The sequence below is a fragment of the Apodemus sylvaticus genome, chromosome 10, assembly GCF_947179515.1.
Source record: "Apodemus sylvaticus chromosome 10, mApoSyl1.1, whole genome shotgun sequence".
Classification (NCBI taxonomy): Eukaryota; Metazoa; Chordata; class Mammalia; order Rodentia; family Muridae; genus Apodemus; species Apodemus sylvaticus.
The window spans coordinates 80,953,358-81,097,536 of record NC_067481.1 but is presented as its reverse complement, the minus strand read 5'-3'; positions in this window follow the sequence as shown (position 1 = coordinate 81,097,536).

Here is a 144,179-nt window from a genome sequence, read left to right as displayed (position 1 = left end):
TAAAAATGTGACAGTGATGGGCTTTCCAGCTCTTCTTTTGCTATGTTACCACATACCACATGTATATAGAAACACACACACACACATTACTTGCAAGAATTTCATGAATTAAGCAGCTTGTTTTTTCCAAATATTCTGGATATCTGTCAATTGCTCAGCTCCAGGCTAGTCTAACATCATTTTCCCAGAGTTGTTCTTGTTTCCACTGACATCCCAGAATTCTACCAACAGTGCCATCCTTAGTCTCATAAAGGCTCTAGTACACATAAGAGTCTAGAAAACATTAAGAAAACGGTTTTTAGGGTTGAGTATGGGTAGTCAACGATGCAGAAAAGGCTAGAATGACTGTAAAACGTTGGACTTAGGGAATTGGTTAGTGCCAGCCATCAAAACAGGGATTCAATGGTCAGAAATAATTTTGGGAAAGATGCTAAATGAGTAAACTCTGAACTCAAATTTGCTAGACACAGATGACTAGTTAAAGGTGAACTATGTAGACTCAGAATTTAGAAAACTCTTTACTTGATTGGAGGAAATCTGTGAGATAGATCAATAGAAATGTAGAACTAGAGTATTCCTATGGTGAGGACACTGGGACAGCCAATATATAGGAGATGGGCAGTAGTAGATACAGACAGAGATGCAGACAGATGATGAGATAGAGAAGTAGAGGATTAGGAGAGTTATGGCTACCAAGGAAGATGAGAGTTTGAGAGAAAAGTAGTGATTAATGGAGCCCACTAAAGACAAGGACCCAAATAAGGTAAAAATTAAAGAGAAGCTACTGACATAAGGAGTATAGTGAACATTTTTCTGAACCATTCAAAGGAGAACTCAGAATAATAGAAAGTTAGAATGAAAGGGGACACAATAGGGGAGCTGAGTTTTTGTAATATATGTGTGATGCTGAGGATCAAACCCAGGACCTTTCAACTCCTTGGCCTGTGCGGACGGGTAGCTCACCACTAAGTTATAACTCCAGCCTTTGATCTAATTTTTCATGATACAATGAAGTTTTCATAAGCACGTTTAAAATGTAGTAACAAAGTCTAAACTAAAGCCCACATGCTTGAGTCATCCTTCTGAATCCTGGAAACATCCGCCATCATTTTCTGTCCTCATCTGTGTGCATGAGATGGATTAATGTGTGAAAGCCACAGGAGCCATCAAAACCAGGCCCCACCCAGAAAAGCACTGCTACTTCCTCTTCTCCCTCCTCCATCTCTGTGGCCATTGTTGGATCTGGAGAACTGCAACCACTTCCCATATGACCTCCCTCCCACCTCCTGTCCTTGTCAGCAAACACACCCTCACACTTCTCTGCCTATGGCACTTCAAAGGTTCACCAAGAATGTTCAAAGAAGGAAAGGAACTAAATCTGGACAACACAACAATCAGCTGAAGAAAACATGAAATGAACCTCTGCATAGTCAAAAATATAGTTCAAGGTGACTCATCCACCTAAACATAAAAATGAAACTGTAATGCCAGAGGAAAACAGAAGAAAAATCATTCAAAAGCTAGGCAAGGCAATGCTATTTATATCCAATCAAAAGGACCAAACAAAACTCAAAGATCAAATGGATATCATGAAATTAAAAACTTAAGTCTTATTAAAAGACATAACTAAGAAATAAAAACCCCTACTGCCCTACTGTTAGGTTGGAAGGTAATATTATATATATTAAGTGTATGTGCACATGAAGTAGCAATACATATACCTGTATCTAGACTATGTTTAAAAACTTGTAAAAATCAATAATTAAAAGACAAAGGGCAATATTTTAAAAGCTTTAATAAATACTCCATAGAAGTTAAAAGAAGGAACCAAAAAGCAAGTGGAAAGACCTTGGAATAATCCTTTATCAAGAAGAAACAAGCTAACATTTGACTGACATGTATTTCCTGTCTATCAGAAGGTAAGATTAGAAAGGGAAAAATTAAGCAAGGTGGTGCACACCTTTAATCTCAGCATTCCAGAGGCAGAAGCAGGTAGATCTCTGAATTTGAAGGCAGATCAGTCTACAGAGAGAGTTACAGGATAGCCAGGACTAAACAGAGAAACTCTGAAACAAAACCAATCCACCATAAAGAAATTAGTTAATTAAAATGAAAAGAGCAGACAGTATAAACATAGAACATATTTAGAAGCTACCAGAACTCTAGTGGATTGCTATTCAGAGTGCAAAGTGATACAACTAACTCGGAATACTGCAGATAGTTGCTCATGAAGTTAAATAGATCCATATTCAAAAAACCAAAGTGGGGGATTTACACTGTACAACTTCAAGACTTTCTATAACATCCCTTTAATGTATTTGGTATTTAAGTATTTAACACATAGTCTCACTAGGTACCCCAAGCTGTCCTTGAGCTCCTCCTACAACTACTACCCCAGCTTTCTAAGTGCTGGGATTGTAGGTCTGCGTGACCATGTTTTCCTTAAGTTTATTTGACAACAGGGACTGGAGAGAGATGGCTCCATGCTTAAGAATACATGCTGCTCTTGTGGGTAACTAGTTTGACTCCCTGCACCCTCAGCATTCAACTCCCCATCACCTGTAACTCCAGCCCAGGGGATGCAATGCCACCTTCTGGTCTTCTTAGACACTACACTCATGTGCACATACCCAGACGCAGATGCACAGAGACAGTTTTGTAAAAGTTACTATAATGCTATAGTAATCAAATAGTGTGATAATTGCATTAATTGCATAAGGTGGATATGTACAGCAATGGAACAGAATATAGACTTCAGAAACAGTGTCATAGTCAGTCAGCTGTTTACAAAGGTCTGAAGGTAATTCCATGAAAGATAAGAAAGTCTTTTTAATAAGTAATGCAAGAATAAATGGGTTTATATGAATATGAATATATAATATAATATAATATAATATAATATAATATAATTTGATATAGGGCCAAGCTTCATCTTAGGTACTGGGGACCCTGTGGTGAGCTTAAGATTGAATACAGATAAAAGATTCTGGGTAAATATGCACACAGATAAAAGCAAAATGTCCACAAGAATGGCAAGATGAGGATTTGCTTGACAAGGTGTAGATCATACCTTTACTGGTAGTTAGAACAGAGGTGGAGGAAATATATATGTATATAAATATGTAAAGGTATATACTATATTCATATATATACTATATATACTTTATTTATACATAGTCCATATTGTCTATACACACACACACACACACACACACACACATATATATATATATATATATATATATATATATATATATATATATATATATATATATATGGACCTCAACTCCCATCTCAAATCACATATAAAAATTAAATCAAACGAACAAGAGAAGACCCTCTATCATTGGAATATGACAACTTTTTAGAAAGAGTATAAAGTGAATTTAAGTGAAAAGAAATGATAAGTTGGAATCCACAAAACAGCTTCATAATTTAAAACTCAAAGTACATGCTGCATACTGAGAGAAAATATTAGCCAAACATACCTCAGAGAATATTTGCATATAAAATATATAAAGAATTTTTATAACTCACAAAAGCAAAAATTTTTTATAAAATGAAGGGAAATTAGAACAGACATTTCTTCAGTTGGCAAAATAACACATGAATACTATTATTAATCTAGGAAATGCAAACCAAAATGAAAGAAATGGTCAAATAAGTTGAATTGCTCTTGTTTATGCAAAAGATCAGAAAACTCACACACACAGACACACACACACATACACACACACACTCACCAATCAGAAGCAACTTTTTCAGAATTCTTGGAGCTCACCAGGCACCTGGGGAGCCAGTCTCCAAGAGGACAACAGAACCTCACTGAGACAAGGAGCTTTGTGATATTTTCTTTCACTGGATTCCCATCTACCCTCCACATCCTCATATACAGTAGCCTTGAAAACTAGGAGCACCAAACCAGAGCCCAAGCCAACACCCTGGCATCCATCAAAACGAGGAAGAATGGACTTGCGACTGTGTGACCTGTTTAGTGACTTCAAAAGAACACCACTTCATCGTGCATTTATTTGACTTGAAGGTTCATACACTGCTTCCTGGCGAGCATTTTTCTAAAGTTGGTCCAGGCACCTGCTTACTTAGTGTTACAGCCGGGTGTGGGAGTCGATTACAGTTAGAAAACCCAATAGATGACCCAGGAGAGTTAACAGGAAAACCAAGGGGGATGAAATAGCCATCATGAACCTGAAATCCTCTGCTTCACCCTGGGTATGTAAATGGCTACAAGCACGCACCAGGCTGAGTGAAAACATAGAGAAGACCAGAGAAGCGCTAAAGCCAGCACTTCCAGCTGACTACGAAGCTCTGTGCAGGCAGGAATTGAGGGCAGAGGTAGAGGGGCTGAGTATTCAAGGCATATTTAGGCATTCACAGAGGGACTGCGTTAGATTTCTCCAGAAAGACAGAAGTAATCAATTGAGTGTGTATAATTTATAGGAGCAGATTGCATAAATCACTTCACACAATCACAGGCCTGCTGAATGGTCTCTCAATAATATCCGCAGGTTGGAGGGGAGAAGGGAATGCCGTAGCTTTTTAGCACAGTAAGCTGGGAGCCTCAAATCAAGACAAACCAATAATGGAATACCAGCCTGGGACTGAAAGCTTAGAAGGCCCTTAAGAGCTCCTTGTATGAACCCATGTTCAAAGCTGATGGATCTGAGCTCTGACATATAAGAGCAACCGTGCCCACCCTTGCAGAAAATGTACCCTTGCTCAAAAAAGGGTGAGACTCTGTGCACACGTGAGATGAAAGTTTATCTCCCCCAAATTCATACTTGAAATCCCAGCTCTGAAAATGACGGTGCAAGGACCCAGGATCTCTAGGTGGTCCATACGGAACATTCATGGGTGGAGTTGATGTCTTTGTGAAAGAGTCCCAGAGGAAATGGACCCCCTTGTGTGAATCAGACATAGCAAGAAGACAGTCATGCATCAAAACTATCCCCAGGCCAGGAAACACCCAATCTAGCAGTGTCTTGATCTCAGGATTCAGTCTTCCAAAACTCTGAGTGATAAGAGTTCTGGGTGGTTTAAAGCCACCCAGCCTATGGTAATTGTTATAGTAGCCCAAACAGCAGCAGTTCTCAAAAGTACTCCAGTTTATACACTCATTTATACAGTCACTGTCCGTCTCAGGAACCCATGGGGACAGAATGGCACCCAGGAGAAGTAAGCTCTGATGGAGCTGAGGACAGGGCTTAGAGGTGATGCACCTTCATAAAAGCCAATAGAGAAGCGGTAGACCACGTAAATGCTGAATGGTGAGCAACTCAAGACGCTTCCCAAAAGGGAACAGGAAGTGTCCTGAGGGAGGAATCATCCAGAAACGGAAGCTACAGCACTCACAACACAGTTCTCTCTCCTGGAGGCACCCAGCCTTGCCCAGCAGAAAATTAACATACAGTAGCAATTTACACTAAATTGCTCCATCCCTCTTTATTTTCGAACAAAGAGGACAGAGTTCACATTCAGGGCTTCAGTCATAGTGGAAGCCTTCTCTAACAGGAACTGCAAAAGTACAAGCGAACCTCCAGGGATTGGGAAAACCTAGGGCCCATCACTTGGTAACCTGTCAAGGTCCCCGCCCCCTAGGGAAGCTGAAGTCTCCTTTATGCCACTTCCTAGCCACGCCCACACCCACAACAGCAAAAGCAGCCCCACCCAGGAGTCGATTCCTATCTGCTGTGGTTTGAGTGCGACTTGTAGGCTCGTGCAGTTGAACGCTTGGTCCCCGGATAATGGCACCGTTTAAGAAACTGTGGAACCTTTAGGAGGTGGGGTCTCCTTGGAGGTGGGTTGCTGAGGGCCAGGTCCTATGAGTTCGAGCTCTCCGCTTCCCAACCACGCGAGCAGCAAAGCAGGTCTCCTCCTCCTCCCGCTGCTAACCTACCACCATTATGATGAACTTTGTTATCTGTTTCATGGCTGCAAACAAAATACCAGACGAAAGAATTTCCAGGTAGAGGGAGTCTATTTTCCCCCTCAGTTCGAGAATACAAGTCTATTACAGTGGGGATGTCAAGACACAGAAGTGTGAGGTAGCTGGTCGCATTGCTTCAGCAGTAAGGAAGCAGAACCATATATGCTTGTGCTGGCTGCGTCCTACTTTTTATTCAGTCTTGGACTCTACTCCATAGAGTGCTATCACATTCCCTGTGGGTCTTCCCATAGAGTGAACACAGTCGAGGAATTTCCTACAGGCATGCCCAGAGGTTTGTATCCATGGTGATTCTAAGCCCCATCAAATTGTCGATCAAAATCAGCCATCACATCTAGTATCTCCTGAACTGTGGACCAAAATAAATCCTTCCTCCCTCGAGTTATTTCTGTTAGGCATTCTGTCACCGCAACGAGAAACACAAGGAATGCGGGGACTTGGGCACCACGCTTAGGGGAACAGAGCCATGGTCCTTAGGAACTCCGGAGACCTGTTCTCACAGGACAGCCACTTAGCTGCTTTTTGAAGACCCTCACTTTCTTTTTCTCCCCAGATGGGTTTTTCCTTAAAAACATTTCTCAAAAGACAGCTTGTGTTTATTCTAAGGGGTTCTTGGGGGGGGAACTTAGGAAAAGGGAAAAAAATCAACATAGCAGCAATGCACATGGAAGCCATATGCTTCACAATACCGCATGTGTGCCGTGTTAGAGATAGGGAGAAAGCTATACTAAAATAACCACCTGACAGCTCCATCATCCACATGCATTAGAAAATTCAAACAGTCTATGCTCATATGCAAAAACATATGCAGACAGTAAGGTGGTTGCACAAGTTAAATTTCACAGGTTGATAAAGCTGAGAGAGTTCCTTCAGGGGCTGCAAATTCTAGCTCCCCCAGAAAGCATGCAGGCGATATCAGCGAGGGAACGGGCCAGATGAGACCCTACACAGCCTGGAGTGAGGCTGCGAAGAACACAGGCTCCTATAGGCAATTATTGCCACATGAAGAAACAGAAATCCAACCCTTTTTAACGTGAACTCACTTGACTTTTCTGACGTTGCGCAGTGATTCAGGTTTAAGAGACTGTTTCAGCCAAACAATACACACATTTCCAAGATCCAACTCATGGGCCTGGAATGGGGGAGTTTATTTTATTTTATCCATCATAATTCTGTTATCAGCTAACAGAGGTGTCCCAGGGACTCAGTCCTCCTAACCCTCACCCTCATATTTTCTTTGCCAGCCTTATAGGTTCCTCAACAGCCTGGTTTGCCTTCTAAGGTTTCATCTATGGCTACTCAGATGATTAACTTCAGCTGGTTTGAACCGTGTTATTTTCCATTTGTTCCTCAAGGTTCCAGCCTGCCCCCTTCCTCATCTGTGTCTCAGGAGAATGGACTGGACAGATCTGGCTGGCGGCCTCTCTTAACCCCTGGCATTTAGCTGAATGTGGCCAACAGGGGCTCACAGGAAAGGTGGAAAGAAAATGAAGTTAGTATGCTTCCTCCAATTTCTGTCAACTAAAGGCCGCTGTTAAGTGGTGTATTCTAGTGGAGCCCATTTCTCTGGGTTCCATACCACGCCCTCTCCTTGTCGCTTCAGGCGCAGGAGTGGTAATGCTCTCTAGAGATAACTTCACAATGCTGCACTGTTTCTAGCTAGTCACCTCAAAGACTGATAAATATTTCCTTTAATAAAATCTCTTGCCTTTCTCAGCTGAAGTTAAGTGATCAGCCATTTTGGTTTTCCCGAGACTCACACTCCTCTGGTAATGAAAGTCTGAAAATTTTCTTAGCTGTGGGGAATGTGGGATTTTTGGCACATTTAAACTTGCTTGTCAACTTGATGGGGCTTAGTACAGTCTGGACATGTCTCTGATTTGCTTTCTAGATTTCATTAACTGATAGGGTAAAACTGAGAGGGACATCACCCTGTGAGATGGGGTCCTAGACTGACTAAGAGAAAGCCACCGCACGAGCACACATCTCTCTGCTTCCTGACTTTGGATGTAAACGTGGACAGAAGCTTTCCATTCCTGTCTGCGACTTCCCTGCCACGAGGGACTGGATGCACTCAAACTGTGAGCTAAAGAAACTCTTCCTTAACTTAGTTCGGTTGAGAACCTTGCTACAGCAATTTAAAAAAAGTAGCTAAGAGAGTTGAGTGATTTTCCCCCTCAGTTCAAGAATACAGTCTATCACAGCGGGGACGTCAAGACACAGAAGTGTGAGGTAGCTGGTCGCATTGCTTCAGCAGTAAGGAAGCAGAACTATATATGCTTGTGCTGGCTACATCCTTCTTTTTATTCAGTCTTGGACTCTACTCCATAGAGTGCTATCACATTCCCTGTGGGTCTTCCCATAGAGTGAACACAGTCGAGGAACTTCCTACAGGCATGCCCAGAGGTTTGTATCCATGGTGATTCTAAGCCCCATCAAGTTGTCGATCAAAATCAGCCATCACATCTAGTATCTCCTGAACTGTGGACCAAAATAAATCCTTCCTCCCTCGAGTTATTTCTGCTAGTCATTCTGTCACCTCAAGGAGAAACACAAGGAATGTGCCATGCATAGGGGAAGAGAGCCATGGTCCTTAGGAACTCCGGAGACCTGATAAAATGGCTACTCAGATGATTAACTTCAGCTGGTTTGAACCGCGTGAACTTGTTCCATGGTGAACTTGTTCTGGCCGTTTCCCTCAAGTCGGTGTTTCTCTCATGGCACTACTCCTTTGGAGCTCTCGGGCGGTCACAGAGTCTCCTTTTATCATCTTAGGGGTGATGAGTATCTTTAATGTATTAAAAGTATTTCTCTTGTTCATATTCGCCACCACTAACTATTCTCTCACTGCGCCTCACTTGCCCTCCCCGTTGCTGCTGAGTTTCCCATGGCGAGTCTAGTGTACCATGCAATTTGTCCTCATGACTATTTTATAGCTGATTCTATCACACTGAAAGCCTTGTAGAGTCTGAGTAGCTGTTGTTTGCTCCATGGTAGTGAGCATTTATAGACTATACACAAACTTGTATATCAAAGATGCAGCACAAACTTGGGATATCTTAAATACAAATCTTTCTTCTCTCTCCCTCCCTCCCTCCCTCTCTCTCTCTCTCTCTCTCTCTCTCTCTCTCTCTCTCTCTCTCTCTCTCTCTCTCTCTCTCTCTTCCTTCTGAGCCAGGCTTCTAGACAGTGGCAAGCTTATCTGATTACCACACCTGCCCCTCCCCAAATTCAAATATAGAACTTTTGTAACTATGATTCCATCAAAGAGTCAAATCTCAAGGTTTCATACCTAAGCAATTATAGTTTCTCCCTCAAGACAAAACTTGAGGCTGCATTTCTTTTCTTTCTTTTTTTCTTTTTTCTTTTTGATTGGATATTTTCTTTATTTGCAGTTCAAATGTTTTCCCCTTTCCAGGTCTCCCCTTCAGAAACCCCCTATTACATTTCCCCTCCCCCTTCCTCTAAGAGGATGCTCCCCCACCCACTGCCATCCTCCCCCTCTGGCATTCCTCTACACTGGGGCATCGAACACCCTCAGGCCCACAGGCCTCTCCTCCCACTGGTGTCCAACAAGGTCATTCTCCACCACATATGTGGCCAGCACCATGGGTTCCTCCAGGTGTATTCTTTGGTTGGTGGTCCAGTCCCCGGGAGCTCTGAGGGGTCTGGCCTGTTGACACTGTTGCTCCTTCCATGGGGCCTCAAACTCCCTCAGCTCCTTCAGTCCCTTCTCCAGCTCCTCCTTTGGGGACTCCTGAGCTTAGTCCAATGGTTGGCTGTAAGCATCCGCCGCTGTCTTTGTCAGGCTCTGGCAGAGCCTCTCAGGAGACAGCCCTATCAGGCTTCCATCAGCAAGCACTTCCCGGCATCCACAATAGTGTCTGAGTTTGGTGGCTGTGCATGGGATGGATCCCCAGGTGGGGCAGTCTCTGTGTGGCCTTTCCTTCTGTCTCTGCTCCACACTTTGTCTCCATATTTTCTCCTGTGAGTATTTTGCTTACCCTTCTAAAAAGCACTGAAGCATCCACATTTTGGTCTTCCTTCTTAGGCTTCATATGTTCTGTGAATTGAATCTTAGGTATTCCGAACTTTTGGGCTAATAACCAATTTCCGTGAGTACAAACCATGTTTGCTCTTTTGTGACTGAGTTACCTCACTCAGGATGATATTTTCTAGTTCCATCCATTTGCCTGCGAATTTTATGAAGTCGTTGTTTTAAAGAGCTGAGTAGTACTCCATTGTGTAAATGTACCACATTTTCTGCATCCATTCCTCTGTTGAGGGACATCTAGGTTGTCCGCAGCTTCTGGCTGTTATAAATAAATAAGGCTGCTATGAACATAGTGGAGCATGTGTTCTTATTACTTGTTGGACCATCTTCTGGATATATGCCCAGGAGTATAGCTGTGTCCTCAGGTAGCACTATGTCCAGTGTTCTGAAGAACTTCTAGCCTGATTTCCAGAGTAGCTGTACAAGCTTGCAGTCCCACATGCATTGAAGGAGCATTCCTCTTTCTCCACATCCTCAAGAGTGAATATAACGTAAGAGAAAGAGGGAGAAAGTCTTAAACACATGGGCACAGGGGGAAAGTTCCTGAACAGTACACCAATGGCTTATGCTCTAAGATCAAGAATCAACAAATGGGACCTCATAAAATTGCAAAGCTTCTGTAAGGCAAAGGACACTGTCAATAGGACAAAACAGCAACCAACATGCTGGGAAAAGATCTCTATGAATCCTACATCCGATAGAGGGATAAGATCCAATATAAACAAAGAACTCAAGAAGTTTGAATCCAGAGAATCAAATAACCCTATTAAAAATGGGGGCTGCATTTCTTATCTTCCACTGAATGTTAAACCCCTCGCCTGTCACATGTAGGATTTATGTCTGGGTCAGAGATTGCTATGATCCCAGATCTCCATTACTCCTTGCTTTAATTTTGCTCATCCTTTCTTATACCTGGAATTTTTTCATTCTCTCAGGGTATTTAAAATTTGGATTTCTAGCCTTTAAATGTGTCCTCTCTACAGTAAGCTTGCTCTAGCATGTTTTCAGAACCAAAGATCAGTTTGAAACAACATACTAGAGAGAGGCTTCGTGGTTCTTCCCTGCTTACATAGCAACTTATAGCCAAGAAAGAGCAAAGCTGAGCGGCCCAGACTCAGACACCCCACCATGCGTGAATCACTTCAGATATTAATCTATCCTCATTTATAATGATTGGCACCATGATTCGAGGTGGAAATGAAATATTCATCTCCCATTCAGTATCACCTCATTTGTATGTCCAAGTGTTGACAAAAGAGAAGCCTTTGCCGTCTACATTATGAATAATTGCGAATTAATATGCAAACCTACACCCATCCCAGGGAGAAGAAAATCAGTTGGATTTGCCAACTGCTCAACAGCATGGCCTGGATTCAACTGCAGATGTCACCCACGCTGCTCCCACTCTTAGAAATGCAGAAGGGACCTCAAGTTCCTAAGAGAAACAGCTTTGGAGAATATTATAGGAGCTGGAACTCACGAACCTTAGAACATAAAGGTTAAAAACAACATGAAAGATCTGCTCCTAATTTAGTAGGTGAGGAAGGTGAGGCTGAGTATTTATGCTAGGTCTAGACGATTCCTCCCCTGCTTCCAACCTCGTCTGCCGAACGGCCACGTGGCAGCTTGCTTTTGTAGTTATTTTCTCATTGAGTGACCTGCTTGATGTTTTTTGATATTTTTTTTTCACCTAAGAATCTGCGTGAAGAGGTCTTTCGATTTTGAGTACCTGGGCAGTTGTATCAGACAAAGCAAGAGGGCTCCATCCACAGTGTAACTTATAGCCCTCAAATGTCAGCTTTTTCTCTGCTTAATTTACAGGACCATGAGGCTGCCTGGTGCTCCACAAGGAAGGATATACTGCAGCCCTGGCACTATGCAAATGTCACCTTAAGGTTTCAGACATTTCTGCAAATGTACATGTGGTTAGCACCAAGCCAAGTTCCTCTCCACCATCCCACCTTCCAGGAGGCCTTCTCAAGCTGGAAGCCAGGAGCAGGAGGCCTTCTGTCTGAATTTCATCTATCTACTTAATAACAAAGGCAGGGGGACTCAGAAGATGACAGCCCAGTTTGTAAACTGTTTACCCTTCTGAACATGAGGACCTCAGTTTGGTTGCCCTAGAGAGCAGTTGTTTGTTTTGTTTTGTTTTGCTTTGTTTTGTTTTTTCAAAAAAGCCAAGTATGGTGATACACAGTTATAATTCTAGCGTGAAGAGAGCAGAGACAAGAGACTTACTGCCAGCCAGCTTAACCTACTTGGTGAATTCCAATCCAGTGAAAGATCCTGTCTCAAAACACAATGTGTGGATCACACCTGAGGAATAATAGGATTGTCCTCTGGTCCTCATATACACTTTATAATACACTTTATACATATGGCCAACACACACATTTGTCCTTAGAGTCACATGAAAACACACACACACACACACACACACACACACTAGAGTTGGGTGGTCATGGGAGAGCATCTCAGGAGTGAGGCTATGCAGAAGTAAAGTCCAAGGGAAAACCACTAGCATAATTAGAAAATAGGGCAGTGGGTATATGGAACTGGTAAGTATTGTTTATTTCCTTTGTACTCATTATCATATTCATTAAAAAACAAATAGAAAGCTAAGCATACAGTATCAATATGAATCCTATTTTACAGCTGAGAAAACTAATGCACGAAGCAGGAGGGTGTAAGCTAGTCAATAACACAGGTAGAACTTGATTCAGGAAGTGTGGCTCAAACAATTATTTTGTTGACTTGTTGGTAGGTTGGTTGATTGATTAACTGATTGGCTCCCAGTGCTGGAGAATAAACCTAGAACATTATTCATGCTAGGCCATACTACTACTGAGTTATATCCCTAGCTCTTAGAGCCTCCAACCTTGACCACCGGGTATATTCACACTCTGTCATCTATCGGAAGAAACTCATGATCTCAGTGCTGTGTTTGTTCCTTTGAGGTTTGTAAGGTCCCCTCCATTCATTGTTTTATAGTTGTAGGTTTTAATGATAATAAAAGCTGCTTAATCGTTGTACAAAAATTAGGTCAGATACTTTATATCTAGATTTACCTCATTTATTCTCCTGAGCCTATGAGGCATTTTTAACCCCGCATACGACTAATTAGAAATCTGAAACTGAAAGAGATTAAGTCACTAGCCCAAGGTTATGAAAGCAACAATTGACAGAGACTAGATTCAGTTTCTAATTTCAAAGTTAGAGCTCTTGTTACCACCACAATAGGTCTTTTTTTTTTTTACATTTTTTTTATTTCATTCGATATATGTTTTATTTACAATTCAAATGATTTCCCCTTTTCTGGTCCCCCACTCCCCGAAAGTCACATATTCTCCCACCCACCCCTTCCCACTTCCCTGTTCTGGTTTTGCCTTATACTGCTACACTGAGTCTTTCCAGAACCAGGGGCCACTCCTCCATTCTTCTTGTAACTCATTTGATGTGTAGATTATGTTTTGGGTATTCCAGTTTTCCAGGCTAATATCCACTTATTAGTGAGTGCATACCATGATTGATCTTTTGAGACTTGGGTTACCTCACTTAGTATGATGTTCTCCAGCTCCATCCATTTGCCTAAGAATTTCATGAATTCATTGTTTCTAATGGCTGTATAGTATCCATTGTGTATATATACCACATTTTTTGCATCCATTCTTCTGTTGAGGGATACCTGGGTTCTTTCTAGTTTCTGGCTATTATAACTAGGGCTGCTATGAACATAGTGGAGCATATATCCTTATAACCTGCTGGGAATCCTCTGGGTATATGCCCAGGAGTGGTATAGCAGGATCTTTCGGAAGTGATATGCCCAGTTTTTTGAGGAACTGCCAGACTGATTTCCAGAGTGGTTGTACCAATTTGCAACCCCACCAGCAGTGGAGGAGTGTTCCTCTTTCTCCCCATCCTTGCCAACACCTGCTGTCTCCTGAGTTTTTAATCTTAGCCATTCTGACTGGTGTAAGGTGAAATCTCAGGGTTGTTTTGATTTGCATTTTCCTGATGACTAATGAAGTTGCGCATTTTTTAAGATGTTTCTCCGCCATCCGAAGTTCTTCAGGTGAGAATTCTTTGTTTAACTGTGCACCCCATTTTTAATAGGGTTATTTGGTTTTCTGGGGTCTAACTTCTTGAGTTCTTTGTATATATTGAATATTAGCCCTCTATCTAATGTAGGGTTGGTGAAGATCTTTTCCCAATTGTTGGTTGCTGATTTGTCCTTTTGATGGTGTCCTTTGCTTTACAGAAACTTTGTAATTTTATGAGGTCCCATTTGTCAATTCTTGATCTTAGAGCATATGCTATTGGTGTTCTGTTCAGGAACTTTCCCCCTGTACCAATGTCCTCAAGGGTCTTCCCCAGTTTCTTTTCTATTAGCTTCAGAGTGCCTGGCTTTATGTGTAGGTCCTTGATCCATTTGGAGTTGAGCTTAGTACAAGGAGACAAGGATGGATCAACTCGAATTCTCCTGCATGCTGACCTCCAGTTGAACCAGCACCATTTGTTGAAAAGGCTATCTTTTCCCCCATTGGATATTTTCAGCCCCTTTGTCAAGGATCAAGTGGCCATAGGTGTGTGGGTTCATTTCTGGATCTTCAATCCTGTTCCATTGATCTGCCTGCCTGTCACTGTACCAACACCATGCAGTTTTTACCACTATTGCTCTGTAGTATTGATTGAGGTCAGGGATACTGATTCCCCCAGAATTTCTTTTGTTGTTGAGAATAGTTTTAGCTATCCTGGGTTTTTTGTTATTCCAGATGAATTTGATAATTGCTCTTTCTAACTCTATGAAGAACTGAGTTGGGATTTTGATGGGTATTGCATTGAATTTGTATATTGCTTTTGGCAAAATGGCCATTTTAACTATATTAATCCTGCCAATCCATGAGCATGGGAGGTTTTTCCATTTTTTGAGGTCTTCTTCCATTTCCGTCTTCAGAGTCTTGAAGTTCTTGTCATACAGATCTTTCAGCACAGGACCAGATGGCTTCAGTGCAGAATTCTATCAGACCTTCAAAGAAGACCTAACACCAATACTCTTCAAACTATTCCACAAAATAAAAACAGAAGGAACACTACCCAATTCCTTCTATGAAGCCACAATTACGCTGATACCAAAACCACACAAAGATCCAACAAAGAAAGAAAACTTCAGACCAATTTCCCTTATGAACATCGATGCAAAAATACTCAATAAAATTCTTGCCAACCGAATCCAAGAACACATAAAAATGATCATCCACCATGATCAAGTAGGCTTTATTCCAGGGATGCAGGCTTGGTTCAATATATGGAAATCCATCAATGCAATCTACTACATAAACAAACTCAAAGAAAAAAACCACATGGTCATTTCATTGGATGCTAAAAAAGCATTTGACAAAATTCAGCATCCTTTCATGCTTAAAGTCTTGGAAAGAACAGGAATTCAAGGCCCATACCTAAATATAGTAAAAGCAATATACAGCAAACCAGTAGACAGCATCAAACTAAATGGAGAGAAACTTGAAGCAATCCCACTAAAATCAGGGACTAGACAGGGCTGCCCCTTTTCTCCTTATCTTTTCAATATTGTACTTGAGGTACTAGCTCGGGCAATTAGACAACATAAGGAGGTCAAAGGGATACAAATTGGAAAGGAAGAAGTCAAACTATCATTATTTGCAGATGATATGATAGTCTACCTAAGTGACCCAAAAAAACTCCACTAGAGAACTCCTACAGCTGATAAACAACTTCAGCAAAGTGGCTAGTTATAAAATCAACTCAAGGAAATCAGGAGCCTTTCTATACTCAAAGGATAAGCAGGCTGAGAAATAGCCATATACAGTATAAAGTACCTTGGGGTGACTCTCACAATAGGTCTTAATATAGCTTTAATATATACCTTGGTGTGATGCTTTGAGTATGAAGTGTCCCCTATAGGCTCATTGTGTTGGATGCTTGGTCTGCAGCTAGTGATGTGATCTTGGAACTTCTGGAAACTTTAGGAGGTCAGACCTAGTTAGAGGAAGTAAGACACTAGGGACAAGTCTTTGGAGGTCAGATCTGGTCTAAGTTGCCTTCATTTCTCTCCTCCACATCTACTCTGAGGTAAAGAGCCTTCTCTTTGACAGGCTGCTCTTACTGGCCTACTCAACAAGTGACCCTGAACTGAACCCTCAGAAACCACAATGCAAAATAAACATTTCTCCTTTCACGTTGGTTTCTCAGTTATTTTGATCACAGTTACGAAAAGTAACTAAAATACCTGGTACTTTTTTTGAGAGATAAAATTCCAGGCCCCTTTACCAGACCCATAATAGTAGATCTGGGCCAACTCTAGAGTCTGAGTTGTTAGTGACTCTGATGCCAAGCCCCTACTCTTCAATACAGCCACCACAACCAGGCATATGTTGATAGCCGTACTGTCACTATAACAAAGCATGTTGCTGAAACCTTCTCTTGTTAGCCGTTGGGCATATCCAAACCCAGTTGACTACATACTGTCTTTCACTATGCCAGCTCAGCTGACTAGATTCTGTCATCCATTGTGCCTGTTCATTATAAGGGTCACTTCCTCTCCCGGGGCAATACCAGAATACCATGGAGGTTGTCAGTAAGATCATCTCTCATGGAAGTGAAAAATTTAACAACATAATCAAAGAACAAATGCATTGCCTCACTGGACAGAAAAGTCCATGGGTAAATCTAAATATACCTTTGGGCAAGATTCACCAAGAATTCATCTCTTCATTTTTTTTCATTTTGTTTCTTCTATGTTGGCTTAATCCTCTGCCAGAGAAACCCATCAGGGACCACATCCACATCCACAGCTTGAAGTTCATACCTGTGTTTTAGTGGCTCCAAATTTTCATTCTTAATTGTTTCTACAAGAGTGGTTTTCCTTAGGCTGCCCTGCAGTGGGGTCTATCCTTGACACGGTCTAAAATGTATAATACTCTGATTTACTAGACATCATGAGGGCTCTACATTTGAGAAACAATGCCAAGTGTTCATCTCTGTTCTTGGAATCAGAAAGAGATGAAAAGATTTGGGGATGGGTATGAGGAGATAGAATGTTCCACAATGGTTGCTAATTACTGGAGCAAAAGTGACTGGGTACAGTGAGTTCTTCTCCAGGACTGATCACCCTCCAGATAACCCCATTCCCATCACTGAGAGGCGGACTTGGGGATCCTGATGTTCTGTACCAACAAAACAATACCTGTCCCTACTCACCATTGTAGAATATATCATAGAATTTTAGGACTGAAAGAACCTTATCGATCTTCCAGTTCAGCCACTTAATTTTGACATTTTAAAAAAATCAACAGAATTAGAAAAATCAATAAGCCATTCATGAAGCACACAAGCAAGGAACAAGTTTGTTGACATTTGTGGAAATAGCAAGAGAATGCCTGGAGCCTTGGATTCTGGTTCCTAGTGAAGGAGCTAAGTCTTTAGAGCAGTGTGGTACCATAGTTCATTTGTAAACTTACAGGATTTTCCTCAGTGATGTAGTATCAAAATCAGGACAAAATTCACTTTTCTCTTCACTGTGGTTGTCCTTTCCACCCAAAACAGGTTGTCATCACTGACATCCAGCATCTACTAACACTCTCCCAAGCACTCAAAAGTGATGGACAGGTAGCAGTAAGTGAGACATAGTTACTCCTCAACATTCCTCAAATGAACAACTTCCTAGAGCTCCTTGGAAAATGTCTCTTCCCTGTCAATGCATCCCTTTCTGCTACATTTTTGCTCTTCGGGCTCAACAGATCAAAGCCAGCCTATCCCATCCCTTGAGATTCCCTTTCTCAAGGGGTATGTGGTGACAAATTGAGCACCTCCTTTCCACAATATCCAAGAGTTCAGTCTATACTAACCGACACGGCATCAGTTAAGATTTCATGGCGAGTGCTTAGCAGAAAGAGAAGGCGCTATATTGATAATTCAAATCAGGTTATTGGACACCATCTGCCTTCCTTCAAATTAATGGCAAGAAAGAATGGGTCCTCTGGCTTTTACTTATTTTTAAATTATCCAAAGAAAATCAGCAGACTGCTTACAGTGCATGCTAATTTCTACCATAGATGATATCACATTGGATAATAAGTGACCACAGTCAGACCTCCATTCATACTTGGTAGTTTTTTGGGGGGCGGGGGGGGGGGGAAACAATTAGTCTTCTTGTCATTCTGTCATCTGTCTTCCTCTTCTTTTTACCTACAATTGGAAATCTAATGGGATCATTAGATTTCCCGTGCCAAAGATGATGCTGGATGAAATATAGTGGAGCAATGGGAGTCCAGTGAGAACATCCTCTATCATCCCCAAACCATATAACTTATGCCAGTCTGCTTGCATTTCTTTTTCAAGGTTAGTTCCAGAGGCACATGGGACTGTAGATTAAGCACTCTGGGTAATAATATATTATGAAAAATATTGGATTTGACTAAGGAAGTTTCTTCAGGGCTGACTTCTAAACACACACACACACACACACAGAGAGAGAGAGAGAGAGAGAGAGAGAGAGAGAGAGAGAGAGAGAGAGAGAGAGAGAGAGACTTTAGAAGGTTCCTGAGAAAAAAGCAAATGGGTACCTAAGAAGCAAGCCAGTAACTCATTAGCAGCTGCTATTCCATCTGGATAGGCACATGAGGTGAATTTTTCTCTTGGGGATGAGACCACTAATGAGGGGTGAGAGATCAGGAAAACCTCTTGGGAGAGCAATATAGGAAAAGAATGAACAACATAGGGACACATAATATGCAGACCCTAGAGGGTCTGGGGGCAAGGCTGGAACATTACACAAAACCAGGAGAATGGTGAGGAAGAGGAAGAGGGGGAAGGATGGGGAGACTTAAATGTTTTAGCTGTTCCCCATTTCCCCTCCATTGTTATTTTTCCACATCACACCAGCCAGGACCAGCAGGAAAACTACAGCAATTGGTTTTTCTCATCCTTGATATGTTACCATGTTTGGGGAGGGGAGGATATTTATGTCCCTAATATTCACATTAGTTCATTAATAAATTAAAATGCTCTTATTACTCTAATTTGTTTCATCTGAATATTATAAAATATGGAAGCCATTCTTCAGAACCTCCGGCAGGAATCATTTCATTTGGAAGTGTCTCTTGCAATCTATTTAATACAATCGTGTGCTGTTTTACAGATTCCCATTGGCGTCCTATCGGTGGCTCACAATTATAAAAGTATTTCATGGTTAAATAAGCTTAGTGCTAAAGTTTACATCCCTAAAGACCTGTGCATTAAAGGCTTGGTCCTCAGGGATCACTTGCTACTGAGGAGGTGCTGAAAGTTCTAGAAGGGACTTTTGGGAGACTCTAAGTAATCAAAGTGTATGCTGTTAAATGGCATGGAAGCATCTACGCCTCTCTTTCCTTTTCTGTCCTTTACACTGTGGCTTGCTTGCTGCCTGCATGGTGATTATGCCATTTTGTGTGTCTGTGCAGTCCCTTCATGCCATACTGTACTTCCCTCCTAAGAGAACTAAATGTAATGACCCATCTGGTCCTGGACTAGAACTTGTCAAGCTATCGTGTACTCTTTATAAGTTAACCTCTGGAATTTTGTCATAGTGACTGAGCTAGGCAGCAAAGGCAATGCTGATGTTCAGTCCCATTGTTTCCTCTTCGAGCAGTCTTATAATATATGCTTGAAAGGGCAGCTCATTTTGCTATCAGGAAGTTTTCTCTGCCCTAAGATTAAGTTCTCTAACTTTAGCCCAGATCAAAATCAATGGTGGATTTGTTAACTCGACCTCACTGGGCCATAGTCTCAGAGTTTCAGCTCAGCAATCATAGAGGATCCCTCTATTACTGATCTACTGGCCTAGACCACACTGGAGAACCCTAGGTCTGATATATCTCCCTTCTCAAGCTTCCATTTCTCCTCTCTAATTCCTAGAATGCCCAAGTAAGTCTAGTTCCTTTACCAGCCCACACAGCATCCAACACTCAAGCTTCCCGTGTCAAGAGAAGTATCACAGGAGAAGGCTGTGGTCAGTCACAATTTCTGTGTCCTTTTCCCACTAGTTTAAATTGTCTAGCAACTCAATTTGCATGCAATAGAGGCTTGAGGGTTGATCGACTGGAGTGATGAGATTGCTATGTAATTGTTACAGACCATTCCTAGTAACATTTCTACAGAGTAAAAGTCTCAAGAGATCGCCTTGCGTTTGGGTGGGGAGGCCCTCCAAGGTAAGCTGTAAATATGCTGGAGCCATATTGTCTGTGTTACCAGACCTCCATAGAAACCAGAACCAGGAAAAGAACATTAGTTTGCCTAGAGCAAAGTGTTTCTAGAATTTTCCACATGCAGGTCTGATGACACTTATAGTTTTCTACATCCCTCTGGGGGGGGGGGGGAAACGCATTTACCAAATGCAGTGGTGGGTATTTTCAAATTCAATAATGGAATGAAACAATTGGACAAGAAATATAAGATTAAAGCCAGTGTGCTGCAGTATATATCTTTAGATATACTGGCAATGTTGAATAGCCCTGGTCTAAAATACTGGGCATGACCCAGGATTTGGATGATGGAAATTCTTCAAAGTTTGAGAACTTAGTGATGGGACCTATGATGGTTAATGTTAATTGTCAATATGACAAAACCCCAAATGATCAATGTTCAGGCATGCTAGTTGAGGGATTGGCTTGATTTTGATGTTGAAGGTGGGAAGACCCAACCACTGTGTAGATAGCACCTTTCCCTAGATGGAATCCTGGATTATCTAAGAGTTGGGAAACTGATACAAATTCCCACATGCATGCTTCATAGTTGTTCTCTTCTATATACTGTGATAAGTGGCTTCAAGTCCTGGAGTCTTGACTTCTGTTCTATGATGGGCTATACCCTGGTAAACCAAACAAACTCTTTCTTCTTCAGGTTGTTTTTTCTGTGTATTTTATCACAGTAGCAGAAAATAAGGTAAGGCAAGTCTAAATAAAAACATGTATTGATGTGCACAATTATATAGCTTGAAAGTGATTTTAAACTGTATATACTTTGACACAGAGTCTCACACAGCCAAGAATGACCTCAAACTATGTTGCCATGAAATCCTGCACCTCCTGTCTCCATTCCTTCACACAATATTTTTTCCCAATAATTTCTTTGCACATGCAACAAACTGTGGACACACTAAACTTTAATACATCTACTGTGGATATTTTTCTCTTTTTTAATTTACTAGGTTAGCATGCAAAGTATTGGGTTTCATTAGGTACCTACATACTTACATGTTATTGAACTCAGCTCTAATTTATCCCCTACCCTGAATGTGTGCAAGCCTTTATTTGTAGCATCATGTCAGTACTCAAAAAGTCTCATATTTTCGAAGCTACAATTTTGGAGTAGTTTGTATTTGTGGTTTCCAAAGAAGGAATGCCCAACCAGCAGAAATTTGTCTCATGCTAAAGCATCATAGCTAGAAAAGGGTAAAAAGATGGCCATAAGAGAAGTCCACAGCATGAAAAGTAGATTTATATTTACCATCATCCCAAAAGAATGTACAGTTACTGGGTCTTGCTGGCTACTGCCTGAGGTATTACTTACTTAGAGGAATGGTAATCCTTTCTTCAACAATGACATTAGAATGCACCTGTAACCCACAACTCATTTCCTCTGCAGCCCCCAGAAAAGAATGGTTTGAGGTAAAAGGGGGTAGTTGGGATGAATAATCCCACAAGGAATTCATCTTTTGTCTAAAAGACATAAGCAGGTCTTGAGTTAGCTCAGGTAAACCTTCCAGAGTACTTCCCAACCTAAGGAACAAGATATACCAGCAGCAGCCCAGGGAACAGCCTCAGCAGAGAGAGACAGACACAAAGAAATCATTTCTATAATTACAACTAATGACAATCTCATGATTCCACTTAATCTCCAGAGAAGAAGCTCACCAATTGGAAAGCGCTGGCCCTCTGTCCTTCAGCCAATTAGATATTTTTGTCCAATCCAGAATGGTTTTCCAGCCCCTGCCAGGCTGAAATTGTGTTTAGGATTTTATTTTTACAGCTTCTGAGGCATCCCAGCTTTTAACAGGACACTGGAAACTGTCCATAGTTTTGGCACATCTGTTCCAGCAAGATCTGTAAGTTCCAAAAGAGACATCATTAAAAAATTAATATAGAAACTTGTTTTAACTTTCTCCTCAACAATAAGGTGTGCTTTAAAACATCTGAGTATTTCAGTTTCCTTGACCATAAAAGGGAAAATAAAATAAAATAAAGATTCCTTAATGCGTTGGAATTTAGATCCCAGTTGGCTGGGAGGGAAGTGATTATAAATGACATCTCAATTTCAGGCACCTCATTAGTCAGGGAGACTTGATTTCTGATGATTGCTCCTCTAATTGCTAGCCAGCTAGTCACAGCTGTCTGGTGAGAGTCCCAGGTCCTAGTCTCTGGCTCTCTGGGGGTTTGCAGAGCCTCTGCCTGTCACCGGGGCCTAAGGAAATTCTGACAGAGGTTATCAGTCCTCTGTGTCAATTGCCTGCTCTGTAATCTGAAGCAAGATCTCCATCTGTTCTGACCCTCCTTGTTCCTTAAGTTTTAAGTGGATAAAATATTACCTGCCTGAAAATGTGGTGTGGGGACTCAGCAGGGGCTGCTTTTCGGTGGGCCCAGCAGGGTCAGTGCCTAAACTAAACTATTTGTTCTTTTCAGCCAGAAAGGGGAGTGTGTGTGTGTGTGTGTGTGTGTGTGTGTGTGTGTGAGAGAGAGAGAGAGAGAGAGAGAGAGAGAGAGAGAGAGAGAGAGGCAGGGAACATATGCCAGGAGGGTGCTACATTCCTATCAATCACAGTCTGATGAGGAAAATAGATATGAGACAAATGATGACACACACACCCATTCACCTAAAAAACAAATACAGTAAGTTGAGTACTTGGGGATAGGAAGGAGAATGACTGAAGTCAGCAAGGGACTGAGGAAAAGACAAAGTAACATCTCGGTGGAGATCTGAGAGGTGACAAGGGATGAGGACAGTTACCTGGAGGGGTGGAGACAGGAAATGACCCCCGGAGGAATCAGGGGATACTGTGACAGCGATGTGAGGGTCTTAATCATTCATAATTTACCGTAAATTATTAGGAAGTTTTATCTTTAACAGAAATAGTGATACCTGTGGCTCAAAGGATAAAGATTTTATGAGTATGTCTTCCGAAAACCTCGTAGGGCTAGAGACATTGCTCAATCGGTACAGTGCTTGTCACAAAAGCTTAACAGAATGAAAGGTCAGGTGTGGTGTGTGGGGAAGACTGAGACCGGATGATCCCTGAGGCTCACAGACCAACCAGCCAAACTAGCTAGCGCTTGGTTCAGTGAGTGACCTTGTCTCTTAAAAATAAGAAATATTGGGCTGGAGAGATGGCTCAGTAGTTAAGGGCACTGATCTGCTCTTCCAAAGGTCCTGAGTTCAATTCCCAGAAACCACATGGTGGCTCACAACCATCCCTAATAAGATCTGATGCCTTCTTCTGGGGTGTCTGAAGACAGCTACAGTGTACTTACATATAATAAAAAATAAATCTTTAAAAAAAAAGAAATATGGCAATTTGTCGAGTAAAATTCCTGATCATTTCACTAGTTTCTCTGAAAAGATACTAATTTATTTGAAAGATAAAGCAAAAAAAAAAAAGGTTATGCGCGCTTACAGAGAGTAGATAAGCAATAGAAAATGAAATAAAACAGATGCATTGCACTTTATCATAAACTATAAAACAAGAGAGACCTGGAGTTGAGGGACTATCTGAGGTAGAGCCCCAACTCTGCTAATTCCTGGTCATTCAAGGCTGTCTCTATGGCAGGCACAGTGCTGATTGCTTACACTGCCCAATTCACTGTATTTCCATGGTTATCAGTGGGTACTCAGGTCTTTTCATCATCGTGGTCACATGATTATCTCCACATTACAAAAGAAGAGACTTGGTCCTAAAAGGATTCAGTGACATGCTCAAATTCTCATTGTAAATAACAAGACTGGCACCTGAATTCCCCCAAATCTGCTTGTTAAGATCAATGCTATTTGCTCTGTCTAGCCTACAAGATGGCTATGACGTCTGAACAGCTGTGAAAGCTGTTGTTGTGTCTCAACATTGCACATTCACTGTAGATGGATACCTACCAGGAAAACGTGTTCAGTGTTCCAGCCCTGAGATGCAGACCTCTTAGAATCCCCTAGAACATATTCCAACCAGTCAATCAGCCAAGACATTGGAAGGCTTTTCTTAGCAGCAGGGTACTTCACCTGAGAGTGGCCTGTGGGTCACTGCAATCATATGCCAAGTCCCATACACATGTGCCTATTCACACTTCTTGCAGGCTGCTTACTAGAAACCCTTGGGAACTTTGAAGATGGGAAATCTCTCCGCACCCTGATTCAATGAAATTGACTTGGGATGAATTATGACTAGGAGCTGGGCAGATTGTTTTGTTTTGTTTTTGAGACTGGATCTTGCTACATAGGCCATGCTGATCTTGAACTCAGCACCATCCTCCTGTTTCAACTCCCCAGCTGCTGGAATTACTGGCATGAGCCACCACACCTAAATGGAAAAGACTTATGTTTGTGTGGAAATGTGTATGCATGTGTGTGTGTGTGTGTGTGTGTGTGTGTGTGTGTGTGCATGTGCCTATGCACATGTATGCACGTTAAAGGCCAATGTTGCGTATCTTCTTCAGTCATTTTTCACCTTATACTTTGAGACCCATAGTACACTAATTCATCTCTGCCTAGCAAGTAGCAGGGTTTCACCTGTCTCTGCCCTGTACCACCACCAATAGCAACAGAGATTATAATCATATGGTGATTTGACTAGGAGTGGCTCCCATAGAGTCATGTGTTTGAACGCTTGGCTCATAGAGAATGACACTATTAGGAAGTGTGACCTTGGTGGAGGAAGAGTGGAGGCAGGCATTGAGGTCTCATATATGCTCAAATCTGGCCAGTATGACACAGTCTCCTTCTGCTGCCTCTGGGTCATGATGTAGAACTCTGGGCTCCTTCTTTAGCACCATATCTGCCTGGATGCTGCCATTCCTCTCACCATGATGATAATGAACTAATCCTCTGAATCTGTAAGTCATCCGCAATTAAATGTCTTCCTTTGTAAAAGTTGCCTTGGTCATGGTGTCTCTGCACAGCAATACAACCCCAAACTAAGACAAGACATATGCCATCCCAGTGAGCTTGAGTTTTCTGGTGATCTGAATCCAGGTCCTCAGGTTTGTGCAAGTATTTTATGCACTGATCTGTAATCCTAGTCTCAAGGTTTTTGATTCGACCTGATTAACCAGGAATCTTTTGATTATAGCCTGCTCCACACATCTAGCCACAGCTAGACTCCCTGAGAATTAATGCAAGCTAACATTCCCCAAGACTTCCTGATTTCTCTGTAGAAACCCATATATCAAGGAGGTGATTTGCAAAAAAAAAAAAAAAAAAAAAAAAAAAAAAGTCTTAAACAGTATTAAGAATGTTTTGGCAGAGTTTGATGGCTCAGGCTCAAGTCCACATAAGCATCCCTTTCTGTGAACATTTTCATGCATTAGTGTGACCAATGTAGTTACCATCTTCATAGTCTAATTGTACCCTATCCTGTCAAAGTATCTGGAATATATTCAACTTTTTAAGAGAAATTCATAGTTTTTGTCCCTTGTACCCTTCATTTTTGCTGTATTATTTTTAGAAAGACATGAAAAGTGCTAATCATATAAACTAAATACTTTTTATTGCAAACTTTGGAATCTAAGAGATCTGTGTTTGAATTTCATTTCCACCCCTCACAGGCTACGTGACCTTGCAGAAGTCACCCCATCCACTGGACTTCACTTGTCTCATTGTGAAGCAAGGTTATAACAGTAATATCTCCCTCTTCCAGTGGTTGCCAGATTAAACAATGCAATATGCTTAAAGGGCTCTGCAGAGTCCTTGGTGCATGCTAAGAGCTTAGTAAGTGATAGCTATTGGCAGAAGAGACATAGAATAGAGAACAGGCTTACTGAAAGCATTTCTTTAAGAGGGGTGGAACATTTATTTTTCCAAGGTCATAACAAAAGGAAATGGGGAGAAAGAAAGAAGTCTGCAGTGACCACATGTCTGTGGCATTCACTAGCCAAATCCAAATCCGCGCGTCTTAAATGGACATTTTCAGTGTTAAAGGAAGGCAGCTTGGGCCTGAGATTTAAATAGTAATAGCCAGAGAATGATTACATTCTGTGGCATGTCCCTGGCACTACACATGAATTCACCCTCAACATTGCCCACCTCTCTATGAAGCAGGTCATGAAGAGCTAAATCAAATCCCCAACACCACCGTCAAAGGTAACACTTTGCCTAACCAAATATCAGAACATCCCCAATAGACTCATTCAGTTCACAGGCAAACCAGTGAATCTCTAGGCTTGCATGGCTACTTATGGGTTATGCAATGTGTGCAGAACCTGGTCACTCCTAACCATCGGCTCACAGATTCTAACTAGCCTTGTGTAGTCCATGACAATTTTCTTAACGCTGATGGTGTGGACATTAAATGTCCTTAAGAGCTTGTTTGTTAAAGGTTTGTTCCCAGCTGCTGACATGGTGCAGCAGGGATCAAAACCTTAGGAGGTGGAGCCTATTGGAGGAAGTATGGTATCAAGGGCATGCTCTCTAAGTGATGATGGGGACTCCCCCCCCCCCCTTACTTTGGTCATTTACTGGCAACAACAATGTCTCCCATCACATTCTTCTGACATTATGTGCTACCTTACCACAGACCCATAGGCATCAGAAACAAATGACCATGAATGCATATCCCTGAGACATGATCAAAAATGACTCTTTCCTCCCCTGTAAGGTGATTATTCTCGGATGATTTTTTCATAGCAACAGAAAGCTGACTAATACAACCTTATTTCTTATTATTTGCCTCATTTTTAATTAAGCTCTTTCTGATTTTACTAAACCAAATTTACAAAGGGAACTTTACAGGATTAGACATTAACCTGAATGAAAGATCATCGTAGAAATAAGTAGCAGGGGTAGGGACATGGATCAGTGGGAAAAGCAGTTTCTGTGCAAGCATGAGATCTGAGTTTGAATTCTTAACACTCACATAAAAGGCTAACCATAGTTACAGGTGCCTGTAACCACAGCACTGGGGAGCAGAGAGGCAGATCATGGGATCTCTGGCTGTCCTATCAAAATGATAACCTTCAGGTTCATGGAAGACCCTTCCTGGGGGGGGGGCGGGGAATAATAGAGTGGTACATGAGATTAACTGACATCCTCCTCTGACTTTTGCACATGTCTACAGGGATACATATATTTGCATTCATAGGCATATACGCACATGCATTGCATATAAACGAAACTAAAAAAAATACAATGATAACCAAATAGCAAACAATCACGTTAAACTCCAGCTGAAAGATACAGTGGTCTGTCAGATGAAGTCTCACATCCACACAAGAGAAGCTCAAGGGTTCGATGGGCAATACTGAAGACAGACAGCTACCCATCTAAGATCTCATCATACGAAAAGTCTACAAAACTTTTCCCTATGAATATGGGGGGAAGACAGGTGGGGGAGAAGCAGCTGCATTGGATCAATATGCAGTGTGACTTTGTGAGTGTCCATTGTTCCTTTATTTAATAGTCTTCACGGCCTGAGTCTCTGTCTATGCTCACCTTGCATCCTGAAAGGTCTTGCATTTGGAAGCTGAGTTTAAGTGGTAATAAAGCAATCTACTTCTTTGCCCAATTCAAACCTCAGTTCTGCAGACAGGTTGGCTGTCCATAGACTTGTTTGAGGCCTGGCTATTGGTCAGCCCTGTGCCAATGCATTATCTTATCCATTCAACTACAGTTGCCATTATTTCCAGTCATGTTTTACAAATGGAGAAATTACTGAACTTGCCCATGTCCTTAGCTAATACTAAGCTAGATCACTGATTCTATATTTTATGCTCTTAATCAGTTCAATATAGCCCCTTCAAGACTATCTTTATTTAATTTGGCTCAAAAGCATTTCTGATCCTTTCTTTATGGTTCTACCAATCGACTCAGTATGACAGGAGCAAGCAAAGCAGGATGAAAATCTTTTTTCATTGTCTTGTCCTTGAGTTGTGTAGGTCACCAATACATTCTGCAAATAGTACTGGCCAAGTACCAAGAAGCACTGAGACATGGGGGGAAAATCAGATGCAGGCAATATAGACAAACCAATGCAGAGAGTGATCAGAGAGTTCTGGTGGTTTAGCAAGAGGATGCAGCCTCATGGTTTTGTAAGAGAAAGCCCATCTGCAAAAAGTGAAGGCACAAAGAGACACAGATCATAGCAAGCTTTAGGGCCCCAGGAGGCTCTTCCTCTTGATTCCTGATTAATTAACAACAATAACAAAACAAACAAACAAACAAAACACTTGGTCACAGGGATGCAAGGCAATCTCGTACTTCCTAGCTATGGTTTCCAGGAATCTATTAGAATAAACTCTATGAGCAACAAAACTCCAGTGTTAAGAGTGCCACTGGGTCAAAAAGGAGCCACCCCTGAGGATGTTTTAGAGTTTGGCTGTGTGCTGGGAAAGGGCGGCAGTCAGTGTGGACTGTAGCGTTGGTGCAGCGGACGTTGCGGGGATAATGTCCTTATTAGGACTGTCTGCTGGGAAGCCTTGGGGGTGAGCAAGCGAGAGGAAAGCCAAGGAAATAAGACTTGATGCCCTGAGTCAGGTGCCAAGTGCTGCTAATGACTCGGGGCTACTTCATTACAGACCTCTTCCAGCTAGTCCTCTGCAGGCAGCGATTCTTCTCTTGTCAAGGGCCGGTGGAAGCCTGGGGGATGCCATCCCTTTCCTGCTTTCAGGGAGGAAACCCATCCATTTTTATTAAGTCTCCAGGCTCACAGTATTCATCCTAGAGTTGCTGCAGCTTTAAAGTTTGGTATTTCCGGCTCTCTGAGATGTTCAACCGCCACTATCCCCACTCTTGTTAAAAGACAACCTGCCCATGAGAGCTCAGAGCTATCTCTGAGAGCTGATACATTCCTAGAAGAGTCATCTACACCTTTACTGTTGGGCACATTGATTTGGCTCAACAACAACTTGCTTCAATTACCTGCACCTGTATTTCAGCAGACAAATACTTGTCTTTTGGGCACTTGGACCACACCTGTATCTTTTCCTGCATGTATTTACTCATTCTTACTTCTGCCTTCTCTACCTCTGCTCCCAAGACCATGAGTTGGCCCTGCCTACTGGAAGCATTCACATATGCGGACTCTTCTGTGTAGAGATGCAAAATATCCCTGTCCATTTTCTTCTTTGCTTATCAATTTCTCTTCTTTCACACCTCATCTAAGTCTCACCTTGCCCATCCTAGTATCAAACCCCTGGATTCATGGGTCACTGAACATCTGTATCCTTGCTAATCCAGAATTAGCATGAGACCAGAATATTTTTCTGGTTTTGCTTTGCAGCTTCTTGTACAGTACCTGGCCCAAAGGAAGCATTCTCTATATACAAGTTGTTTAAAAGAATGAGTAATACCCCAATGTGATTCTTATCCCCAGCGTTCTGTCAAATCCTTGAAAGTCATAATGTCGCCTCATATCTTAATGGCATTTGTGGTAATGCCTGGAGTACGCTCTCTCAGCAAATGTTTGTTGAATGAATGAACGAATGAATTCCCACATTCCAATTATATTAGTTAGGGTTTTATTGCTATAAAGAGACATTATGACCAAGGCAACTCTTATAAAAGAAAGCATTTAATTGGGGCTGGCTTACAGTTTCAGAATTCAGTCCATTATCATCACGGCAGGAGCATGGCAGTGTGCAGGCAGACATAGCACTGGAAGAGATGAGAGTTCTACACCTTGATCCACAGGCAGCAGAAAGGGATGGTCCTTTGCAGGCATTCAGGAGGAGGCTCTGTTTCCAGATTTGGCAGAGCTTAAGCATAGGAGACTTCAAAGCCTGGCTACCCGTGTTCAACAAGGCCACACCTACTCCAATAAGGCCAAACCTCCAAAGAATGCCATTCCTTATAGCCAAGCATTCAAACACATGAATCTATGGCCAAAGCTATTCAAAACACCACATCACCCATAGGGATCATGAAGGACCTAAAAACAAATAAATGAACAACCAAAAGCCAGACACATAAATTGCCAAGGTGCTCTCATCAAAAGAGAAAACCAGAGCTCAGAACCCACGTTCTCAGAACATCAGTGGTGAAGATTCCAACAAAGGCGCTATAGACGTCATAAGTTAGAGGAAGTCATGGCTGAGGAAGGACTAGGGACATATTTTAGGCGCAAGTGATTGAGTTCAATGACAGTTCTCACATTTATCTAGGGCCCCTCGTCCATACCTGACTGTGATAGAGATCCATCTGCCACTGGACCATTCCTGTGTCTTTTCTCTGCTTCATAAATACTCAAAGCAAGGCAGATGATTAAAAAGACTGTCAGAGTCAAGATGCTGAAATAAGCAAAAGACATAGATTGGTTGAAGGACTGTAGCTGATTACAAATACATGCCCTGCCCAACAGGTACAGTTAGATGTTCCTTAGTTACAGACAGCAGCTGCCACCTGTAAATAATTATCTGTAAATAATAAGGCTATTATTATCTGTAAGTAATAGCCATTTATTGTGGCATTGTTTCCCCCAAGAAAATATAGAAATACAAACTCTAAATCTCCCTATTTTTAAGTGTTGGCCACTGACTCAATTTTTCAGCTCAAAAAACAAAGTCACACTTCAGGTCAAACAATACGCATCTGTGTTTGGCATCTAGACAGCAGGTCTGCTCCAGCATACACAGCTGGTTTACAACCTCTGGTCTAAACAGATTAGACTTGGGAAATTGAAACCACTGTTTTGCACCCACAAGATTAGCAGATGTTAAGAAATCTGATAAAATCAAATGTTGCCAAGGAAGTAGAGCAACGGGAAGGCTCATGTGAGGCTTGTGGGAGTGACAGCTAGAATGGCCACTCTGGGAAAGAAAATGGCATTGCCTCATAAATGTAAGGATGCTCACATCTTCTCCCCCAGCCATTCTGTTCCCAGGCTCAGGGTAACCATTGCAAGAGCACACACGACTGTATGTGAATGCTCATAGCTGCAGTATTTGTTCTAAAATGAAGCTGGACACAAATCAAAAGCCAATGACAGAAGCATAAATAAGCCCTGGGTTATTCACGGAACAGAATAAAAATAACTCAAGTGCTATCAGTTAGTGTGGATCTGGTGACTTCGGGAGTGAGATAAAACTTTCTAAAATCTTTCTTCTAAAGTCCCCAAGTCCTTTCTATCTCTCAAAGAAAATAGCCCTCAAATCAATAAGCCCAGTCTATGTAAATTGTTCATTCAGCAAGTACCTTCTGAGAATCTATATACCAGCTCTTCTACTAGGTGCTAGGGAAGTCACAGTGAGCCAAGCAGACATCACCACTGACATTACACCCTGGTGGAAGAGAAAACAGATTTAAAAAGAAATAACTAAAATGGAAAAAAATGAGAGCAGGAATGCCATCAGAAAAAGAAGAAGTGGGGGGAGAGAGAATTTAGGAAGTCTGTGAGGGTTCAGGAAGCCATCTCTTGAATGGGACATTGAGGTTGAGACCCAAGATGTTAAAAAATGAGAGCAGAAAAATAGTTGTACCAACCAAAGAGGTTGTTCTCCAAAGGTCTGAAGCACAGTATATGCTGGCATGTGCCAAGAAACTAGCAGGCTCAAGGTAGCTGGATCTTTGGGCTCTGGTACCAAACGCTTGGCTAACAAGAGGCCCAGGTGGGTGTCCATACTTCCATCCAAGTTTCAAGATGTCTGACAATCCATAATCCTGAAGGAAGTCTAAATGACAAAGCAAAAGCAATTGAATTCAACCCACAAGCTCTTTTGTGTGCACATGAAACTCTACTAAATTTCAGCTAGCATGAAGAGAATATTAAACTCAAATGTTACCTATCCACTGGCACATGCCATGTTAAATGCATATATTCGGAGTTCAGTGTTCATTATCTAAAATGATATCAGTATTGAAAGCAGAGTTTTCATATAAGATATTCAGCACCATGCAGAGAGAAAGGCACCACAACCATCAATAGTGGCTTTTCTCAGGGTTTCCACTTTGGTTCACAAACTGGTGTGTGTGTGTGTGTGTGTGTGTGTGTGTGTGTGTGTGTGTGTGTCTGTGTGTGTGTGTGTATATGTGTGTGTGTGTGTGTGTATGTGTGTGTGTCTGTGTGTGTGTGTGTCTGTGTGTTTCTCTGTGTGTGTATGTGTCAGTGCATTCATAGGCACATATACCAAAGCATTCATGCACACCACATACACACAGAACTCTTTCAGAATGCAGTTTGGAACGTTTCTGCTTTTGACATTTGTTTTGCTGTTTTATTTGCTGGATCAAAGTTCCCATCTGAGCACAGTTCACACCACACAATTCATTTTGCAAAATATCTCATCTACAAGGACTCCTATAGAAGCCCCATTCAAGGCTTCTACACCAGCCATACTACCTTTCAAAACCAGAGGCAGCTGTTTAACCTGAGGAACCACCTTTTCCCAAGGTCACCCATAACTTATTTTGCAATCAGAGTCCCCACGATCTATTTAGTATTGGGTAAAATCTTACAGAACATACATCTCATTTCCCTTCAATTTTTCATCAGTTTGAATTAAAAATAATAAAGTCATCAAGCATGGCTTGCATGGATATTTCTAAATCACCCAACAGCAACACCCCTGTTCATTTGGTTGCTTGCAAAGCCACCCCTTCTCCTTCCTCCCCTTCTTTCCCTTCCTCCCTTCCTCTCGACCCTCTGTCTGAAAAACCCTCCAGACCAGCACTCAGTTAGGCAATGCCATGTCTGTGTCCTGGACTAACATAGCCTGACCTTGTTCCAAGTGGAAGATGTAGAGTGTCTTGCTCTCCGCCACACAGGCACATGGTGCGTCCAATTGCCCTCAGCTTTGCACTTTTGTTAAATCGCTGCGATCTAGACAAAGGGTGTCTCCATCCCAACTTCATACCAAAGAGTGCCTGTTTACAGACACCTACATAAACTCCCAATCATGATGGTGAGCAGGGTTCAGGGAGAGTGAGGAATAAAAGTGCCCTGAGGGTGGCCACAAGCAATATGGCTGCCTGAGGAATTTTCTGCAATATAAGATTGTAGAGAATCTCGTGTTGTCCCTTTCTATGAACACTTGTGATTATGTCCGTGTGTCCGTCTCTGTTCACATGAGTGTCCTTGCCTGTGGAGGCATTGGATCTTCCTTGACTTGGAGTTACAGGTAGTTGTGAGCTGCCTAACATGGGTGTTGTGAAGCGAACACGGTTCCTCTGCAAGAGCAGTAGGTACTCTTAACCACTGAGCCATCTCTCAAGCCCATGCCTGCACATTTTCAATACAAATTTCTTTCTTCATTCTTGAGAATTCCTAACACAGTGATCCTAATACAGTGAATTAGGATCATATGCATCCTCATTACCCCAATATTCCCCAACAGCTTCTTCTAACCCTCTGGGTTCAGGTACTAAATGAGTATGGGGCTATTTACTGGAGCATGGGCATCACAATGACCATACCCTTAATTGAATGATTCTTCTACCTATGGAAGGATCACCTGCCCACAGCTCTGTCTACATTTTGATCACCCATCTTCCTGACCATTTTCCTTCCTTGCTTGCTACCTACCTTCCTTCCTTCCTCTCTTCCTCCCTCCCTCCCTTCCTTCCTTCCTTCCTTCCTTCCTTCCTTCCTTCCTTCCTTCCTTCCTTCTTTCGTTCCTTCCTTCCTTCCTCTCTTCCTTCCTTCCTCTCACAAATATCTCTGAGTGGCTTTTAAATGCTGCTTGGTGAAGGAGCTGTTGTATGCATTTATTCATCAGTCACATTCAATTGAGAGTCTGTATGCCTTCACCCACGCCCATTTGTAATTTGCTGTGATTCCCAAGGGTTACTTTGAGCTTGAATGCATGTCAGATTTTAGTCAATAGAATGGGTGTAGCACCTAGATAGGAGCTTTTTAGAGGCTCCCTGCTTCTGAGGAGAGCTTGCTTCTCTTCTCCTTCTGAAAACTGTGTTTTCCTGACAGAATCTGATCATTCTACCAGGTCCTGGAGTGAGTGGAAGATGATGCTGTGACCAACACTGCAGCTGACCTGTGGCAGAACAAGATTTCTCAGGAGGGCAAAAAGAACCATTTATCTCTTAGTTGGGTAGTATATTGTTAGAGCAAGCCTGGCTGTTGTATTTGGCAAAGTAGCAAAATGGATTTGAGACCCACTTCTATGGTGTTTATGGTCTAGACAGAGGAGTCAGACAATAAATAAATAAAAGAAACTACAATGATGTGGGCAGTCAATGACATATCCTTGTTTTCTACAAGCTCCTCCTCCCCCCTCCCTAAGTACTTGTGCCCTGTGACCTTTGGCTCTCTTTGTGTCTGGCTTTACTCTCTCCCTTGGCCATTCCATCTATTCTCATAGCTTCAAGAAAGGTATCTCTTCAATGACTTATTCCTTTTTTCTGTGTGGTCTTCACACATTAATTTCTGATTCATGTTTGCAGCAGTCAGATGGATTCCAGGATCTCAGATCCATGAGCATACCCTATCTGCACAGGACCAGGTAGAGTCCATAGGACCAGGTAGAATGTATGTATTATGTATCATGCTTTCTATGAACCAGGAACTCAGAAAGGCTCTTCATTCCTTCCTTCCTTCCTTCCTTCCTTCCTTCCTTCCTTCCTTCCTTCCTTCCTTCCTTCCCTCCCTCCTTTTCTTTCTTCTTTCCTTTCTTCCTCTTTCCCTCTCTCCCTCTCTTTCTTTCTCCCTCCCTCTCTCCTTGTCTGTTTCTCTCCCTCAATCTCTTTCTCTGTGTCTCTATGTATGTCTGTCTGTTTGTCTCTGTCTCTGTGTCTCTCCCTTTCTCTCTCTCTCTCTCTCTCTCTCTCTCTCTCTCTCTCTCTCTCTCTCTCTGTGTGTGTGTGTGTGTGTGTGTCTGTGTGTGTCTGTGTGTCTATGTATGTGTGTGTACAAGGACCTAAGACTGATGTTGTCTCTTCCTCTATCCTTCTCCACCTTATTTTTTTGAGACAGAGTCTCTCACTGAGCCTGGACTTGATGACCAGCAAGACTCAGTGATCTTCCTGTCTCTACCTCTCCAGCACTGAGACCCCAAGTGCATCCCACCACACCTGGCTTTTTTATATGGTTGCTGAGGACTGGGCTTAGGTTTTCATTGTTCACCAAATACTTTTCCAACTGATCCATCTCCGCAGTGATTTTGGTCTTCCTGCAGCACAGCTGTGCCTGAAAAGTGAGGGTATTTACTTAGTAACTGACGTTGTGATCAAGGGTGGAGTTATCAAGAGCAAGCAAGGCTGAAACTGAGTTACTTTTTTGGATTTGTCATCAAAGTCAGGTGTTATAACTTCTGCCATAGCCTCTTGGTTGTGAGCATATGGTGAGCTATCTCAGACCCAAAGACTAGGAATTCAACTTTATTTTTGGATGTGGTGGGAATGCAGGTGATGTTTTAGTTATCTTTAGACAGTGGGATTTGCCTTCTCATCCCTCAGTTCCTCCTCCTAGTTTCCTGTGTGTGACTGGTCAGACAGAGACAATTTACTTCTACAGCCACCACAGGTATTGCACGCTCTTCTAGATCAAGTTAAAAGAGCACACAAACACAGATGAAGATTGTTGGAAGCTGACTCTCCACTCCAATTCCTCTTCTTCCAACACTTGTGAGTGTTTGTTTCCTAAAGCCAGACCTGCTCACAACACATATGCACATGTGCACAGTTGGTGGTACATAGTAAGTCCTCTTCAAATATCCAATGTTTCTGAGAGTCTTTGATCACACTCCTTTATCTATTGAATTAAATATAGTGGCTTTTGTTTGACATAGGCGTATACATGTATATTAGATGTGTTTATTGAATACTCATTCTAGACCTGACACTGTGTTGGTGATAAAATAGAAACTACCACAGTATACCCCTCCTTTGTGTTGTGATTATTTAGGGTGGAGGGTGTAAAGATTTATTAATTCATTTAAAAACTATTTAATGTCTCGAGCACCCACATGTACACCAGACATGATCTTAATCCGTTCTAGGTGGGAGGACATTAATCAAGACAATATTAATACATCCACATTGTGTCTTATTTGGCACAATGAATTTAATTTCCTGGTGTTCTTTCTCTTGAAATGCATGCTCTGAATAAACCAAGCTGCCCATTTATTTCCTTTTTTGTGTTCAGAACATTTTCATTTCTCTATTTTAGTTTATGTTGGTCTCTTTATCTGGAATTCTTATATCTGTCCTGTCTTCAAAAATCTGCTAAATCTTCTATACTATAAGAAATACCTTATTTTATTTTCTAATTCAGCAGAAACCCTTTGTCATTTATATATTACCAGCACACTGTTTGCTTTTTTTTTTATATTTTACTTCAAATAATAAATGACTATATCTAAATCTAGGGACAGGTTTTAGACCCTTGAGGGCAAAGGTTGGGTGTCTTAGGCATCTCTGCCAGTCTTGTTTATCTAAGCTCATGACAGATACTCAGCACTTGCTTTGAGATCCATGAGTTGTTGTTCAGTACTCAGTGAAAATCCCCTTTTCCTCTCTCAACACTGCCCTTCTTCAGGCAGGGTCTCAGTTTGCCCAGCAGGCTTACATTGTATGAGTTTAGCAACCCCTTTGGGAATAAAGTAACTATACTAAGTTCTAGGATTGAACACCTTTGACACAGCTGGCTTCACATGCACAGCTGTGAGCTAACCCCACTAGTTCTCCGCATCCTTCAAGAACAGAGGGCAATTGGGACTCTTTGGCCAAAAGAGATCAGAGTAATCAAGTAGAGAGGTGAGGAAAGCTGTCTGATAGATGTGTGAAGGTTGGGCTGAAGGCAGTATCGGGCAAAGGAGGAGCTGTCTGAAAAAGCACTTGGAGATGAAGACCACAAACTTACTTCTGTTAAAAAGACCAGCTAATGAAGAGGACAGTCTAGGACACCCAAGATGAAAGCGCGTGAGCCCTGGAATCGTTATCTGGGCTGTCCCCTGACTGGGTTGAGAGAGGCATAGACAATTGCTAAAGCACACTTCTCGGTGTGTCTGTCATGCTCTTTCCAAAGATGATGTGGGTCACCAGATTGAGTGGGGACAATCAATCACTCTCTGTGAAAATCAGTTACACTGTCAAGAAAGCCAATGGCCCATGTAGAACCAAAAGTAAGAAGAAGATTGCACATGTTGGCATCTACCTGAGCCCGTGTTGTATTTTCTGTTGTTTCTATCCCTTGTAGACACCAGGCTCTGGGTTCTTCAGTCCGGGTTCTTAGACATGGACTTGCACCAGCGGCTCTCCAGAAAGGCCTCCAGGCCTTCAGATGTAGGCTAGAAACTACATCCCTGGAACTTCTTGTTACGAGATTTCATGCTCTTGGACAAAGCTTTTTCTAGATCTTCAGCCTACAGATACTATTGCGGGACTACTCCCACCTCTGGTCCTGTTATTTACTGCAATCAATTCATTTTTATAGTTGCTTGTACAGTCTGTTAGCTCTGTTCCTCTAGAGGGCCCTGCTTGGTCCTGACAGCTTTAGAAAGGACTGGCCTTATGTCACTGGTCTGACAACAGAACAGGACTAAGGAAATCTGAGTTTTCTCCCAGCTCTGTCACTAACTCTTTCCATGACCTCTGACAAATCATTTGCCTTTCTAAATCTCAGTTTCTTCATTTCTAAAATAAGCTAGGAGGACTGCTACAACACCGACCTCCTTTCTGCTCTGAGATTCTGCACTACCATTGCTGATCTGAACATAGCTAACCTTTCCTTTAGAATCCTTCTGCAGTTTATAGCCCCCTGGCCAGAGGCCTTAGTCTTCAGTAAGATGAACAGTCGGCAACCTGTTCTATTTACTAGCTGTGGAGTCCCAAGTGAATCACTTTTTCTCTCTCTGTTAAATGAGTATCATAGCAGTACCTTCTGCTTCTTAGTGAGGATTAAGTTAAATGAATATATCCAATGTTTTAGGGCAATGTGAAATGTGCAGTAAAGGCAACTAACTGTTAACTATTATCCAAGATTCTTGGCTTTGCTGTTTTTTAAGTTATTTTAGGTTGAGCAAACCGCTGAAGGATGTGCAAAGATGGAGACTGTGTCAGACACTTACTCTTAGCTATGCAAAGTAATGACTTGAAATACATGTATGGAAACCATATTTTTTGAAACCCTAATAATTTAGAGCCTAATGACTATATAATTTCATAGGAATTAAACTTTTTGGGCAAGTGAGAAAGATGATTTGAAAGAAAACTATTGTATGTCCTTGACATTATTATGAATAGATTTTACTTGCCTGAATCCATAGCTCTGTCTTTTCAACAAAAGCTTTATCAGCCTGCAAGAAATATGACTTGTGACAGACACAGACCAAAGCACACAGTGTCCTCACTCTCTGGCATACTTTTTATATACTTCAGGGAGGGAGCAGCAGCTATGGGCACTGTTGTGCATGAATGCACACACCCACATGTACCTATGTGAACATATGGGACACACGGGACACACAGGACACACATACACACACACACTATACATCATCCTTTTTCCTTCTAAATGCTGAAGTTTCACCAATTTCAAACACCTCCAGCAAATCAAATTCCAAATGAGTCATTTTCCAAACTCACTCTTGTCAGTATAGCTTCTTAGTGCCAATTTCCTCTGTACTGAAAATAAAATGAAAATAAAATAAAATGGGAAAATAAAAAATTGATGGGTCCTGCTGGCTCCTAAAAAAGAGACCCATTTAATTTGATGCAATTGTGAGGAATTGTTCCCAAAGCCTGGGTTCTCTCATCTTCTTAGTTTCTTGCTAAGTTCTGAGAAGAAAGAGCTAACCTATTTTGGCTCTGATCACTCAAGGACCTAAGGGAGGAAAGTACTTCACATCTGTGATTCCTTTCTATCCTATGTGATGCCTGTTTCTCACCAACAACAATGATCCAGGCACCATTACCACCACTTTTGCTGAGAAGGTAACTGGACTTCTAAGAAAGACAAACCAAGTTCACATACCCACTTCTATTTAAGAGGAAGTCTGTGTCTCCTATGTTTTTTAACTCAGTGATCCCCCCACAGGAACTGCAGGGAAAGTTTCCTCCTGTACCACTTCAAGTCTACTGGTGGCTTCTGATGAGAAACCATTAAAAATAGATTCCAACAGGACCAATAGATAAAAGTAAAGCACCTGCTACTAAACTCCATATCTGAGTTAAATCCATAGACCCTACAGGACAGGACCTGTTGATGGAGAGAACAGATGCCATGAAAAAGATTCTAAGGCTTTGGGTAAGATGGTAATGGATTAGCAATGTCTGATATAGCATGGGCTAGGCAAGTGGCTACATTTACGGTAGGTACCTCCCCTCCCTGTTTTGCATTATGTAATAAGTCTAGGTGCTTTATCTGCATTAACATATTTTAGCAATCCATAGATCATTATGTCCCAGAAGTTATCTTTCAGTGACAAATACTGCATCTTAGAATCCAAGAATAAGAGATGTTGACAGTCCACTCCATGGACCAGCACCAAGACCTGAAATGTCACCTGGAACCCAAGAGGGTGCCAGCTATCCCACTTTTATCTCTGAGTCTCCTTGTCAAACTTTTCTTCCTCCCCACCTCCCCTGACTCCCAAACTTCTCCCTCTCGCACCCCAGTTCACCCCCTCTAGAGTGAAATGGTCCTTTCTATCCACATCTGTAATTGTTGCCTTCACCCTACTCTTTGGATTAGAAAGATTAAAATTAGAAAGATTTTTTTAAGGTAAAAGTTAATGGAAAACAGACATTAATCTCTGGATTCAAAATATCCTTTGCTAAAGTGTGACTCAATACCAAACCAGAAGCTCTGAGTTTTCTCTTCATGATACACTTTTGAAATCATACAGGTTATATTTATGGCTCACTTCAATTTGGATCGGCTAATTTCAAATGGACAATGTTTTAGTGGCCACCAAGCTGAGGGTTATGGATCTAGACTTCATATACTTGATTCTAGGAGGAAGAAAATATCTATGAACTTCTATTTGAATCTTCACAACAGAGAATCCAAGTGAGTCCGCATATAGTCCAATCGGCCTCATTCAGAAAAAGGTGGATCATATTCCATAAACATGGTAGCCAAACAAAGAGGGCAAAGGATGTTCCTGATGGTTGCTTAAGACTTCCCAGGAAAAGGCACATGTCCCTTGAATTTCCTAGAAGAGTCCAGAAGTTCTCCATAACCTTGCATTTGGGATAGAGAAACTCCACAAAGCAAGAACACAGCAGGAAGACGAATGTGCTGCCACCTAGAGGAGATAAGCCAGGCCTGCATCTGTAATTCTAGAGTGCCAAGGGTCCCAAGAGATTGCTGCAGCAGGAGAAGCTCTGAATCAGGAGTGAGAGGGGGAGGTTGGGAAGCAGCATTGCTAGAGTGACTTCCTCACAAAGTTAGTCTTCAGGAATAAAATTAATTGAGGAAAGACAATCAGTCGCACACAGCTTAGGAATCTGCCCTGGCCCTATGGCCCCTCAGACCTCAGCAAAGACCATTCTTCACACTGTTGGCCAACACCAAGGTCTTCCTCCTTTTATGCAGATTCTGTCAGTTCCACAAACAGCTTTTGGTTTTGTTTTGTTTGTTTTGTTTTGTTTTGTGGAAACATCCACTAATCTTTGGTTTTGTTTATGGAAGCTCTTCAATATGAAGAAAGCTTAACTCCTTAAACAGAACCAAGGGACCAGCTGCCTTTTCTCTCCTTGGGAAACAACTGGCCCTTCCAGAGGCAACTACTACCACTTTATGGACTGATTGTTTCAACTCTACCCCACTGCTCCTCACAGAAGTCCCCCCTCATCATCTGTTAGACTCTTTTCTTCACTGGACTTGAAATTCTGTGAAGGGAAGGATGAGGCTAGGTTAGCTATTGAACCCAGGTCTCCCCGTAGTAACTACACATAACTGAACAAAGTACTCAATAGATACATAGTTCAACAATCTGCTATGCCCACACACCCTAAAAAAAAAAATGTTTCCTAACAGCCGTGCCTAGAAGCTCCACATGTGCTTTAGCTGAAGTACCTGAGAAAAATTGTGCTATTGTCCTCTGCTTTATCAACAGTCTATTTTTCCCTTACCTTCAGCCCAAATGCTTTGTCCTGATCAAGAATACTAGATGACCTCAAGTAGTCCATTTTCCTCATCCACAACATTAGCTTCAGAATCTGAACTGGAGAGTGTTCGGCTTGGCAGCAAGAGTCTTTATCTGCAGGACTATCATGCCTTCATGCCTACACTTAACTTACTTTTTTTTTTTTTTTTTTTTTGGTTTTCGATACAGGGTTTCTCTGTGTAGCCCTGGCTGTCCTGGAACTCACTCTGTAGACCAGGCTGGCCTCGAACTCAGAGATCCGCCTGCCTCTGCCTCCCAAGTGCTGGGATTAAAGGCGTGAGCCACCACCGCCCAGCTTAATTTACTTTTGTAGAAGAAAAGACTTCATGACCTAATTGCCTCCCTATAGGCCACACCTCCTGCCTCTAGGTCACGCCTCCTGCCTCTAGGCCACACCTCCTGCCGCTAGGCCACACCTTCTGCCACATATTCAAAGCTGAGCAGAGCTTACCAGTGGCAAATGTGGCCAGCTTCTTGAAACTCAGTTTCATCTTTTACCAACTTCATGAGACATTTTGCTGTGAGAATTGGATAATATGAATGAAAAGGCTTAGTTCAGCACTTGAAACATAGTAAGGACCCCCAAAATATTCAATGTTATCATCATGTAACCTGAACGTCCTCTAAATTCTGCATCTCACTACCCTAGACAAGTTTTTGCACATAAAAAAGCTTCATTCCTGCAAATTAATGTTTGCCAGTAGTTAATACAAAAAGGAGTTTTGGCCCCAGTCTCTGCCCAACTTAATACAAATCCCAGATTGGTGGAGTCTTAAATTAATTGGCTTTCTTCTCATTCCAACACTGTAATTTAGAATATAAGTCTTTTCTCCCTGGATGAAAGAGGGGAGGTTCACTGTTGCATCAGAGAGAACCCTGGTGACTGTGGCAGGTTTAGCGAAGACACATTCTATTATAGTAAAATCAGAAAGGCCAGGCAGAAATATTTTGTTACCTGAAAGTTTGTCTTCAACTTCAATGAAATGAAATCTTTAGCTGGGTGGGTTACTGTCTGTGTCATGAAGAGACTGAGACCAGTAAAATGGGAGGGCTGTGATACGTGTTAATAACTCTCCACTTACTGCTAAGTTCATAAACTTAGTGGTTCTAGAACTTCCATCTCTGGCTTTCTTGGGAAGGCCTGGTTGGCATTGGTCATTTGTTAGTTATTAGTAGTAGCTCGTGCTTGCTATCAAAATTAGAAATTAGAGAGTGATGGCTCTGGTTAAGGGTGCTTGCTTGGAGCAGGACATGATGATACTCACCTTGATCCTAGCACTTGAGAGATGGGGACAGGCAGATCTCTATGGATTCATTGTCAGCCTGGTCTACATAGAGAGTTCTAGGACAGCCAGGGATATATAGTAAGATCCTGTCTCAATAAAATAGCTTTCTTCTAAAAATGGTATCATAAAATACATTCAGGAAAAGCAAATTTTGCTCTTTTATGCTGGTGTCATAAGCATATCCTCAGTCTGCCTGCACACACTAGGTCTGCTTATACTCACAAACCCAGATATGCTTCCAATAGCCCAGCAAGGTGGGCACTATCGTGTCCATTTTACAGGTAAGAAGCTTAGGTGTTTTGAGTTACTCTACCACTTCATTCCATTTTCTCCATTTAAAACAGCATATTTTGTCCTTGTACCATTTTAACATTTTGGGTAATAAAGATATTCTCACGTAGGACAAGCTGTTTTAGAAAGCATTACTTGCCTGACCTGTTTTTATTACTTTAGTGATATATCTTACACCTGGTGGCTTTGTAAGGTACCAGGACACAGGGTGGAGAACAACCCTGACATTTACTCCTATCCTACACCACCCCTTACCCAGAACCACTGTGCCATGCTTGGCCAAATGAATTTCTACTAGGTGTCACTACAAATGAAGAAATATATTAACAAACCTTAGCTGGCTGCACACAGGAGCCAACGAACAGAAGGGTGGCCTTCTCTAGAGTTTTCAGGCTCTCGGCTCCTAACACTCTGGATGACAGCCAGGGTGGGGGTGAAGAGGTGCAGGGTGGGGGTGAAGAGGTGCAGGGTGGAGGTGAAGAGGTGCAGGGTGGGGGTGAAGAGGTGCAGGAGAAGCAGCCATAATCTTGGAGGAGAGTGCATTAGAGAAAGCAAGACAGGCAAGGGTCCCCAAATTAACTCCTCAACATACCTATTTGTCAAGCAACGGGCATTGTAAATTCTTTAACAGAGGAAGTCCCAACTGGTTTTGCTTAACCCTTGCAGGGATCCATTACATGATCTGCAGAGTGCACAGAGGAGCCAGTGTGAGCCTTGAAAGAAAGTGCTGCTGTGGACAGCACCTGTCACAGCAGAAGCAAGTCTTCAAGAAATGGTGCCTGTTAATATCACTCATCTCTTCCATCTTAGCTATGACCATCAGTCACCTCAGTCTACACACACACACACACACACACACACACACATATGCTGGGTGGTTTGGTTTGGTTTGGTGTTTGATGTTGGTTGGTTTGTTTTCAAGAAGCAAACCTCCAAAGCCCGTTCTGTCTTGGTGGTCTTCTCATGCTCCTCCTCCCAAGTGGGAAGGGCCGTTCATGATCATCTTAGAAGGAGCCATCCTTCTTCCAAGGTTTCTTGCCTGACTCTCCAAAAGAAGAGCCTATGTCTTCCTTTTATTGGGCTTTGCTCGTTTCCTTTTCAGCCTCATTGCAGTTGCCTGAGGTTGTATTCATTCTCATTGCAGTCTTTCCTCCTACCTAAGGGTTTGCTCTGTAGCATCAGTAATGCACAGTTAACTACTGTCTAAAAATGCTAATTAGACAATTCCTGAATGTGCTTGCTACCCGACCATAATAAAATCTTTTTGCCATGCTGTGTTTCTGTATCATGTATGTTACTGACCCTCAGTCACTCCATACATGTGTAGATTATCAGCTCAAGGGTTGAACTGCTCTAGTGCTTGTGTTCAAGAAACCCTTACTTAGTAATGGCTCTGAGATACAAGACTAGTGATATTGGCATGCCAAGGAGAAACCTTACAGGTAGGAATAATAAAACATTTTGTGAGAGAACATATGAGAGTAATTATAATCATTGTTGATGATCACTTTTTGTCCCTAATGTACACGTTGAACTTGATCAGAAGTGTGTACATTGTGACAGCTTGGTTTTATCGTCAACGTGACTGGCTATGGAACCACATAGGAAACACAGCTCTGCGAGGGTCTGTGGGAATTCTGTGGCACCATTCCATGGACTGGGATGCCAATGAACAAAAAAGGAAAGAAGAGGAAGCTAAGCAGTTACTATCATCCGTCTCTCTCTACTTCCTGACTGGGGAGAGACGATGTGACTAGTGACCTTATGCTCCAACTGCTATGCTTGCCCATAACCTACTGCATCCTTGCATATCTTCACCAGAATAAACCCATTGTGTGTTAAGTTGCTTTTGTCAGTTTTTGTTGTTCTAAAAATAAGAAAAGTAATACAGGTGTTTAGGAAAAAGTATATTATGTGTAGACTTTAACACTATTTTCAGACATCATATCCTGAAATGTATCCCCATGTACACAGAAGGCCGCCTGTACCTGCTGACAGCAAGCTTGCAATATAAAGTATCTTATTCTCGTGCGCCTGCACCTAGCCCAAAGCCTGGCATGATGGATGCTCAATAAAGATTCCTTGAATTGCATTTTCCAAACTCAATAAATGAAAACTTCAGAATCTAAATCCAGGCCAGGTTATAGCCAGAGGCCCCGCATGGGAAGGGTATGGCTCATCACGGAACCGGTTTCCTCTCTCAAGGGAGCGTTGGTCACTTTCAACCGCTGAGCCTCTGACTCAGCACCCCATCCCGACACGCATGCCCACTGGCCTCCTAGCACATATGGCTAGTGGTGGGAATTGGTTATCATGCTCGCATTCTTGGTGATTTGTGCTGGTGTCTGACACACAGGGGAAATAGGAGCCTTCCAGCATTCCTTTGTCTGGACATCAACGGGAGCACCTCACAGAGCTCTCATTATCTGTGCTGTTTGGGGAGTAACAGTCTTATTGAACACCTTAGCCCAATGCTTCCTGAATCAAATGTTTTCAAAGTCGATGCCTATGGGATGTGGAGAATTCACATCAAGTTATGGAAGAGTATGGGGTGATCAAGTTCCTGGTGTAAAAAGATGCAGATCATAAGGATACATTCCAGGCATCCTGCCCACCTGGGGGGGGGTCAAGTCAATAGATACTTTATCATACAAGTATTTTATTCAGAATGTGTTAAAAATAATTAAATCTGTTTTGACTCCCTGCACCTGTTCCTGGAGATGATGATTCTGAGACTAATTATTTATTAATAAATGCCTAGGCCACAAGCTTTGGTTCATTCCCTGACTAGCTCATAATTTATTTAACCATTTAAAATAGTCTATGTTTTCCACATGGTTAGTGACTTCTCCTTCAGTCCAGGTGCACTTCTTCCTTTTGGTCTCCTCAGCATCTCCTCCAGTACCTCCCTCAAGTCTCTCTCTGCATCTCTCCCTGCATCTCCTTTTATTCTCTCACTATTTCCCAGAATCCTCTCTCCTCCTGTGGGCCCTTCCAGTGCCCCACCTCCTATTTCCTGCCTCAGCTCATTGGCCATAGGGTTTCTTTTGTTGACATGTGTTGCTTTTAAGAGAGTCTCTCTACAAGAATGTCTGTGTAGTCCACAGCTGACTGTTTGCTAGGGGCCATCACAAATAGCTTTACATGCATATTTGGTTTGACCCAACTAGTAAATCTGTGAATGGGAAATACCTTCATCTGTCTTAGAGATTAAGAAACAGGGAGGCAGTGGAAGTAAGGACTTTCCCTAAGGTTTTATAACTCATGAATGGACTATCAAAGCTTTCTTTCAGTGATGCAGCCTCTTGGCCCTAGACATCTTGAGCCTAAATTGGTGTTGTTACAAGATACTCAACTGACTGAAGGTCTCATTCAAATTTCAGGGCCCTAGCTTATCTGATGGATTCCTTTTGGAGAACCCTGCTATTCAGGTAGCAGGCCCCTATGACAGAATGACTTTCTGAGCTGATGCAAAATTGTGGACTCCGTTTCTCAATGAGGCATCCCTGTCTTTGTCTGGGGAGTGACACTGAACATGGGTGACTGGCCTTGTCTGGCCTTGTTCAGAGCGCTCTACAAGGCTGCATAACTCAGCACACACATCCCACTCTGGCTTCCTGCCCACATGACAATAAGGTGCAATATAACCAATCAGGCCTTCACACATGCTTGATGCTATGACCAATTAGCACTTTGCACACATATACCTAAAAATCCATTATATACCCTGCTCCTGAAACAGTAAAGTAGACTCACACTGCTTCAGTGGTCTCTGGAGGTCATTCCACCATACTCAGGGCCTTCTGAACCCTGTTCTCCACAGCTGTTCCCTTCATCCTCTTGGGCTGGTGGCCAACAGCCTCTGAGGAGAAAAAGTGCAACATAGACTCAGGACAACCCTTTTTCTTTTTTCTTTTTCTCTTACTCAGTGTCTTCTAAACCTGAGTTCCCATAGGAACACGTTAGTCCCTCTCTACTTAGGAAATTATTTGGACTGTGCTTTCAGAGCTCTAATTTAGTGGCTCTGGTCAAAGGCTCTGAAATCTGTATTTTCAACCTACAGTCTAGAGCAATGACTCTCAACCTTCCTAATGCTATAACCATTTAATACAGTTCCTTATGTTGTGCTGACCCCCAACCATAAAATTATTTCCATTGTTACTTCATAACTGTAGTTTTGCTACTGCTATGAGTCTTAATGTAAAAATCCATGTTTTCTGGTGGTCTTAGACAACCCCTGTGAAAGGAACCAGTCAAGACCCAGAAGGCAAGAACCACTGATCTAGAGGGTTTATCCACTACACTTTAAGAAATCCAATGTAGCGAATAAGTTGGCTTTACTTCCCTTACTGTTGAGAGTACAAGGAGACATTTTCAAGATGAACTGCTAGGGCCTGAAATGTAGCTCAGTGGTAAGCACCTCCCAAGGGGGCTTGAGTGATGTAAAATGGAATTAAAAAATGCCACAGTGAAACCCATTTCGTTGTGTGGGGAGGTGGTTTGGATAAGAAATGTTCCCCATAGGCGCATATATTTGAACACTTGATTCCCATTTGGGGAGGTTATAGAAGTTCTAGGTAGCCTTGCTGAAGGACGTACACCACTGAGGGTGGGCTTTGAAGGAGATGGTCACTTCCTGTTCTCTTTCTGCTTCCTGTGTGTAGACAAATGTGATCAGGCAGCTTCCTCTCCCTGCTACCACGCCATGCCTTTCCGGCCATTACGAAACTTTCATGTAGAACAGTAAACCGAAATAAAACCTCTCCTTCATGCTGCTTTCAGTCATGGTTGTTTTATCATAGCAACAGAAAAGCAGCTAGTCCTGATGTAAACCACAAAACTGAAAGTGAAATAAATGCTTCCGGCTTGCATAGATTATGCTTTTGCATATTTGTGATGGACAGAGAAGAGACAGACTCCTTGAGGCAGTGAACGTGATGATGGAGGGATGTTGGAGGTCAAGAGGTCAAAGGCCTTCCTTTGACCTATGGAAAAATAGAGCAGTAGAGTGGAAAGTTCCTTGTCCACTTTCTCAGGGCTTGTGGCAGCAGACCTACACCAGGGGACCTCTTCATGATAGCTTCCACTGACACACAGACTGCTCAATACCGACCTTAGCAGCTGCAACTCAACTGACCATGAGAAAGTTCTGGAACAATTCTCACTCATTTGAACCTATCGATAAGTGCAAGTGTCCTCCTCATACTGATGAGAAAAACCAAGGGCCAAGTTGTTAAGTAGACCTCATTGCCAAAGCTATAGAGCCTGGGTTCAGACCCAGGCTGAATGCTGCAAAAGATAGTTCCTGCTGGATACCTAGTAAACAAACAAACAAACAAAAAAGAATGAAAAACTGAATTCATCAAGTAGCAATGGCTGCACCCCATGTAGCAAAACACTACCTTTCCCACTTCCTTGTCTTTGTCCCTAAAAAGAGCCAAAGGAAAAAAATGAGCCATGCCCGTGTTTTTTAGCATTTATTGAAGCACATGGCAACTGCCACTGAACTGCCGCAGATATAATGTGGGGGAAATTGCAACATCTCCAAATATACGTATGTAAAAGAGAAGTAATAACAGTAGACATCTCCTAGGATTTGGGGAATGAAAATAAAATAATGCCATTCAAGACCATTACTATTTTAAGCACTGACACATATTTTTAAACCATATTTGGTTTTTAAATGAATTTGAAGTTGTTTTAATAGTTTTGAAGCCCCCTGAGGGCAAGGAGCTATTCTGTGAACCTACTTATCGCCACAGACCCCATCTTGGTGGACTAGAGTCCCTATGCACCGATAGGGATCAGCCCCAAGTCATGGTGACTGTGTTTGCATACCAAGGGAGGGAAGAAGCTTCTTCAAGGCATACTTTCCCTGACCCATACTCACCCCATTTCTCTTTCTGCAGGGAGCAGGCAGCTGTACGCAGAGAAGTTTCTAGCAGCTGCAGAAGATGAACTTTGCTTTAGAGAAAAGTTATCCTGGAAAATAATTGGACTGGGTGTCTCTAGCAGACTTTTCCCATCCTAGTTTGTGACCCTGGGCAAATCATTTCAGCTCTCTGTGTCTTTGTTTCTCTCCCCTCTAAAATAAAGTGGCTGCCTGCCTAGGTCTCAACTGGGCTCCTGTCAGTACTAACATCCTAATTCCTTTTGTCCCTTCTGACCCCTCTAGGACTTCTTTGTGGGACATCAGTATCAATGACACAAGAGATGTATGTAAATTATTAAATACTGTAGTATCTACATAACCATTTGAGCTAGTGTGTGTGTTTGTGTGTGTGTGTGTGTATGTGTGTGTGTGTGTCTGCGTGCATACAAGTGTGTGCTTTCCCCTGTTTTAGTATCTACACAGATAACCTTTAGCACTACTGTTGGAGGTTAACCTCATGGCTCTGATGTGAAAAATGAGAAAACTGAGCTCAGAGAGATTAACACACATGCCCAAGGTTAGCAGCTATCAGGTGACATTATTTGTCGTGAGCTGGGATATACTAGTAAAGTAATATAAAGCAAAATGGTAGGTAATCTGTATAAGACATCATTTCTTAAAAATAGAATGGGAGGTTGTGAGTGCAACCTACACCCCCACCTGCCATATTACTTATAGCTATATATCTGTATCTATAGCAATATGTTTCTATATCACAGAAAGAAAAGCCACACATTTTTAAGCAGTTACTTTGGATAGAGTGAAAGAATTGAGTGGAGATATCAGGGCCATCTTTCCATGTTTCTATTTAAAAAAAAATCCCCTATGAACCCAAAGTCAAACAAAATAGACTACAAGTGTGAATGTGCAAACACTCACCGATGTCACTGTAGAAAGAGAAACAGTTCTAAGTGTAAACCATAGTTATTTGACTGCGAATTCCTGCTGAGACACATCCTTAGGGGCAAGCAGGAAGTGAGAAACAAAGTGATTTTAGTGACTCTGTTGGTGGCACCAGAATGACAGTATGCTGCATCAACCACACGAGTAATTTTGTAGATGTCACTAGATACCAGGACATTCAACATGGGAGGAAGGAAGTTCAGACACGATAGAGATGGCTGTGACTGAAAACCCTGTAATTCTGGATTGGAGTAAAAGCTGTCTGCATGATGCGTATCAATTTGGTGCATCGCTCTTTGCATTCACAGGAGAGACCTGGAAACAGCAATCCAGGAGCACTGAGCACTCCCTGTGTGGAGATTGCTATCTCTGAATGCCATTTCTCACTGAGAGAAGCCAGGGCTCCTTAGAGTGATGACCAATTTCATGTCTCAGACGGGAAGTGTACAAGATGAGCCTGGAGTATTCATCATCCCAGGAAGCAGAGAAGGCATCAGAGATGACGAGGTTAGTCCTAAAGGGTTCCTGGAGACAACTCAAAGACATTCCCATTGGACACTGATGAAACAGTTTGAAAATAACATCAAATGCTTTAACCTGGGATTTTTAAGTTTTAATTTATTTATGTTATTTTTATGTGGATGGGTGTTTTGCCCGAATGTATATCTGTACATCATGTGTGTACCTGGTGGTTGTGAGGTAAGAAGAGGCTGTTAAGTTCCCTAAAACCGGAGTTATGGGTGGTGGTGAGCTGCCATGTGGATACTGGAATTGTACCTGTATCTTCCTGCAAGAATAACAAGTGTTCTTAACCACTGAGTCATCCTTCCAGTCCTGTATGTTTAAAAGCAGTTGTTAGGCATTTCTGAGACTACTACAGACCCAATCAACTTAAAAAAATTATACACCTACATATGAGTTCAGGTGATTTGCAGAGGCCATAAGAGAGGCATCTACTGCTCTTGTGCTGGAGTTATAGACAGTTGTGAGCTACCTGATGAGGGTTCTGGAAACTCAGCACAGGTACCCTTAGCCAGTGAACCATACCAACAGCCCCAGAAACAACCATCATTTACAAAATGGTTAAATAAAGGGGGGAAATTAACTTCTAAGCATACTTATCTTTAAGAACTGTGTCTTAGCATAGCTGACTTGTTGACAACAGATGTTTCCCTGTGTAGAGGAGTTCTAGTTACAACAGTAAAAGCAAGTGAACACAGAATCTCCCCATCACCAACCTGCAGTCCTTAATGAATAAATATGTCTAAGCATTGGCCAATGACTGCTCAGGGAAAGACAGCCAGACACTGTCTACCTCTTGTTCAAAGAATACAGTAGCACCAACAAAAATGGTTTGAAAATAATAATAAGTACCCTGATATACCTCTCCTGGGCATATACCCAGAGGATTCCCCTGCATGCAATAAGGACACATGCTCCACTATGTTCATAACAGCCTTACTTATTATAGCCAGAAGCTGGAAAGAACCCAGATACCCCTCAAAGGAGGAATGGATACAGAAAATGTGGTATAGTTACACAATGGAATACTACTCAGCAATTAGAAACAATGAATTCATGAAATTTTTAGGCAAATGGTTGGAACTGGAAAATATCATCCTAAGTGAGGTAACTCATTCACAAAAGAACACACATGGAATGCAGTCACTGATAAGTGGATATTAACCCAGAAGCTCTGAATACCCAAGACACAACTCACATATCAAATCATTCCCAAGACATTCCCAAGAAGATGGAAGGAGAGGGCCCTGGTCCTGGAAAGACTTGATGCAGCAATGTAGGGGATTACCAGAACAGAGAAGTGGGAGGGGGTTGATTGGAGGGAAGAGGGCTTATGGGACTTATGGGGAGGAGAGAACCGGGAAAGAGAAAATCATTTGAAATATAAACAAAGAATATAGAAAAAAATAATTCAATGAGAATGCAAACATACAATTTACAGGAAAGCCCAGGGGACAACGATTCTGTTACATGCCACCACAGATGTGTTATCCACAAGACTACAGGGCATGAAAACCCTTAACAGGAGTCATGTAGTTTCTTCTAAAAAATAATGACAGAGATTTTTTTTTAAGGAGAGGAGGAGATAGCAGATAAAAGTGCTTCACTCAGCCCTGAAGCTGGATCCCTGGGACCCAGCATGCAGAGGTGAGCATATGTATGCACCCTTATGGCAAAAGAGAAGTAAAGACAGGAGAATCAACAGCCAGCTAGCCTGGAGTATGCTGTAGGGAAAACAAAGAGACTCTGACTCCAGATGGAAGGCAAGAACTGACTTCTGAATGTTGTTCTCTGACCTCCATATGTGTACAGTGGCATGTATGTGCTCATGAGCACACATGTAATTAATTAATTAAGTAACTCTTACTTTTATAAAGAGATAACAGGAAAAGTAGTAATCTACAGAGAACAAAAGACCCAAGAGGTACAGAGTCAATGAGAAGATATGGACTCAGCTCTGAGTCACATGAATAAACAAAAATCATGTAAAAGTAATGACTTCCTTTCTACAAGATAGTTAAGGAAAATATCAGGAGTATTCATTAGTTGTTTGATGGTATCAAATAATCTCTGTCAGATTCTAATACATCTTAATTACAAATAAAAGTGGGCATCACTGCATAACAGGGATGCATTCTGAGAAAACTGTCATTAGTAAATTCCATTACTATATGAGCATGACAGACATGACTAGTAAACTTGGAGGATGTAAGCGAATCACTCCACACAGCTGCTGCTGCTCCTCCTTCTTTTTCCCGTGTGAATTTCTCTGTGTAGCCCTGGCTGTCCTGGAACACAGTCTCAGAGATCTGCCTGCCTCTGCTTCCCAAGGGCTGAGATTAAAGGTATGCGCCACCATGCCCCATGTTCCACAGAGCTTCATGAGCCAATCAAAGCACAGCGTGGATGAGACATAAGAGATTATAGCAGTATAACATGGAACATTGTTTTATGTTAAAATTTTATAGATAAACATGCTTGTATCTACATATATACACATGCATATACATATACATACACATGAATATATACATATATGTATATATATGCTATAAAATAATTAAAATGTATAGTATAGAAAACATATAATCTATCAACATAGTCATTCATTATTAACATCAAGCATTATGAACTGTGCTGTCCAATAATTGTCACATAGATGTCTGTCTGTCTGTCTGTCTTACTTTCACTCTGTTGCTGTAATAAAACACTCCAATCAAAGGAACACTGGGGAGAAATGCTGCTATATTTTTCCAAACCAATTACCCAGTAAAAGAAATCTCAACTCAATCAATAACAATACAAGCTATATGCCTAGACTGGGCGGATCTCCCACTACACTACTCTATTCCCATCTATGTTATCCCATATAAATTACAGTTTGTCCAGGCCACCAGCTTCTCTCCATCCTCTCTGTCGATCCTCTGTAGCTCTTCCCCCCTCCCCCCCCCCCATGGATTCTTTTCTCCTCCCCCAAACCCTCAGCTCCTCCTCCTTCCTCCTGCCCAATTATTGACTCTAGCCTTTATTTGAAAAGTTAAGGTGGGGAGAAAGTTCACAAGGCAATTCCTAGTCTGCAGCCCCTCCCAGGAGTGGAATTAGCATCAAATACAAGCCCAAGGCTATCCACAACAGAGAAAAAGGTTTGTTTTAGCTTGGTGTTAGAGTACATCATTGACAGAAGTCAGTATAGGAGCACAAGGTACAAACCCAGCGGCAGAAACCATAAGAAGCACTACTTGCTAAACTGCTCATGGGGTCATGCTCAGTTCATTTTCCTACACCTCTGAGAACTACCGACCCAGCTTCAGTACCATCTGCAGTGAGCTGAGCCCTCCTATATTTCAAGGCTTGTCCACACCAGCCATTCCATAAACACATGAGAAAGGATACTGTGATGGTTCGTTGGACTGTTAATTTTACACAAAGTAGAATCGCCTGAGGAAGAAGTCTCTGTGAAGGATTGTCTAAATCAGGTTGGCCCATGCGTATGTCCGGAGTGGGGATTGTCTGGATTACATGAACTGTAGTGGGCAGACCTATTTTGAATGGTTGAATGTGGTTCATTTCCGGGGTGGGCGCTGGGGTGAATGAAAAAGAGCAAACAGGCCAAGCATGGGCGTGCGTGTACAAACCCATCCTTCTGTGCTTCTCACCCATGGATACGACGTGCCTGGATGTATCACATTGAGCCTTCTTCACACTGACTGAGCTGGAACTGTGAACTCAAATAAACCCCTTGATTCCCCAAGTTTCTTTTGTCAGGGTATTTTCTTTTCTTTCTTTCTTTCTTTCTTTCTTTCTTTCTTTCTTTCTTTCTTTCTTTCTTTCTTTCTTTTCTTCTTTCTTTCTTTTTTCTTTCTTTCTTTTTTATTTTATTTTATTTTATTTTTGGATTTGATTTTTTTTTGAGACAGGGTTTCTCTGTATAGCCCTGGCTGTCCTGGAACTCACTCTATGGAGCAGGCTGGCCTCGAACTCAGAAATCCTCCTGCCTCTGCCTCCCAAGTGCTGGGATTACAGGTATGCACCACCACCACCCAGCTATTGTCAGGGTATTTTCTTAGAGCACAAATAAAACTATGATAGCCAAGACACCATTAGACAACAATTTCCTTATAAGTCTAAGAAATTGCTAACACACATACGTCATTCACAAAGTCATATTTGTAATCATTGCCATGTTAAGTATGGTTATGGATTTAATGGACCCTATCATATGAAAAAACAGTCAACCGGGGAGAAATACACACACACACACACACACACACACACACACACACACACACACACACACACACATATATATATATATATATATATATATATATATATATATATATATATATATATATATAATTTTCCTCATAATAAATAGTATAAGGGAAAGATCATTGTTACAGATGATATAAGATTGGTCATGCAATAACTGTTAAGATGATACTGGGTCCATTACTTTCTTTGTAAGTTTAACATCTTAATTTTAAAAATGTACAAGCCAGGCTTTCAAGATGTAACCATGGATAAAGGCGACAGCCACCAAACCTGATGACCTAAGTTATCAAGACCCACATGGTAGAAGGTGAGAATTCCTACAAGCTGCCCTCTGCCTCCACACACACTTCATTGACAAACATACTCAAAATGAATACAGAAATAGATACATAACAGTTTTTTTAAGTGCCTTAAAATGTAAAGCCAAACTCCACCTATGCCACGGATGGATAATTCTAAATGCATGGCCTTTATTTTCATGGCTCCTGCATCCCAGAAGCTGACAGTGATTCATGCACCACCCTGGGACAGCAGAGGCTTAAGTCAAAAAAATCCTGCTTTCCTCATCTCTGTGCTGTTGGAACTATCAATCTTCAGGACCTGCTCTTACTCCACCCCAGGGTAACAGCACAAGATGAGAGGCCTGAAAACAGATGCCAAGATTATATTCTCAGCAGCAGAAATCAATGATCCTCTGCAGAGCACAAGGTGGGAAGGGAGCCGTTGACACCCAGTTTGAACTGTGACTCTACCTGAGGAGTAAGTCTCTTCTCCCTTTCCTCATCTCCACAGTGCTGTCCGGGCAAGATGTGTGCCAGTTCCGGGCTCCATAGAGGTCCCATAGGCTCCTGGAACAGAAGCTGACAAGGTGAGGCCCCAGCTCCCTGTTGAGAGCCTCTTCTTTGCCAGGGTCTTCATAGCCTGCTGCTACCTGATTTTCGCTAACTCCACATCCATCACTGATAGAGTCTGTTGGACAGCAGACTACGAATCTTCCTTTTTAATTTTCTCTCTGCTTCTCCACCCTACTCCCGCAAGCCAGTCCATCCTCCGAGTCAGTCAGAGAGACATTCTCAAGGCCCAAGCCTCACTAAATTGACTTGCCCTGGCTTAAATCTATTCCTCCAAGACTGAAGACCCAAAGATTCAACCTAGATTTAAAGACAGGTCGATTGGTTCTTTCCGGCTTCCTTCACACCACCGTCTTCCATCTCCTCTGTTGTCTAGGCCCACTAGCTTCCAAGGGGTGGAAGATGGCAAAAATGCTAAGTATGCCATGTGTTTGTTTGAATATTCGTTCATTCATTCATCCATTCATCCATTCAACAACTATGAGTTGATAATCTGCCATTATACCATAGATACACTGAAACAGTGTCAATGATTCTTCACAATTTGTCTTGGGGTTTAATTTGCTGGATATTTTCTGGCATTCTTGGCTATGTTTATTCCTCTGATTTTTTAAAAAGGGGTGTGTGTGTGAGGGTGTGTGTGTATTGCTCATATTTAATGTTCCCAGGGCCCCCAGTGTATTGAAGAGTGTCATTAATTCACTTTGGCTCATTGTGTAGTCTATTGTACCCGCTCTTGGATTTGGGATCCCCGGTGACTCATTCTGAGCATTAATATACTGCTGAAATGACACCACAGAACACCTAGAGCTGTGCTGTAGAAGACCTTGTACCAGCCTCTGCCTGTGGTGATTTAATGAGAAATGTCCTGCATAGGCTCCAGTATTTGAACGCTGGTTCTTCAGGTGGTGGTGCTATTTGAAAAGGTATGGAACCTTTAGAAGGTGGAACCTTTAGAAGGTGGAATCTAACTGGAGGGACTCTGAGGGCATTTTGGCCTTGCTTCCACTTCCATTTCTTTCTCTTTGCTTCCTGTATGTGGATTAAAATATGATCAGCTAGCTTTTTGTTCTTGATGGCCAAAGAGAGGGATTCTGTGTCTCTTTTTTTTTTTGTTTGTTTTGTTTTTGTTTTGTTTTTATTCAATGTATTTTTTATTTACATTTCAAATGATTCCCCCTTTTCTAGCCCCCCACTCCCAGAAAGTCCCGCAAGCCCCCTTCTCTTCCCCTGTCCTTCCACCCACCCCTACCCACTTCCCCGTTCTGGTTTTGCCGAATACTGCTTCACTGAGTCTTTCCAGAACAAGGGGCCACTCCTCCTTTCTTCTTGTACCTCATTTGATGTGTGGATTATGTTTTGGGTATTCCAGTTTTCTAGGTTAATATCCACTTATTAGTGAGTGCATACCATGATTCACCTTTTGAGTCAGGGTTACCTCACTTAGTATGATGTTCTCTAGCTCCATCCATTTGCCTAAGAATTTCATGAATTCATTGTTTCTAATGGCTGAATAGTACTCCGTTGTGTAGATATACCACATTTTTTGCATCCACTCTTCTGTTGAGGGATACCTGGGTTCTTTCCAGCATCTGGCAATTATAAATAGGGCTGCTATGAACATAGTAGAGCATGTATCCTTATTACATGGTGGGGAATCCGCTGGATATATGCCCAGGAGTGGTATAGCAGGATCTTCTGGAAGTGAGGTGCCCAGTTTTCTGAGGAACTGCCAGACTGATTTCCAGAGTGGTTGTACCAATTTGCAACCCCACCAGCAGTGGAGGAGTGTTCCTCTTTCTCCACACCCTCTCCAACACCTGCTGTCTCCTGAATTTTTAATCTTAGCCAGGATTCTGTGTCTCTTTAGAATATCTCTGTTCCTGGGGGTGGAGGAATAATTCAGCATATGATTGCTTGCTCCACAGTTAGGTAGAAGAGAGCTAGGATCCCAGCAACCACACAAGAACCTAGATACTAACATCAGTCACTATAACTCCCTATCTGAGTGGGCCTTCCTGACCTTCAGCCTAGCTGTGAGAGAGGAGGCAGTACTTGGATACAGGAAGTCACTCATCTGAGGAGACGATGAAGAAGCTTGGAAGAGAAAATGCAGAGTGGGTGAAAAGGGCTCCCATCAGCCTTTAGTGCTGAAAAAGAGCATTCTGGGTGGGTTTCCTGAATGCTTGTCAGAATTTCTTTTCTCTGGGGATCGGGCCAGCTATACTTTCCACTGCCTCACACTGGAGAAGCCCAGTGGACATGTCGAGCCCAGAGGTATCCATCTGTGTGGTGCTGGTACCCTCTAAACCTGATAGAAGATTAGTGGCCACATGCCTTATGAAAAGCCAGACATAACTTTTCGAGCCCTCCCAAGAGGATACCAATGTTGTCTGCTTCAGACCCCTCCACCCTGTTCCACACACTATAGAGAGTGTGGATTCCCCCATCGCATGTGAGTTCTTCCACACATGGACATACCAGACATGTCACTTCCTTTTCCTGTAGCTGGGACAAAATGCCTGTCCAAAAGCAACTTACAGAAACAGGGGTCACAGTTTGAGGGTACAACCCATCACAGTAGGGAATTGAGGCAGGAAGAATTTGAAGCAGTTGATCCCATTGCATCCATAGTCAGGAAGCAAGGAGAAATGAACACGCATGCTCAGCTCACTGTCTCTTTTGTATTCAGCCCACAGCCTCAGCCCATAGCATGATACCATCCACAATGAGAATGATCTTGCCAGCCTAGGAACTCCCTTACAGATCCACCCATCAGTTTCTTCCCATGGCAGCTCTAAATCCCATCACGTTGAAAGTCAAGAGCATGCTGGGAAAGCAAAAGAAAAAGTCTCGAAGTTCTGCAATCAGTAAAACAATGTCCTTTGAGTTTTAGGGTAGGTACCAGAAAAATGCTGAAAGGGTGTGAGAGTGGTCAACAGGAGAGAGGACAACAATGTAGTTAGTGTCTTTATAAACCAGTGGGTCTCAAAGTGTGGACCCAAGAGCAACATTATGAGCATCCTCTAGGAAGCTGCCAACTCTTCAGTCACCAAACCAGGCGGCCAGGGATGCAATCCAGGGTTTCCCAGGTCCCTTGTGTCTTCTAAACTCCAAGAGCCTTTGTTAAAAACTAGCATTCCCATGGAAGATGGGCAATGAGGATTAACACTAGAGTTGAATTTTGAAACTGTTGAGCTGTCCCTGTGGCCACACGCTTTTCTTACTGGCCTTCAAGGCAGGGAGAGCAGACTGAAGTATCTTTGGTACCTAATTCCAGATTTTATCCTGATAGACCCAACACATGCTAACACTGATGCTTGGAAAATAAGCCACAAATTTGAAGTCCAATGACTAGTCTATTATGCTAAGGCAATTAACAAGATGGGGGAAACCTTGGGAATCATGGGAAAAGAATAGAACCCTTCACCCTGAGATCTGGGAATCATGGGAAAGGAATAGATCTTCACCCTGAGATCTGCTTGGCATTGCTTGCTGGATTTGAATCAAAATGTCAACATGGCCTACAAAATCCAAAAGCAGTGACAGACACTAGAGTCTTTATCCTAGGACATGCCTCAGAGAAGCTCATGGACTACACTTCCCTGAGCCAGAAGGTTTGTGGCCTTGGAATTTAACCTTAGAGCTACCCTCCTTTCTCATCCCCAAACCTGAATAATGAACCTCATAAAACAACTTAAAATCTCATTTCTAAAAGGTAAAATCTTTTAAGATATGAAAAATGGGGTAAACCAGATTTTTTTTAATGAACTTGGTTTAATCCTTGAACCTGGCTGCAAATTATAATCTTTAAGCTCTGTAACTTCCAAAACCATGAAATCATGCATAACATTATTCAGACACTGAGGAATGGCCCCCTCTCTCAAGAAGCCTGTACTATGCCTTCATACACCTGCACAGTGCTGTCCATTTGCTGTCCATTTTGTGGGGGTCTCCATCTCCTCCCCTCCTCCTCCTCCTCCTCCTCTTCTTTATCTATCTATCTATCTATCTATCTATCTATCTATCTATCTATCTATCTATCTCTATCTCTTCTCCCCCTCTCTCTCCTCTCTCCTCTCTCTCTGTCTCTCTCTACCCCCCCAACCCTTGTATAAGTCTCAAGTGTCGTCTATTTCATTTCTACAGAATAAACTCGCTAACTTTCCTTCACTATGGATTGTCCTGAAATTGTTTTCAGTAGCATTGTCAAAGTCCCTGACTTCACCTCCATGGAACTCCTTAAGTTCCTGGTGGCAGTGTAGGATGCATCTGACACTCCTTGGGGTTCTGTGCTCACAAACTGTCATTTGTTGATATTTGGTATGCTTGTTTTTTGTTTGTTTGTTTGTTTTTGCTTTTTTGATAGGATCCTGTGTAGTGCAGGCTGGCTCACACTCTCTATGTAGCCCAGGATGATCCTATACTCCTGATCCTCCTGTCTCTGTCTCTCAAGTGTTGGGACTGCAGACATGCATGACCACCCCTGGCACAAACTGACATTTGAAACCCTTGTTTGTACTTAGTGTCAAATGTCATGTTTACCATCTGCCTAGAATGACTACAGTCCATTAGAGACCTTACCCCAAGCTAGGCAGTCACTGGTGTGCTGGAGAGAAAACATTCTAGGGGCTCAAGGTTTCCCAGATCCCACCTGACCTTATCCACTAAGTTCACTGGCCAGAGATCAAGGTTGAGTGCCTGAGTTGCTGTCTTCCAAGGGTGGAGAAGGATAAAATCAGAATATGCACCTAGGAATCATGTAGAGACTTAGGGAGAACATGGCCTCCTACCAACTAAATCCAGGAGACCTTTGAAGAAATCTTGACTTCCAGCCTCTAGAATAGAAAATCAATTGGCTGTTTAAGCCACCCAATCCGTGGCCATCTATTGTGGCAGCCCAGGGAAAGGAAGGCACACAGGGACATGTTGCTAATGGCTAGCATGCAGAGTAATGTGGAGTGACACCCCAGGCTGGGCTATGAGAGGGGCTAAGGCTTCCACCTGGCCTTCTCCCCGAAGCAAGCACCCTGAGCCTCAGGACACCATGAGGAAATCAGAGCCATGGAGAGAGTGGGAGTCCTGGCCACAGCCCCAGTGAAGGCCCCAGCTGACAGCCAGATATAATTGTGAGGTGGGTGACTGAGTGAAATAGGAGCGGTTCCAGCCCAGCCTCCCCAGCTGAGAGACGTGCTGTTCCGGCCGAATCCTGGCCAAATTGCCAATTCGTGAGCAAAATAAATGTTGCTGTTTTGAGCCAGTTGCTCTTGGGGTGTTTTTTTTTCTTTTTTTTAAGCAGCAGTAGATAAAAGGAGTATTAGTCTGAGGTATCAACAGCTTCTTTTGCTTCCCTGACCTTAAAGGAGTATTTCCTTGACCACATTGAAAGGATCCAATAAAGTCCTTCAGTTACAACTCATTGGCTCCCCCTTTCCATGAGTTTGGGGGCAGGGTGAGTGTAAGGAAACAGGGTTTATGCTAATCAACTTCTGTACTAATTCACACTAACATGACAATGTGTGCATTGGCTGTGATTTTATTTATGTGGAGGGTAAGCTTTGTATAAGGAAGCAGATCCCTGCACTTTTATTAACAAATAGAGATGACTGCATGCAGGGGGGTTGTCTTTAGCTTTCCATGCCTGTAACAAAATACCTGAGCTAAAACAGCTACAGGGAAGAAAGGTTTGTTGTTGGTTCACAGAGTCTGTGGACACTCTCCCAGTCATTTTGCACTTCCGGCAGCATAGCACACCATGGCAGGAATTTCCTTGGAGGAAGGCTGTCCACACCCTTCAGACAGCAGTGAGAAAGAGGAATGGCCCAGGGTTTCAGTATGCCCTTCAAAAGCATGTTCCTAGTGACCCAGTTCCTCCCATCAGGCCCCTCGTTCTAAAGGCTCCACTGCTTCTCAACAATGTCAAACAGAGAGATGATGAAATCATAACATCCTTAGGCTATCTCTGTCCATTCTTAAAGCCAGTTTGAACTTCATGATCAGGTTTTCTTTCTGTTGCTGTTACAAAACACTTGGATCAAAAGTGAATTAGGAGACACACCAGTTTACTTCAGTTTACACTTCCAGGTCATAGTCCATCATTGAAGGAAGTCAGGGCAGGAACTTAAGACAGGAACCACAGGAGGAACACTGTTTGCTGACTCGCTCAGAGGCTCAGGCACAGCTAGCTTCCTTAGACAAGCCAGGACCATCTTACCAGGGAATGGTACCGCTCACAGTGGATTGGGTCTTTCTATACCAATCAACAATGAAAAAAAAAAACCATGTAAAGAGACATAGCCATGGTAAATCTTATCTAGGTTATCCCTCAAGGGAGGCTCTCCCGTCAGATGACTGTAGACCATATCACATGGACAGTTAAATCCAGCTAAGGCATGCTGCATTCAATATTCTTCCTCATACATCAAAACAAATTTAATCCCTCACATTGTAGAATAATGCTGAATCATCAAAAGTGGGAATTCCGGGGTAGAAAGAGGATTTCATCACAAAAGAGGTTTCACAGAAGAATCTTTGAAGTTAACCCAAGATACTTTTTTTTCTCTCTTTGTGTGTGTCCATGCACATAATGGGCATGTATTTGTGTCCTCTCATATGTGTTCTCAGGTTCAGGTGTACACGTACACAAAGCACATAGAGGTCCAAAGAGGTTGATATTGGGAATCTTCCTGGATAACTCTCCAACCTACACATTTAGACAGAGTTTTTCCCTTGATTCCAGAACTCCCTTATGTAGCTAGTCTAGTGAGAAACAGCAATGCTCTCCGGGGTTCCCTTATGGCTTTCCAAGTGCTGGAGATAGACAGGCTTCTGCACCCATCTGGCATTTGTGTGGGTCTCAGACTCTAAAGCAGCGAGTTTTTTACCCTCTGATGCTGTTGCCTCTCTTTCTGCTGTTTGTTGCTCTTTGAGGGTTTTGAGGGAAGAGCTCCTACAGCCCAGGGGTCCTTGAACTCCAGATCCTCTTGTTTCCACCTCCCAGCACTGGGTTATTGGCATGGACCATTTCATCCAGCTGATATTCATTCTTTCTCTCCTTCTCTCCAGCTCTCCCATTCTAATTTTTTTCATCCTCTCCCCCCTCCCCCAGGCCCTTGATACATTTTCCAAGTTGACCTTGGAGGAACTTACTCTGAAGCCCAAGCAATCCTTGAGCCTTCAATCCTCCTGCCTCAGTTTCTGAAGCAGCAGGGAATCCAGGCACCACAAGAGTTGTCAACATCACTAATTTCTCTTTCTAGTCTTGTCACAATTGCCCACCCACAGGGCCCTTCTCCAGAGATCTTGTCTCTACACTTCCAAGGGTGAAGTTCCCTCCCCTCTGGTACACAGACTACAGGGGTGCAACACAAAACTTTAGGCAACCATCTGGGAACAGCTTCTTCCTAAGGTCTGCCTCAAAGGCTCCTGGCTCCCTGCCCTGCTCGCAGCCCCATTTTGATGCTCTTACTCATGTTACTTGTTTCTGTTTCTTTCCCCTTGGAGCTCATGAAACTGGCAAAAGCAGCACTGTTGTCTCTCCTCTTTGCCGCCCTGAGGAATGCAGGCTAGGCAACCCTCCTCCACAGGCCCAAGTGCCAAAGGCAACAGTGGGCAGAGGACCTGGAGCCAGTTGTCCTGCACGTATCATCCCAGTCCCCAAACAGCAAGACGCTGAAGGCAGACACCAGAGGGCTATTCACAGTGCGCCAGTCCTCATTCACCTTGTTGCAAGCTGGATGTGTGCCCAGACCTTCAACACAGTGGATGCCACCAATGGATGGGTGACAGACATGAGGCAGAATAGACCGACAGGAAACTGAGAGGACACGAGATGAGAAGGAAAAACCTTATCCTGGAGTGTAGCTTACTCCCTCTGCTTACTAGGAGCCATGAACCATTCCCACCAGCAGCATAGCTGGGCAAGTGAAAGCTAGGTTCAACACCAGAACCCCTAAGGGGATGGAGAGACCTGACCTTCGAAGTTCTCCTCCGATCTCTCTAGCTGTGGCACGCTCTTGTCCTGGCACATGCGCACTGCCCACTCCACACCCCATAGATTAAAATGTAATTCAAGTTGTTTTTTTTTTAAAAAAAAAGGTCAGCACAATCAATAGAGTCAAATCTACAGAGACAACGTGTGAATGTGTGTTTTCCCAAAGATATCTCAAATAATTAACAATAATTAAATATATACTTGTGTCCAGAATGTTGTAACCTTGAGTTTTCTCTAGCCACCAAAGCTAAAAAGTTCACCACAAAAAAAGTCTTCACAATTTCATTTACAAAAGAGAATTATTTTTTAATGTTTAAATTTTTCTTTTGTTTCAAGTTTTCCTTCATCTTTAAAACTTGATGCATATTACATCTATTGAAGAATGCAGCTTAGCAGGCTGTAGAATCATCCACAGCTTAGCAGGCTGTGGACATCCAAACACACAGGAGCACCTACCCATGTCTTAGGTTGTGTATCATATGACTGTGTCTGGATACTTAAAAAATTCACCAACTTTGCTTTCCTCTGGCTCAGTCTGAAATTCTCTTCTGACATGTTATCAAGGAACCAGTTTCATCGGAGTGGAGGTTCTTCAACGGGAATAGAACTCCACAGTCTGTGGGGTTATGTCTCTCTGTCACTGCTGATATCCTGAGAAAGGAAACCCTTCCTCAGAGAAGCCCAGAAATATAGCAATTCTACCAGGAACTCAGAGCTTACATCTTACCTTCTGATGGACATCATGCCAAGGGCTTTGAATACCTCAATTAACACCCAGAACAACCCAATGAGCAGACAACATCATCACTGCCATTTTTCAGGTGACAAAACTGGGGCTCACAGGAAACCGAGAACTTAAACAGGACTTCAGAGCAAATGAGGTCTGTTTTCTCATTATGTCCTGGGTGGCACTGAAACATCTACAAGAATCTTGTCTCTGTCCCCTTGGCACACACACCAAATGCTTACGGCACTTGCTACTGTCACATCTGTAAGGCAGGGTCTCTCTGCTACTACACACATCAGCACAGTGTGGGAGGCACGCTCAGTATCTCTATGAAGTCTCCCCACTGTAATTGGAGCTGAAAAATGGGCAGAGAGCAGTAAGTTCAATAGGATGGGAGAATATCAAGGATTCATAGATGGACAAAGTCAGAGGTTTGGGAGTCAGCCATGTACGGTAGGTGGGTATGTACTTGGGTTTTGGTTTATTTGTTGAAGGGACCACATGTGCCACGGTGGCTATGTAGATGTCAGAAGACAACTTACATGAGTCATTCTCTCTTTGTATCATGGAGGTTCTGGGGATCAAGCCTGCTGAGCCATCTCAGTGACCCCTGATTTGGGGTTTCAAGACAAGGTATCAGCTATACAGGCTAGGCAGGCCTTGAACTCACAGCCTGACTAGTTGGGGTCTCCAGCTTTTAGGGTGCATTTATCTGTTTGATGTACAACTACAAGTGAGCCGAGCTTCCTTTTTCCCTGTGCTGATCACACACAGATGAGACCTTTGGTCCACATGCTACATTTTAAAGCAGGTGTATTCGTGCGAATATCTGAATGGACAGACACACAGGAATGCAAGCTACTCTTGGAGGCTAGGGAAGAGCATTCTGTATCTGAATTTGCAGGTGGTTGTGAGCTTCTCAACATGGATGCTAGGGACCAAAAACCAATCTCTCCTGGATGATCAATCAATACCTGCTCTTAACTGCCAAGCCATCACTCGATCCTTCTATCCCTTGATGGAAGAATCATGGCTCTCTCCAAATACCTGCATGTCCTTTATTGTCACAGACATTGACACTTTGCTTGTCCAGAGTCATACCAAGTTGAACATTCTACTAGTTTATTCTACATCCCAAAGTGATCGTCCTAAAGACAATGTCAGGGTCACAGAAGAGCCGAGCACCCTTCCTATGAGCCTCCGAGCAAGACAGCACCCCTGCTGTGACTGTGTGAATGTCACAATCATCCCCCCCCCCCCAGGAGATTGCCCAGCTGCCAGGTCACCGTACATTCCCAGTACTGACTTCCAACTTCTTTGCCAAGTGAAAACAGGATTTTTTTTTCATTTGCATTGCAAAATAAATTCTTTGCACAGCAAAGCACAAAATACACCCAAGTCCAACTTATACAATCAGAATGAACAACACAGTCAATCTGCATGATAATGTTGGGATGGTCACTATGAGGACATAGAGGTACCTCTTTTTTTTTTCAAGTACTTACTAAGTACTGAGCATTCTGACCTGCACTTCCTATAATGTCAGTACTATCCTGAGAGGGAGTCACTGTTGTTTAATTTTTTTCTAGAGAAGGAAGTAGAGGACACTTCTTCTAGAAGGAAGAAGAGAGACAGAGTAACCTGCTTCAGGACTCCAAGTCACTCAGAAGCAGAGTCACAACTACTCCACTACTGAGGTGGCCAGGCATTCATGAGGCACTTTTGGTAGCATGCAGTCTTGCTGTTACTTTGGTGTGACTTCAGACCTTCAGTTACTCATTATTCGAATTTAGAAACCCACCTGGTGTCTGGGAAAACCAAATAAAAAGAGGAGGAGGAGAAAGAGAAGGAGGAGGAAGAAGAGAGAGATGGAGAGAGAAGAAAGAGATGGAGAGAGAGGAAAAGCAAATGAGAAATGGAGGGTTGGGGTAGGGAGGTAAAGGAAAGAAGGCAAACTTGTGAGGAACAGCAATGTCACCTGGATAAACCTCCACACACTCCCAAGCCCTGTGGAAATCATTATGGTGGTTCCGCAAAGAACAGAAAACACAGCTACCATATGATACAGCTGTAGACTCAGAGGAATTTAAGTCAGCATACCAGGAGATACTTCACAGCCATGCTGATTGCTGCACCACTCATTGTAACCCAGGTATGGAATCAGCTTGGGTGTGTGTCAGCTGATGGACAAAGGAATGTGCTATGTATTATATATGTGTGGTGGATGGCACTGATGCTGCCTGTATTTTGATGTTAATTCGACTTTCCCAGGAGGGGTTGTCTGGAAGGAAGGAATGAGTCACATACTCAGGTGACTTCTTGTGAACCTTCCTGCTAATGAAAAAAGGGACCAATCACTGGCTGGACAAGTAGGTGAGACTTCTGGGTTGGACAGAGGAAGAGAGGAAACAGGAGAGAGTTAGGGGCTTTAGGGCAGGAATAGCAAGAGGGCAAGATGTAATTGCTAGTGTCTCCCGGTTGATATGGCAAATCTGCCAGGATTCTCCACCGGAGGATTCAGATTCAATATGGCTTACAAGATTAGGATTCTAGTTTTTGAGCCCAGTGATTGAATTACCATTGTTTCTGAACTGTTTGTGTAGTGTTTTCCTTCCCAGGGTGGCTCGACCCAATTCCAGAGAGAAAGGTACGGTGACAAAGTGTGGGTTTACCTGATGTGCACCACAGAAGGCCGTGGGAGTTTTGAAGCATGGGGCTGGCGTGGTAACGACTGGCCAGTGGGAACTTAGTGAGCTGGGTGGAGAGATTTTGGAGCTCTGAGTCAGAGAGTCTCCACAAGATAAGAACAGGCTAACCATTGCCTGACAGCACATAGCCGGCCAGCCTGCCAGGGCAGAGAGTAGCTGGGCATAGCACAGGAACTGTTTTTAAAATATTTCCTACAACATATATGCACACACTGTGGAGTATCAGTCATCTCAAAGAATAAATTTGTGTTATTTGTGCATTTAACACAATGGAAATAATTGTGTTAAAATAAGTCAGACTCAGAAAGACAAATACCATGTTTTGTCTCATATGCCAAAATCAAAATTTTAAAGGTGTTAAGACATGAAAGTAGAAAGGAGATGATTTAGGGGGAAGATGAACCAAGAGGGAGAGGATGAGATGACATGAAAAGGTAATGAAGAGGTGGAACAAAAAATGATGAAAATAGATAATCAGCACTCTTGATTATTCCTACAGATTATATTGGGTACAAGAAAGTCAGTCCACGCATGTGAAACCTGAGTCTGGCCACTTCCAATTCCCTGGTGCCTTTAAAAGTGCATGGTGCTAAAGCTTGGGCTGTGTTTGGAGACTCCTGGCTCCTCCTCCTCCCCACCCCTAGTTCTCTCATTTCTTAAGCACCAGGTAGATCAGGGCTACAGATGCTACCTGCAGATAGAGGATTCTTGTTTGGCCATTAAGGGAAACACTGCACATCCCTCTGTCAAGACACACATGGGTCTGATCTTATCCTCAGCGTAGATGGTGCACTTTGTTTTATTTCTCTTATGGAAATAGAAGGTTGTTCCTCCTCCTTCTCTCTTCCTCTGGCTTGTTAAGAAAGCTTGATTTGATCCCATGACGGTTATAGATTAATAAATTACAGGTTCAGTAGAAAGAAGCTGACATAAATTACCCTTCAGACAAGCATTATTAGGAGAGTTATAGCTATCCCAGATAACATCATGAGAGTTCGGGAAGGAAGGGAGCATTCAGTTTTGGAACACAAAAAAAAGGAGTTTCCAAAGCTAAGCAGGAGAGCTTTCACACCGTCAGACCTAACCAATGTACCTAAGGAAGGCACTGGGTAAGGATAAAGTTATAATTCAGACTTGCGTTGGTGAGCTAGAAGCATGGCTTAGGATGATGTCACTAGCAGCCATGCTTGATAACCTGAATTCAATTTCCAAGCTGTGATGGTAAGAGAATCAACAAACCGGGCAGTGGTGGTGCACGCCTTTAATCCCAGTACTTGAGAGGCAGAGACGGGCAGATTTCTGAGTTCGAGGCCAGCCTGGTCTACAGAGTGAGTTCCAGGACAGCCAGGGCTACATAGAGAAACCCTGGGGAGAGAGAGAGAGAGAGAGAGAGAGAGAGAGAGAGAGAGAGAGAGAGAATCAACTTCTACAAGTTGTTCTCTGACCTCGACAGGCATGTGCACATGCATATATGCACATATTTGTGCTTATGCACACACACACACACACACACACACACACACACACACCAAAAAGAAACAAATAATTTTGGAGAGAGAGTGAAGCAGCTGGAGAATCAATGACCTAGCACTTACCAACCCATGCTTCTGAACCAGGCTCTTACTTCATTTTGAAAACTGCCCGGATGGAGCTAAGCCACCAAGCTGTGCCTCGGTGTCGACAGCCACCAGATGGCTGGCTTTCCTTCCTCAGTCTCTAATCTGGGGTGTGCGGGGGACTCATAACTGTTTTCTCAGCTCTGGAATGTGGCTATTGATGGTTGTAAAGATCGGACGCTGTATACACCGCGAACAGTCACTACACCTGGCTCAAGGGGGATGCTGTGTCCAAGGGACCTGTGAAGGTGCAGCATGGAGGCTGTAGTAAGAGCAGCAGGAGGCGGGTGTGGTCTCGTCCAGACTAGGATAGAACAGGAAATAGTCCAAGCCAGTGCTTGCTCTCAGTTCCCTTGAGGTCCTGAGCGTCTTCCCTTGCACACTAACTCATTCCGTTTGACTCCTTGTAACACTCCCATGAAGGAAGCTCCTCCACTAATGGCTAATGGCCCCCACTGATGCTTCAAAGAACTGAGATTCATAGGGCCAAGGCAACTCTACAACTGATAGTTGTAGAGTCAGAAGGCCAGATAGCAGGGACCCAAACCAGGTTTGCCAATCCCCAGTGCTCACTCAAGTGGGCAATGTGGCAATCCTCTCCCAGACCTCCCAACCCAGAAGGTCAGGTCAGCAGGAGGCTATGGTAGAGTGTGGGAGTGGAGAATATGGAGGCTGGGAGTGGGCTCAGCTTTTGTCTCTCATAATTCATGGATCATGACCCTGAAGTAAGGAGACATGCTTGGGCTGAGCGGGGCTGCTGTGAAGCCTGCTATCGGCTTCATTTCATCAGGCCGCTGGCGCCTGGCACAGGAAATTAAAAGCAACTCATAGATCACAGAGCTTAGTGCCATGTTATCTCAGACAGAACCATTCCTGTCCCCTCCCTACTTCTCCTTGGGCAGGACAAGCTTGTCTGTCACTGTGGGTGGCTGAATTTATGCAGGGGTCGCAGGGATAAGCTGCCTTGGTCACTAATGCTCCCTGGTCACTGGAAAACAGGGAGGCCCTTCCTTTGGACGATCCCTTATGCTAACACTAGAAGGTGTTTATGTGTGTGGTGTGCATGTATGTGCCTGTATGTGTGTGTGTATGTGCATGCATGTGTGTACATATGTGTGCACTTGTACATGTATCTGCATGTGTGTGTGCACACGCGTGTTTGCGCAAGTGTGTGCGTGTGCATGTGCGTGTGCGTGTGCGTGCGTGTGTGTGTGTGTGTGTGTGTGTGTGTGTGTGTGTGTTCTGTTTCTTGGTTTTGCTTTTTTGAAATAGACTTTCATGCATCTCAAAGTTGACTTCGAACCTTGAGGAGGTTCAAAGGAAGGAAGAAAGGTTCAAACAACAGAGTGGCTGTGTAGTTGAGGATGACTTTGCGCTTAGAATTTCCTGTCTCAATGCCCCAAATGATGACATTACCATCATGCACTACCGCGCAGTTTATGCTGTGCTGAGGATGGTTCCCAGCCTGTGCATGTTAGGCAAGCTCTTTATAAACTGAGTTACATTTCTGTAGTTATCCTAAGCTTACCCAGGTTGACAATGAAGATTGAGACCATTACAACAAAAATCAGAGAAGAAGAGAGAATCAGGCCAGACCAACTCAAAGAAGAAGTTTAGAGGTGTGAGGGAGCCAAGCACACAGGTTTCTGCTGATAAAGAAGTGCCTAATAGGGAAAGAGGAAGGCTGGGAATTTTAGGCTCCTCCTTCCCAGACCCCACTCCACTTACCATGTACAGACTGAAATTTGGGTAGCTCTACCCACCAGCCTATTGTGAAATGAGAATCAGTGGAGAGTGGAAGTGCCCTTCACACCCATTCCTCTGACACCAGAAGCAGGTCTGCCTACCCCCGATGCCCTGTGAGCATGGGAGTGTGGTTTCCAGATGCCCAGCATCCCTTCTATTGAGTTTTAGCAAAAGCACTTTGTTTCTTCTCTTTCAAGTTTCCTCTTACCTTTTCATAGAAACAGATGGTCCGTGGTGACATTCTGACATTCAGATCTGCCCAAGCCAGGGCAATGTCCATTGAAGCAATGACCATGCTGGGTCCTTAGACTTCTACACAGATGTCTCCATAGTAGAGTGAGCACCTACACTGCAGGACGCATCTGATAGGGTACTCATCCCTGTCTTTTGAGGCCGCAGACTACATGCATCAGACAACCATCATTCCTGCTTATCCTTCCAGAAAATTCCCATTAATTTGACTGCAGCCACTTGTTTCCTGCATGCTTGAGTTGGAGTCCTCTGCCTGGACTTTGCTCCCCTTCCCTGTTACCTATTGTAATGGCCAACATTGGCCAGGTTTAGAGTAGCCATGGAGAGACAGGGAATGGAGCTCGCTTGGCTGAGGGCGTGTTTAGCATGAACAAAGCTGTGGGCTCCATTCCCAGCAGTGCATACACTGGTTTGGCATATATATGCACATGACTGCACATACCTGGTGTCTCACCATCCTGTGTGGCTTGCCTTTGCCAAGAAAAGCAATGTGCTCACTCCCTTAATTTCTATCTGCTTACCTTTCTCTGATAGCATAAATTTTAGGGGCAATCAGTGTTCCTGGGGTGAGAAAAAGGTTTCCAAAACCCTTACCACACAAAAATGCAATAAAATAGTAAGATCTCCCTGTTCTTAAAATATTCAACCAATACAAATTCCAGCCTCCAGTTTTATTCCCCCAGCTCCCTGCTCTTCTATTCCTCTTCTTTGAGTCCCCTCACTGAAATTCTTTACTCATTTTATGTCAAAAGCACTGGTGATATCTCACTCTGTCTTGGGCTAGCCTTGTCTCCAGGGCTTCAAGACAAATCTTGACCCAAAGAGCATTCTGATGCCAGACGTTAGCACAGTGTCAGTACTATGATTTCTACACATATAAGGTTGGAGACAAGCCATGTGACCATTAGTGGATGCTTCCCGGCATAAGTGTGACAGCTCTGGGGGACAGTTCTTATCCTTCTGCATTAACTCATGTTCAATTAGAGGCAGGAACTCACCCCTGCAGGAACTCAGACCCTTCCACAGCCGGTGATTGTTTTCACCTAGAAAATTGACAAAGGGAATTAAATTAAATGTTAGCTGAAGGATGGAGACCAGCACTAACTAACTCCAGGGGCATCTGCAGGGTGTCTGAACTCATCTCTTGCTGAGACTCAACCTTGTCACTTTGTGTATTTTAAAACAAGCCAATAGCTGTCTCAGACCCCTAGGATGTGATATCTATGTGTAATTTGCCCCTCGGCATGCTCATCAACCCATGACCTCAGTGTTCGACCCCGAATGGATGATACAGAAAGCTGGTATTCAATAAACTTCAAGTTCCATCGCTGGGACAAGAAATGGGAAGAAAGCAAAAATAAGAGTCATCTATTGTCCATAAAAGTTTGGAAGTCTTGAAGAGCATGCTGGGAGGAAGCAGAGGATAATTCAGCAGTGGGAGAAGCTCTAGGTCACATGGTCACATGGCTATGGAAAGCCTATACCAACCAAAGCTTTGCCAACTATCCAGGATTTGAGGAAAATAAGATATATCTTTTCAGGAAAAAAAAGAAGAAAGCTCATCCTGAGAGTTTGACAGTGTCCTCTTGTAAGCCAGGAGGACAAAGAACGTAGATAAGAACCTGGTAGAACGGTCATCACTCGCTGGGTATCCATCAACTGAATGCTCCCAAAACCAATCAGAGAGCATGGCATATGCCAAAAGAGCCTTGTGGCTGTTTGGAAGTCAAAGAATATCCTCACTAACTGGAGATGTTATCTGAACCTGGCCTGAGTTGTGACAAGGATACGTCAGAAGCAAGAGAGGTTCAGGACTTCAAGAATAAGGGCTAAGACACAAAGGTTCCATGGCTGGAATAACAGTGAATAAGAATGAATGGAGATGAGAACAGAGTGGGGAGGGGGCTGGGGTCATGAGGACTAGTGAGGGTGGCACATGAGATTAAGAGTGCAAGAGGAACAACTGAGTCAGATTGCCCTTTGGGGCAAAAGATTTTTTAAGAGTTATTGACAAGGGTTGAAGAGATAATAGCTCAGCAGTTAAGAGCATTGGCTGCCATTCCAGAGGACCCGGTGTTTGATTCCCAACATCAACACTGTAGCATCAACCATCTGTAACTCCAGTTCCAAGGGATCTGATGGCCTCTTCTGGTCTGATAAGTATGTGGCACACAGACATATATGCAGGCAAAATACCCATAATAATCTCAAAAAATGCTTAAAGAGTTATTAACACCGTAGATAGTCAGACAGACAGACAGCATGACAAATGCTCTAAAAAGAATGTCAGAGCCACAAAGCTAAATGGGGGGGTCCTTTCTTATAGCTTTCAAAGAGGTCCGTATAAGGCAGCTGATAAGTAGCCATTGTAGCAGCTTGCAGCCTGCTTATCTATGATGCGCAGTTAGGAAGAGATAAAGGTTCATCGCTTTAGTCAGTGTGTGTTCAGCACACAGGATATGTCGGGTTGCCTGGGGTTAACTTTATAGGCAGACTCTCTTGTAAGGAGCTTATCATTTCCCTGTAGCCAAGAAAATGAGAGTCAGCTGTGAAGATGGAGATAGGTAGGAAGGTAAGTAGGTAGGTAGATAGATAGATAGATAGATAGATAGATAGATAGATAGATGGATGGATGGATGGATGGATGGATGGATGGATGGATGGATGGATGGATGCGTGGGTGGGTGGGTGGGTGGGTGGGTGGATGGATGGATGGATGGATGGATGGATGGATGGATGGATGGATGGGTGGATGGGTAGATGGATGGATGGATGGATAGACAGACAGACAGATGGATAGATGATTGATGGAGAGAGAGAGAGAGAGAGAGAGAGAGAGAGAGAGAGAGAGGCAGACCGATAGTTTATTTCAGGTGAGTGTGACCTGCTCTAGCCTGAATGTAATTCTTACCTGTGAGCTTAGAAGAAGGCACCTGGGCCACACCGCCCACCATCTTGTTTGCCACCTGAGTTTGAGAGAAGCAAGCATCCCTGCCTTGCAGGTGACTGACTGCGCCTCATGTAGCTCTGCTTCCACAGTAGCAGTGCACGTCACTCCACCCTCATCTGGTAGCACAAGGGACGAGAATGTGGGCTTTAAGATCCAGCAGACTCTGGGCTCCTATCAGGGCAGTGCTACCTTCTCCCAGGAGGAATGGAAACAACTGGGTCTCCCTAAGCCTCAATAACTTCATCTCCAAAATCACAGTGCTCCCCAGGGAATATGTAAGGTGATGAGCATACAAAGCTTAATGGGGAGTGTTTTAGAATGGGTCTTTTGTTAGTGGTAAAGTAACGATAATTGCCACTTGCCATTCTATTTGGAGTGCAGCTCATTTTTACCCACCTCCTACCGCTTATGAACAAAGTTAATTTAGGGCCACCTGCTCTGTATTAGTGCATGAGAACAGCAAACGGATTCAAACTCGATGTAATGACCGCGTGCCTCACCCAGACTGGAAAGAGCCTCCAAGAGCAAATGGCTCAGTCTTCCTCGGTTTATCTCTGTAGAGCCTGAGGACAGAGACACCCAAAGCTTGCACAGCCACTGAGAGAGAAAAAGGGTTAACCTCTTCACCTCCAGACCCCTGTCAGTGTTCCAGATAAAGCTGACCACCTCCTGTTTAGTGTTGCCAAGAACAAGGGCAAGATTAAATTGAGTTCAAATGCCAACTTTGCAAAGCCCAGTCCGGCAGCGTGTGTGAGGTCGCCTGGGGCCCTGCCCTGCCCTCCTTGGCCAGCCTAGGGGGCCTGCCTGCTTTGCTGTCTTCACACTCTGTCCAAACCTTCTGAGAGCGAGCTCTGAGAATAGACCTGCCCTGCAGCCCTCCTGACCCAAGCGGGAGATAAGCTCTCCTTAGCCTCGTGTCAGTTTTCAGTGGGAACAGGGCCTGCGGACAAGGCCAGAACGAGCAGATACCAGACAGAATGTTTTTGTTTCCTCAGGCTCTTGTCCCCAACAGAGGCTGTCAGCTACCTTGACCTCACCCAGGCAATGGGATGTTTCTGCCAATGGTTCTGGAGCCAGTCCCTTATCTAGTGGTGGCTTTCGGCACTCGGAGCTTCCCAGAATTCACCCACTTTGTCCAGGATGGAAGAGTGACTGAAGCAGAGATTGGCAGGGGAAGGGGATGGGGGAAGTCGTGAAAGGAGAGGGGTGGGGGCTGGGGCTGACTGGGGGAGGGTAATAGAATGACAAGAAAGGACTTTCAGCAGGAGATGGTTCTTTTCCTGGAACTCACTCAGTACTTCTCCAAGCCCACTGATGTAAAGACATAATTCTCCTGGCTGGAGTGAGCCCCCCAGAGCACTCATCTGTTGCCCTCAGTAAGACTCAAAACATCTGTTGGACCTACCAGCAGAAGGATAGAATCCCTTATGCAAAAGAAGCTATATGATATATACCCTGGTTATCTGCTTACCACTAACCTACCCCACCTACTGTCAGTCAGGCTGTCAGCCATAGAGAATGGAGGGGAAGGTGACTGAATGAATCAGATTCTCTCTCTCATCCTCCTTCATTCCTCCACTACACTGAAACCACCGATTTCCCAGGTACAGTCTCAGCATTCCACGACACAAATGTGGAAGGGGTGGACTATTTCAACCCTGTTTGTCCTAAGAATTCGATAACAGTTCAGTTGCTTTTTAGCAACAGGTAGCTGTCAAGATTCAAGTTGTCCACAAGTTCTCATCTGTAAGGCAGGCATTACTTGAAACAAATCTATGAGTTTATTATGACACTTGGACTGTCTAGCCCAAAGGGAATTCAGATTTTATTGGCTCCTAGCCTTGAAGGCCAAGACCAGACATGTTTTCAGGAAATCAAATGACAATCCCATTTTTCCCTCCTCACCCTTGTCACTCCAAATCTTAGCTCTCTGCCCCTCTCCATGCCTTCTATCCATTCTGTCTGATCATTGATTTGATACAATTCTTTGTTATAGAGTGGAATAGCCTTCCAGTGAGACAGCGACCATTGTTTCTTCCCATTTACAGCAGAAGCAACTGATAGCCAGAGACATTCCAAAAGGAAAATAAATAAATCTCATTGACAACCTGTCTTAGCTAGGATTTCTATTGCTGTAGTGAAACACCATGACTAAGAGCAACTTGGGGAGAAAACGGTTTATGTAGCTTACACTTTCAAATCACAGAAGGAAGTCAAGAAGGGAACTTAAACAGGGCAGGAACCTGGAGGCAGAAGCTGATACAGAGGCCATGGAGAAGTGCTGCTTACTGACTTGCTCCAAATGACTTGTTCAGACTGTTGTTGTTGATGATGTTGTTGTTGCTGTTGTTGTTGTTGTTGTTGTTTATAGGATCCAGGATCACCAGACCAGGAATGGCATCACCCACAAGGAGCTACTTCCTCCCCATCAATAATTAATTAAAAAAACGCCTTGTAGGTTTCCCTCCAGTCTGATCTTGTAGAGGCATTTTCTTGATTGAGATTCACTGCTGTCAGAACACTTTCAGCTTGTGTCAACTGGACATGATTGACCCTGCACACAACCCTTGGGATGCCTAACCCTGACCGCATTAAGAAACACACATGCAATACAGACAGACATCTTCAGAGATGTTTAACTGAAGTGAGAAGATACTCCTCAAATGTGGGAGATACCATCCCACCTTTTGGGGTCTTATATTGGTTAAAGCACTTGACCCACAAGCCTGATAACCTGATTTTGATCCTACTGTTGTCCTCATATCTCTACAAGCATCTCTCTCTCTCTCTCTCTCTCTCTCTCTCTCTCTCTCTCTCACACACACACACACACACAGAGAGAGAGAGAGAGAAAGAGAGAGAGAAACAGAGACAAAGATAGAGACATCAACAGAGAGATAACTAGTAAAAATTTTAATAAAGAAGTAGGGGAATGCCAAATGAACAAAAACACTCATCTATCTATCTATCTATCTATCTATCTATCTATCTATCTATCTATCTCCCTCTCTCTCTTCCTATCCACCTCCTTCTCCCTCTCCCTCTCCCTCTCCCCTCCCTCTCCCCCTCTCCCTCTTCCTCTCCCTCTCTCTCTCCCCCTCCTTCTCCCTCTCCCCCTCCCTTTCCTTCTCTCCCCTCCCTCTCCCTCTCTCCCTCTCTCCCTTCTCTTTCTGCTTCCTTATCCACCTCAATGTGAGCAAGCAGTCTCGTGATCCTGCTGTCACAGCTGAGTACTATAGTGAACTGGTCCTATGCTGCTTGTATTCTAATGCTAAGTAGTGGTTGCCCCCAATGAGCAGATCCTCACATACTTAAGAGATGCCATGTGAACTTTCTCCCCAATTATCCCTGATTGGTAAATAAAGACACTGGCAACCAATAGTTGGGTAGAAGGGACATAGGTGGGGCTTCAGGTTCCTGAGCTTGGGGCCTGAGGAGAACCATTAGAGGTAGAGAGGAGAGAGGAGGAGATGCCATGGGGTAAGAATTATAAACTCATAGCCATGGGATGGGCCAATTTGAGTTAAGAGCACCAGCCCAGATGAAACATAGCAAGTCATAACTTGGGGTTATCTATAGGAAAGTAGATTCTAATAGCATAGATGATAGATATCTGCCCACTTCCTGTGCTTATTAAGGCTTATTGTAAATAATAAAAGTTGTATGACTTTTATCCAGGAACTGAATGATCAAAAACAGGGTGGAAGCCCCAGATTGAGATTAAATATTTTTGCAACAAAGAGCTATTTCAACTGCCAAGTCTTCCCCACTGAGAGGGACTGCATCATTAAATTTGAGCCAAAATAAATCCTTCATCCTTTAAGTTGGCCATGACAATAATAGGGAAAGCTAGTGTATCTCCACAGCTCACAGGTGGGATGTGAACCCAAGTTCATTTGATTCCACAGATTGTATTTTGTCTATAAGTGCATTCTGCCTGATAACAGCAAATTATAGCTCAGCTAAGTGGTGCACGGATGAACCTGTCTTCCTTATTTATAGACAGAGCAAAGCTTTCCCCAAGAAGGGAGAAGCAAGTTCCAAGATAGGAAACTGTTTTAGTGGGTCCTTCATGAGCACCTCCCTTGCTTCCAAAATGGTGGGGATGCTAGAAACCGAGGATACTACTTGTCACAGATGCTGCAGCTGCCAAAATGAAGTCCAGAAGACAGCAGATTTAGCAACCTGGGGGACTCTGGTGACCAACAAGAAGCTGCCTTATGGTACAGCGACCCAACAACATCAAAGGGTCTACAGTAAGACAGTGACTGATAGGATCACCATGGATTCTAGTTTCAGGGAAGCAATAACTACATTATACAGAATATAAAATTAAATAATAATTAAAGAAGGGTTAAAAATTCTAGGCATAGCATAACAGTTACATATGAACTCACAGTGGTTGTGACAACATGCATAAGACATGTGCAAGCTCCAATCTTGGCAAAATCCCATCGTGGAGAGGAGACATGGGCACGAAGCCCCACCCCTAGCTGAGGAGCTGTTTATAATTGTTAGCTTCTGGGAGAGGGAGAGGATGCTTATTTTGAGTGTGTGATTTCTGGTAAGCTGACTATGTTCCAGAAAATACCCACATGCCCAGGAGTATTTGAACATCACAGACTGGGCTTGATAGGTTAAGAAACAAAAACAGGATAGAACATTCCATAGTTAGAGAAGATATGGAGGTAGTGATAGCTATGGGAAGAATTGGGAGAGGGGTGGACATGATCAAAATACATCACACAAAATTCTCAAAGAATGACGCTTTTTAATTAAAAAGATGAATGTGCAATAAAATCTAATGGCTATCTTACTTGCAGACAGAAATGTTCAAGGAAAAAAAAGTGCCATTAATAAGAGCAATAAAATCCCATCTTAACTTGACCAGTTGAAATTTCTGGATGGGAGAAAATGAGTCAGGAGTTCAGCAGAGCTTCCTGTGAGTTTGAGTTCCCTAAAGCTCATTTCCTACCTACTCCTAATGGGACCTCTACTTCCTCCTGCCTATATGTTTTGTCACATACATGTTTGTCTACTTGTATGTTTCCTTTCACTAGATGCAGTGCTTGGTTGACCCAGTGTTCATGAAGCCAAGCGAGAGCCCACCCTTCTCTGAGACTAACGTGTAGATATGAGGAAAGTGTGGTCCCCTGAAGCAGTTTTTTAAAAAAAAATATTAATTATTTTATTTATTTACATTCCAAATGTCCCTCTTCCTGGTCCTCCCACTATAAGTTCCTCCTCCCTTTGCTTTTGAGAGGGTGCTCCCCACCCACCCACCCACTACCACCTTGCCTGGCTATATCCTCCTTCCCTGAGGCATCAAGTTTCTACAGGATTAAGCGCATCCTTTTCCACAGAGGCCCGACAAGGCAGTCCTCTGCTACATACGTAGCTAGGGCCATAGACCAGCCCATGTATGCTCTTGGTTGGTGGCTTAGTCTCTGGGAGCTCTGAGGGGTTCAAGTTAGTTAATACTGTTATTCTCTCTACGGAGTTTCCATCCTCTTAAGCTCCTTCAGTCCTTCCCCTGACTCTTCCATAGCAGACTGAGACAGATGCAGATACTTACAGCCAACCATTGGAGTGAGGTTGGGCATCCCTAGGCAGCAGGTTCTTAAGCTGGGATGGCATGGATGGAAAGAGACAGAGGCAGCCAGGCTTCATCAACCAAGATTAGCCATGACTCAGGTAAAATAAGATGTCTCTCTCCAAACCCCTCCAAAAGTCAATGTATTCTCCTTGGTCTTGTGACTGCATCCCAGTGACAAGTCGGACACAGATGGAAGTGAGCACCAGGAATGGGTGAAGACATGAGACATTCTTCATGAATCGCCCATGCCTGCTTTCCATGCAGGTGTCCTTCACTCTTACTGAAGAGAGCTTGAACTGTGTTTTTGAAGCTCACAACAGAGCTCACTAGGGAAATTCAAGTAGTAGGATGTGGACACCTTGTGAACAAATAAAAGTTTGTTATCTGCCAAGGCCACAGAGAATAGTTATAATAAAACTTCACCGTAGAGGGAAGCTTTTTTGTCCTTCTTGGATAAGTAAAGGGTCCGTAGAAATGTCTGTAGTTTCAGAGAACCATGTGTGTGTGGCCCAGAAATGTCAGTAATTCAGAATACCATGTGTGTGTGACAGAGGAAGTGGCAGGAAGAGTTTTGGGTCCTGACAGTTGTCTCTCAAAAGAGAGAGAGCCCTCAGTGTCTCTCAGGAAGACTTAGCCCATCAGAGCCCTTCACTGGCCTGTAGAAGTCGTTTCTTTCCTGCCTGCCTTCCCCTTATTCCCAGGAGGTTTCTTGCACCTTTAGTCTGGAGACTACTCTCTTCTTCTTTGATGTCCTTGGAAACAATCCTATTTTTACCCATAGTTCTCTGGAAAGCCTTGAGTCCAGTCCCTTCATGGACAAGAATTTCTCACTGAAGCTGGAGCTAGGCTAGTGTTCTGCAAGCCCCAGAGATATTCCATCTCTACGTCCCACAGCACTGAAGTTACAAGAGCATGTGCGTCACTAGTACTTTACATGGGTGCTGGGGATGTGAACTCAGATCCACAAGCTTGTGCAACAAATGCTGTAAATCACGGAGTCCTTTTCCTACTCTCTAAGAGAGTCTCTTGACTGGTGGGCTACCTTTACTTTTCCAATCCCCTGCGTCATCCGAGGGGCTGCTGGGTCAGCAAATAAAAAATTGCACCAACTCTGGCACACCACTTGAAACTGCACTTTTAAAGCCTTCAAAGATATTCCCAGTTTTCAGCCCAGCACTTTCAGTTTCAGAGTGTGGACAGGTCCATCGCCCATCAACCAAGAAATGAACCTCTCTGGGCCTGAGTTTCTTCATCCCTAAAACAGGGGTAATACAGGACTAGCTACCCCATGACTGGCTGTGAAGAATAAATGCAACATCTGGAATGTCTCAGAATAGTGTGCAGCATATGGTTGCATGTTATATAAATGCTAACTAGGTACTCGCAGATACAGAGATATTTCAGCAATGTTTTAATTAGCGGAGTTTTATAAATATCTGCTAATAGGTTGTTGGCTGAAAATAATTATGTATGCATAGGATGGGAAAATGACATGGGCATTTTAGAAGAATATTGAATGATATTAGGAAATGTTCACCAAAAAAAAAAGACAGTAAACAACCAGATTTCAAATAATATGTACAGTTAAATTTAACATGACAGTATGATTGGCAGGTGTCCCTAGGTAGTTAATCTAACTGTCCTATACAAGACTCACAGAATGGCTTCATATAGCCCAGGCTGTCCAAAGACTGGTTATTTAGCTAAGAATGTCTAAACTCTTGATCCTTCTGCCTCAGTCTCCCAAGTACCCATGCAAGAGATTAGTGATTCAGACGTACATTGTCATGATCTACTCACAAAAGACTTGTAAACATATCATCTTTTAAAAGATTCATTATTTTTATTTTTTAAAACAATGTGTATATATCAGGATGTATGTATGCTGGTGCCTGCTGAGATCAAAGGTATTGGGTCCTCAAGAGCTGGAGTTCTAGGAAGCTGTGAGCCTCCCGACATAGATTCTGGGATCTGAGCTCTGGTCCTCTGCAAGAGCAGGATGTTCTCTTAACACTGAGCCATCTCTAGCATGTGTCGCTTTCAAAATTAGAAATTAACACCACCTATCCTACTTAAAGGGCATTTTGACCATCCATATAGAAGAGATGACCAAGCAAATTTGTCAAGGTTGTTCTTCCAGCATCTTCTGTCTTCTTTACCTGGGAGGTTGAAAAGGGAAGCCCAACGGCCAGGGTTTGATAGGAGATAGAGAAGTAGGAGAATTCTCCACAGTGAGCAGGTGCTCAAGAAAATGCACTGGGTGGAGAAAGACTGTGTGGAGACAGCATGCAGGACACTTGCAGTGCACAGGGGACAGAAGAGGACCCCTGTCCCCTAAGGACAGGTTCGGCTGCGATGCTGTCTATGCATAGCTCAGATGCGTATGAGCCTGTGGCCTCCCTCAGTGATGCTTCGATACTGGGATTCCCTTTATGGGCGGCACCATCATTTTTCTCCTCCCCATCAGTCTCCATATGAGCCGGGAGGAGCAGAATCATCCAGAAGAAAGCACAAAACAGAAGGTCTTTGGCTTCTAACATATGTCACTGCCAAAAGTCCGGGCCGTTTCTGATTTCTCTGTGTCTGTTTTATAAGGCTTTGGATCCGGTGGCACATCTTCTTTAGCCGGTAGCACGTTTCTCCACACACCCTGCTCCCCATTCATTCAGCAAGCTCTTATTGAGTTCTTATTACCTGCCAAGTCCTGGGCCAAGTACTTTTCATCATTTACCTCTTATCTGGAGCCTTAAACAAATGACTTGGGTGCTGTTATTAGCCAGCCTTTTACAGATAATGGATTTGAAGCTCAGAAAAGGTATTGGCCCAAAGTCGCCCAGTAAGTTATTAGTCATCACCACTATCAGAGGGTTTACAGAGTCTCTCCTCCAAGCCAGACACTGAACTATGAGCTTTGTAGGCATGTTATAGTAACCTGTGGTGGTGCTTAGTGTTCCTGACTAAAAGAAAAGAACACAGACACAGGGAGGGAGGGTATTGGGCCATTTGAAGCAGGGAGATATGAGCAAACATCTACTGACCCTAGACAGGAAACTGATGATAAACCAAACTTGACAGTTCTTCCAAATCCCACTTTGGCAAAATAGTGAGTTTACTGGCCTTGCTTACAAAAGGATGAGTGAGGGGTTACTTATTAGAGCCTGGAATCACACCCCTGCATATGTGATGACTCACAAAAGCTACAACCCTGGATCTCTATTCAAGTCTCTCTTCTCAGTAGTTCTTAACAGTTCTGTAGCCTTGGGAAGGGAGGAGCCTCGTGAATCTGATAGATTTCAGTAACTTCCTAAAACTTGCAAGTTGTTTACTTTTGTTGTCTTATGAACCTCCCTCCAGAGTGGATGTGTCAACTCACAGGAAAGGACTACACAACAAAGAGTTGTTCATCCAAAGCTAAGTGGCTTTTAGAAATTGGGAACATCTATACTGAAGTATGTATAATTCCTAGACTGGTGCTCTTAATTCCAAATGATGCTAATTCACAGCTTAGTGACTGGACCTCAAAAGTCGGGCCCCAGGCCTTTTGGATACACAATGTAGAAGATGCTTGTATCAGGTAGCCTCTGTCTCCTCCCAATCCTGAGATTGCTAAATATAAAAAGATACTCTGAGGAACGAGAAACTGTTCCAACATAATTTTCTGTCTTCCTTTTCTTCTCTCTCTCTCTCTCTCTCTCTCTCTCTCTCTCTCTCTCTCTCTCTCTCTCTCTCTCTAAAATTCTAATTCTCTTTGTAACTACTATTTCAGGCATGTGCCCATTATCATCCAAAAAACCATCACAAAAAAGAATTATGGGAAGATGAAAGCGGAGGCAGGCAAAGGGCACCTGCCGGTTGCCACGGTGAAATGCTCACAGGAGGCAGTCAGCAGCCATTAGCATTCGGTTTAACAGTGTGTTTAGTCCCATCTATAACTGCAAGTGTGTTTACTGTTTCATATTTCCTTCCTGAGCAGGAGCTGCACGTCTCATTGACCGTACTGAGAGCCACTTAATGCTTCTAATTGCACATTGGCTCACACTGTTTCTCAACCAAGGATGAGGTGATTGGAACTCCCCCTGTTGCCTCAACTGCATGAACAGTCACCTCATCCTTTGGCCCCATGGGGCTAGCCTCTTGCGTGTCCAGTGGTTCTCATGACTTCTAGTGGGTTAGGATGCGGCCCAGAGCATCTGCGCACGGACACTGAAATGGGGTCAGATCTAGCCCCAGGAACACTACATCCTGATGCTACCCATTTAAACGACACATGACAAGCTGTTTCTTCACCCAGCACTGCAGTGATGCAAAGCTCCGTTGCCCACACACTGCAAATAGGGGTACAGAGATAAAGGGGAAATGCTACCTGGAATGTGAATCAGCCACTTCCAAGGAGAAAATGGAGAGTGGCAAACGGCGAGAAGTTTGCTAAATCTCCCAGCTTTCATCTGTCCTTGTGAGGCTCAACTTCCAAAACTGTGGTTCTCAACCTGTGGGCCACAACCCCTTTGGGGGCATTGAGTGACTTTTTTACAGGGGTTGCATATCAGAAACCCTGCCTATCAGATGTTTACATTATGATACATAACAGTTGTAAAATTATGGTTATCAAATAGCAACAAAAGTGTTTGGAGATCACCACAGCCTGAGGAACTATATTAAACAGTTGCAGTATTAGGAAAGTTTAGAACCACTGGCCTAAAAGCTTATCAGAATGACCTGCAAATTCTGACTCCAACCAATATCAAGCACATCCCAAAAGACTGGGTCTCATGAACATTGCTTGTAAGATGAACTGATTAGCTGGACTTTGCAAACATGGCTAAGACTCTCCTGTGGCCTCTTTGCCTGCCTTATAAACATGTCGTCGTACCCTCTCAGATTTCTTCCTGAAGCCAGAATTTTCACTTAATGTTTCAACAGCTAGCATGAGGATGTTAAATATGGTCCATCCAGGTTGGAATCTCAGCTCTGGATAAACTACTCTGAATAAGTGAATTGAACATTTTGAGTTACAATCTCATCATCAACCTAACAGGAGCAGACATGCTAGATGAAATATGTCTTCCAAGAGTCCAGGCTAAAGTGTGAACCTCCATAGAGCAGTGTTGGGAGGTAGGGCCTACTGGAAGGTGTTTAGGTCATGGGATTCCAGACATGTGAGTGGGTTAATAGAGATTATAGGATAGCTTGAGGCTGCACATATCATTTTATCATTTCTCCCTCATTCTTTCTCTCTTCTTCCCCCTTCCTCCCCTTCTCACCTCCCACCATGGGATAATGAAGTCAATTCCCAGAAAGATACTGAATAATTAGTTGCTCTCACCATACCCTTGAACTTGAGCCTCCAGAATCTTGAGCCAAATACATTTCTGCTTACTATAAATTACCTGGTCTTGAGCATTGCATTGTAACAAATAGAGAATAGATAAAAGCTACCAAGGCGTTGAGCTCCTGACACACAGCCAGTGCCTGATAAACCGTAGCTCAAACCAGGAGACGGCGTGAGCCAAGCTGCCATTCTTTTTCTTTTATTTTTAAATTATTTTTGGCACTTTCATAAAGAAATTGTGTTGTGGCCATATGAACCTGCCCACCCATGACTCTCTGACCACTTCTCCACTGTTGCTGGTTCTCATCTTCTTAGCTACCACCTACTCTTGCCTGTGTTTCTTTTGATTGCTTGTCTTTGCAGGTCTTCTGCAGGCAGCCATAGCTGCTGCTTATTCATTCTTGTATCTGCCAGGCTGTGTGCAGAAGACTGCATTCAATGGCTCTCTTCCCCGGCATCCATTGCTTACATCTTTTCCACCTCTGCTTCCCTGGTGTTCACTAGACTTTGCAGTGGAGGAGGCAGTGATATAGGTGTCTTGTTGGCAATTGAACACTGGGACAAGATCATCCATCTTCTTGGACTTCAGGGAAATATCCCACACCTTCTTTTGATGGCTTCTTAAAGAAGACTGAGGACCTGCCCTCAACAGGGTTTGCTTGTGGTCAAGCCTAGGGATTCCCAACTTTTGTCTCAAAATGGAGTTTTTTGTGCACAGGAAGAGGACGTAGATATCTCCCTGATTAATTGAGGGAGGAGGACAAGCAGGAGGGAGCACCGACACTTTCCCGGAGTGGAGAAGCTCTAATCAGCCCTGCCCTGCTCCTACTTTGCTGAAAAAAAAAAAAAAACTACCAAGTCTAGAAACACTGGTGAAATATATTCAAAACTTCCAGGTGTTAACTAGAGAAATAGTGACTGACGTCTGTAATCCCAGCTTACTGGGGATGAAAGCTTTTGAGGATCATGAGTGTAAGTCCAGCCAGGGCCGCACAGTAAGATCTTGTCCCTAAAAGCAGCAATAATCACAACATGAAAATAAAGACTAAGACAAAGCCCAGAAAAACAGGTAGAAAAGAAGAGGAGAGGAGAGGAGAGGAGAGGAGAGGAGAGGAGAGGAGAGGAGAGGAGAGAAGAAAAGAGAAGACCAAAATTGACAAGTACCTGGTTTGAGCAACTTAAATCGATCCAGATCACTGCAGGAATTTTCTAGTGTCTCAGGTTGCTTGTTGATTTCTTGCAGATAATAACTAACATGCACTGAGTTCCTGCCGTACGCCAGAGCGAAATTGTTTCCTTATACAGACTGTCACACTTAATTCTCCTACCAGACCCTAAAACTGTAAGGAGGTAACCAAGGCTCCAAGAGGTTAAATAACTTTTCCATGATTGCACAGTGAGTAGCTGCATGGGGGCTTCACCCCTGCAAACCCTGCAGTTAATCAATACACTCTGCTTCCTGGAAGGTCCCAAGTCTGCATGGGGCAGAGTAAGCGTACAGTAATTCAGGAGATGGATGCAAAGCCAGAGACCTCTCTGTAACCACATCTCAGGTCCCAAATGCTGGTCAGCAGCTTGGCTACTGCTGTCTGCTCCACTCTATGCCTGTTTTCACTGGAAAGCCTGTTGGAAGCCCACAGTGATGGGGGGTCATCCAAGACCCACCCCCAGCATCATGCAGTCAGCTGAAGAGGCAAAATAGGACCACTTTACATTCCAAGAATCTGCAGAGAAAGCTCCTCGCACAGGCTGCAGGTTACTCTCCAAGCATGCCTGCGGAGGGATAGACACGTTTCCACAACAGGAAAGATTGAAGTCCAGGGTCAAAAGAGAAGCAGAGAGTTTCCTTTTCCTACTTGCTAGATCTCCTTTTTTTTAAGCATTTGCTTCTATTATATGCACCCAGGGTGAATCCTGGAATATAGTGTAAGAGTAGAGAAGACATTGCACGTGTGCTTCTGGGCATGCCCACTTTATCCTTTGCAGGAAGAAGTAATTGATTTTCACACTACTTTCCAGTAAAGTCAAGGATAATGTCTCAACGTTCTTTTTCACACGAGAGCTAGAAGCAACTGCTGGCACCACAGATAAAACATTTAATTGTTCCTTCAACTATTTAAAATCATATATCTTCGGGTCACAGCTCCCACTGCGTGACCACAGACATGTTATTTAATCTCTCCGAGATTTAATTCTCTTATCAGTAAGACAAAGGTGTCCGTGCCTCACTCGGAGCTATCATTAGGATTAGATGGCGGCTGGGGAGATGGCTCGTTGGATAAAGCACTGGTTGTGCAAGCATGAAGACTCCAGTTCGAATCCACTGCACCCAACCTAAGAAGCCATGCATGGCTCTGTGTTGCTGTAAAATCTCAGCACTGTGAGATGGAGATGAGAGGATGCTGGAGCTTGCTTAGTTTGCCATCTAGTCTAACTAAGTCTATAAGCTCCCAGCTCACTGAGAGATCCTATCTAAAAAAAAAAAAGTATGCCAGGAAGACCCCACCCTTTCATATTTATGTGGACCAGCTGCTCCAATAAACTTTCCTTCTCGGCATCAACCCCGCAGCCATTAGAAGACCTCGCCTTACCCCAGACTCCAGCCTGCTCTGCTTACAGACCCATACAACCAAGATGCAGTTCTATCCCAGACCCCATCTTTCTCTGTCTCTGGACTTGCATTCCCTAACTGTTCCATACGTTCACCATGGGCCTGTTCCAGTTCCCTAGCCCAAGACCCAGCTCAAAGAAGACTCTGCCTATATCTTAAGGCTGTTTCACCTTCAGAACCACACCATCAAGCTGTTTCATGTTGTCAGTCTAGCTCAAGTTCTAGACCTGGAGATGGTAAGAGACTGCACCCTAGCCCCAGCCCTCTCTGCTTTGGGTCCTTCTACTCCAGACTCTTCCAAGTCTCCTTGCCCATGGCCTTGCCTTCTGATTCTGGCTTGACAAACTAAAGACTTACACAATAAGACATCAAACATGCCATCTGCAGATGCCTTGGTTTTGTCACAAAAAAAAAAAAAACCAACAGTATGATAAACCAAGACAACACACACACACATACACCCAAACACACACATACACACATCACCAATCCTATATGAATGTTCCCGAAGGAATACAGCATACCAAAATCCATAAGGTATAATGAAGGCAATATTAAAAGTTTAAACAGCATCACGTGTCTATGTGGAGAAACTAAGAGCTGAGAGATCTCAAATAAATAACTTAGTGACACATTTTAAGGCTTTAGGGGAAAAAAACACCAACAACAACCCAAAAGCAGTAGACAGGGGGAAAAAATAAGATTGGAGCAGAAAGTAATGAAATAGAAACAAAACTAACACAAGAATGAAATGCAATAGAGACTTGGTCCTCTGAAAAGTTAAGCAAGACTGACAACCTCTTAGCTAAGTCACCAAAAAGAAGAGCAAAGACCCAAAGCACAAAATAAGAGATGAAAAATGAAACATTGCAACAGATACTAAGTTCAAAAAATCATAGGGATATAACTTACAAACATACATTCAGTTAGAACTGAATGTCTCAAAGAATAGATGTGTTTCTGTTGGGAACAAGCAAAATTAACTTATTCTAACTATTACTGTTTCATTTTCAGATTCCATTTAATCATATGGAAAAGCTAAATTCAAAGACCCAAAGCCTATAAGCCTGGGGACTTCCCCTATAGCTGAGCTACTTCTGGTCTGAACAGTTGTTTTCGTCCAGCCATCTCAAGGGCAACTTCTTCATCTTACTGGCAGAGTCAAACAAGTTTATATTCCCAAGCCTAAGAGCAAACACCTATCACACTTCTCCAAATGTTTTCCTAATTGTCTATTAACAGGTAAAGAATATAGAAATTGCTATTACCAAAACCAAGGTGCATAAGTTATAAAAATATATAAACAATTGCCTGTCATGCCCTAATTAACTACAGGCAGCTGATCCACTCCTTTGTCCCCTTATCACTCTGAGCTCTAGATCTAATGTCTAGGAGAATGAGTTAAGGATGTTGAAGCCAGGTGCCTTGGATACAGCCCAGTCTCCAATGAGTACTCCCTTGCTTAACCCATAATGTCAAAATACGATTGGATAACACTGAGACTTCCCCCAGGTCTCCCCTCCCTTTGTGTTTCCTCGCTTAAACATCCTTTAAAAATGTTGTACATGCTCCCTTGGTGGATGTGGCTTAGATCCTGAACTGACTGCCTTCTTGAGCACTCCAAAAACAAAGCTTTCATTTTAAAGCTTCTGTATCGGAAGTGAGTTTTCTCGGTTTCCACCTCAAACCCAACAGTTTCTAGATGCTTGTGATTAAATCAAGATGACTGGTATAAACAGATCTGTATTCAGCAATGAGATTCAGAGAGTAATGAAAGGGCTTTCGACAACAACAAGCCACAGGACTAGATGGATTTAGTGCTCCTCCAGACCTTTAACTAACACCAACTCTGCTCACATTATCCCATAGAATAAAAATGGAAGGAATGTTTCAAAACTCTTTTTATGAGCCCAGTATTTCACCAATATTAAAATCAGCTAAAGACAAAACAAACAAAAAAAAAAAAACAAATTACAACGTGATCTCCTTGATGAACATAGACTCAAAACTTCTCTACAAACTGAATTTTAAAATCACATAAAGGAATCACTCATCATGATTAATTTGGCTTGATAACAGCAATGAAGGGATGACTCAATGTATATAAATCAAAAATATAACTCATCACATAAATGGACTAAAAGATGGAAATTATATGATCACATCAATAGGCCCAGAAAAGGCCTTTGGTGAAATCTACTATCCTGTTCATTAAAAAGTCATGTAGAGACTACAAATGGAGACAGTATACTTCAACATGACAACCTGTTAGCCAACATCATGTGAAATGAAAAATCCAGGGAGTTCCCGCTAGAATCAGAAATAAGGCAGGCTATCTACTCTCTCCTATTCAATATGGTGCCTGGAGTCTTAGGTAGAGCAGTAACACAAAAGAATAAAATAAAGGGATGCAAACAGGAAAATGGGAAGTCAAAGGACCCTTAGTTGTAGATGATAATGATTCTATATTTAAGAAACCTAAAGACTCCAACAAAATAAAAATATTGAGTTGATAAACATTTTCAGCAAAATGGCAGCCTGCAAAATTAATACACACAAATAAGTAACTCCCATAAATATAAATAGAGATATAAATATAAATGTAAATGTAAATGTAAATATAATTATAAATATAAATGTAAATATAAATGTAAATGTAAATATGAACCTATTCTAGAAAAGAAACCATGGAATTGATCACATTCACACACACACACACACACACACACAAAACTTTGAAGTAAATCTAAGAAAGGACATGAAACACATACACTGAGGTTTTTAAGAGACCAGAGAACAAAATTGAAGAGGACACGAGAAGATAAAAGACCCCAGTGCTCAGATATTGGAAGAATTAATACTGTGAAGATGACCACTCTGCAAAAGCAACTTACAGATTTAGTGAACTGTCCATCAAAATGCCAGGCATTTATTACAAATATATGCAAAATCATATCTTAAATTTTATATGTAAATATAAAAAGACAAAGACCAGCCAAAGTAACCTGAACAAAAATAATATTACCAGAGTATAACCACAGATGATTTAAGTTATTCTACAAAGCCACAGTAACAAAACAAAGCAAACAAACAAACAAAAAACCAGCAGAGGGCTGGCACAAAAAACTAGACATGTAGCTCAGTGGAATAGAATAGAGGACCCAGATCTTAGTCTACACAGCTTCAGCTATGGATCTGACAAAGGAGCCCTAAATGTCTGCTGGAGAAAGGACAGCGTCTTCAATAATGGCACCAAGGTTCTGGGTGTCAGCATGCAAAGAAAGAGAATTAGTCCTCATCTCTCACCTTCTACAGAACTCAAATGCAAATCTATAAAAGACATCAACAGAAGACCCAATACTCTCAAACTACTAGAGGCAAAAGTTGGGAGTATGCTTTAACATACAGGCACACACAAGGGCTTTCTACATAGAAAACAGGACCATCAGTTGATAGACATCCCAGAGAATAGGAGGAAAGGGTTTGCCTGCTCTTCATTTGACAGGGAATTAGTCTAGAATATACAAAGAACTTTTTTTAAAAGCCAAGAAAACAAACAACTCAGTTAAGAAAGGGACTATGAAACTAAGCAGGGCTCTCAAAAAAAAAAAAAATACAAAAAGCAAGGACTTTAAAGTCCTTTTAAAGTACTCAACATCCTCAGCCACCAGGGAAATGAGGATTGAAGTAACTTTTCAATCCCTTCTCATCCTAATTTAAGTGTCTGTCATCAAAAATAAAAATTACAACAAATGCTAATATGTGTATGAGGAAAGGAATCCATTCTACATTGTTCATGGGAGTGCAAACTAGTACAATCACTTGGAAAATCAGTCTGGAGGTTTTTCAAAAGAAATTAGAAATAAAATTACCACTGACCCAGCTATACCACTTCTGGATATATTCCACAAAGATATCTGTGCATCCATGTTCAATGCTGGTCTAGCCACAAAGTTAGGAAACGGAATCAGCCTAAATGTCAATCAGCTGATGAATGGGTAGTGAAAATGTACATATTCAGAACTGTATTCAGCTATGATAAAAATAAAATAAAATTTACAAGTGTATAGATGAAACTGAAAGGACCATTAAATGATAATCCAGGCCCAGGCAGACCAACCACAGAACCTCTTTCACATGTGCATTGCAGCTTTGACTCTATAGCTGTTTGTTTAGCCAGGAGTGTCTCTGAATGTCAGGAAGCTAGGAGGGAGACTCTGGAGAGGGGCTACCTCAAGGGAAGAAAAGATGGTGGAACATAGGTTAAAGAAAAACAGAGAGGGGAAATATTGGCAGTGGGAAAGTTGAAACAGAGAGGCGGGGATGGGGGGAGAAGGTTAGGGAAACAAGTGGAAAGAAAAAGCATTTGGTTGAGTTAATTATATATCCAACCACTTTGCAGCAGTTGTTTATCCACTGTAGGAGTTCTCTGGTGAAATTTTTGGGGTCAGTTAAGTACACTATCATATCATCTGCAAATAGGGATATTTTCACTTCTTGCTTTATTATTTGTATCCCTTTGGCCTCCTTTTGTTATCTAATTCCTCTAGCTAAGACTTCAAGTACTATATTAAATAGATAGGGAGAGAGGGGGCAGCCTTGTCTAGTCCCCAATTTTAGTGAGATTGCTTCAAGTTTCTCTCCATACAGTTTGATGCTGGCTACCGGTTTGCTGTATATTGCTTTTACTATGTTTAGGTATGGGCCTTGAATTCCTGATCTTTTCAAGACTTTTATCATAATGGATGTTGGATTTTGTCAAATGCTTTCTCAGCATCTAATGAAGAACTTCAAGTCTCTGAAGAAAGAAATAGAAGAAGATCTCAGAAGATGGAAAGATCTCCCATACTCATGGATTGGCAGGATTAATTCAGTAAAAATGGCCATCTAGGCAAAAGCAATCTACAGATTCAATGTAATCCCCACCAAAAGTTAAACTCAATTCTTCATAGAGTTAGAAAGAGAAATTTTCAAATTCATCTGGTATAACAAAAAGCCCAGGATATCGAAAACCATTCTCAACAATAAAAGAACTTCTGGCAGAATCAAAATCCCTGACCTCAAGCTGTACTACAGAGAAATTGTGATAAAAACTGCATGATATGATATTGATACAGTGACAGGCAGGTAGATCAATGGACTAGAACTGAACACACAGAAATGAACCCACATACCTATGGTGACTTGATCTTTGACAAAGGAGCTGAAAACATCTAGTGGAAAAAAGACAGTATTTCCCACAAATGGTGCTGGTTCAACTGGTGGTTAGCATGTGGAACTATGAAGAATGCAAATTGATCCATTCTTATCTTACTGTACAAAGTTCAAGTCCAAGTGGATCAAGGACTTCCACATAAAACCAGACACACTGAAACTAATAGAAAAGAAAGTAGGGAAGAGCCTCAAGCACATGGGGGTATAGGGGAAATTTTCCTGAATAGAACACCAGTGGCTTATTCCCTAAGATCAAGAATTGACAAATGAGACCTCATAAAATTGCAAAGCTTCTGTAAGGCAAAGGACATTGTCAATAGAACAAAACAGCAACCAACGGATTGAAAAACGATCTTTACCAACCCTACATCTGATAGAGGGCTAATATCCAATATATAGCAAAAACTCTAAAAGTTAGGCTTCAGATAAACAAATCAACCTATTTAAAAATGGGGTACAGAGCTAAACAAAGAATTCTCAACTGAGGAATACCAAATGGCTGAGAAGCACATAAAGAAATGTTCAACATCCTTAGTCATCAGGGAAATGCAGTCCAAAACAACCCTGAGATTCCACCTCACACCAGTCAGAATGACTAAGATCAAAAACTCAGGTGACAGCAGATGCTGACAAGAATGTGGAGAAAGAGGAACACTTCTCCATTGCTGGTAGGATTGCAAGCTGGTACAACCACTCTGGAAATCAGTTTCATGGTTCCTCAGAAAATTGGATCTGAGGACCCAGCATTACCACTCCTGGGCATATATCCAGAAGATGCTCCAACATGTAATAAGGACACATGCTCCACTATGTTCATAGTAGCCTGATTTATAATAGCCAGAAACTGGAAAGAACCCAAATGTCCTTCAACAAAGGAATGGATACAGAAAATGTGGTACACTTACACAATGGAGTACTACTCAGCTATTAAAAACAACGAATTCATGAAACTATTAGGCAAATGGATGGAACTAGAAGATATCATTGTGAGTGAGATAACCAGATCACAAAAGAATACACATGGTATGCACTAACCAATAAGTAGATAATAGCCCAGAAGGTCCGAACACTCAAGATATAATTTACAGAGCACATGAAGCTCAAGAAGAAGGAAGACCAAAGTGTGGATACTTCGGTCCTTCTTAGAAGAGGGAACAAAATACCCATGGGAGAAGGTACAAAGTGTGGAGCAGAGACAGAAGGAAAGGATATCCAGAGACTATCTCACCTGGGGATCTATCCCATATACAGTCACCAAACCCAGACACTATCGTGGATGTCAACAAATGCTTGCTGACAGGAGCTTGATATAGCTGTCTCCTGAGAGGCTCTGCCAGTGCCTGACAAATATAGAGATGGGGGCTCTCACCCAACCATTGGACTGAGCACAGGGTCCCCAATGGAGAAGCTAGAGAAAGGACCCAAAGAGAAAGGACCCAAGGAGATGAAGGGGTTTGCAGCCCCATAGGGGGAACAACCAGTACCAACCAGTACCCCAGGGCTAAACCACCAACCAAAGAGAACACATGAAGGGACCCGTAGCTCCTTCCACATATCAGCCTTGTCAGTTATCAATGGGAGGGGACCCTTGGTCCTGTAAAGGCTCAGTGCCCCAGTGTAAGGGAATCAGAAGTGGGTGAGTTGATAAACAGGGGAGGGGGGATGGGGTGAGAGGTTCAGAGGAGAAATAAGGATAAGGGATGACATTTGAAATGTAAATAAAGAAAATATCTTATAAAAAAGAAGCACACTAGAAAGGGAAAGAAGAGTGTTGGTCTGCATGCCTAGATGATTCTGCTTCTATTAGCACAGTACTGAACAGTCAGTTCCAAGTGTGGAATACCACTGTAGAAGGATCAGCATGAATCCCTCAAAAAAAAGACAGGCTTTTGTCAGTCTTCCTGGTTTCCCACCTGGTCTAGAAGATAAGGCCCTATTGCTGAAGACTCCACATACCTTGTTTGCAAGATATAGAGCCAACAAGAACTGAATTGGAAATTTTCTCTCCACTGGCTAGCTTTTGGAGTGCCAGCAGTTGTGATGCAGGCTGCTGGGCGAGTAAAACTATCAATGCTGTGCCCAGCTGTGAACCCTATGACCCACAAAACTAGCCTATCAGAGATGATGTGCATACCAATGCAGAATGGGCACAAATGTCCTCTGATTGAATTTGAGGAGAAAGAAACCCATGCAGGCAGAGATCATAGGCCCACAGCAGGAACTTAACTGTTGTTTTTCAGTTAAATAGATATAGCATCAAATTGCAGTATTAAGTATCTGTGTTTATAGCCAAAGACCAGTGCTTCTCAATTTGTAGGTCTCGAGCCCTTTATAGGTTGAAGGACCTTTTCACACGGGGTTGACTAAGACCATCAGGAAACACCAGTATTTACATTTCAGTTTACAACAGTGGCAAGATTACGGTTATGAGGTAGTAACAAAAATAACTGTATGGTTGGGCTCACCACAACATGAGGAACTGTACTAAAGAGTCTGCAGTGTCGGTAAATCGAGCTACTCTCTCAGACTTAATCAGAACAACTCTTTTTGCATTGAATGCCTGTGAATACAAAGAAAGATGAAGAAAGACTCAGATGCCCAAGATGATGAGAATAATCAACAGTTGTGGGCTCAACCCTAAACAAGACATTTAACTGTTTTTGCTTTGTTTTCTGTTGTGATAAAATATCTAGACTAAAGCAACTTGGGAGAGAAAGGGCTTGTTTTACCTCACAGTTCCATAGCACAGTCCATCATAGCAAGAAATTCACAGTGGCAGGAACTTGGGAGAACAGAGCAGGTTATACCCACATCCCAGGGCAGAGTGCCATGCATGTATACCCTGCTCACCTCCTCTCCTCCTATACAATCAGGAGCCCAGGCCCATGAAATGGTGCCACCCATACTCAGGGTTAGTCTTTTTCCCTCTGTTAATCTATAATTAAAAAATTCTCCATAGGCTGGCTTAGTTACACAATCTTTTACAGATGTTCCCTTCCTGGATAACTCTAGACTGTGTTGGGTTGATAATTAAAATTATCCACTAAATATGCTACCACCCCTAACCGTCTCTAAAGCTCAGGGGACATTGTGGAAGAGCAGGTAGGAAGTATGCAAGAGCTGGAGGGTAGTGAGGGGGTGGCATTAGACTCCTTATAGCCATTATACTTGTGAACTTAGAACTATGGTTCCCTGCACTGGATCTACACAGACTGGCACCATGAATGGTGGTGGATAAGGGAGGGGCTATCCCTTACTGATGAACCACTAACTATTCATAGATTCTGGAGAGAGGAGCAGCCATTGTCTTCGGTTGTTCATCCACTGCTGAGTGCACTAGGTTCCAACTATAGCTCCATATCCATGATCACACAGATTGCCCTGGACAAAGCCACTGAGTTCCAAGATAGTTAAGAATAAACTCGAGGGGCTGGAGAGATGGCTCAGTGGTTAAGAGCCCTGACTGCTCTTCTGAAGGTCCTGAGTTCAAATCCCAGCAACCATATGGAGGTTCACAACCATCTGTAATGAGATCTGACACCCTTTTCTGGTGTGTGTGTCTGAAGACAGATACAGTGTACTTACATATAACAATAAATAAATCTTTTAAAAAAAAAGAATAAACTCAAATGCCAGAATGAGATTCACAAGGAAGTGAGCTGTGAACAGAGGCAGTCAGGAGGTGGGAGAGAGTTGGGGTGACAGTGCCAGGGTATAGCATGTGCATATGTGAAATGGTGAAATGAAAAAATTAACTTTAAAACTGTAAATGGAAAAAAAAGGAAGATGAAGAGCCCTCCAGGAAGATACCTCTGGCGTCTACCTCTGGCCTCCGCATGCATGCACGGACACACACACACACACACACACACACACACACACACACACACGTAGATGAGAAATGCCTAAACAGTTCTGGGCTCTGTATCTGGCACACGGAGGCACTCAGCAATGTTTCTGTTCATCCCATTCCTTAATGAATAGTCTGGAGATGTCAGTGTGTACTTACAGATACAAGCTAAATGAGGTTCCTGGTCTCAGTCTGTGAAGGTGACACACCTGTAACCACAGCACTGAGCAGGTGAAGGTAGGATCAGCAGTTCAAAGCCATCCTCAGTTATATAGTGAGGTCAGGGTCAGCCTGAGATGCACAGAACTCTGTCTTAAACAAACAGAGGCTCTGCTCTCACCACACATTCTAACAGAAGTAGCAGCTTTAGGTAAGCAATTAGCAGATCATTTCCCCTCTGCGTCAGGCATACCAGAACAGGTCTGAATGATGTAATAAAGAACACCAAGTCCGGGTGGACATCAACACAGGGGCACTTCAGATACTCCAGAATGTTCCATCAGACTTGAGCACCAGCCCTTGAGTCGCTGGCAGTTAAAAATAAGTGGAACATGTCTGAGCTGTGTTCTGACGCACAACGGAGGCAAAGAAGAGCTCTTTCCCAGTGCTTCCTGCGACCCTCTTCAGTTTGATTGGTTCTATCCTGAGAGAAGAGGAAAAGTGGGACCCTTAGGGTTGGATCTCTGTGCTCTGACAAAGCCCTCTTTAGGTCCCAGTTAATCTGTAGCAATCAGCTTACAAGCTTCAGAGCTGACCTGACTGCCCAGCAAATCAGGCCTGGATTTTAAGAACCCCCCCATGTTCTCCCTAACTTTGTCATCGTTGGCTACTAGCCTGCATCCACCTCTGTAAGTCTCTCCCTTCTGTTTCTTTTCCACTCTTTCCTCTGCTTCCTCGTGTCTGTGTAGAACCCTCTGTGACCCGGGCTGGAACCTTTCAGTCCCTTTAACAAGTATCTGCTAAAAGATCAGCCTTCATCTCCTGACTACAGTTTTGACATGTGCAGCCATGATAGATAGGCTTCAGCGAAAGGGCCCTGTTTAGAGAGATGTAGTCCAAGCTCACCAATGCATGATTTTGCAGATACGTTTGCATTCAAGGGCAGAGTCAAACCATGACAGTGTGCATGCACAGGACACTTAGTAATCATTTTCTGTGTTTGCCTCTCTCAACAGGGTGGAGGAGCAGTGGGAAGGGGTGGGAGGGAGGACAGGGGAAGAGAAGGGGGCTTACGGGACTTTCGGGGAGTAGGGGGCTAGAAAAGGGGAAATCATTTGAAATGTAAATAAATTATATCGAATAAAAAAATTAAAAAAAAAAAAAAAGAACCAGAAGCCCAGAGGGTAAAGAGTTTTGACTGGGGGGTTGGACCTTCAGCAGTCAGTGGAAGCACCAGGGTTAAAATTTAAGTTTATTTAAATTTCTTCCCCCTGTGAATGCAATTTCTTCCTCTGCAACAGTGGGAGTTCTCCAGAGAAACAGACCAATGGAGTTTATATAAAAACACACAGAGACTTATTTTGAGGATTTGGCTCACGTGATCCTGGAGACTGGCAAGTCTGGACTTCACAGGACAAGGCAGTAGGCTACAAGTGCAGGTGCGAGTTGATGTTGCTGTTTTGAGATGAAAACCACAGGGCAGATCAGGAGACTGGAGACAGCAGGGTTCTTCCTATATCTCAGCCATAAAGTAGAATTCCTTTTGGAAATAGAATTGCTGTGAAAGGGATACTTAAGAATTCACAGACCACATGAAGCTCAAGAAGAAGGAAGACCAAAATGTGGATACTTTGGTCCTTCTTAGAAGGGGGATCAAAATACCCATGGCTCACAGCCAAGCAATGGACTGCTAGAGAAAGGACCAAAGGAGCTGAAGGGGTTTTCAGCCCCATAGGAGGAACAACAATATGAACCAATCAGTATCCTCAGAGCTCCCAGGGACTAGACCACCAACCAAAGAGTACACATGGAGGGACCCATGGCTCCAGCTACATAGACAGCAGTGGATGGCCTTTTCAAACATCAATGAGAGGAGAGGCCATTGGTCCTGTGAAGGCTTCATGCCCCAGTGTGGGGGAATGCCAGGTCAGGAAAGTGCAAGGGCGTAGTAAGCAGGGGGAGAGGGGATGGGTTAGGGCATTTTCAAAAGGGTAAGGAGGAAAGGGGATAACACTTGAAATGTAAATAAAAGTGGGGCAGTGGTGGCACACACCTTTATTCCCAGCACTTGGAAGGCAGAGGCAAGCAAATTTCTGAGTTTGAGAGTCTACAGAGTAAGTTCCAGGACAGCCAGAGCTACACAGAAAAACCCTGTCTCGAAAAAGCAAAAGCAAACAAACAAACAAACAAAAAAACCAAAAATGTAAATACAGCAAATATCTAATAAATTTTTTAAAAAAAAAGTAGAATTAGCTCTAAGGCCTTCACCATAGTGGATAAGGCTCACCCTTCTTACAAAGAGCAATGTGTTTAGCTGACTGGAGATGCTCATCACATCTACAAAATTCCTCCAGAGTGACATCTAAATGAATGTCCAGCCAGACAACTGGGCATGCGGCCAAGCCAAGTTGACAAATGAAATTAACCATCACACCCTCCTAGGGACATCTACACAAATCATCTCACTTAATCCTCACCATTTGGGAGGGAGAGGGGTTGCTGATGGTATCTGCCCCACCCAGTAAAGGCTCCGTAATGGGATTACATAAGGAAACCAGGCTCATTCCTTGCACAGCTCAGCCAAGACCTGGTCTCCATTACAGAGAATGATCAGGGATAAGGCGATGAGGAGGGTATGAGACATGGAACTTAGACATTATGATCTGAGGCCAGCAGGAGAGCAATCCTAAAGGTATTTCTAGAAGCTTTCCTGAGGCTTTTTCCAAGATGCTGAAGGCAGCTGCCTAGACTCTCTAGAAATTCTCTTGGAGATTTTGAAAGAAAAGCTGATTGACTAAGGGGCAAAGAATGGAAGGGGGCATCTTATATTATGATTTTTTATCCTTTCAACTACTGAAATGTAAATTGTTGGTTATTAAATTAGGGGCGTGAGGAAGTAATAAATGTGTAGTTCAAGTTTCAGTCACTGTGCAAAATCATCTGAGATAAGCAGTGTATAAGATGGAAAGGTTTGTTCCAGTTCAAGTGCAGTCTATGGTCACTTGGCCCCCTGGTTTTGCAAGATGGGAAAGAACACCGTGGTGGGAGGTTTGTGCTGAATCAAAGCTGCTCACCTTGTGGTGGCCAGAAAGCAGAAAGAACGAGAATATAGAAGTGTATGCTAATAATCCTAACATTCAGAAAGCACCGGGGGTGCCTACTAGTTTGGGTTATGCAGAAAGTTCCAGCATAGCCAGGGTTCCATAGTAGAACCCTGATCCCTGCTCTCAAATAAAAGCATTTTGGAGCACCTGAAGTTCCAGGACTTGTAAGGTTGACGTAGGAGGATAGTTGTAAGTTCAAAGCAACCCTGGGCTGTGTAATGAGATGCATGGGTTGTTAGATAACAGCTAAAGAAGGTCAGAGAGACACACAGACAGACAAAGATCAAAGGAGACAGAGAAAGAGACAAGAGAGAAAGAGAGAGAGAGAATGAATGAAGGCCACTCTTAGAGTCCCAATATACCCTTTAAAAGCATATATCCCTTCACCCCATGACCAAACATCTTTCCTCTAGGCCTCACCTCTGAAAGGTTCCCCAACCACCTAGCAGCACCAGCAGCTGTGAACCAAGTCATTGTCATACAGACCTTTATGGACCATCTAATATATGAGTCAGACAGGGAGATGGCTCAGTCTGCAAAATGCTTGCCACGCAGACGTGAGGGCCTGAGCTGGATCCCTGGCAGCCGTGTTAAACAGCCAGGCATAGTGCTGCATCCTCTAAACCCAGGCCTGAGAATCACTGACTTCTCAGTAAGCCTCGCATGAGCTCTGGGTTCAGTGAGGAACTTTATCACAAAAAGTAAGGTGGCCTAGTAACTGAGGAAGACACCAGAAGCCAACCACTGGTTGTGTGAAACCACAATTTCACACAAACATGCAACCACACCTCCTTCCCCACACACAAAAAATCTGAACCATAAGGATAAATAAAGCTTTAGAGAGATTCCCCCCCCCTCCAAGGACCTCAATTAATGGTAACAGCCGTACACTTTGCTTTGGACAGAAAAGGAAGAGACAGGAGCGCCAGTGGTCCTGGTCAGCCACACTTGAGCCCCAATACGGCAGGCTTCTCGCAGAGATCAGATCTCTTCATAAAGAATGAGGGTTGTTTTTTTTTTTCACTTTTGAGTATATTCAAAACAGGAGCTTCAGACACTGAGAACAGTTCCAAGAGGAGTTTAAACATCCCTTGGTCTCATTGGTGAAATGTGTGTTACCACAAGGTGATGCTTTGAAGGAGAGTAAATTCTCTGGCTAAGGAAACATTGCAGTTCTTTCTCCCTCCCTTTCTTGTCATTAGAAATACCTGATCACAAGGACATCCTCAAGTGCCTGATTGACTAATGCATGAAAGAAGAATTGGGTCAAGATTGAAAAATCAAATCTCTCCTTTGCCATGCAGTCAGGATGAACATGCAAAGGGACAGGGAGTAGGAATCAGGGACCTAGGAGATATGCAGATGACTGACCAGGATTATGCCCTGAGATGCCCACATTTGTATTTAAAATATTGTTCAGGCCAGGTTTGTGGGTGTGTGTATGTAAATCCCAGCATCCCTTAGGAGGCAGAGGCAGGGGAATCACAAATTTAAGGTCATCCTGTGCTGCAAATCAAAACCTTGTCTGGAAAAATAAATTATCTGTGCACTGTCCAGGGCCAGATTTGGCTGTAGTCCACCAATTTACCTAAATTATACCTTCTCTTTATGGATGAGAAGGATCTGCAGCCTGCAAAGTTATGGGTGAGACGACTTCAGGGGTAAGAACCAATAAGATAAGGACAGAGAAAAAGGAGGGAGGTGATTGGAGAAGGGATGGAGAGAAGAAGGTTTATGGGACATATGGGGAGGGGGGATCCGGGAAAGGGGAAATCATTTGGAATGTAAACAAAGAATATAGAAAATAAAAATATTTAAAAAAAAAAAAGAACCAATAAGCCAATGATGAGAAACAGCGTTTTTTCTTTTCAAGAGGGAACTGCTTGTCTTCCTGCTGCTGGGAGATATTCAGCTGGAGCCCTGTATGTCCGAGTTCAGGCCTGGGCCTGAAGAAGGTAGGCCAAGCCTTCCGTGATCACCTCGAGTCGATGACCTCTAGTTGATGACCTCCACATTCATCTCCTATAACCAGAAATTTGATGGTCAGGTGACTGGCCAGTGGCAGGCTGGGGGAGGGGCCTTATCTAAACAACATCGGGGTTGTGGTTCCTTTCCCCATATTTCACCTTCTATTTCCAACAGCCTAAAGTGCTCTGTGGAACCAATTCATTTTTCATATTTCTGTAGATAGAATAAAAGCCCTCTGTCTCTCCTTTGTTTTCTATTCTTTGGTATTCTCAGTTTTTCCTTTCTTAGTTAAAAAAAGATACACCCCCTACACACATACACACATACACACACACACACACACACACACACACACACACACCTTTCCACCTCCTGTCTGCTCTGTCCTTTTCTTTTTCTTCCCACTGACTCTCCAGTCCTCTACTAGTGACCCAAATTGCTTCAGAGAACAAGGGATAGGAGATGGTTTATTTGGTAAAGTGCTTGCCATCGACACATATGGACCTCGGTTCAATCCCCAGAACTCAGGTGGCAAAGAGCCGAACAAGGTGGCAAGTAGGTCTCTGGGATCCCAGCACTTAGAGACACAGAGGCAGGAGGATCCCCGGGACTGAGTGAATGAGTGCACTCCAGATCAATGAGAGTTCCTGTCTCAAAAATAAACATATTTGATTTTCACGTGCATGTACCTGTGTGTCCGTGTGCATGTGAGCACATGCAGGCATATTCACAAGACCACACACATACATACATACACACACACACACACACACACACAGACACAAATAGCTGGGGAGGGGCGGTAAGGGAGGAAATGAGTACTCTGGGTTGTGTCTCAGTCTCCACTTGCTGCTCCAGAATCAGGTCATGTGATCTAAGCCTGTCCAATCATAGTTGTTTCAGGAGTGAACACGTGCAGTAAGATGGGGCGATCCAAATGAATGCAGGGATCTACTTGCACAGTAGCTTCAGGAAGGCTTTTCTTTTCCTTTGCACTTGATTTCACCATGAAAAAAATATCATCCTGGAGTTTCTGGCAGCCATTTTACCACCATCTTTTTGTCTGAGGATAGGATTCCTAGAGGGTAGCCGAATGGGAAATGAGGGATACTAGGGCCGGAGTCTCTGAATTATTTTCCCTGTAACATAAGACATTTAACTACATATTTTGCTATGAACATCTTGAGTTGGACTTTTAGCATTTGTTTATCATGATAATACTAACAATGCCTAGATCTGTAAAAAGCAATGAATGCCTGGGTCTTGGAAGAATTCTCAGTGTGTCAATGTTCTTGTAAAAATACAGACTTTTTTTTTTGAGAAAGACAGACAGAGAAAGAGAGCAGGGAAGAAGAAGAAGAAGAAGAAGAAGAAGAAGAAGAAGAAGAAGAAGAAGAAGAAGAAGAAGAAGAAGAAGAAGAAGAAGAAGAAGAAGAAGAAGAAGAAGAAGAAGAAGAACAAGAACAAGAAGAACAAGAACAAGAACAAGAAGAACAAGAAGAACAAGAAGAACAAGAACAAGAAGAACAAGAACAAGAAGAACAAGAACAAGAACAAGAACAAGGAGAAGGAGAAGGAGAAGGAGAAGGAGAAGGAGAAGAAGAAGAAAAGCAGATAAGACTAACCTAAAGGGTAGCATTTACGAATTTAAGAACTGTAGAGGTGGTCATGGCCTCAAAACTTTCCTTTAGGAAACCACCGATGGTCTTTAGTTTGATTTCAGCTGTAGAACCCTAGTGTATAACTGCAGTCCTTTCATACTCCTTCCTTTATGACTGCACTGCTGTTACAGGATCTCTTCGAGCTTTTGCGGTGGTTCTCATTGGCCAGAACACTTTTCCTACTCCCTATTTCTGCCTACCTAGGCTCTGCAACCTCCTAACAATATCTGGATAATCAAACTGAAATGATGCTTCTACTAAGATGCTTTGTCTTCTGCCCAGGGCAGGTGCTACTGTGATGAACTCCCATATTACCCTCTGCTACGCACTACAGCATACCTGACAACCTGGGTTACAAGTGCCCGCATCTTCTTCTTACTGTCCATCTAGAAGGCAGATCCTAGGAAGGTCAGCATACTTTGGTGTATGCTGGATGCAATAATCTCTCAAGAGACCGAGCCCATGAATGAAGGAATCAACAACAGTCTGTTTCTCCCCATCCTGTGTAACACCATCTCCTGCTTCAGGTCTCTGTCTATGTTTTAACCTAGTTTGGTGAATGAATGAAAGAAAAGAAAAGGCATAGAAGTCTGTCTACTTGTTCTTAGACCTCCTAGTTAGCTTCAGCTATCAGTCTGACGCAGCCCCAAGTTATCTGAGGAATACTCAACTATAGCACGTCCTGTGAAGAATGTGGGCATGTCTGTGAAGCATTTTCTTGGCTGCTCATTGGTGTGGGAGGATCCAGCTCACTGTGGGAAGGGCCATACCTCCACAGGCTGGCCTGGACTATATAAGAAAACTTGCTGAACAAGCCAGAGGCAGCAAGTCAGTAGCAGCAATTTTTGCCTTCTCTGATTCAGTTCCTACCTCCAGGTTCCTGCCTTGAGTATCTGCTCTGGCCCCTCTCAGTTATGAGCTGTATCCTGCAAGGAGAAATAAGCTCTTTCCTTCCCACATTACTTTTAGCTGTGATGCTTATAACCACAGCAGATCAAAATATAATGCTATCCCTCTCTGACCAACACTGTGTGTTGGACTTTTTTATTCAAAGGAACTAGTATATGTTTGAGTTAAGGCTGCAGTGGCCAGTTTTCTAAGGACAGACATACTTTGGTAAGTAACATCAACTGCTAGGACATAAACTTCATGAGACTGGAAACTTTTTTCTTTTATGTCCCTTGAAGAGTGTCTGACACATACCATAGGAATTTTCAACATCAGCTGAATAAAAGAATGGGTGAGAGGGCATTGACAACTGAAGGGAGAGTAGAGCCAGATTGTTCAATGCTTTCCAAAGGAGCCTATGTCAAAGAATTGATTTTAGAAGACTTTTGCATCTAAATAAGCATGGGAATTAATGTGTACTATTTCCAAATTTTCAATGATTGACGATGCACATCAAAGAACAAAGACTAGGCCTGGGGAGATGGTACTGAGGGATAGGTATTCGTCACCAACCCGACGGACTGAGTTCAATTCCCAGCACCAACCTGGTAAGAGAGAATTAATTTTTTCACATTGTCCTCTGACTTCCACACACCAACCATGTTGTTTGTGTGTAGGTACAAACACATAAACAAACAAACAAAAAAAAAGGAAAGAAAAAGAAGAGGCGAGGAGATGGGGAGGAGAGGGGAGAAGAGAAGTGAGGGGGAAGGGGAGGGGAGAGGGGAAGGGAGGAGAGAGAAGGAGAGGAGGAGAGGAGAGGAGAGAGAGGGGAGGGGAGGAGAGGGGCGGGGAAGGGAGAGGAGGGGAGGGGAGAGGAGAAGAGGAGAGAGGAGGGGAGGGGAGGGGAAAGGAGGGGAGAGGAGGGGAGGGGAGGGGGGAGGGGAGGGGAGGGGAGGGGAGGGGAGGGGAGGGGAGGGGAGGGGAGGGGAGGGGAGGGGAGGGGAGAGGAGAGGAGAGGAGAGGAGAGGAGAGGAGAGGAGAGGAGAGGAGAGGAGAGGAGAGGAGAGGAGAGGAGAGGAGAGGAGAGGAGAGGAGAGGAGAGAAAAACAAAAACTGCCGAGCCAGGCATGCTGGCACACACATGTAATCGCAGCACACAGGAGATAAAGGCAAGAAAACTGAAGCCAGCCAGCTGTACGTGTACATAGGGAGTTCCAGGCCAGCCTAACCATACATTGTGACAAGTGAAAACCTCAGAGGCAATGTCAAAAAAGTAAATGTTGATAATTCCCATGCTGAATATATTAACTTAACTTCGTTTATCAACAAGTTTCCAAAACTTATTTGGGAGGGAATGCTTTTATTTGTTTAGTGGACTTGGGGTAGCACTTACGGATATCATGTGGACTAGAGTTTCAAGGGACACACTTTGGAAAAATGCTATGCTTGACCAGTTTGCTCTGTCTCCATCATGGTTTACATCCGCACAATGTTTTCTGGGTGCCACGAGGGCTCGGCTGTCATCTTCTTTAAGCCTCACAGACCCTGGGACATCACTCAGATAGCATGCCTGTTTTGAAGGCAAGAAAATAGAGGTCTAGGAGGATTAAGGGATTTGCTCAAGGTCACACAGCTAGTGACAGAGATGAAAAGAGCTCCTAGGTCTCATATTAATCCAGTTATCACCAATTAACACCTTAGCAGGGGTCTAGCTGATCTTTATCCATAGGTTGGAAATTATCTTTCTCAAAGACACGGGAAAGATCATTTTTTGCCAAAAGAACACAAATATTCAAATACACAAGAATTTTTAATAGGAATGTGGTTAGGGAGGGTCAAGAGAATGGATTGGGGCAGAGATACTTGCCTCTAAGTCTGACAACCAGGGTTCAATCCCTGGGCCCCACATAATGAAAGGAGAGAACTGACTCACTCAATTTGTCCTCTGACCTCAACACATGAGCAGTGATATCACATGGACATGTACTTGAACACACACACACACACACACACACACACACGCACACACACACTAGATAAATGATAGATAGATAGATACATACATATATATACAGATTCATAGATAGATAGATAGATAGATAGATAGATAGATAAAATTTAAAAGAATAGTGTATATTGTCTTCTTTACTGGCAATGGCTAAGGAGTAAAGATGACCCAATGTACCCTGATTTCCCCCACTATATACTATGTGCATTCCTCCAGTCAAGTGGCTCCACACTCATGGCACACATGCCACTGTGGGCTCCTGTCCTTGACTGTAACAGACATGTCTAATCCATTACCATTCACTGAGTTCAGGCACAGCCTGAGAATTTCTCAATCATGCACTTTTAGGAAGCCACTGTTGACATATCCAAGTTGGTCCATGTCCTCTCCGCTGCCTTGGATTCTTCCTTTCATACTGGTCTCCCTCCAATTTCAATCATGGGTTGTGTACCAATTTTCTCCAAATTGAAACATTCTCTCCAGAAAGGTGGGAGCTAGGGTGGATGAGACTTGGAAAGTAAACAAACTTTAGAGGACTGGAAAAACTGAAATTCACAAGATTCTCCAGAGCTCCTCCCCAAGACTGGAGAAGCAGCATGTGGCTTCTTGAGGAGGAGATGAGACAGCCCAACTGTCAAGAAGACATCCTTAGCACTGTCCAGCTGTCTGTCAGTCCTGCAGAGAGCTCTAGAATGCAGCATCTGAGTCATCACCTATGAAGGGTGAGTTTTGCAGCAGTGCAGATGCTTTCGGGTAGTGCCAGGCCCTGTGTGTATCCACTTATCTGTACAGCTGAAAATAGCTCCAATAAACTCTTGTTCACCAAATTGGACTCAGGCATAAGTGTTTACTTTGATCTGTTGCAGGTTCCCTATCAGAGGTGAGTAAATGTGTGCATGTGCATGTGTGTGAGTGTGTGTGTGTGCATTCGTACACACACGCACGCATGTGTAGTGTCTCCTAAAGAAGTTTCACAGAACACCACCTTTCAGTCTAACAGTCTATATATAGACTTATTTCTCACATCAAGGATTCCTTTCCATTGCCTCACGTACAATGAGTATACTTCTTTCGAAACTCAAAGCATTTCATGCATATTTTTATATAAAAAAATTCAACGATACTTGTGCAAAGTAATTGCACCAGAGAACACACATGGACACTCTTAAAGCAGAATAGAAAGTCTTTATTGCCAATCTAAATGACTTTACTCTCTGTTTAACATCATTAAGTAGGCAGTTGAGCAAGCAGGATCCTACAGTAAGGGCTAAGAACAAAGGAACTAATGCCCCAGCCACAGCCGTGAGTGGAGCAGTTAACCAGGGGACCTGGAGAATAAAGATGGGCACCAGTTAGTAGATTCTCGATGTCTCCTTTCTTCTCTCTCCTGAAGGTTGTTATTTCATCCATGGCTAAATTTTCTATAATTACCCCTGACTGGTTGGCATAAAAGCCACAAATTTCTCCCACTGCCATACAAAGACCTCCTTGTCTCATAAAGAGTTCTATCCTCTTTGATTCTGAAGAACAACCTTGGTTAAGGAGTCTAACTGGACTTCCAGAAGGAAGAACAGATTTTTTTCAGGTGTCCTAGGTCTACATATATCTTAGCACTGAGCTCCTTAACAAACTTATTCCCTTTACCTAGGGCTGAGGGTCCACCTATGATGGAGCCCGGAATACCTGTCCCCACCAATAGACGAATAAGGATTGGGATGGCTCGCTACTCACAGAAATGCCCTGAATCTAGAAAGTAGACCATGCCCTCTTCTCCATTTTCTGCAAACAGCTGGGATCTGGCTTACACAAGAACACAGGAGGGGGTTCTTCTTCAAGGCAAACAATTCAGAAGGTTCACACTTGATTAAGCTATTAGTGCAAGCAAATCAGGTAGTTCCTGGGGCCTGAAAAAAGCATCTGCCTATCATTTCCATGGTTAACGTGCTGGGTATGGCTACCGGAATCTGCGTAGGGGGAACTAAGTAGGCAGAATCTTGGTGACACAAAGCAGGTACCGTTTCCTTGGCAGTCCCCTAGGATCAGCTTAGGTTGGTCCCAGGTACAGTTGCCAGGATTGGAAGTGCACCTTATTGTTTGATTAGCTTTAATCACAATATAATATGGTAGCTTGTGGTTCAGGCATAAACAACAGTCCTGGTGAGAATAGGCCTGTTGAGAATAGTTAAGGAGCTGATATGCTCTTTCTAGCATCCTGAACAGTGTGGAGCAGAATTCTGCTGACTTCTTGACTTTAACACTTTGGGTTATTGGGTCAGTTTCTAGGGAAACTGAAGTTTTGGTACTTACAGTCTTAGTACTCACAAACCAGGAGTAACATAATAGGGTTGTTCAGATCAATGGGCAAGATGACCCCAGGTGCCAATTTCTTTTAGATAGGAAATTTGCTGGCTGGGTCTGGGCTACTGACTCCCTGGTTCGATGGTGTACTGGCTAGTTTTGTGTGTCAACTTGACACAGGTTGGAGTTATCACAAAGAAAGGAGCTTCAGTTGGGGAAATACCTCCATGAAATCCAGCTGTGGGGCATCTTCTCAATTAGTGATCAGGGGTGAGGGGCCCTTGTGGGTGGTTACCACCTTTGGGCTGGTGCTCTTGGGTTCTATAAGAGAGCAGGCTGAGCAAGCCAGGAAAAGCAAGCCAGTAAGAAACATCCCTCCATGGCCTCTGCATCAGCTCCTGCTTCCTGACCTGCTTGAGTTCCAGTCCTGACTTCCTTTAGTGATGAACTGCAACATGGAAGTGTAAGCTCAATAAACCCTTTCCTCCCCAACTTGCTTCTTGGTCATGATGTTTGTGCAGGAATAGAAACCCTGACTAAGACAAATGGTTTCTCAATAATGACATTTGGCTTCCCTCCAGGCCCTGACATTTATAGATCTGCAATTGTATTGTCTATGACTACAGGTAGATTGTGATGGTTTCCGTTCTAGACCTATGAAGGGATCACTGTGCCCTGAGGAAGACTCGGTTTTTCAGCAACGCTGAGTCCAATGCTATTGTCTGGATCCTGGAAGCTCAGGGATCTGTCAGCTGGACAAGAATGGTAATATATAGTTATGTATGAAAACTAACAAATAGTTTTAGCCAATAATTTGGGGTTTTATCACTATGAAGTCAACTTCCCAATATTGAGGGCAATTCCTTGGGCAGTCTTTCCAGGCCTCTTCTTCCCCTTTGGGAGGTACATCTGGACACGATGTCTTTGACAAGACTATCTAGTTGAAAGAGGTAATATCTGGGCCTGGATAAATCAGCAGTTTTGGAGACCCCTAGATGGATGGCCTGGTGGAAATTTGACTCCATTTGTTCTTCCAATAGTAGTAGGGAGTACAAGCCACCACTCATTTGCGTCCTGTTTGACAGCTTTCCTTTTTGTCCATTTAGTTTCTTTCCTGTGTATAGTTTGGGCATTGGAGCAAATTCAGGTTCAGGCAGGGTCACCAAGATCTAGAATGACCCCATGGACTCTACGGCCACCTTCTTGGCAGCCAAGTCTGCTCCCCTATTCCCTTGGACCTCCAGTAGATTCCCCTCTTTGATGTCCTATGCAGCAGACAGTGGCTAACTCTTTTGGCAGCCATGTGACCTCTAGTGCAGCCATTATTTCTTCTTAGTTTTTTAATTTCCTTTCCATCTGAAGTAAGAAACTCCCTCTCCCTATAGTGGGCCCCATGTACAAAGGCTGTTACAAATACATACTGCCTGTATACATTGTCATGGCTTTGCTCTCCTACCAGTGAAGTCCATGGATTAATGCTCAACTCTTGGTGCTAAAGTCCCTTGAAGGAAAGACTCGACCCATGCTGTCCTATCCAAGATAAAAACTGTGAGTCTGGCATACTTGGCTTCATATTGGACAAAACCGCTTTTATCAGAGTACATCACCTCTTCTGCTTTTTGTAGCAGGACATCTGTTATATCAGGTCCGATATATTTGACTACAGCAGGCACTTCAAGGCAATTATAAGGGGCTCTGCTGGCTTATTATCTGGCAGTAGGCTGGCTGGGTTGATGGCTGGTGTTTTACAGAATAGGAGGGTGGGCTGGTCTGGGATGAGTGCTTGATAATGAGTTATTCAAGCAATGGAAATTCACAAACCTGGGTATCCATAAGCAGCAATGCCCTAGAAACTCCCACACTGTTTCTTTATCTCTAGTATGGGTATCTACAGGATCACCAAAAGTTGGCTCTGGGACAAGCTTTGTTTACCTCCTTCCAAGTTGCATCCCAGGTAGGTGATAAGATGCACCTAGAGTTGGGTTTCCTTGGCTGAGATGAGGTAAACCTGTAGTGCCTCTAACACTCAGTGACCTTTGACATTCCTCCTCTGTTTCTGAAGCTGGGAGGCCATCCACATACTGTAACAAGATGCTTTCTGGATACCTTTGCCAGAAAGTCAGGTCGACCCTCAAAACCATATCAAAGTGCATGGGAGAGTTTTTGGTCGATTGGCCAGGTCAGTTTGGCCAGTAAATCCTCCTTCAGAATCCATTCATTCAAAAGCAAAATGGGTTGACTTATTGGTGGCAAGGGGAGACAAAAGAATGCCTCTTTTAAGGCCTGAACTCTGAATACTTGCTTCTTTGTTGGCAAAAGACCCAGGGGGAGGTAGAGATAGATGATCTCTTTTCTTTTCTTGACTTCTCTGAGATCCTGGGCTGGTCATTAGTCCTGGGTGCCCAGTTTTAAGAGTGAAAGCAAGGGTTTCCAAGAGGAATAGCAAGGAATGTGTGCTTGGAAAACAAAAACTCTATAGTACTTTATAATATCAAAGAAATATAATTATCCTTATTGTTCATTTAATTCATCTGTCTGGGCTGGAAACAGCATGCTTTATCTTCCTACTTTATATTTCTAATTTTGGTTCTCTTGCTTTAGCTATTGGACAGTCTATCTCAACTCCAAATAATTAAAAACAAAAGATTCTAGAGCACAGGGCTGGAGTTATCTTAGTAGCAACGAACTTGCCTGCCATACAGAAGGACCCAAGTAGAGGTGAAACCCTAATACTTCCCCCCAAATAAATATGTGAATTGGACTTAATTTAAACACAATTACTGTAGCCTTAGGAACCATACATTTGAGAAGATCTCGCATCAAGGAAAAGGTAAGTAAGACACAGCCACAAAGCAATCAACATTCATTTAATACTAACTACATTAGTCTATTTGAACTACTATACAAAAATCCCTGAAATTAAGTAGCTTACACAGAAACTCATAGTTTCTCCTTTAGAGACCAGGTAAAGAGGGCCTTTACCCACACTTGGGTTAAGCCTGCTTGCCCACTCACTACTTCTCTCCCAGGAATGAATGAGCACTCCCGTGACCCAATAAAACATGTCACCTAGATCCTGGAACCACATCTCTCACAGGACCCAGCGTCCTAGAATTTTCTGTCTGGATGACCCAAGTTCACACCTTGAGGTCATGCAGAGCTCTTCCCAAGGGGTCCAAACTCCTGATGATAGGTGGATATTCAATGTAGGGGTTGGTGATACACTTGCCTGAAATCAAGACATCCATGGTGTAAAATGAAGTTGCAAGAAGAAAGGGATAAGCACCCACTTCAGACTCTCTTACACTCTTACATCCCATCAGAGAACCCCAAGTTATCTAAGAATGATCCATTCAAGCTGGGCATTCTATAGCATCAGACTTCTTTGGCCAAGGTAGGAGGACAACAAGTGTTTTAAGTTTCCTGAGTTAGTTTGTATATATTCTCACAGATATAGGTGCCCTTCCACTTATAGGTACTCACCTCTTGGGCTTCACAAGTCTTACACTTGGATTTGACTGTGTTTTTTGACCATTTAGTTCTCAAAGCAGTCTTGCCAATGTCTGTTACATTCATTCATCATTCAACATGACCTTGATGTATAACGCTAACTCTAAGTGGAGTGTGCCATAGCAACTCATCTCCGCATTGAACTCAAACAGGCATCTCTTTATTTACTGCACGCACATGACATTTATCAGTTTTATGACTTCGGTAGTTTAAAGATTACAGGACAATTTCTCTTTCCCTCGATCAAATTGTATAATACAGGTAAAAGTGCTTATAAACTGCAGAGTGCTATCTACTCAAATATGGGAGATTGTTATTTATATCTTTTAAAACCATATAGCTTGCTGCAAGGAAAGGCTGTCATTTCCCGCACCATCTTGACTGGGTTTGTGGGATGCTCATTTGTGTTTCTAATTAGAAGAATAAAGAATGAATGACTTCGCAAACCACCTGCTTTACCCCAGGTTTATCTAGAGTCAGTCGCAGTCTGAGACAATACAGTTAGCCAACACTAGCAAATGCGGGTTTATTTCCAGTATTTCCAGATGATCTCTGACCATACAGGTCGGGTCTAAGCTTTTCCTGAAGCCTGGCATGCATCCGAGCTGACCCCCACCCCCACCCCGACAGTCTATCAGTCAGAGCCAACTGGGCACCCATGTGATTTTCCAACAGATTAGGAGCTGCAGAGAAAGGAGGAACGAGTTCATCTAAAGGGTTGCATCCCAGTCTGCTATTGTTCATTCTGCTAAATAGACACAGCAATAAAATGACTCCTGATGCCATATTTTTTATCTCTATATCTGTGCACTTAGCCATCATCAGAAAAGCTTCCTCTTAAAGCAGATAGTATTGCACAGAGACACACAACTGGACATATTTCAGAAAATAAGAGGCTGGAAGGCTCAGGTCTAAATGGGATATCTATATCAATCATACCACTTTCATCAAGGTTCAGGGATCTATTTGGAAGAGCGGGTGCATTTTAAGAGTGAAACGCAAGGCAGTTGAGCATATGAATTTACAGACAGTGACAGCATGCCCAAGACTTGCATGAGCTCAAGCCAGATAATGTCCAGCATGGAGGAAGGTAAGTGGCACACAGATCCCCTCCTAGCCGAGAAGCTACTCACAATTGGTAGTAGCTGGAAGATGGAAGTCAGTTTTCCTCAATGGGGTGACAACAGGTATGTCAACCATACTCTGTAGGAGATCATGTGCTCAGAAGCAGTCAGCCAACACAAAATAAACTCTATGTTTGCTTGTTTGTTTGTTTGTTTGTTTGTTCTAAGAAAGGTAAATATCATGAAGTTGATGGGTAGGGAATCAAAGGAGGACTCTGGGAGGAGTTGTGGGAGGGGAAAAGAACATAATCAAAAACTATTATCTGAAAATATCAAAGAATAAATAAAATGACAAAGCAAAGTTGCTTCCCAGTTGTGCAGTTAGTGAAAGGTAGGCATAACGGAACCCCAGGGAGGACACAGTTTTGTTCTAGTCTGTAGTTCCTACCCCTTTCCTCCCACCACACCTATGAGCACAAGCTTTGGCTGCCAGGTCAGGGACTTCAGAGAGCACCATCATCAGAGTCAGCCAGCTGCAACTTACCTTTTAGAGATCTCGGTTGGATGGGGCCTACTTCCCTCACATCATTTCACTAAGCATCTACTATATTGCAGGTACTGGCAATAGAGCCAAATAAAATGAACAAGGTCCATACTCTCATTGAACTTATGTCCAATGAGATATGCTATGAGGAGTGCCTATTTGATATGCCTTAAACACTCAGTCTCCTCTTGATTCCCACCACCACCAAAAACAACCTTGGGCAAATTCAAGTCAACCAATAAACCAAAACCTGAAACCATAGGCAGTTCTAGAGTCTTTGAGGGAGGAAGATGCCTCCCCAAGTCTCCATATATTCACTCTCACGTCATTATTTGCTGGGAGGTGGCAGACACAGTGGGAAGAATGCAGTCTGCCCTCTGCTCCTGAGACTTTGTTCTTAAATGGCACCACAGATTTCTCAGGTTCTTTCTCTTTCACAGACTAGAGGTGGGTGACAGGAAAAAGGGACTATTTTTGCTCCCTCTCTCTAACTCCATATGGATTCATTTCATGTTCACTTTTCCAGGAAAGATAGGTCCATATATATCAATCACTGCCCTACTTTAGAGATCCAAAGAAGCCTTTAAGAAAGCATCAGAAGTCTTTAACATCTTGCTACCTCATCTTGGTACCTTGGTCCTCACCCTTTGTAGATCCTACTTCATCAGCCATTTGCCAGGACAAGCAGGATCTTCATACTGCTTCGAGAGACAGGTAGTCCACAAAAAGAAGCTGATTGACTCCCCTGGGCTGGGAGAGCATTCTGGTGCTTCTTGAAGCCCTGAGATCCTGCCAGCTTTCTCAGCAGGAAAGTATGTCACCATCCATTAGTGATGCCTGTCTTGAGCTTAGGAGCCTAAGTTGAGGCACAGTCCAGTGTGATCCTTGTTGCTGATGTAAGTGAAGACCTCACAGAAACAATGTTTGTATGTGCTAACCTGCTGGCTCATAACAAACTACTGTTCAGAGTAGCAAGAACCAATGAGCTTCTCTGTCTCAGAACACTCACATGTTGTTCACATTAATGAGGTTTGCTCAAAGCACACAAATATAAACATGCATATCATCTTGATTTTTTTCTTAGGGAAAAATGAATATAGGAATATTTTATCTCCATGATTGGACACAATCCAATTTGGAGCATTGCCATTTTTTTTAGTTTAGGAAAATAGGAAATGATTCTGTGTTGTGCAAACTTTTCAAAGAGCATGACATTTTTTTTTACCATGTCTCTTTTTATTTAATTATATATTTTTATTTTCTATATTCTTTGTTTACATTCCAAATGATTTCCCCTTTCCCAGTTCCCCCCTCCCCATATGTCCCATAAACCTTCTTCTCTCCACTCATTCTCCAATCACCTCTCTCCTTTTGCTCTGTCCTGATACTCCCCTCCAATGCTAAATCAAGACTTTCCAGGATCAGGACCCTTCCCTTACTTCTTCATGGGAATCATTTGTTATGCTAATTGTGCCTTGGGTATTCAGAGCTTGGGCTAATTAATATCCACTTATCAGAGATTGCATTCCATGTGTATTCTTTTGTGATTTGGTTACCTCACTTAGGATGATATTTTCCAGATCCAATCATTTGCCTAAAAATTTCGCGAATTCATCATTTTTAATTGCTGAGTAGTATTCCATTGTGTAAATATACCACATTTCCTGTATCCATTCCTCCACTGATGACATTCCTTCAAGACCATGGCTGTCAGTGCGTTCCACGATCCTGAGAGGGTGCACCATCACCTGGATGTAAGGCCTCATGGCTGTGAGACCATCCTACTGGTCAGAGCTCCACAGTCACCTCAGCACAGACACCTCAGCCTAGAAAGATGGCTGTTCATACAGTGACCCAAAGTCAGGATTTGTCACTAGTTCTTTAATATTTAATAAGCCACTTAAGCCAATTAAAAAGTTGACACATGCACTAGTGAATAAAGACCAACAAAAAGACAATACTGTTACAATCCATTGTGTAAATGTCTGCAAGTAGGAAAGCATTTGGCAGTGATAGAGCTTTAAGAAATAAACTATGCAAATCAACAAAAAGTGACTTTGTCTTTAAGAACTCAGCCTACCTCCTGCCTGACTTCCATCTTGATCTTAAATGCTCTAGAGAGGACTCTGAGACCTGGGGCAAGGGGAAGGTATGTGTGTTTATTCATTCGGTTACTTCCTACCAGAGAGCAAAGTCCTGTTAGGACTGACACTTCAAGTCAAAACAGGGGTGGAAAAAAAAAAGCTATCAAGGTTGTAAGCTATCCAAAGGAAGCAGCTCTTAAAATGGACTGGCTGACTGCCTGGTGAATTCCAGAGAAGTGAAGAGACTTCTCCAAGGCCACACAGACATAGGGCCTTGGTCTATTCGAGTCCTAGTCAAGACCGGAATTCACCTTTTCTCCCTATGGTGATTTGAATGAGAAATGTCTTCCACAGGCTCAGGTATTTGGGCACTTAGTTCCCAGTTAGTGATGTCTGGAAGGTGATGGAACCTTTGGGAGGTGGAGCCTCGCTTGAGGAAGTGCATCACTAGAGGTGGGCTTTGAGAGTTCACAGTTTCACCACACTTCCATTTGGTTTCTTTCATTCATGTGACCGAAGACAAGAGGTCTCGGGGTTCTAGTCTAGTTCTTTACTGCCATGTTGCTCCCACAGTTAGAGACTCTGCCTATGGAATAGTAAGTCAGTGCAACTCTTTGCATCACAGCTCTAGCAAAGTAACTAATACTCCCGAATTTTTTTGTTGTTGTTGCTGTTGTTTGTTTTCTGGATTTTTTTGTTCTGATTTTTAGGTGACATGTCTTATTTTATGCAAGAGAACATATATGTGGTATATATTTTTGTAGCTGTGTGCATAAGTGTATGGAAGGTGCCTGACTGTGCCTGTGCAAGTAGAGACTGGAGACCAATGCCAGATCTCTTTCTTGACCACTCAAATCTAGTTTTTTCTCTTTTTAAAAATTTATTGTCGGGGCTGGAGAGATGGCTCAGCCGTTAAGAGCACTGACTGCTCTTCCAAAGGTCCTGAGTTCAAATCCCAGCAACCACATAGTGGCCCACAACCATCCATAATGAGATCTGTCTCCCTCTTCTGGAGTGTCTGAAGACAGCTACAGTGTACTTACATATAATAAATAAATAAATCTTTTTTAAAAAAATTCCTTGTCTGAGAATTTCATACCTTCATATACTGTGTTTGGATCAAAGCCATCTCCCACTCACTCCCTGAAAACTCTTCTTCTACTCCACCACTGCTTTCCCCTCCCAATTTCATGCACACCTTTTTGTTTAACCCACTGAGTGAACTTAGCACTGCCTCATGTACATGGTGGGGGGCAGCAGGGGTCACCCACAGAAACATGGGAAGCCTCCTAGGGACTTCAGAATACCAAGTAAGTGGAAATTTTACCTTGATTTTTGAGACAGTTTCTCTCTTTTGAACCACAAACTCATTGATTGACTTTTTTTTAACTTTACTGCTTGGCCAATGAGATCCAGAGATCTCCCTAGTCTTAGAGTTATGGACTGGAGGCCATAGTGGCCAGCATTTTTTTAATGGAGTGCTGGACTTAAACTTCAAGACTCTATGCTTATGCAGTTAAGTAGTTCACTACCTGAGCTGACAACCCAGCTCCAGTTGACTAACATATTTAGAACCATTTTAAATTCCTAGAAAAATCTTCTAGATGATAGAAAGTCCCCACATCCCCCTCCCTATCGGACATGGATTTCACAATTACTTTTTACATTAATAATGCAATAATGTCTTACTTTGATCTTTTTGTGCATTTATCTGGCATGCATGCTCCTGCATGCCACAACACTTATGTGGAGTTCAGAGGACAGCTTGAAGGAATCCGTTCTCCCCCACTGCTCTGTGGGATCTGGAGTTGTCCGGTTGTCAGGCTCAGAGGTAAATGTCTTCAACCACAGTCATCTTGATGGCTTACTAATTATATATTTTCATTAAGTACAATCCATAGTCCAGAGTAGAATCCACTCTGTATAATTAATACATGTCTGTAAGTATGGGCAAATATATCCTATCATATCTCTTTAATTAGTGCATCATGTAAAGTATGTCAACCTCCATGTAGTGGGAATAGAGACACAGCTCAGCAGTAGAGCACTTGTAGAGACTACACAAGGCTTTGAGTCAATTCCTAGTACTAACAAAAAAAGGGAGGAAAGCCTCTTGCTTAATATATGATATTTCAATTTTCACAAAGTCTCTTATTTTAAATCCTCACCATGTATTCCTTAGAGACTACCCAGGGTATACCTGTCCTTAGATTTATTTTTACTTATGTATATGAGTATTTTGCCTTTATGTATGTATATTCTCCACATTCATAACTGGTATCAGAAGAGGGCACTGGATCCCCTGGGGCGGAAATTACAGGTGGTTATGAGCCACACTGTGGGTGCTAGGAACCAAAGCCAGGTCTTCAGCAAGACCAAGCAGTGGTCTTAACCACTAAACCATCTTAGTGGTTTGTAGTGTTTGTTGCACTCTTAAAGAAAGCTTGGGCTCTAATGTTCTTCATGTCTTTCAATTTGTTGCTAAAACTGTTTATCCAAATTAGTAGAAAGGTCACAGAATATTGCACTTTCTGACCTTCATGGTCATTTTGGTTGAAGAACTCTAAGACTTGAACTCCTGAACCAATGGGGGCTTGCACTGCCTTTAAACAGGGGTTCTGGAAGAGAAATTGCAGAGAAACTCTGCCTAGCTACTTGCTCAGAAAGCATGCATGCCAACCCCACAGACTCCCTTCTGCAATCCAATCTCTTGCTATTTCAGACACCTCCTCTGTTTTGTCAACACTGGCCTTCCAGAACAGAAAGAGAAATCTCTTCTCTGCAGCCTATTAAAGAAGCAGACCCCAGGATTAATCAAATTAATGGAGAAGAAAAATCAATGAAAGTAATTATCACAAATAAACTCAAGAAAACAAACAACGTATTTACTGAAGCGTTCTTCTTGCCACTCTGCATTTGACTTCAAAGAACCAGTGTTTACAATGAGGTCTGAGCTGCACAGAAGAAGTCAGGTTAGAGAAGAGGGGAGGTGAGAAGATCTGAAAGTGGTCCTGTCCATGATGGGCAAAATTACAATGGAAGCCTGGGCATGTGGTGTGTACCCCAAAGCTGCTCAGGAACCAATGAGATTTTTCAAAAAGTATGCACCTGGGTTCATGTCCTTCCATCCAGAAAGTCTGTTTCAGGAGAATTCATCTGAGGGAAGTAATTATCAAAGTGCTCCAAATTTTAGCAGGAGTGTGTTCAGTAGTTTTATGATACAATGGAAAGCAGGAGACAGCATTCGGTACTGAGGAGATAATGGATGTTCATGAGTCTTCCTGATGACCGAATCCTCATTCCTCATTCCTTGCCTGGGTGGGGAATGATCTCTGTTAGGTTACATTTGTAAGTCAGGGCCCCATTTCTTACTTCAAAATCAAATGAAGCATTTCCTCCACTTCCTCTCATCTTATAGGTCACATGGTGCATATTAGCTCTGCTTGCTGAGGCAGGTGCCCTTCACAGAGCCTTGAAAAGTGAACGGATATTGCAAACCCCCAGGGCTAGGCCATTCCAGGAGTGAGGGTCCCCCAGGGCTAGGCCATTCCAGGAGTGAGGGTCCCCCAGGGCTAGGCCATTCCAGGAGTGAGGGTCTCGTTGCTCACTGCTACTTTCTGCCCTTGTTTTCTCTGTCTTTTTCCACCGTAGCCCTCCACAGATCCTTTGGCTATCTTATAGGAGCCTTGAAAATTCCTCCCTACTTAATTTTACCAGGTTTGGTTTCTGTGACTTGCAAACAAAAATTGGAACATACACAAAAAATCATCATATGCATCATGAAACATCTTGCACAGACAATATTACTAATTGATTCTGTCTTGTTTCTAGCACATATTGAAGGGTATGGGAATTAACAAAGAGACTTATGTAGATCATAGCTTTTTAAATCCATCCATTTCGTTTTCATTTCTGTATCTATAGATACAGTCAAACTATGTGTGTTGGTATGCATTGCATGTATGACAATATTATATGTAACAGCATAGATACAGCATAGCTATATAATGTCGTCTCCTCCAGAAGGCCTGGGGCAGGCCCATCCTTTGTGTGTTGAGAGTACAAATCATAAAATGGTGCCTGGTAACTGCCTGTGGAATCACTCCTTCTCCTAACCCTTTCTTACAGCTCACTCTCCTTGTGTCCCATGCAGCAGTACACGCTTGTGGGAGACACTCAACATAAATGTAGGATTGTTACAAAAAGCAAGAAGAGTGATGTCATTCCAAAGGAAGAGCAAGGAACAGAAGAGATAAAGACAGATAGAAAGCATAGAAAACAAGAGCCTTACCATGAGCAAACTACATGGGACAACGAGGTGGGGGCAGGTATTTGGACAGACATTGTCCAGGATATTACATTGGCTACAACATGGCTTTTCCCAATCATTTCCGGTTACCTCCTCCCCTCTCCTTTCTTCTCGGCTTCATCCAGGGCCCACCCTCTGAGTACATCTTCTGAGATTACCATCAGTTAAATATTGCATTGTCTTTGGGTGATTTTTCTGCACTGTGCCTCCTCTCCACATTTTCAATGCACGTCTAGCTCCAGACAAGCTACAGACTGTTAATTTTCCTCCTGCCTTTGACTCGCCCAAGGAAATTGAAAATAAACTTTAATTTCCTAATGGAGGTTTATGGGTGCCTTTGTATGTCTCAGAGAAAAAAAACAGAATAATTATTGTTTGGTGGAATTACAGATCAGTGGGAGAGTTTTTGAAGTTAGGAAAGTTATACAGTAGTTGGTCGCCTATTCAGAGATCTGTTCCAGAGTCAATAGCTGAGGTCTCCTCCACCCCTGCCTTCCACCTGTCTATCCATCCCTCACCACAGTCATGTCCACGGGCATCAGGTCTGAATGCTGAGCACACCTAGTTAGTTATCAGTCACATTCAACAAAAGGAAAAGTTTTGCTTTGTGGTAAGTCAACAATCTCTAAAAGAAAAATAAACAAGGGTGTTTATAGAATGTTGGAAGTCCCGGCTTGGGAATGTCAACACAGAGGCAGGCAGTGTAGTGCTGGTGGCTAAGTACCTCCAGAGGAGTGCAATGGAAGTCTGTGTCCTTAGAGTTCCTCAGTCTTCGCCTGAGTGGGAATTGGGGCCAACTGGAGAAAGTAAAATAAATCCTTATTTCTTGGGGAGAAGAAATCAGCACATTGACTTTTGGCCAATTTTGTTCTTTTTTTTTTAGTTTTCTTCCTTCTTTGGGAAGTTATTTTTATTAGAAAAACATATAAAGCTAGCCACAAATGGCAAGAAGAATTTGCTGTGCATCTGTGTCATAAGGTTCTACATGGCAATGAACATGGAAGTAATGGCCCTGCTGTGCACACAAACATGCATATGTGTCGTGGGGTCTGCGTTGTTTGCTCGACTATAATTATTGCATGGATATATTGTTTTCTTTCTACTTTTCTTACTTTCTTATTTCTCTGGTCTTTGAGGATGAGACTTTCATTCTGACAATGACCATTCCTTGCTGTAGACTAAATACTTCTGTGGTAAACAGCATGAAAAGAACACATTCTTTTAATTTGATTTATTTTTTTAATTTTTAACTAATCACATGTGTGAGGGGGAGGATGTACCCATGAACACAGGTGCCCGTTGAAGCCAGGGACATTGGAGTTACAGGTGGCTGTGAGCTGCCTCCCACTGAGTCCTGGGATCCAAACTTGTGCCCTCTGCAGGAGCAGTACAATCTCTCCACCACTGAGTCATGGCTCCTCCCTCTAAGAATATCTTTATGGCATATGACATCTTTTTTCTCCTTTGTTGTAATTAATCCCTGAGATTAATCCTTGGGAATGTGATTCTTGAGTTGCAAGGGGCACACATGTAGACATGACTGTGATCTCTCGCTATGATTCAGGGAGATTCCTTCTAATACTTTCCTATAGTGCCTTTCTCTATTTGAGCCTAGATACTGCTTCAGAACCTTTCTTAATCCACCCAAGGAGTTGCTCCTATTCAGTCCCAGTAGCCATTCCTAGAAAACAAATCCATAAAGTTTGATAGGGATTGCTACAGGAAAACTTTGCCTTGGGGTTACGCCAGGAAAACACACACACACACACACACTCACACTCACACACACTTCTTTCCACTTTTATAAAAATCAACAGATTCAAGATTTTTCTGTCAGCTGAGTCCTAGTTCTCTGTGGTCCCTTTGCTCACTTTTGAGTTTCCAAATCTTCAGCAGCTAGCTCCTTGTCCACAGGGCTCCATCAGAGCTAACAGCTTCACAATGCAGACTGCTATTCCGAATTCAATAAATATCTCCAGGGTTTCAGCGTAAGTGGACGATTTCCTATGGCTAAACTGGCAATTTTCCTTCCTGATCGATGGGAGAGAAACCTCCCAGAGTAGTGGGAAAGAGGCCATGGGCTGGGCTTTTAGCTCAGTGGATTGCCTAGCATGCACAGAGGCCTGGGTTCCATTCTCAACCCTGCATACATGGGTTGTGGTGGTGCACACCTATAAACTTGGTGCTCCAGAGATGGAGGATGGAGAAACAGAAGATCAAGGCCATCCTCAGCTACAAGAAAGAGTTTCAGACCAGCCTGGGAGACATGACCTCCTCTCTCAAAAATTAGAAGGGAGAGAGGAAGAAAGGGAGAGAGGGATAAAGGGAGAGAAGGAGGGAGGGAGGGAGGGAAGGAGGGAGGGAGGGAGGGAGGGAGGGAGGGAGGGAGAAAGGGAGGGAGGGAGGGAGGAAAGAAGGGAGGGAGGGAGGGAGGGAGGAAGGGAGGGAAAAAGGACATCAGATCTTCCTCCCCTTTTCCTTAGAAAAAGAAAATTGAAACCATGAAGCCAGCAAACCAAAGATCAATCCCCTTTTCCCTCTAAGGCAGGAAATGTCCACTGGCTCTCACCTGGGAAAAGATTTGGTTCCCACTGACTCTTCCTGGGGGTCGAGGCCTGGCTGACACCAACCACAGCCTCCTGTGTATACACCTTCAAGTCCTCCAAGCCTGCAGCAAGGCCCCTGAACACAGTGTCTTGTGCTCTAGAATCCCGTCGAGTTCCTTATCCCGTATTCCTTTTCAGTCCCAAACTTACCGCGGCTCCCCTCATCCCTAATCTAGAGGACACCTGTTACTTGGGTTTTCTAATTTCTCGCCTCTCTTGTTCTTTGACAACAGCCTTTTTACCCCATATCCATCCACGGCTCATTGGTTCCTCATTAAACTTCCAGACAGGACTCCCAGCTCTAACTTCCTGTCCATGTCTCAGGAAGAATAAGTGTGTAGCCACACACACACATACACACACACACACACACACACACACACACACAATGACTTGTTCCAATGCATGGAGAAAGAGAGAAACAGAAAGACAGAGAGAGACAGAAAGACAGAGAGAGACAGAGAGAGAGAGAGAGAGAGAGAGAGAGAGAAAGAGAGAAATTTTCTAGACTCCCAGTCTTCTGAAGAGGGTGGAGAGCCACTGTGCTGCTCCTACTGAGCTTATTGGTTTAGTTCGTGTGAACGTGAAGCTGGTCACTGTGGCCACTGTGCCCTTTTTCCCTCTGTCATGGTCAAAAGTTCATGTTCAACCAAAGGGGAGAAAGTTAAAAAATACAGAGGTGGGAAAAGGGCCGGTGAGTTCAGCCCACACTTGGCTGAGTGAAAGGGACAAATTCTAAGTATCTTCTTTATTCCAAAGCACTCTGAGCCTGACAATCAACAAAGGATTAGTGATGGTCCATTTTTATGCGTGGTTGAACTGGGCTAAAGTTTACTTCGAGAGCCAGTAAAACACTTCCTGGTTGGAGTGTGATAATGCTTCCAAAAGGGGTTACCATGCTGATCAGCATGCTAGCTGAAGACTACTTTCACTGCAGAGGGAATAACTAGAACAGAAGAGCAGGATGGGTAACCGTCTCTCTCTGCTGGAAGTGGGTCCCCTTCTTCTGTTATGGACATGGATGTTCCCAGTTCTCAGGGGTTTTCTATGGTAAAATTTCTCTGGACAACCCTAACTAATGTACTTAGTATGATTACAGTGAGAGCTCGTGGGATCACTGAGGTAGCTGTGTTGAGGTCTCACGACAGTGGCATGTTTTAGCCAACTTCTCCACCTAAAGTTCAAGGTGCTGGCTTCAGCACAGGCTGAGGGAATTAACCTCATTTTTTTTCTCTAGCAGATTCACAATCAATACTTCAGAGTATTATTTTATTATCTTCAACTTTAGCAGTGCCTCTAAATACACCTAAGTACCCATAACTTTTTCTAAAATGCCGTGGTCAAATGCCTCCCCTCGAGAGAAGCAGAGTGAGGAGTAAGTGGGTGTGTTCAATGTCCAACAAAAGGGTTCACACAACCCTTGTACATAAGCAACTCTCTCACCTAGCTCTACTTATTGTTTGCTATCGACTCTAGGGACAGCCAAGGCTTACTCAGTTGTGCCCGCTGTCATCTAGAACCTACGTGTGGGTGTGGGCTGTTGTAGGGATGATTTACTGATAAGGACGGTTCCATTCCAGCAGATGGCTTGTGAGTAGAATGTGAATGGACACTTGTCTGTCTTTTCCTTTGTGTCACTAAGTCCTCAGCAGGCCTGGGTTTCTTATGAGATAATTTTAGTGAAAAGAGACTTAAGGACTTCTGGATGGCATCACTTGCCTACGCTCAACTTCAATGACACTTCCTGATTGATCCAAACACTCCAATCAACATGCCACAAGAAATACAGTATCCCATGATTATGCTACACAATGTGCCTCAGCCATGCAAGAAGATGTTCACTGCAAAAGCTCCCATGCATTTGGTGAAGGATGCAGAAATGCCTCCCACTGCAGGAAGCCTTTCCTGACCTCCTTTTTGCTTTTATGCCTCTCATTAGATTCTGATCATTTGCTGCTTCTCATTAAGAAGTTCTGACTGGGCAACCACCATGCTCCAGATACTATGCTAGACAACATGAGAATCCTCCCCTCACATACATACACACACACACACACACACACACACACACACACACACGCACATGCTTTCTACCTATCAATGCATTATGCCACATGTAAAAGGAGGCCAGCCCAGTGGATCATACATACCTGGACATGAGCAGTGTTGCAGTAGCATGGAAAGAGAAGGAAATTTAACAGGACATGAAGAAAAGCTTGTCATCCCATGGACTGAGTGACATCTCTCCCCAGCCAAGAGTAATGAATTCTAGCACAATTACCATTTCTATGAAGGGTTGACTACATAAAAACAATAGTCCTTTCACACAGAGACACTTCAGTGTTAAAACATCAGCAAACTGTGCTCAAAACATTAAGTTATGACCTTACCACCTTCTCAGCCAGAAATCTGAAATCTTCGCCAAACAGGACTCTGCACTTCGTTGATAGTAAACACATCTTAACTTCCTTGTGCAACCTCCCTGTGATCTAGGGTGTTGCCTTAGTCTGTAACAGTAAACACAGCTCTCTCCGGAACTGCCCTGGGATCTCAGGAAGCTCCTTAGCAACCCTTTGAGATGTAACTTCAGAAGCACCAAACTGTAGACATGTAAAGGCGCTAGGGACTTGGGTGGGAGTATCTAAGGAAGCCACACTTAGTATATGCTCTCTTTTCCCTGAGCATGTTTCTCTCTGTTTATCCCCATGCTTAAATCTACATTAACTCTTTTAATACATTCCAATCTACTTTATACTACTTTGCCATGAAATTCTTTTCTGTGACAGTCAGACTTGGGCACAACCCGCAGGCTGAATGTTGTGGGTAATTTTGGTGTTTGAGTACACTGGTGGATGTGACGTTCTGCCTGCCCTGGATCCCAAGCTAGTAGTGTGGAACCTGTTAGTGAAGACAGGTGTTGGTCTTGGGTGACAACCAGAACTCAGAGGCTACAGTGAGCATAGGAGCAAAGAGAGGCCCAGAAGAGGCTCGGCAAGTGTCAGAAAATGGACAGAGGTGTCAGAAAATGGACAGAGGTGCCTTCACTTTACGAGATGCTCCCAGAGGACAGGATATAAAGGAGGAAAGCCTTGATGGAATTCAAACACCATCTTACGGATGGAACCCAAAACTAGGCAAGACAATATGCTGGCAACTACCATGACTTGGGGGAGGATATCATTTTGTACCACCTGATCTGGGAAAGGGGTGCCAGGTGGGCTTGCCATCCTACCACAGTACCAAGAGTACTATCTGCCCTCTGCACTGGCAGGCGGTGGTAGGACTCAGAGACAGGTTTCCCACAGAGACTTGGTACCTGCTCTTTCTGAGCATGGTGATTTAAATGAAAATGGCCCCTATAGATCCACAGGGAGTGGCACTATTAGGAAGTGTGGCCTTGTTGGAGTAGGTCTTGCATTGTTGGAGGAAGTGTGTCACTGGAGGGGGTGGGGCTTTGAAGTTTTGGATGTTTACACTAGGCCCAGAGTCTCACTCTCTCTTCCTGCTACCTGCTGATCCAGATATAGAACTCAGCTACCTCGCCAGCACGTCTGCCTGTATGCCACCGCACTTGCTACCATGACAATAATGGACTATCTGAACTGTAAGCCAGCCCCAATTAAATGTTTCCTTTTAAGAGTTGCAGTGGTCATGATGCAATAGAAATCCTAACTAAAATATGGGGCAAGGGGCTGAGGGGGCATCCAGATTTTACCTGAGCAGATGTCTCTGAAAAGATCTTTTGAGACTCTGACCCACACACCATGGCCACTGACAATGTCATTTCTACTGATATTCCTTACTCATCCAGAGCCAGGTAGAACCATGTAAGCACACAATGACAGAAACATAGAAGAACAGGTTTGTTTCCTCAGTAAGAGAACTTACTGGCTAGCAACAAATTCAGAATGTGTGGCAGTTTTGTTGGTAGTAACTTTTTAGATCCTCCCACTTTCCTTCATAATCCTGGCTGAGGTAAGGAAACACAGGTTCTTTTTAATTACTAATTTTAACTCTCGGACCATACATTGTGCAGCACAGAGTAAATATTTCTGCGTCTATACACTTGTTGCGGAATGACTACAAAGCGTCAAGAGGCTGTGTGCAACACAGTTCAAGAGGTTGTGGGAGACCCGAGAAGCAGGCAAGCTAACAGAACTATAAACAGCATCTGGTGTTGAGATAATTAATTATAAATAGAAGCCGCTGTGGCCACAGGTGGATGGTAAGAAGTCAGAGAAGTGCAGACTAGTTTCAGGGGCAGAGGGGCAAGAGGAACAAATGAGCAGACAGATGGAGAGCCGGTAAACGGATGAATAGGTGGGGTCAGCAGCAAGGGACTGAGCCTAGCCGAAGCCCCTGGGACAGTTGAGAGTTATCCATCAGTGGCTTCCCTCACACACACACACACACACACACATACACACACACATGCACACACACATACACACACACATGCACATACACACACACATGCACACACACATGCACACACACATGTACACACACATGCACACACACACATGCACACACACATGCACACACACACATACACACACATGCACACACACACATGCACATACACATGCACACACACATACACACACACACACACACACACCAGTTGGTCAGATGGAAAACTGGTGGGAACCATTACCATAGCAATGTTAAGTATCCACTTCTTTCTGGGGTCCATGTTAGAGAGTTTCTCACTATCTCATCTTAAGTTCTTATTCCTAATTCTTATCCCTAATCTTCCTGGTAGGGTTTTAGTCTGCCTGTGTGCCCATGTGTCACTGCAGTCCCAGTTCCCCCTGACCTATGGATATACTAGCACTCTTCCCATTTCCAAGAAGAAGTTACTCATTCCTACTCATACCAGATCAATGGTGTCATTCCCATATCCAGGTAGGTACAGGGACATCCTCCATTCTCAAAATGGGCTCACAAGCTGCCTGTAAAATTAAGCCTCTTTGGAAAAGCACAATCTAAAAACAAACAAACCCCAAACAAACAAACAAACAAACAAAGCTCATTGTTTATTCAGTATGGCGTCACTTAGATCAGGACATGATCTAAGCTCAACAACAAGGTGAGGCAGCCTTCCGTTCCCATAGTGCCGGTTGGGCAAGTGGACTCAGGGTTTACCTTGTCAATCTCTGTACAGATGCCTGGGCAAATCAATTCCAACCCATGACTGAGGTTAGGAAGGAAAAACATAACTAGCCTTGGACCTGAGGTAAACGTTTATTTGGGTTTCCAGAGCTTTCGGCATGGCTCTTGGGATAGTGACCCCCACTAATATGGGGGTCACTAATATAGTCTGTTGGTTTTCCCTGGGTTAAGCGAGTATAAGTTTGGAGTGAGAGCCCCAACTGTCAATCCCGACTGCAGTATTGGTAACTGAATCTTGTAAAAGTGATAACACGAGCCAGGCGGTGGTAGCGCACGCCTATAATCCCAGCACTCTGGGAGGCAGAGGCAGGCGAATTTCTGAGTTTGAGGTCAGCCTGGTCTACAGAGTGAGTTCCAGGACAGCCAGGGTTATACGGAGAAATCCTGTCACAAAAAATAAATAAATAAATAAATAAATAAATAAATAAAAATAAAAATAAATTAAAAAATTAAAAAAAGAGAGAGTGATAACATGACATTAAATAAAATAAAATCACCCAGCATTCAGGGAATGTGATCATCCAAATTTTATTTGTTCTAATATTGACCCACAACCTCAACCACAGATATGGAGATATATATATGATCAATACCCACCACATAAACAAAACCAGAGTTTGAATCTTCATGTTAGATTTTATTTAGAAAGCCAGCATTCTGAGAAGGTAGTGGGGTTAGAATTCTAAGTATCTGCCTTATTCCCATCTTCCGTTTCTTTACACATTATTTGTGGAGGGGCATTATCATGCAGTAGTGCTCACAAGGACACTGAGAACAAGTTGGTTCCCTCGTCCACCATGAGCAGTGTGTGTGGACACTCTTTTCTGCAAAATAAAGTCCAAATGTGCTCTTAGAATAAAGACTGTGGCATGTTCCTATCAGAAAGAGGAAGATTTTTTTCCCAAAAGAAAAAGGCATTCACACGTGTGAGAAAGGCCAACCTCTATGTGTGTGCAAGCATTGGAGTGTCCCATTCTCTCTTACTGGAATCAATTTGAAAGGTATCTAGAGCACTCCCTATGATGGGGGCGGGGCTGGTAGTCAGTATGACTTTTAGTCACAGAGATTTAGGCCACGAACAGGAAGATAGTCCCTAGACCCAAAGGCCATTACAGCTTGTACAATGCTGTCCTCCAAGTTTGTTCCCTTCCTCTGTTCCCAGACATTGCTTCAATCTCCTTAGAAGCAGCAGACTCAGCTCTTGGTCCTGTCAGAATTGAAGGGTCAGGTTTTTCCTCAGTCCTAAGATGGATACATACAAGAACCCATATCCCTATTCTCCAGGAGAGAGAAGATTTAGGGAAAGCAGTGGGGTGGCATCATGATGGCCAGGTGAGGAAGCTGTGGGATGTGTGGGCATGCTGCTGCTAGTGTGGCCTGCCACCAGAAACGGGTGGCTCTTTTCATCCGTGTGCTAGTCCGTCAAGAGTTAATACCCTAGGTTGTGTCACAGTGTTTAGGGTAGAGAGACAGAGGGAATTGTAGGGAAGGACACCCCTTCCCATCAATACATCAACAAGGAATGAGGAACTTCCCATTCCAAACAGGAAACCAGATGAGGGGCAGATGAAGTCTCAAATGGTGTGTATTGTTGACATGAGCACAGCCATATCAAAGACACCAGTGCCTCAGGTTCATTGAAATGACAAAGCCCCAGGTGAAGATCAGAGATATGGCAAAGCCTTCTCCAGGCAAAGATCAGAGGTAACAAAACACTGACAGTGTACACAGGAACTATCAACCGCAGCTTCTTATACCATGATTGCAGTCTCAGCCTGCTTCCATACAGAGGACTCTGACCAAGATTAACTAAACCTGCCTCCTTCTTCAGTTGTATACCATAAGCTCATCTTCTCAATCCAGATGTATAAAATAAACTCGCTGTTTTTCAGTGGCTGTTGGTGGTGGTAAATCTCCGTCAGAGCACATGGCCTACATGGTCGCAACTCTTCTGTCTATGTCTGTTCTTTCTTTCCTCCCTCGTCTCTGCAGTCAGGTTTCCAGGACCGGGCCATGCAGGCTATGGCAAAACAGAGAGAGTGGTGTGGGGAGGGGGAGGGGAGGAGGAAGTGGGGGGATGGGGGGGGAAGAGGGAAAAGATGTGGACAACATATCCTCCACACAAAAGCAATATCTTTCTGGAACAATATTTAATGTTTTTATTGGTAATTCATCCTGTTTTGTTTAGCCTTGCTTTGCTAAGATGGGATCTTACTAAGAGCCCTGGTTGGTCTGGAGCTCAATTTATAAAGAGGTTTGTAGCTGTCTCCCTGCTTTCTCCCCAGCTCTCTGGGCTTCTCCATACCTTCAGCTCAGTCAGACTCACCCTCAAAGTTGCAAGGTTGCTTTCTAATCTGCGGAGTTATCTATTAGGCTAAAAGACAAAATCCCTGGGAAAAGCAAACTTCATTAGGTCTTTGATGGTTAATAAGTGAGTTTAAATTAATGACACCAGTAGTAAGCCAGTGAACGGAAGCCACACGCAAATGGAATCTCTGTTTATTCTCGCACAAGGCGGGAGTGCTATTTGCTCAATGAAGTCAAGTAATGAGTAATAAAACATAAATTCATTTCCAATCATCACTGCTACCCTCTCTGAAACAAAAATAAATCCAAGATACAAATGAAAATAAAAACATGTAGAAAGACGTCGTGTGCTGGTAAAGGAAAGTATCTTCTTCCATTTTTTCTTTCTGTTGCTGTGATCAGATACTCTGACCAAAAGCAACTTAAGAATGTTTTTTTCTTAACTTATACTTCCAGGTTCACCACTGAGGTAAGTCAGGGCAAGAACTTGAAGCAGAAGCCATGGAAGAACTGTGCTTTCTGGCTCCTATGCAGGCTTCTTACGCTCAACTAGCTTTCTTACACAGCCCAGGACCACGTGCCCAGAGAACGTTGCTGCCCACAGTGAGATGGGCACATCAGGTAACAATCAAGACAACCCCATACATGCATGCATGCAGGTCATGCTGATCTGGGCAATCCCCACATTGAGATTCCCTTGTCAAGTGTCAAAGAAATTGACAGCTAAAGCCAACCAGAACATATACATAGCCAAATACAGATATTGTAATACCACAATTGGGATATCTAAATAATTTTCACCTGATCTATGAAGGCTAAAAAACAAAAGCTATAAACGTGTGAGGTTGAAAGACTTTGATAAGTATGTAAAAGGATATAAACTGTAACACTAAAAGCACAAATAAAGGTCAAAGGAGAAGGATTTTTGTATACACTCGAACTTGAGCTGCCAACAACTTAGGACTGTCGGGACTACAAGGTGCTGTGTGTGAGCCCCATAACAAGACCAAGCAGAAGTTAAGATATATCCACAGAAGGTGAAGAAATCAAGCCAAAGCACTATAGAATGTCAAAACAAAGGAAGATGAAAGAGATCCGATATTTAAGACATAAGAAACTCATCAACCCAGTGTCAAAAAGTAAACAACTCAATATAAAAAACCAGCCAAAGACTCAGACATTTCCCAAAGAACGCCTACAAAAGGACAGAAAATAAAGAAAAGATGTATGTGTGTGTGCCCTAGCTAATTATCAGGAAAACACACATCAAAGGCCCAATTTAATACCACTTCACACCCGTCAGAATGACTACTACCAAAAGATGTCCCCAGTCTCACTGATGGGGTATACTCAAGAAAAGCACTGTATAGTTAGTTCTAGGAGGAATGGATACCAGGGAGGTATTGTGGAAAACTATATGAAGACTCTTCAAAACCAAAAGAGAGGAATGGTTATAGGATCCGACAGTCCCACTATCTCTATCACAAAATAGTGATAGAGATATTTAATGTCTCTATCTAAAAGAAGTAGAGTCACAGTCTTGCGAAAATACCAACATTTGCAGCAGCATCTACTGCAGCCAAGTATAGAAGCCCTATGCCCCTTAGCAATAGGTAAATGGGGGGAAATTGGCATATACATGTTGGGATATGTAAGTAACTCCAGCACTAGGGAGATCTGATGCCTTCTTCTGGTCTGTGCAGTGCCTGTGCTCATGGACAAATAGCCTCCCTACACATGTGCACATGTACACACACTCGCATGCACACACTCGCATGCACACACTCATATGCATATAAATAAAAATAAAACAAAATATTGGCAATGCTGAGTGACACCCTTAGTTATTCGTTCACTTATAAGGAAAATGCAAGAAAGATACAGCCATATAACTGGGGATACCCAAAGGGCAGTGGCTATGAGATGTTTTTCTGTTTCCTTTAGACCAAGCATCAATGTTCCCTATGTAGTGGTATACCCCAGATAACCAAATTCTGGGGGTCTGAGTGCTGAGACAGAACTGAGCCCTCCACATTCGGTGGAGACTCTTGTCCTGTAGTCCGTCTGCCTTTACTCGACTGTGGCTGAATCCAGAGCTCTCCACTCTAGCCTCTCCCAGGGAACATCTTGTCTTCTGCTAGAGTAAGGGTGAATTGTCTGTCTGCTGAGGTAAAAGCTGAGCACTGAGGATCTGGTATGTTAGATGAGTAAGTGTTCTCCAAAGGCTCAAGTCTTGAAGCCTTGGCCCCCAAGCTGGAGCTACTGGAGAGTTCTGGAATGGAACTCTGTAAGAGGTCCCTGTGTCACTGAAGGCGTCCTTTCCAAGGAGTTAGTGGGTTCTAACCCCTTCCTCTTCCTCTTATTGATCACAGTTTGTGCTATAATTAGATTTGCTCTGTCACGCATTTCTGCCATTATGTGCTAGTTTTCCATAAGCCATAAAACAAAGAAGACAATTGTCCCTGTATTAGGAACTACCAAACTATGAGCCAATTTTTTTTTTAGTTAAAAAAAAATCTGCCGTTTTTCTTTGTAATCTCTTTGGTATGTTGTTATAGGAATAGCATACTGAGTAACATAAAAATCTTTCTCCTAAATCAGAATTTTTTCATCTTTTTTAAAGATGTATTTATTTATTTTACAGTACACTGTAGCTGTCTTCAAGCACACCAGAAGAGGGCTTCAGATCTCATCATGAATGGTTGTGAGCCACCATGTGGCTGCTGGGATTTGAACTCAGGACCTCCAGAAGAGTAATCAGTGCTCTTAACCGCTGATCCATCTCTCCAGCCCTAAGTTGGAATTTTAACTCAGCCTCCTAGACTCAAGCCCACCACACCCTGGTTTGTAGAGGAACCTTTAGCTTCTAGTTCCTACACATCCTGAGCTCTGTGGAGTGAGTGATTTTCCCCTGTGTGCTTTCCTTTACAGCACTGGTTCTTAACCCTCTGAATGCTGTGACCCTTTCATACAGTTCCTCATGTTGTGGTGAGCCCCAACCATAAAATTAGTTTGTGTTTACTACTTCATAACTGAGATTAATGCTACTGTTATGGATCATAATGTAAACATTTGATATGCAGGATATCTGATATACAGACCCCAGAGAGGTTGAGACCTGCAGCCTTAGGGCCCCGCATTTTTCTTTACCTTGCTTTTTCGGGGGTCCCTTATTACTCCTGCATCTCGTTCCCACCCTATTGACAGCTTCCATTTCCTTGCTTTGCTTGGTTTTGTTTCTTTATTTTAAGAAAATCTCATGAAACTCAGACCAGCCTCAAACTTGCTTGGTAGCTGAGAGTAACAGAGAACATCTGTTCCTTGTGGCTCCACCTCCAAGCGCTGGTGTGTGAACTACCACTCCGGGCTTTATGTAGTGCCCAGTATAAATCCCAGAATCTCAAGCATTCCGGGCATCTATTGTATAAACTGAGCCGTACCTCTAGGCCTTCGTGTTCCTAATCTCTTTTCCTTTATTTGTATGTTATTTAATTAATATCATTTCAACAGAGTTTAGGGTTGACACCAAGATTAATAGATCTGTTCACTCAGCCACATTTATATGGAAGCCTTCAGGGGAATCCCTTATTTTTTAATGTTAGAGCATATTTAATTTTATATTATTTATTTATGTTATGATAAATATAAAACAGATAAATAGACTTTTATTTCCTAGTAGAATTAGGAAAATGAGCATATATAAGATCTTTTTGGAAATGTTAATGGCTTTGGCCATTAATTTTTCTCAAAAGGAAAAAAATAAAGCAAAAGTCAGCCAGTCTGAGAAGCACCATCTCTATCTGTGGCCACTTTGGGGCCTCCTTTTGGCAGTAAATGTCACGTAGGCCTTAGCAAACGCTGGCATCCCCCCAACGTGCATGGCTACCTCATAAACAAAAGGAGAGGAAGAGTAGCAACTTGGCAAGTCACTGAGCAAAACCAAAGTGGAAAGTGCCTAGGAGAGGACTCGGGTGGGGAAGGGTCTCCAGAACAGATCCCAATCCCTTCACAATCTTCCCTAAGCGAGGCCTTGTCCACTGGAAGAAACATCCCCTAAAGTCATAAACCCTCCTCCCCCAAATCAAGTACTTGAATTCAGCAAGGCAAAACCCATATGAAATGATATCCCAAAAGAACTTGAGACTTCAGGAAGTTCCCAAAATCTGCTGAGTTGAGCTGGGCGGGGCTGTGACCTCAGTGACACCCGATGTGGCCCCCCGGAGAGAAGAGACACTTAGACTAGAGCCAAGGATGGCTTAATTAGCTCCCTCCCCTTCCTCATTTTCTCTGTTCCTCAGAGGAAATTTCATTTTCTCTCCTAGGTTCTTTTCCCTGCCATTCTCTATTATTCTTGGCTGTGAAAACTTCTTCCTGCTTCTTTTTGCTTTGGTCCCCTGCTTTCGTGTGCTTAGGCAGAAGCTAGGTCTAAATCCAGTGACCATTATTCATTTGGCTGTCCTTGGAAAAGGCAAACAGACAGTGTCTGAAACTTCTGACCCAGCCCCTGCATCTCCCCTAGCCTTGGGTCTCCTGGAACACATGGTATCATGCACAGGAGGATTCTCTGTTAATATTTATCAGACAGTGTTTACTACCTAATCCTCTTCCCCTCCCAGGCGTGCTAGCCACTCAAGCAGCATAAAAATGCAACAGGATAACCATGTGCATAAGAGCTTGTGTTCCTGGTCCCTGATTCTGAACTGGAGGAAGAAACCAAAGGGTGAGTTATTGACTCATAAACTGAAATACCTAAATTAGACGGTGTTCTTCCCAAGCCCCAGGATCAGGATGATTCATTTAGCAAATTGGTCCCTCTGCAGGAGAGAGCTACAGGGATTTCAAGTCCCTGTGAAGTGGAGCTTTTCTCCATACTCTATCTCAGATGCTTAGAGACCAGGACAAGGAGCCCTGTTTTGTAAGGTCTTACCCAGTGCTCCAACAACATAGGCATGTTTGGAAAGCATTGAAGTCTTTTTTTCTCCTCCAGTTCCCTCTGAGACTCCCTGGAACCTACATTTGCTCTTACACAAGCTGAATACCCTGTGGCTCTGATTTAGGACCTTACTGTTGGCGAAGAAGTCAAGGTCATCATTATAATGGCAGGAAGAGGCCTTAGAAGAAAATGAAGGATACAGTTGAGAGGGAGCTCCTGTGGGTATTTTGAATATTTGCTTTAAGTTCTTTCTGTATTTTTTTCTTGTCTAAGATGCCAGAAGTCAGAAGATGCCCTATTACCCTTTTTCTAAGAAAGAAAGAAAAAAATCCAAGTATCCTTGCCTGCTTGCTGTTGCTGGGGTAAATACCATGGCCAGACACAACTTGGAGAGGAAAGGGTTTGTCTGACTTACATGCCCAGCCATTGAGGGAAATGAGGGCAGGAGCAGAGGGGAACCTTAGAGGAGAGCTGCTCACTGCTGTTCCCAGGCTCACATTCAGCATCTTTCCTTGTGCTTCCTGGGATCTCCTGCCTAGGGACGGTACCACCCACACTGGGACGGACTCTCCAACATCAATCAACAAGGGAGAAAATGACCCCCACACAGGCCAGGGCCCAAGGCCAATCTAACTGAGGCAATTTCTCAGTTGGGATTTTTTTTTCTTCTAGATATATCTAGGTCTGTGTCAAGTTGCCAAAACTCAGCTATCACACTAAGTCAACATGACATTCTACAGTAGCCTTATCACTTAGAATTTTTATTTCATATTAAAATCAGTGAATGTAGATTTGATTGTGCTAAGTTCTTTTTGTTATAAACATATCACTCTGGTATATTCATAAATAGATATGTGTTTTTAAGAAATGGTCATATTCACAATAAATACACGTGAAGAGAGATTTAGTTCAGGTACTGATAATCTTATTCAATAGAGTCTAGGTCCTATATAACTTGTCCACTTAGAAGCAACCTGCTCAAGTTCTTCCACATAAAACTGAACTTTATACCAATCAAAACAGGTATAAAGCAAGACTTCCCCAAAGGGCTGCATTTTGACACTGCCAAGGAGCGCCATGCACGGACTACAGTGTACATTTTATACTGTGTACGACCTGCACGTTTGTATATGGGACCACTTCAAATAGTAATTCTTTATTTAAACATTACAAATTCCACTTTCATAACTAATTATAATCATTTCTTCTGAAATATTATACCCAGCATGAAGAAAAAAATTATTTTTACATCTAATTAAGTTTCTCCCGATTCAATTAAATTCCCTTCTGGGATGACACAGACTTAAGAATGATACAAAGCCTTTTGTTTGTCTGTGTAGAGGGTCAATATTCATCAAGTGTAAGTGAACCATTAAGGGGTTTTTCATGTATTTGTAGGCAATAATTAAGCCTCCTATTCTGGTAGCTTCTCTAAACTAAACAAATTTACTTCCCTTAACAAACTGTTACCATGAGCCAGCACGTTCTGTGTTAAGAATTTTGATTTGTGATATCATTTTATCCTGACTGTAACCCTATGAGACAGGAATATGAGTATTCCCATCTTGCAGATGAAGACTATATGGTAAGGATTATATCTCAATATGTTTCCTTTTTTTTTCTTTGTATAAACTGGATATTAATCTTTTATTCAGCAGGCTGTGTGTATGTGCTTACGCACATGTGTATTACATGCAACAGTAATAATTTTTTGAGATACTTTTTTTTTAATTCGATATATTTTTTATTTACATTTCAAATGATTTCCCCTTTTCTAGCCCCCCACTCCCCGAAAGTCCCATAAGCCCCCTTCTCTCTCCCTGTCCTCCCACCCACCCCTTCCCACTTCCCCATTCTGGTTTTGCCGAATACTGCTTCACTGAGTCTTTCCAGAACAAGGGGCCACTCCTCCTTTCTTCTTGTACCTCATTTGATGTGTGGATTATGTTTTGGGTATTCCAATTTTCTAGGTTAATATCCACTTATTAGTGAGTGCATACCATGATTCACCTTTTGAGTCTGGGTTACCTCACTTAGTATGATGTTCTCTAGCTCCATCCATTTGCCTAAGAATTTCATGAATTCATTGTTTCTAATGGCTGAATAGTACTCCATTGTGTAGATTACCACATTTTTTGCATCCACTCTTCTGTTGAAGGATACCTGGGTTCTTTCCAGCTTCTGGCAATTATAAATAGGGCTGCTATGAACATAGTAGAGCATGTATCCTTATTACATGCTGGGGAATCCGCTGGATATATGCCCAGGAGTGGTATAGCAGGATCTTCTGGAAGTGAGGTGCCCAGTTTTCTGAGGAACTGCCAGACTGATTTCCAGAGTGGTTGTACCAATTTGCAACCTCACCAGCAGTGGAGGAGTGTTCCTCTTTCTCCACATCCTCACCAACACCTGCTGTCTCCTGAATTTTTAATCTTAGCCATTCTGACTGGTGTAAGGTGAAATCTCAGGGTTGTTTTGATTTGCATTTCCCTAATGACTAATGAAGTTGAGCATTTTTTAAGATGCTTCTCTGCCATCCGAAGTTCTTCAGGTGAGAATTCTTTGTACCCCATTTTTAATAGGGTTGTTTGGTTTTCTGGAGTCTAACTTCTTGAGTTCTTTGTATATATTGGATATTAGCCCTCTATCTGATGGAGGGTTGGTGAAGATCTTTTCCCAATTTGTTGGTTGCCGATTCGTCCTTTTGATGGTGTCCTTTGCCTTACAGAAACTTTGTAATTTTATGAGGTCCCATTTGTCAATTCTTGATCTTAGAGCATACGCTATTGGTGTTCTATTCAGAAACTTTCTCCCTGTACTGATGTCCTCAAGGGTCTTCCCCAGTTTCTTTTCTTTTAGCTTCAGAGTGTCTGGCTTTATGTGGAGGTCCTTGATCCATTTGGATTTGAGCTTAGTACAAGGAGACAAGGATGGATCAATTCGCATTCAGAGCAAAGGTTTGGGGCTGAAGAGAGGGCTCAGCAGTTAAGAGCAAGTTCTGTTCTTCCAGAAGACCTGAGTTCAGTTCCTTACACCCGTATTGGTAACCTCACTGATGCCTGTAACTCCAACTCCAAGGAGTCGTCCTCTGCAGGCACCCCTAAGTGCTCTTACACATGCACATACATGCATATACACACACCACCCAACAATAACAACAACATATGAAATTTAAGAGAAAGAAGACTCACACAACTCATCTTTTTGAGGGCTGAAAGTTCAAGATTGGGCAACCCTGTTGTTAAACCTTTTGTGAGGGCCTTGTGGCTATATCTCAGATGGCACCAGGATGGAATGACCTGGAGAGGGAAAAACAAGTTACACTGTAATTCTGGAAGTAAGACAGATTCAGATTTGTGTCTTGTATAACATCCCAGTCTCATGGTGACTAGCTGGGAATGGAGAAGAACTACACTAATCCCTTTCAAAGATGATGCCCCCTGACCACTACACCCCACATCTTAAAGGGCCCAGTACCTCATCAGCATCATGTTAGGGACAAAGCTTCCAGCACTCAAGCCTTGACACTCAAAACAAGTCCACACCATAGAATGGAAGGACTAAGATTAGACTACCTGGATCCCAAACTCAGCTCTGTGTGACCCTGGGCAAGTCCCGCTTTCTGTCTCTGTTGTGCTCACTTCAGTTGAGAAATGGTGAGCTCAACAATCCCCACTCCATAAAACTGCCCCAGTACTTGAAGCATTCATCACAAAAAGTCATCCTTTGGAAAGTGATCAGCCCTCTTTGTTAGCATGACTGTCACAATTCCAAAAGCCTCTATGCAGGCTGGGCCTTGACCTCTGGGATGGCTTTTACTTCTCCTGTCTTCCAACCTCTCCAGAATTTTCAGATCTTAGAAACTGTCTTCCAGCTTTCTAACTGTGCAAACCTAAGGCCACCACAGATTGTCTCTTGCACACTCTGCTCCTGGGGAGAATTTGGCCCTCAGAATCACTGCTCTCTCTTGTCTGCCACTCAGCTGGTTACTTCAATGCTTTGAAATGCATCTTCTTTCAGAGGCTGAGCCTCTACCTCTTCATTGGCGTGAGTGGACAGAACTTTGAGGAAAAAACAAATTAGCTGACTCTTTAGGGATAACTTACTTAGAACCATGTTCTGTTTCATGGCAAAGGATTGTCCTTCCCAAAGGTCAAGCTGATTATAGTTGCTAGGACTTCCTGGGCCTGGCACCTCTGTCCAGACCTGGTACCTAGCCCAGTGCAGGAGCAAGGGCACGCACCGAGATTCCAGAGATCTACAATTAGAGTCCCTGCATGCCCCCAGAGATTTCTTATGTGAATTAGCATCTCCTACTAAACATGAAATCCAAGATAATAAATTGTCCTAGAGGGCTCAGATGTCTTTAATCATGGTTTTATCTTCTCCCCCAGGCCCAGTGACTTCTAATGAGCTCCAGCTCACATCCCGGATGAATTATCCATGGGGGAGTTTGTGCACCCAGAGAAAATAAACAGCAAGTCTTGGGATTACTCTTCAATTCACTCTCTCTAAATATACTTTCCTTTTTTAAAAAGATCATTTTTTTTCCAAATAGAGCAGCAAATAGTGATTAACTCTTTAGGTCAAAGGATAAAGATGAAATGAGAGATGATACCTTAAGTTCTGTTGACATCTGAAGTCATGAGAACTTGAAGTATGCACAATTGGGCTTTTTTACAGAAGGGTCTCATTACAGAAGGTCCAATCTAACTCTGAAATCCCTGCAAAACCAAGGATGTTACCTGTATGTCCTGATTCACCTGTCTCTTCTTCTCAAGTGCCAGAATTACAGACATGCCCCACCTTGTAACTTTTGACAAGTTTTCTTCTATCTTGATCCTCAGCTACCTTGTCTGCTAAATGAGGAAAATGTCTGCTTCTCAGTCTTATTGGGAAGATCTATGGAAATATGCCCTGCAGTTCAGCACATAAAAGTAACCGTTGGGTGTTTGTGAAGCCTGGTGCTCTGTAATGCTATGCAAATCTGTATATAAATCGAACTTGGCAAACTCTTCCTGTTCTCCATTGATTTACATGATTTCCAGGGCATTCCATCTTTGTTCTTGACTTTATCCAGATCTATGGTCTGAACTTGGGTTTGCTGGTTCCCTCTGAATTCCATCAAAAGCTCCTGATCTATGAGGGGACTCTTAGGTCCCTGGGGGAAGAGAGTGGAAGCAATACATTGTCTCAGCAATGAATAATCACTTCTTAAGTGACAGGGTTTCAAAGTCGGTATATTGAGTTTCCATAGACAGAGCCGACCCACCAGGGAACTCTCAACTTCGACTTCCCAGCAGCCTCATTTGCTGTGAATGAAATCAGAAAAGGGCTGAGGAGATGACTCAATGGTTAAAATCCAAGCACAAAGGGCTGATTGTAGACCACAGAACCCACATAAAGCCAGAAGCATAGTGGAGTCTTACCCAAAGTCTTCTACAGTGAGATGAAAGGTGGAGACAGTATATACCCAGAGGCTACCAGGCCCTAGGCCTGGCACTTGCAGAAGTGAAAAACAGGAGACCCTGCCTCAAATAAAGTGTAACCAATGGATCGATGGCTGGAGTTATCCTTTGACTCCCACAAGTGAACCACGGCATCTCTGTGCCACATTCTTAAGCACACACACACACACACACACACACACACACACACACACACGCGCATGCACACACGCACGCATGCACGCACAGAGTGGGAGTGTCAGGGGAGAGAGATGCAACAAAAGAATAAGGAAGAAATTTCATTGAACATCTACTGTAAAAAAGGGGGGGGGTGACACTATCAACTACTGCTTTCAGCAGAGTAGGTGATTTTGTTGTTGATGTTGTTTAAAAGCCTAATATTCTTCTGAGCAGCTTTAGAGCCGTACCAAATTGATGAAAGATGCAGAGCTAATCCCTATAGCTTCTGTTCTCACAGATGAATAACTTTTTCCTTTATCAACAGCCCTCACAATTGAACGCACTTAGATGTATCATTTCCACCCTGTCAGGAGTTATATTTAGGCTCATTCTTTGTGTCATATATTCTCTATGAGTTAACAACTGTATGATGATGTGCTTTCATAGTTGTGATGTCATACAAAGTGGTTTTCCTATTCTAAAAATTCTCCATGCTCCAGCTAGCCTATCTCCTCTCTGCTAACTCCAGACAGCCATTAGAGTCTTTTCTTGTCTCCAGGGTTTTATCAGAGTGAGGTTCTTCTGTTTGTATTTTTTCCCATAAGCTCCTACTTCAGGAAGAGGAAAGAGCCTCTGGCAAGGTCACCTCCGATGCTTGTGGGGAGGGCTGACTTCCCATGTAAGCCTGTGAATCTAGGAGTGGGTGTTGGAGAAGGAAGTTGAACTTCTGAACTGGAGCCTGAGTCTGGGTGGGGATGGAGGCGCCCTCTCGATTCTAGTCCCATTGCCTCCCCGCCATATACTAGTCCCTGGCTTTCTGGGACCATACCTAGGAGAAAACTGAACCTATCAGTGCACTAGTCATGGATGCTATGAGCTCCTGAGCTGTAGCCGGTGAGTCATCCTCTACTCTCTTCACTGATTAAAAGATGAATATAAATATGTGCTCCCTTGGGGGATATATGGAGTCTATAGACAGACAAAAGCTCAGCCATTATTCATAGATTTAATATCCACCTTTGTCCTGGCAGCCACTTCAGATTATGAGGCCCTTTGAGGAATCCAAGAATAATAAGAGTAGAAAAGGAAATATTTGAGGCTGGTTAAACTTGAGTTCCTGTTGCTGATGTAAAATTCACACTTATAATTCTGGAACCACTGTCAATGCAAAGGGGAGTCTATATAGTACTGCTCTCTCTCTCTCTCTCTCTCTCTCTCTCTCTCTCTCTCTCTCTCTCTGAAAAGCCTCTTTTTTCTGTGGTCATTCCTTCAAGTGAATAGAAGCCTCTCTTCCTCCCACTTCTCTTTTTATTTTCTTCCCTGGACAGAAGCTTATTTCCCAGAAGGCTTTTCATACCTGTCTGACCTCTTGGCAAGGTTTTCTGTCCCCACCTAACACCTGTCGTGCTGGCTGGTCCAGGTCAAAGTCATGCGTGGCCTCCTGTGAAACCATTTTTCTTCAGGCTTGGGGACTGGCTTTTCCTCTGGTTGTGTCCATTTCTAAAATACTCATAGGTGATGTAACTGCAGCACCATGTGTGCAGCCTGTCTCCCCCATGGACAATCTGGGCTTATTTCTGTTAATTCTGAGAACTATAGGATCCTCCCTGAAGCTTCGGCCTTGGCACTTCCATACACAAGACTTTGCTGTAATGTCTTCTTGTTACTAAGGATATCAGCGTTCCCTTCAGTGGATCTTGGTCTTGTGAGTAGAAGAATTTAAGAATGGACGTTGAAGATTGAGGATCATTTAATTAGAGTTTTGAAGAAAGACAACAGAGAGAGATAGTTATAAATCCTGAAAGCCACTGGGAGGAAGAAGATGGCAAGGAGGAAGAGAGACAGCCTTTCTCAATTAGCGTCCAAAATATCAGCAGTGGAGGCTGGCAAGTAGCTGCATGGTAGAAGAGAAAAAGATATTCAAAGAAATACTGAGAAAGCCAGAGGGTTGGATCGAGCATGCTTAGGATTTGGGTATGGAAGAAAGGAAGAAAGGACAAGTTAAGCCTCTTTAGTTAAGAGTTCAGAAACGCAAACATGCTCTGAGCATGGTGGTGCACGCCTTTAATCCCAGCACTTGGGAGGCAGAGGCAGGCAGATTTCTGAGTTCAAGGCCAGCCTGGTCTACAGAGTGAGTTCCAGGACAGCCAGGACTACACAGAGAAACCCTGTCTCGAAAAACCAAAAAAAAAAAAAAAAAAAAAAAAAGAAAGAAAGAAAGAAAGAAAGAAAGAAAGAAGAAAAGAAAAGAAAGGAAAGGAAAAGAAAAGAAAAGAAAAGAAAAGAAAAGAGAAAAGAAAAGAAGGATATGCTTAGCAAGAAGGAAATTTTAGGATATAGAAAGTCTTATCTCACTATGGGAATAATTACTCCTCCCACATCCTGAGTGTGCCTTTAGGTAAACCAACTTTACTGAGGAGTGGTCTCCTGTCCTGTGATGGGCATGTCCAGCTCCATTAACTCTAAAGACACTAGACAATACTAAGTAAAGTACTAAACTTTGGAGCAAATCAGAACATAGTGTTTCTACACAGGGCCAGGAGTAGATTCTATTCTTTTAACAGGAGGAATTATATTTCCCTTGATGGATCACAACAAAGCCCTGATACTTCCACCTCTTCATATAGTATTTTAAATCCTAAGAAGGGGCCATTGGGATGTTTCTAGTCCTTCAAGGGAAATATAAGGCAGTGTCTAAAGCCAACTGTTAGGGAGTGGACTAATACTAGTGATATCTAGCTAGATGATAATGTCAAACCATTATAACAGGAGTCCCATGGCAAACATCTGGCTCTGTCTTCTTTTCTTTCCTCCACCAAGGTGCATGAGGATATTTTCATATCCCATCCATACTGTAGACCTGAGGGGGACTCAGGACCAGATAGATACAAAGGAGATATATCTGGTCCTCTCCACCTAAAAATACCAACATATTGATCTTTGACATGATCTCAATTGGTATGAGGTTTCCTAATAAATAGGGGGTATCTGCCAGAATTTCAGATCTTATTTTGTGTTTCCAGGGCTCCCTGACCCTTTCACAGGTTCAACCCAAAGCAGAAGGCACAGAATAACTATTCTACCCGTATCCTTCTCAGGGTACAGATGTGCCTCTAAAGGGCCTAAGGGAAAGGGGTACTTAAATAATTATAAACAGGACCTGACACTCAGGAAATTCTCTATCAGTCTACAAAAATTGTTCCAACCCTATTAATTAATCAAGTAAAATATTTGATTGGTTACTTAATTGACTTGTTTATATGGTTTTGTTCAGTCTGGGAGTGTGTCTTAGTATTCAAACAGTCCTAACATGCACAGGGCCCTGAGTTTAGTGATGGAAATCAAAGGCTAATAACTGCCTACCGGGTGGCCAGGTATTGTTGCTATGCCAGCATAGGAGGAGATCAATTGTTGTTCTCTGAATTGATTCATTTAGAGGGATAAGATCCACTCTTCTTTGAAGACAAAGTGTTTCCTTCCCACTGATCTGGAAGTGCAACCGGACGCTAGAGACTTATTTTTTGTTTCCAGGGCTCCCTGACCCTTTCACAGGTTCAACCCAAAGCAGAAGGCACAGAATAACTATTCTACCCATATCCTTCTCAGGGTACAGATGTGCCTCTAAAGGGCCTAAGGGAAAGGGGTACTCGCTGAGGAGCATCTTCTATGGTGCCAGAAGGTTCCATACAAGCTTCCAAAGGACAGAAGCAACCACCAATTACCCAGTTCTAATGCCTATAATCCACAACAATGGCTAATCTGGCCCAGTAACTGTAAGATCTGCTGGACAAGAAAAAAACTATGCTTGGTACTAGAAAACTAGCTAACTAATGAGCTAGTGAAGTCATAGATCCTGGAGAAGAACATACTACCATGACTTTACTAAACCAGCATAATCTGTAACTAAATTCTAAACATTTGTCTTTATAGCCAACAATAAGGAAAGTCCTAACCCCTCCTCAAGGAACTTGTCTTTACAACAGTTGGAAGCCGCTACAGAA